This window comes from Atractosteus spatula, assembly GCF_055471065.1.
Source record: "Atractosteus spatula isolate fAtrSpa1 chromosome 16 unlocalized genomic scaffold, fAtrSpa1.hap1 SUPER_16_unloc_1, whole genome shotgun sequence".
Lineage (NCBI taxonomy): Eukaryota > Metazoa > Chordata > Actinopteri > Semionotiformes > Lepisosteidae > Atractosteus > Atractosteus spatula.
This window is the reverse complement of record NW_028296631.1, coordinates 2,986,852-3,131,030: the sequence shown is the minus strand read 5'-3', so window position 1 is coordinate 3,131,030 and position 144,179 is coordinate 2,986,852. Positions and strand designations below refer to the sequence as shown.

Genomic DNA, 144,179 nt, shown 5'->3' with positions numbered 1-144,179 from the left:
TCAGCACCAGCTGGATTCGAGCACACAACCTGCCCGTTGGTAGGCACGCACCTAGACCAGTCGGCTACAGTCAGCTCGCATGAGCAGGCAGGCGAAACAGCCCTACACAGCCCTGCCGCAGTACACGGATATAATCATACCGTTATTAAATTCTTGAGATACGCGATTCCATATTATATTCCCTTTTAATCAAATTCTAAAAGTATGCTTGTTGACTCCGGTATCACGTTAGTTAAAGACTTCGAAGCTTACAATGTTTAGGGAGAAATGGAATACCGGTGTGTATTTTTCCTTGTGATATTTTAAGCTCTAGTTGAATGATAGGTGTCGCATTTTAAATCATTTTCGTAGTTAGAAATTATGAAACGCCCTGTTAAAAGCAAGGAAGTTTTTATGCCCGTTGAAGTAAAACAAAATGCCTGACAAAGTATGGCTTGGACAGATTCCAAGTGCTTGTACAAATGTGCTAAAGAAATTATACTTTGAGTATACAGCTTGTCCAAAGTCATCCATTATTAATACTATTAGTAATATCTTCGGTAAAGGCTTTGATGCATAAATATTTCTGATAAAGGTAGGTTGTGTACTTTTGTCCAACTGAGCAATCTTGCTTTCATAAAATATACCAACATTTTAATGACTGAAGATTAACATGCTGTAATACACTGTTCAAAATTAAAGGCTCAAATGCTGTACATGACAGGTTAAGCTCCCCCTGGCGGTTTTACAAGGTGACGCCGGATAGTTTCCGGCAGAGCGTCAAATGACGCGCGATTAACCACGTCACACTGCGTGACACTGCGTGATGCCGCGACACGCCCACCGGGGTATGCCGCAAAATAACGCACGCATTTTGAATGGCTGCATCTGTATGTGCGCGCTGACCGTCTCTCCTGCCGATGGGAAGTTCTGCGCCTTCTGGAGCATCCGCCGACTACGCCAAATTTGTTGTAACAGAAGAAATAAGGTTCTTGATCCTGAGATGAAGTAAAACAGATGAGTTTATTGCATGCAAGGAACAATAAAGCCGAAGTCTTGTTTCCCGCAAGAAATAACAAAACCGAAGCATTGTTCAACGTACTGTTACAAACTTTTGGGTTATATAGTGTTTTCTTCTCCGTTTCTGACGTCACTCGGTCTGATGGTAAAGAGGGGGGTTCATGGTATTTGGCCAGTTTACGATGTTCTGGGCAAATGGTCAGTTTAACATTACACCCAGGGGGGTTCCTAGCTTGCATCTGCAATCCTTATCAGTTAACCCCCTTTCCTGCCATAAACCCCAGCTTGTGACTTAGAAGTCTAAACCCCCTACAGAAAGGATTAAATTCAAAACCCCGTCTTCACATCTTTCTTCAGCTGCAAGATAGCAATGCTAACCACTTCGCCACCATTATAAATGGATGGATATTGAAGTGGAAATCTAATAAGTAAATTGATTCTTAAAAATGTAGAGAGCTTTGAAAAAAATATATTGGTGCTTTTAGATAATATATTTCAAGGATGTAACTGCTGTGCTACAGTGCGTGCAGAATTTTAGAAAACAGTTCGTCAACAAAGTACACTGTTTAGGTTAGTTTAGAAGACAATGTACCAAAACAATATATGCTGTCTGGGTCATTAGAATTAGCTGAAAGTAACCGATAAGCTTTGAATAACAAATCTAGTTTTTCTTCTCTCGCTCTATGATGTAATCTGTTTTCTCTTAGAGAAAGGGGAAGTTTTAGAAGGGACCAAGTGCTGAACTTTTTTACAGTGCAACGTCTTATAAAAACCCTGTACTGCTTGTAACAAATTGAGTCTCTGGTTGCACTTTGCGAAGTGGCAGCAGGGCTCCCAATATTGCAATATTGAAATAAAGACCTTACTCAGGTGAGAACTCTCTTTTGTGGCTTCCTTGATAGTTATATTTCCATGACAATATCTTAGTTATCTTTCTAGTTCACAGGTTTGCATGCATGATTTAATTTTGAAAGCCACTGAGACATCAGGTACTACTGTTGTATTTATGAAAAAGAAACAAAACAAAAAACATACTAACAACTGTGCCATCCTACTCCTTAGTTAATACATTTTATTATTCATAAACAGTTAACATTGTTAGCAAAATATTTTGAATTATATTTAACCCTATTTTTTCTTTAGTTTTGTATTTAACTTATTATATGATAGTCAGACTTAATGTATATTTGAACAATGAAAATATATTTTTACAAGATGCGGGGGAAAGTGCAACATCTTATTACAGTGCTAAATTTAATATTATTGATTGCTAATAGTTTATGCTAACACCTAACTTTCTTAATTAGATGTATTTAAAACAGTGAACTAAGTGTAACATACTATTCAGAAATACAATCGAAAATAGTTTTGTGGTGTTTGTATGGATGAAACGTTTCTAAAATGTATAACGTAACAAAATTAAAGACGATTAAAATCTGTAATCTTTCCACTTGTAATGTCATTAGACAGAACAACACGTTTCTGGTTTGTTTTAATTAGTATTAGTTAGTAGTTAGTAGTTTTAATTTAATTAGTATTGCAATTCGCACTGATTCACTTGCGAAGATATGGACTTAAGAATATTCGTGCCTGGTCAAAAAATGGCATTAAGCACTTAAAATTAATATGGTTAATAATAGTAAACTGTAACATGCTGTAACAAGATCGGTTAAACTGCGAAGAAAATGCTTTCAGAGAAAATGTTTCAGGTGTGAAGAACATAGATCTCCAATGCAATTTCAACCAAACCTGTTCCCACACACCCTGCCCCCACTACCATTAGAATATACACAAAGCACTGAAATCTTTCGAGCTAATGATCAGGTGACCCGAGAGAGAGCGAGAGAAACACCAAGGGGTGCGGAACCAGGGAACTATTTACATGGAAAACGGGCGATCTCCCCAGACTGTCCGCCCGTTTCACTGTTACCTGGATACCTCTTTATTTAGAACTCACTAACACTGATTTTTAGTTTAGAAGGATTCAAGTAGGGTTTTAGATGAAAGGCAGCGACCTTAATCAAGCCCAAATCATAATTGAACCCATTCAGAGCCTACATTACATTTTAGCGTTTCATTCTGAGCAGAAGACCCTCACACCTGAAGAAGGCTTGCGTTTTCTCTCTTCTCTTTTAAGCATGTGTACAATGTGTAATACAATTAGAATGTGTAATTACAATGCGAATCGTATGAGGGTGGGGGGGAGGTGTCTTTCGCTGGAAATCTCGCCTGCTTCTACTTTACGAGCACAACCCCCTCTCTGCCGGAGTGCTGGCTGTGACGAATTAAACCGGTTTCACAGGTTTCAATCACAGACCATGTGACATGGGAGTCAGGAAACTAACACACAGCGCCACCGGATTTGATAACACTATAAAAACGCTATAAAATAATGTGACTAGGCACAGAACAAGTTTACAGCACAGTACAATAATAAATGCTGACCATGACTTTAGAAGCATAAATTGCCTTATACTCAATTTAAACACAAGCTGTCTTTAGCCCTCTAAGCTGGTTCATACAGAAATGTAGAGATCCAGGCTCAGAACACACAGCTTCATTAGCGAATACATATGCAGGACAACTAGAGAAGACGTTTTACAGAGGATGGATTTTTAGAAACATCCCATCAGTGACATCACTGAAGTCAACTCCTAGGTACTGTAACTGTCGTGTGGATAGTTTCACAAGAATCAGACAAAGGTTTAAGCATCGCTTGTTCTAGATAAAACTGCAAAAAAAACAACAACAACCCATAATGTACTTCTTTGCGGCTCTGTTTGCCCAAATCATATATTCACAACGTGAAATCTAGAAAATAATATTACGTAACCAAAATCCGCAATATGGAAACAGAACCTGTGTAATTGTTGATAGATGATGTACTCGTAACATTTTTTCAAGACGAACTACAACATTTAAAAAATGACTTGTATGTACTTGATATCTCTAATCAATCCACGGGTCCCAGCACAAAACGAAACTAAAACGCATACCGTTTCGCGCTTCTTATTAGTTGCTCAAAAGTAATTTGACCGTATGAAATGCATAATATAAACCTAGAAACATATACGTGAGCAGTACTTAAGCACTGTAGTATCGGTGTTAAGACATACCTCTCAAATACTGTAAATCAAGTTAAAAATATCTCAAGACCGATTCTGGTCATAATGAAACCATGTTTCGTGTATGTTTTCTTTAAAGTACCGAGACCAGCCATATACTCTATGTTTATGTTCCAAAATTAATATCGTTTATGGCTTCACACGCGTTGCAGTATGCTCCTATTCTTTTTATGCTCAGCTACTAAGATTTCCCTTCAGTGGTAAAATCAGATATGAATATTCAATACTTAAACGGGCACAGTTAAGACATTAAATATACATATACATACTGTATACAGTACAGTTTTCATACGGTAATATGTTTATGTTCCTAAATCAATCTCTTTTATGAGCATGTGAAAGGCATGGTGAATCGATTCTCAAAAATTACTGTACTTTGCATGATTGGAAACAAATGCGTGATTGCGAAATGCTGTGGTGTTACTTTTACAAAGACGGTCAATGAAAAAAAGAATGTTGACCAGGGCAATACTTTGAGTTTACACTTACAGCTTGTCCAAGGTCATTCATTATTAATACTATTAGTAATATCTTCGTTAAAGACTTTGATGGCCACAGCTCAAACATGAGAGGTTGAGCTTTATTAGCTCCACCTTGCGGAAATTCCGGATACTATTATTTTGCTTGTCGTATTATAGGAGAATTTACGGTAACTCGCGGTATTTACCGGTAGCTTGAGGTAGACTGCGTACAGCGTACCGCAAAATAATGCGGTATCGCCCGCGCATTTTGAATGGCTGCATCTGTAGGCTGCCAAAAGTCTCCGAAACCAAATTTTGATAGCAGAAAATTCTCACTCGTCCAGAAGTTCCCTTGGGACCCAACATCCAGCACAGAGTGGTAAAAAACGTCTTTTTTGTAGACCCTTGCAGCGTGCATTGGTGGTTCAGTGGTAGAATTCTCGCCTGCCACGCGGGAGGCCCGGGTTCGATTCCTGGCCAATGCAGTGGCTTTTGCAGCGAGCGGCTCCATCACTTGCATCCCCTTTCAACTCGCAACTGAAAACCCACTGAAGCTTAGAAGCTGTGAGCCAGGTCAGTACCCGGATGAGGGTGACCTACAGGGAAAAGCAAAGCTTACAGCTGGAAGCGGTGTTAATGGAGCCAGCGGTGGGACGCTCACCCTGAGGTCTGTGCGGGTCCCAATGCCCCAGTATAGTGACGGAGACGCTGTGTGGTAAAAAGGCGCTGTCTTTTGGATGAGATGTAAAACCGAGGTCATAGCTCTCTGTGGTCATTAAAAGTGACCACCAAAACCTTTGACAAAAGCTCTTGGTAATTGATGGTCTTCAATAATGCTTCTCCTTTAGGTACATTTGAAATCAGCTGAAAAATGCTGTGAAATGGGGGGGCACTTCAGGACAGTGTAGGATTTGAATTTGAATTTTTGAAGAACCATTAAACAGCACGAGAAAGCCCGTACACTGAATTGCAGGGCTTTCTATTCAAAGAAGGACAAAAGAAACTTCCCTGAATTCCATTTTTTGCAGCACAGAGAGGACAGTGGGAATAAGGCCTGTTAGCTCAGTTGGTTTGAGCGTGGTGCTAGTAACGCCAAAGTCGCTGGTTCGATCCCTGTTCGGGCCAGGCAGTCTCCTCCTCTCTTGCCAAAACCTGTTGCTTTCTTGCTGTGGTGAGATTGGTGGTAATGCAAAGACGCCACATACTACCGACAGACGAGAGTGTTGCGGGAGAAGAGAGAAGTGATGGAAGATTGAAGAGTGTCCTAGGTGGAGCCAAGATGAAGTGTCACAATTGCCTAGGGGAGGATTTCAAATGTTTAAGATGGTAAAAATAACCGGAAGTGATCCCCCAGTCCGGCGCAGTCTGACGTACTTCTGTCATATAAAGTAAAACTAGATGTCGAACTGGAGCCTCACCATTTGCATAAGTGAGGCTCCAGTTATACATCTAGTTTCACTTTAAATGACAAAACTGAAGAGACTTAAAAGAGCTGGAGAGGATTTCTTACAACTTTTGAGCCGGCACAGTTTTCGAAAACGTTTTCTTCACGCTGCACTATACAACACAGACAGCCAAGAGTCTCCAAAACAAAACGAATTGACAGATAGGAGAAAAGTCCCACTCGTCCTAAAGTTCCCAAAATCCAGCACTGAGCGGAAACAAAGTGTTCAAGTAGCGTGGGAATGCTACCCCTAATGCTAGCTGGAGTTTGAGCGTCTGGTTCAGAGTTTGCTCAAGAGTTTACCTTTCACAGATGCGCAAAGATGAATGTTGAGGGTGCACGCTTCAAGGCGCCTTACAGTGCAGGGAGTGATTAGAGACGATTCGTGACGTGTGCTCGTTCCCATATACCGTACGCCCCGGGTTGCAGTGCTAGGATGACGTCCAATACCGCTTCGGCACGTAACGGCATTATATTCAAGTGCAGGACATGAGGGTTTTATTTTGTTCGTTTTGTTCTGCTCTGCTCTGCTTTGTTTTGCTTGCCATGGCGTTTGTAAGAGCGTCAATAAAAAGGCGATTTCTGCGTCTAACACGAATGTAAGAGCTATTTCAAGAGCGGCTTCTAAAATGCTTGTAGACATTTGTCTGTTGTTGATTGTTTTTTTGTGTCTAACAAAGTGCCATTTTCCTGTCCGGACGGGGAGACTTTATCATTCCCACATGAAGCAACCCTTAAGTCCTCTGAGGTGTGTCTGTCTGCAAGGCTTGTATTTTGGAAAGGTTTTTTTTTTAATGGAGAACGACTTTGAAAAAGGTTTCCGCCGGCGCCTCGCGATCCATGTGAGATTGTAGCAAGAACGCAGCAATGGCGGCGCTCGCTGTAGTCGTGTCCGAGTGGTTAAGGCAATGGACTAGAAATCCATTGGGGTCTCCCTGCGCAAGTTCGAATCCTGCCGACTACGGTGTCCTCCTCACGTCGTTGTGTGCCGGCGCAAGCAAGGAAAAGTGCCTTTTTGCTTTTCCTGGTGGTTTTAAAACGCGAGATCGCTTGTACCCGCTGCCTTGGAAAGAAATGTCTACATGTTTACTTGCACATTGTCTATTGTTTGTTTGTACATTGTCTTGATGCACTGTTTGCACTTTGTCTTGTTTTTTACACTTGTTTTACAATCGAGAGACCTTCTGTAAGTAAGAATTCCATTGTACCAGTACCGGTTACATATGGCAATAAAGTTCAAGTTCAAATGCTTCAGCGTCCGCAAACGGCATTTTGCAGCTGGAAGCAGATGGCGACGCTTTTTGCGGTCGCGTGTCTTGTGCCCCATTTCCGGCCTTTAACATCGAATCAATAAAGCTGTTAGAACCGACACCATAGGTGCTTTTCTTACAACTTTTGATCTGACTCAGTTTCGGAATGCAATTCCTGAACACTGCGAGAGACAACCTACAGATGCAGCCATTCAAAATGAGCGGTAAAAACCCGTGGTACAGTAACCAACCCGCAGGGCACCGTAGGGCACCGCGGTAAGTGATTGGCTGGCCAAAATGACCGACAGGGGCACTCGTGGTGCATTGGTTGGTAGTGAAAAGATTTAATCATCTAATGTCTTTACTGTGCACATTTCAATCCGCTTAGTTTTGAATATTTATATGGAATTTTACCACTAAAGGGAAATTTTAGTAGCTGAGCATAAAAAGAAGAGGAGCATAACGCATCTGAAGGTCATAAACGATATTAATTTAGGAACATAAACATTACTGTATGTACATAAACTGTACTGTGTATGGCTGGTCTTGATAGTGTAGTGGTTTGATGGGTTTACTGAGACAATTATCAATTGTAGCAGTAATCACGAGGTTGTTCGTTGGGGCTTTTAGAAAATCAATCGTCAGAACAACTAACAACGCACACACACGGGTTCAATACACGAGATACATTTATTAATATAAACTGTGCACCAAACATATACTAGTCTGCCTGGATACGAGCGGCAGACCTTACTGTGAGGGTTATCAATATACAAGGTATATAATCTCGAAGAGATGCAAACACAAAGAGATACACAACAGAGAATATATGTCAATATATATCGTTCGGTTACCAAATCGCTAATCAGTGTTATTACCCACTGTTACTCTAAACTCGGAAGTAAATACATTACTCATGAATTAAATTGATAACAACTTGTGTTGAGGTACAATTAAATTCTCGAGACGCAATGTAGAACATGGGGTTTACTTATCCACTGTGTTTGGATTTGGAATTTCCCGGCACGAACACCAAACCAGCTGACAGGCTCTGTTGCAGCGGTTGTCCAATGGGCGTTGTGTCGGCGTCCTCTGGCTACCGGCCAACCAGTCGAGGTGCAGCTCGGAGTAGGAAGGCCGGAGGAATCTGACTGCGGCGCGCAGGGCAGTCGTTGCTCCGAGGGGATCTACCAGCATTCACGTTGGTAGAATTCTGAATACGTACGGGATCCTCGGCCTCGCGCTTAGAACAAAGTCCAAGTCCTTTTGCAGACAACAGCAGTTGTCACGTGATTGTCTCTGAGGATGCGCGAAAATGGCCAAGGAGAGCCCAGAACTGAGCTTGCGCTCCCTTTTTGATCAAGACCCAGATGTGTGCTGATTGGTTGAGAGTTTGGCGGGCATTGGAGACCCACGTGGTATTACCACGCCCTGCCAGTCCCTGATTGGTTGGTCAAGGTGAGACATAAGTCACTTACTCTTGACACTTAGAAATGCAGTCCAGATGTCCATTCGGCACTCCCTAGACAGATAGGCGCCAGTGGATGACCATTGATCATTATAGCCAGGCTTAGCTAATTGCATCCCCGTCTGGGAGCTTGCTTCTTATCAAAAGAAAAACATCTTAAATCAGCTTGCATGAATTCTTTCTCTGTGGCTGCACCACAGAGATGGAGGGTGAGATGGGGCCTCCTTTAGGAGCATACCAACGCTTAATTCTGTCTTATTAACAAGCATTGCCGCTACATATCCCCCCTTTTTGAAGGTCACGAGGTCCTGAGGCGTTGTTGCCTTCAAAACAAAAACAGAGTTAAGTGATGTTTGTTGTACCACGGTGGATTCTACCACCCAATATTCACATTACCTCTCGAGAATTTGTACAGGAAATAGTGTTGGAAAGAACGTTGCGTATACCTGCTCTCAGTTATAAGGTACCTAGGAATGAGGCATTGGGCATCATCATTAGCTCTAGACCTTAAACTTCCGGCAGTTCACTATCAGTATCGGATAGCTCTGCAGCAGGCAGACGTTTGGGAGTGGTTACCTGATTTCGGTGATAAACCATTGCTCCCTTTGTCTCATTCAAACTACCCCGCAAGGCTTTGATACAAGAGAACAGCATCCAACACATTACCCCAGCCATGATCCAGCTACCCAGCAGCAGTGTCAAGATGACCACGTTTATTGTTCCTAGCGCCCCAGAGGATCCACAACGACTGTGCTTGGGACCTACCAGTGTAGTTTTTAAGTTTGTGTCGTTAAGAACAAATTCGACTACCTGTACACCCTCAAGACTTACTGTCTCTTGGATTCTCTCATCCAAGTCAATGCCGTGTCCTCTGAAAGCGTCCACAATCTCGAGTTCCGTTTCGTATAGTTCTGACTCCAGGTGATACAGTGCTAAATCGTTGAGATGCACTATCGCTCCTTCAGGAACTTGTAGAAAAACTGTTTGGTTGGGTAGCTGCACTTCGGTAGCTGTATCATGCCTGTCATATGTTATTGTAACCGTTAACTGTGGTGTGCTGACCAGCCATTGCTTTCCCACCTGCTCAACCTGGGGTTCGTTAACCTCACTTTTGCTCGTCACTGTGGCTTTACACTTTTCAGTGGCAGCCCCCTTTCTGATACCACACAACCTCTGAGTTGTGTCCCTAAGGAATGGCTTACTTGGGCATACCCAGTGGATATCCTTGGTTGATATACACAGTTCCAGGTTTGGAACAAGATACAAATTTGGATCATCCTCCTGGTAAGCTACGAGCGGTGGGGTGGTCAACTTCACATGCATGTCCCCCCTCCAGAAGCCAACGTTCGATATAGACTTGAGTCTATAGATATCCTTGCCACTCACGATGGGAAGGTTCAACAGGAAACCTATTTCCTTGGCTTCAGGGTTGACATGTATAGGAATGGCACTGCCTAGACTGTATGCAAAATGTACCTGTAATGGCTGCACCATCTCAGAAGTGGTTGTCCTAAGTACTTCTTCTACTAAGGACAGTGGAACCAAGTAAGTTGGAATCTGTCCCATGGCTAAGCTAGTTATCGTGGCACTAAGCTCCCTAAGCAAATCCTGCATCAGCATCCTGACCTGTTGCACGTAAGCATAATCCCACTGTAACACGTCGACAATCCTGCCCACGGTGTGGAGGGTGTTATTTAACACTGCTGCATGAAGGTTTACTGCTAATATTGTGCCCTGTAAGGTTTTCCCTAGGCTTTCCAGCCGCTGCTGCTGTTGATACAGCCTGTCCTGAATTTCTGGCATTTCCTTAAGTAACCCAGACACCTGCCTTCTCAGGGTGGTCAGGGTGACAGTGTAAGCAGCAAACAGACCAGCTGAAAATAGCGAGCCCACGGTGGAGGCCGCAGCAATCAGACCCCCCAAGAACCTTTTGGGGCGGCTGAGGCCTGTCATCTCCTCCTGGCTGACTGTTGCCTTCCTCAGCTGGCGGAGCATGTGTATAGTGTCTAGCTGGGCATGCCATACAGCATCCTTAGCCCACTGCCTGCCATGATGGGACACCCTACTGTTCATGTTGATGTGCTTCCGAAACACATCACTTGGGTCCAGCCGCACATACACTCGCTGAGTATATGTTCTGCAATTTGTTAACAACAATCCGGGAGCGTCCTGCAGGACTATGCCGGTAGGAGGACCGGGTTCCACAACTTCAAGGGGCTGTGTCGAAGCGATCCACAGCACTGTCAGGACCAGCCGTGGCAGTTTTAGGATTCCCATTCTGGAACACAGATGAGGCACATGGTACAGTTCCACTATAATTTTGAATATATTTTCCTAGGAGGACCTACACTACAGTACCTAACTACCTGCAGCTACAAAGGGGCACCCCCCTCTTGATCGGGTTTAGACTTTTAACCCTATTCTGTGTCCTCCGGCGCCATTTGAGGTGGGCGATACAACCGGAGGTGGTTGCGATGCACCCACTTATAGACCAGAGATTGCCTTCCTTTTTCAATCCGAATTCGATAAGCTACCGGTGATACCTTATCGACAATCTCGTGGGGTCCTGTCCAACTGGGTAAGAATTTCCGGGCCACCCCTGTGGGTTTGGCAAATTGGAAGTACAGGACCTTGTCTCCTACTTGGAGTTCCTGGTTAACTGCCTTTCGGTCATAGTATGCTTTCCTACCCTCTGCACTCCTTCCCAGATTGTTCTGGGCAAAAGCAAAGGTTGCCTGCAGATGTGCTTGCTGACACATACTGATGGGCCATAGCAGCCCCCGTCGTGCTCAGGTCCTCCACCCCATAAAGACAGTGTAGGGGAAGAGTCATCTTCCGACCTGTCATCATCTCAAAAGGTGGGACCCCCGTAGAGCAATGGGGCGTGGCTCGGATGGCCATCAGAACCAGGGGCAGCTTAATGTCCCAGTCCCTACTGCTGGTGGAGACAAACTTTTTGAGCATACTAACCACCGTTCGGTTTGCCCTTTCTGCCTGGCCCGAGGATTGAGGGTGGTAGGAGATATGCAACTGGGCCTTGACCCCAAGCATATTCCACAGGGTTGCCATTACTGTAGCTGTGAAATGGGTTCCCCGATCCGAGTCCACGGTCAGGGGGAGTCCCCATCGACTGAACACATGGTTCACCAACAGCACTGCAGTTGTCTCTGCCGTGTCGTTGGGTGCTGGGAGGCACTCAATCCATTTTGTGAATGCACACGTAACCGTGAGGAAATATTTGTTCCCTCTGGATGACCTCACCAGCGGCCCCACCCAATCCATTTGTAGATTGGACCAGGGGAATGTCATGCCCTTTTTCTGGAGTGGTGCACGGTGCAAGGGCCGTGATGGTTGGAACTGGCTACACGTCAGACACCCCTTTACATACGCGGCGATGTCTTGGCCCATGTGAGGCCAGAATGCCACCTGCTGGATAGTGTCGTACGTGGCCTTGATTCCCCGGTGACCCCCACAGGGCTCGTCATGAGCGTGTTGGATCATGACCCCCCGATGGCAGCGGGGAACTACCCACTTTGGGACACCTTGTGCAACTGGTACACAAACCAACAACCCCTTTATAATTTTTAGGTTGTCTTTCACCTCTGCCAGCTCCTTCAGCTCTGGAGACTGGCTCAGCACCTGCTCCGAAAGAGGTTGACGCACTGGGTCAGCGATATGCTGATACATTAGCCCAATTGCTGGGTCCTGTTTCTGCATTTCTGCAAGATCGGTGTTAAAACCCTGTGACCCAAGCACTACAGATTGAGGGTCAGCTCCGACATCCTGTCTAGCCCTGCTTCGGGTGACCGCCTTGACCTCAGCCACGGTTTCTGGGGGTAGCCATTCCTGCTGGAACTGCCAGGGTTCACCCTCTAAGGCGCCAGATTTAGCCAGCCGGTCGGCCTCATCATTCCCGTCTTTGTCGGGTCTCTTCACCTGGGAGTGTCCCTTCACCTTCCTCCAGTAAACCATCATTCCAGCCTCGGTCGTGAGCTTGTCACTGGCCAGGAACAACTCTTTGTTCTTTACTTCCTTGCCCCGGGCATTTTTCATGCCGTTACCCTTCCAATACGGAAGATGGGACACGAAGCTATGTCGGGCGTAGTTCGAGTCACTACAGATGACAAATTGTTTAAGGCCATTTGTCAGGGCCTGCTGGAGGGTGATCAGCACCCCAGCTACTTCCGCATACTGACTAGTCTTTGGTCCTAGCTTATAGCGGGTCGGCCCACAGGGAGTATTGTCTTGCCAGACTACTCCTACCCCTGCTAGCACCTGCTGTTTGTGGCGAAAAGAGCAACCGTCAACATAGGCCATGGGTAAGCCCTGGCCCACGTTTTCATCGTAGTACCGGTGATTGTTCGGTAGCTCAGCAGCGGGAATTGTTTCTGGAGCTTCCATGTCAGTGTCACAGCCGTGACACACTTGGCCCAAAGCCAGGCCCTGTCCCAGGTACATTTTCTTGCTCTGTGCATAACGTACCTCTATCTCATAGCCTTGTAGGGCCATCATCCATGCCACAATCCTGCTATTTGACACCCTGCCCGCTTTGAGTCTCTGGCTATGCAGGAATGTCACAGGTTGGTGGCAGGTTTCGATGATGATCTTTTGTCCCCCTACATAACTACGGAAGTGTTCTACCGACCAGACCGTAGACAACAGGGCCTTCTCGCAGTCCAAGAACTTTTGCTCCACTGGGTTCAGGGCTCGACTGGCATACGCCACCACCCTTCGCTCTTGGTCATATTCCTGACTCAGAGCAGCCCCAAGGCAGTGCTCTGAGAACCCTGCTTCAAGGTAGAAGACCTTATTTTTGTCAGGGTAGGCCAAGCACGGCGCACTACCGAGTCTGCGCTTCAGCTCCATCACAGCCTGTTCTGAGGAAGGTCCCCACTCAAAGGGCACGTCTTTCTGCAGCAGCTTGTGGAGGGGCCTTGCTATTTCAGCGTAATCCTCAATGAACTGCCGGGAATAATTACATACTCCCAGAAAGCTGCGCAGTTCAGACAGGTTAGTGGGCGACTTCATATTCTGGATAGCTTGGACTCTGCTGGACTGTGGCTGTATGCCTTGGGCTCCAACCAATAGTCCCACGTACTCCACTTGGGTCCTACACCACTGTCCCTTAGCCAGAGACAGTTTGGCCCCTGCACGGGAGAGCTGGGTCAACACATGCCTGATCTCGGCCATGTGTTCTTCCCAGGTCTGACTCCGCATCAGAATATCGTCCACATAGACCAGGTTGCCCCTGGCGGCTGCATCACTCATGGCTTTGTGCAGAAATATGTTGAACTCCGCTGGGGAGTTGGAATACCCAAAGGGGCATCGATTCCAGGTGAACTGCCTGTTTCCAAAGGAAAAGGCCAGTTTGTACTGGTCTGTCGGTTCTACCTTAAGGGTCCAGAACCCATTGGCCACATCCACTGTGGTGAAATATTTTGCTGTTGTCACCTTGGCTAACTCCCGATCTAGGTAGATCATTGGCCATCGTGACAAAGGAACCTGTTTATTCAACTGCCGGTAGTTAATGGTCAGACGCCACTTACCATTGGGTTTCAGCACCGGCCACAGTGGGGAGTTATAAGTGGAGTTACACTCCCTTATGATCTGACGCTCTAGTAGAGCATCCAACGTCTGCTTTATGTACTCGTATGCCGTGAGGGGAATGCGATACTGCCTGACATAGGTTGGGCGGGCGCCAGGGGCCGTAGGAATGCGCACTGTGTGCAAATCCGTCACCCCGCAGTCATAGGCGTCCCGTGCAAACACTTCCTGGAAATCCTGGAAGATCTGATGCAGCTGCTGACGCTGGCTTTCCGTTTCCAGGGCATCTGCCTTACCAACCTGATCCTGTACCTGCTCTAGGAACCCCGCTTTTGACGGCATGGCGGTATCCCGGGTCGCACTCTCGGCTGAGTGGTCCGTCGGAACCCCTGCGTGTACTGTATACACAACCATCTCATCCTTATCGCTAAGGTCCACTCTGCACACCTCCTGGTTGCAGAATCCCTCTATTGGCATAATTGCAATCATCCGCCGGGGGTAGGTGTAGTACACCTGCTCGGTCCCCCCCTCCCTGGCCAAGGGACCAGGGAGCTGCCCCAGTACTGGGATGGCCAGTTCGAAATCATAGAACCCATTGTCAATTACCAGTCCCATGTCAGTGCGAGCAGGGATTTTGACATCTTGTTTTGCTATGTTTTGCACCAACAGGCAGGTGGCTCGGCCATTCCTTTCCAGTCTGGGGGTACCACAGACTGCTAGGTTCAGTCTGATAAACTGAGCTGATGGTTGGAAGAAAACCATCTCAGCATCCATCCTCTGTCCCTTCTTTAGGACAAGGCGTACCGGAAACCCTGCTGTTGACGCAGGAACGATCAGGTCCGATTCGTTTACTACCTGGCAGGCCTGAGGAATCGTCTGACCTGACCGAATGTTCTCGGGGTCGCCGCTTAGAGAGTGGGCATCTGGGTTCACCCGTGTCCACAGCACACTGTTTACTGTGTCCAACTGGGCGCCCAGTCGAACCAACAGGTCTGCACCAATACAGACCGAATGGGTCAGCTGAGGTGCTACCTGGAAGTAGTGAGCAAACTTCCTTTTTCCGATGGAGATGGAAGCTGCACAGCTTCCTTTGCTCCAAATGGACCTATGAGGTGGGGGTGCCCACCACAGACCCTGTGATTGCGTCACCAGGGTCACCTGACGGCTTCGCGACAGGTCCTCGAACAGACCTTCACTGATTATGGACTTCTCAGAGCTGAGGCTGAGAATTACATCATCAACCTGCACTTCTGCCACCTGGACCCCTCCCACCACCATGGGGTGGTAGTCCTTGTCCCCCTGAGGTACCAGGGCGCACAGAAAGGACTCCCATTCATTACCGGACAGGGAGATCCACTCTTCTTCAGGGATGAAAAAGGGGTGTGCTTTACCTGGCGGGTCAAGCAGCTGCTCGGAGCACTGCTCCTGTAGTTGGGAGACCGTGGGAGTGCTGGCCTGGGCAGGACTTCCCTGTAGTTTTGGAAAGCAAGAAGAGACATTTATTTCTCGTCCAGAGGAACCAGGAGAATCCTCCAACTCAGCTATGGTGTTCAGTGGGCACTGTGTGATCACAGCATAACCACTGAACCCCCCTTTTTGCTGTACGACAGGCTTAGGGTGCTTGACCTGAGCCCACAATTTTCCACGCTGGCAGTCCACCAGAGGCTCCAGCCTGTCAAGCAGGTCTTGGCCAATGAGTAGTGGCTCTGTTTTAAACCTAGAGATGTAAACAGGATGCACCACGTTCATTGGCCCGAACCTAAGTGCCACCCACACTCGGTGTGTGATCCTGGCATGATCCTGGGTATAGCTGGAAATATCTATCTTACACGGTTCTACCTTAAGTCTGATGCCTTTTCCTTTCGCTACTCGTTTGAGCTCGCTGAGTAGATCGGCTGACATCAAACTAATTTCAGCCCCAGTGTCAACCAGTGCTTCTCTATCTAAGACGTTTTCAAGAGAAACCTTGATATAAATACGCCTTGCTTTGCCTTTCTGGCTGAGATTCCCTAAGAATTGTTGGAAGCCTGCCTTTTCTTTGACTTCAGGGGCGGGGTCAGCGCCCAACTCAGAGTCACAGCCTTCTTCCAGGCAGGAACCCTCCCACCCAATCAGATAGACTGAGGGAGGGGTTTGGGATGGATCCCCGCCTCCTCCAGTGAGAAGGGGCGTGGTCCCACTAAGCTCATTCACGCTTCCGGCATTCAGTGCGGAAGGTTTACCCTGTCCTGATCTCTCAAGCAGGGCTTGTTCAAGCCTGGCCAGGCGGGTTGCAGTCGACTCCCTTCGTCCAGCCTTCTGATAGGCTCTGCCTGTGCCCTTGCCTTCCCCGTAGCGCTCACGGCGGCTCTGACGCTTAGTGCGGTCCTGCCTGCCTATTTTGCGCCGGGGCTTAGCGGGCTCAGGAACCTCAGCTCCCTCGAGCTGAGGCGAGTCGTCAACCCTGCTGGCTTTAGTGGCGAACACGGCCGTTTTAGCAGGTTTTCGCTCTGAGGAAGCAGAGACTTCAGCTCCCCAGGCTTTTTGAGCCAACCTTCTAATGTCAGCCATTTTCATCGCTTTTGCATCAGTGTGCATCACAATCATTTTCCTGATTGAGGGATGCAGATTAGCAATGAATAAACCTTTGAAATTCACGTTCTCTTCGCAACCCTCTTCATTCCGCCCTGCAAAATAAGTGCGCCTAAGCCTCTCATAATAGTCGCGAGGGGCTTCAGCTTTTTCGTGCTTAATATGGTGCGCAGCGGCCACGGCAGCTATGGGATCGATAAAAGCCGAAAATTCTCCGATCATTGCCTGACACAGCTCCTCAAAGCTATTACAGACCTCCGGTCCTTGTCTAGACATCCACTCGTGGACCGCTCGGCTAGTAGTTTTCCTTACTAACATAGCCTTTTCCTGTTCGGACGCTCCGGGCATAAACTGCAAAGTATGTCTCAGCTCATCGATGTAGGTTTCCACATTATTCCCTGACACTGACGGGTCAAACCTTTCTACATCTTTGGCTAACTGCCTCAGGGAGTGGAGGTTAATTTTTACGGTTTCTCCGCGGGCAGGGGGACGGCCGTGATCAGGAGCAGGGGGTCTATGCCTGAATTGCATCGCCCTTGCGTCTCGCGCAGGACTCGGCGATCTCCCCCATGCCGATCCGACCACAGACCCTGGCCGGGAGAAACCTCCTCCCGGCGCGCTGGGTGAGCGCTCCGGGCTGCTAGGTGGGCTGGCATGCAAGTGGGATCTAGCCTGTTTTGCTTCCAGTACGGCAGCATCTAACTCCTTTTGCCTTTCCTGGCTGAGCTCATTTAAACGCTCAATTTCTTTTTCTTTTTCTTTCAAGCTCGCTTCCAGGTCTCTCCTAGCTACCTCAGCCGCAGTTTCTCTAGCAGACAGGTCATCTAATTTACCTAAAACTTCCCTGAGTCTGTCTTCACTTTCCTCATTTTTCACTCTCTTTTCTCTGATTATATCCAACAACTCAACTCGCTCCGCCTTATATCTTTCTAGCTTTCCCTGAAGCTTTTGAAACTTTGTCAGCTCGGACAAAGACAGTTCCAGCTGTTTAGCTAGATTTAAGGCGAAACTCGATAGGACCTGAACTGCGTTCACGGACCCTCCTGTGTTAAGCTGGTTCGCTACCTTAGCTACTAAATCTACTTGCAGCTTCTCAATATCATCAAAGTTCAACTTTTCGATACCGCTCCAGTAACCAGGATTGTCGTCGCTAGAAATAGTACTTATAAGCGACTCCACTTCAGACATTTTAGCAGCCATTGTCATTACGTCAGAGAAACTTTAAGAGTATTACTTTTTTTTCTTTTACCAAAATACAGTATGGAATCTAAACACCCGAGCAGATGGATTTCCAATCAGTACACGTTACACTAAACGCTAGAAAACAGGGGGATTTCTTTACGCAGTTATCAGCACACCCGGTATTCGCGTATAGAAGCCGCGGTGCTGTGCTGAACTTGAACTCACAGCAATATCAGTTATTCTGTGCGATTGATTCTCATTTCATTCTAAACTCGCCCACCCAGGGACGCCATTAAATGTAGTGGTTTGATGGGTTTACTGAGACAATTATCAATTGTAGCAGTAATCACGAGGTTGTTCGTTGGGCTTTTAGAAAATCAATCGTCAGAACAACTAACAACGCACACACACGGGTTCAATACACGAGATACATTTATTAATATAAACTGTGCACCAAACATATACTAGTCTGCCTGGATACGAGCGGCAGACCTTACTGTGAGGGTTATCAATATACAAGGTATATAATCTCGAAGAGATGCAAACACAAAGAGATACACAACAGAGAATATATGTCAATATATATCGTTCGGTTACCAAATCGCTAATCAGTGTTATTACCCACTGTTACTCTAAACTCGGAAGTAAATACATTACTCATGAATTAAATTGATAACAACTTGTGTTGAGGTACAATTAAATTCTCGAGACGCAATGTAGAACATGGGGTTTACTTATCCACTGTGTTTGGATTTGGAATTTCCCGGCACGAACACCAAACCAGCTGACAGGCTCTGTTGCAGCGGTTGTCCAATGGGCGTTGTGTCGGCGTCCTCTGGCTACCGGCCAACCAGTCGAGGTGCAGCTCGGAGTAGGACGGGCGGAGGAATCTGACTGCGGCGCGCAGGGCAGTCGTTGCTCCGAGGGGATCTACCAGCAGTCCGGCTGGCTAGTAGAAAGTCTCTATGCACAGAGTGTGACCGCGAGTCCTCACAAGTCACTCTTTTGCCTGGGAAGAAGCTGGTTCGTTCCCGGTCCAGCGCTGCTTCTGAATAAGCTATTCAGGTTGTCGACGAGGGTCCAACTGTAGGCTGCCGTTGATCAAGCGGAGCATTCACGTTGGTAGAATTCTGAATACGTACGGGATCCTCGGCCTCGCGCTTAGAACAAAGTCCAAGTCCTTTTGCAGACAACAGCAGTTGTCACGTGATTGTCTCTGAGGATGCGTGAAAATGGCCAAGGAGAGCCCAGAACTGAGCTTGCGCTCCCTTTTTGATCAAGACCCAGATGTGTGCTGATTGGTTGAGAGTTTGGCGGGCATTGGAGACCCACGTGGTATTACCACGCCCTGCCAGTCCCTGATTGGTTGGTCAAGGTGAGATATAAGTCACTTACTCTTGACACTTAGAAATGCAGTCCAGATGTCCATTCGGCACTCCCTAGACAGATAGGCGCCAGTGGATGACCATTGATCATGATAGCCAGGCTTAGCTAATTGCATCCCCGTCTGGGAGCTTGCTTCTTATCAAAAGAAAAACATCTTAAATCAGCTTGCATGAATTCTTTCTCTGTGGCTGCACCACAGAGATGGAGGGTGAGATGGGGCCTCCTTTAGGAGCATACCAACGCTTAATTCTGTCTTATTAACAAGCATTGCCACTACAATAGTTTAAAGAAAAAATACACACCAGTCTTCCATTTCTCCCTAAACATTTTAAGCATGAAATTTTTATGAAACGGTACCCAAATATGTGATTGCTGTATAGAATGAATTTTAATTTTTAAAAATTATTTAACACGAAAATTAAGCTGTTTACATCTTCCGCCTGAGAACAGTCACCCGTTGCTACCCAACGCAGAAACACAGCCACTAACTAGCAAAGAGAGGACATTAGCTAGCCAATATGATAAAGAAATAAATAATTATTTTGTTTATTTCTTTTGCACATTTATTTGAACATTTCCATCGATTGTACAAGCACTTGGAAACTGTCCAATCCCTAGTTCATCAAGCATTTACCGGTCTGGTGCCGGTCTGTGTCTTCTAGGATATAATGCCAGCGAACTCTTGTTTTTATGTCCACTATAACTACGCTGGGCAAACGTTCCGAGGTCAAATTCTTCCAGCACGGGGGTACCTTTAATGCGGAGACGACGGCACCGAATTTTTTTGGCGCGCCTTCTCTTTAAAGTCCTGGCCAAATATGAAGACAGTACGTACAGTTATAATTCAAACGGAATTAAAAACTACACATCCCAGTTACCATGGTGGTGCTTGTGATCATTGCGTTTAACCAACGAAACAGGGCGAAAAATCAGTCACATGACTTTGGGGCAGAGTTTCGAAAGCTTAACCTATCAGCAACAAAGCGAAATTTACACGATAGACTACCTCAAACTGTCAGTTACACGACTGTGTATGTCGCTTAAGCCACTCCTATTTGGCATTTTAGTTATGGAGGCGAGAAGACGCCCCCCCCCCCCTCTCTGGGTGTCTGATTTGCCGCCATCTTTAACTGTTCGGTGTCCGAATCGGAGTAGCTACGCGTACGAAATAAAGTTAATCCCAACTACAAAACATATATTTTTGTGGTAAGAGGGCGCAAAACATCAGTATTTACTGCTATTAATTACTGTACGATTTATAGTTGAAATCTGAGCCTAGATATAAAGTTAGATATAAAGTTAAAATCTCGACAAAGCAATGTAGGAAATACAGAGAAAATAAATCCTTTCTGACATCTAAAATCAGTTTCGATCAAGGTCTCTAAAACGAACAAGAAAAAGAGGATTTTCGGAGGGCAATTACGCTGTGTTTATATAGAATAACTGATTTATGAGCAATCTAATTTCTTGTTCGTTTAAAACAGTGAAATGTAGGCTGCAAAAGATCGCACCAGAAACAGCACTCTCTCTGCCTGTCATAGACATTCAGGAAAGGCTGAATGAAGTCATGTCAAGTACAATAATTCGGTGATCAATAATAACAGTTGTAGGACAGTATATAAGGAGGATAAGGATTTTGAAGTTGACTCGAAATCTGATAGGTAACCAGTGCAAGGACTTGAAAACAGGTGTAATGCATCCCTGATAGGATTCTTGCTGTCATATTCTGAACATATTGAAGATTGCTCAGTGTGGATTTAATTTCCCCAGTGAACAGGATGTGCATTTATTAATTCTAGAAAAAAAGCCTTTCTTGATTTCTCTAGTTCCCTTTAAAATAAACTATTATTCCACAATGCAGAGTATTACATGGCCAGTATTTACACATGATATTTGTGATTTAAAGAAATTAACACAAGCAGCTTTTGGAGATTTAAGTGTTGGCTGAGTTATTGCAGGATAAAAGACTAGAGATGTTGGCAAGAAGAAGATAATTTGGGGAAAGCTGAGGAATACACTTATAACAAGAACACTTCCTAATGGGGTTAGGCATACTTTTGATGAAGATGATGAAGTTAACAGACTATATGTTTACATAGATACTGAAATAAGGATTGTATTTTAGATTATGTGTAGTTGCTGGCATTGAACTGTGTGTTGGATGCACATGAATTGAAGGAATGGGCAAACATAGCTGATGCGGATCCACAGACCCAGCATATTAAGATGTTTATACTTAGAGGCAATTTGTTTAAATAACTAGGTATGGATACTGATGTGCAAGAGAGGTGGAAAGGCTGTTTCCTTAAGCCAGCACTATAAAATATTTTATTCTCAGTGAGATGCTGCCATTTCATCGTGGGTTTCTAACACTGTGTATAGTTCCATCCACACAGTGCCTTTACTTCCATCCATTTCTAATCTCTTTATCCAGTACAGAGGATTTGGAGCCTATCCCAGTAAGCAACGGACACAAGGCAGAATACACTCTGGACATAGCGCCAGTCCGTCACAGGACAGACAGACACAAACACACACACACCAGGGCCAGTTTTCCCATAAACCAATTAACTTACCAGTATGTTTTGGAGTGCGAGAGGGAGTCATATCACACATATGGAGAAAAACCATGTAACCCAGAGAGAACATGTAAACCCCACACACACAGGATGGCAGGAATTGAACCTAGGACCCCAGTGCTGCAAGATAGCAATGCTAACCATTTCGCCACCATTATAAATGGATGGATATCTTAGTTATCTTTCTAGTTCACAGGTTTGCATGCATGATTTAATTTTGAAAGCCACTGAGACATCAGGTACTACTGTTGTATTTATGAAAAAGAAACAAAACAAAAAACATACTAACAACTGTGCCATCCTACTCCTTAGTTAATACATTTTATTATTCATAAACAGTTAACATTGTTAGCAAAATATTTTGAATTATATTTAACCCTATTTTTTCTTTAGTTTTGTATTTAACTTATTATATGATAGTCAGACTTAATGTATATTTGAACAATGAAAATATATTTTTACAAGATGCGGGGGAAAGTGCAACAGCTTATTACAGTGCTAAATTTAATATTATTGATTGCTAATAGTTTATGCTAACACCTAACTTTCTTAATTAGATGTATTTAAAACAGTGAACTAAGTGTAACATACTATTCAGAAATACAATCGAAAATAGTTTTGTGGTGTTTGTATGGATGAAACGTTTCTAAAATGTATAACGTAACAAAATTAAAGACGATTAAAATCTGTAATCTTTCCACTTGTAATGTCATTAAACAGAACAACACGTTTCTGGTTTGTTTTAATTAGTATTAGTTAGTAGTTAGTAGTTTTAATTTAATTAGTATTGCAATTCGCACTGATTCACTTGCGAAGATATGGACTTAAGAATATTCGTGCCTGGTCAAAAAATGGCATTAAGCACTTAAAATTAATATGGTTAATAATAGTAAACTGTAACATGCTGTAACAAGATCGGTTAAACTGCGAAGAAAATGCTTTCAGAGAAAATGTTTCAGGTGTGAAGAATATAGATCTCCAATGCAATTTCAACCAAACCTGTTCCCACACACCCTGCCCCCACTACCATTAGAATATACACAAAGCACTGAAATCTTTCGAGCTAATGATCAGGTGACCCGAGAGAGAGCGAGAGAAACACCAAGGGGTGCGGAACCAGGGAACTATTTACATGGAAAACGGGCGATCTCCCCAGACTGTCCGCCCGTTTCACTGTTACCTGGATACCTCTTTATTTAGAACTCACTAACGCTGATTTTTAGTTTCGAAGGATTCAAGTACGGTTTTAGATGAAAGGCAGCGACCTTAATCAAGCCCAAATCATAATTGAACCCATTCAGAGCCTACATTACATTTTAGCGTTTCATTCTGAGCAGAAGACCCTCACACCTGAAGAAGGCTTGCGTTTTCTCTCTTCTCTTTTAAGCATGTGTACAATGTGTAATACAATTACAATGTGTAATTACAATGCGAATCGTATGAGGGTGGGGGGGAGGTGTCTTTCGCTGGAAATCTCGCCTGCTTCTACTTTACGAGCACAACCCCCTCTCTGCCGGAGTGCTGGCTGTGACGAATTAAACCGGTTTCACAGGCTTCAATCACAGACCATGTGACATGGGAGTCAGGAAACTAACACACAGCGCCACCGGATTTGATAACACTATAAAAACGCTATAAAATAATGTGACTAGGCACAGAACAAGTTTACAGCACAGTACAATAATAAATGCTGACCATGACTTTAGAAGCATAAATTGCCTTACACTCAATTTAAACACAAGCTGTCTTTAGCCCTCTAAGCTGGTTCATACAGAAATGTAGAGATCCAGGCTCAGAACACACAGCTTCATTAGCGAATACATATGCAGGACAACTAGAGAAGACGTTTTACAGAGGATGGATTTTTAGAAACATCCCATCAGTGACATCACTGAAGTCAACTCCTAGGTACTGTAACTGTCGTGTGGATAGTTTCACAAGAATCAGACAAAGGTTTAAGCATCGCTTGTTCTAGATAAAACTGCAAAAAAAACAACAACAACCCATAATGTACTTCTTTGCGGCTCTGTTTGCCCAAATCATATATTCACAACGTGAAATCTAGAAAATAATATTACGTAACCAAAATCCGCAATATGGAAACAGAACCTGTGTAATTGTTGATAGATGATGTACTCGTAACATTTTTTCAAGACGAACTACAACATTTAAAAAATGACTTGTATGTACTTGATATCTCTAATCAATCCACGGGTCCCAGCACAAAACGAAACTAAAACGCATACCGTTTCGCGCTTCTTATTAGTTGCTCAAAAGTAATTTGACCGTATGAAATGCATAATATAAACCTAGAAACATATACGTGAGCAGTACTTAAGCACTGTAGTATCGGTGTTAAGACATACCTCTCAAATACTGTAAATCAAGTTAAAAATATCTCAAGACCGATTCTGGTCATAATGAAACCATGTTTCGTGTATGTTTTCTTTAAAGTACCGAGACCAGCCATATACTCTATGTTTATGTTCCAAAATTAATATCGTTTATGGCTTCACACGCGTTGCAGTATGCTCCTATTCTTTTTATGCTCAGCTACTAAGATTTCCCTTCAGTGGTAAAATTAGATATGAATATTCAATACTTAAACGGGCACAGTTAAGACATTAAATATACATATACATACTGTATACATTACAGTTTTCATATGGTAATATGTTTATGTTCCTAAATCAATCTCTTTTATGAGCATGTGAAAGGCATGGTGAAGCGATTCTCAAAAATTACTGTACTTTGCATGATTGGAAACAAATGCGTGATTGCGAAATGCTGTGGTGTTACTTTTACAAAGATGGTCAATGAAAAAAAAAATGTTGACCAGGGCAATACTTTGAGTTTACACTTACAGCTTGTCCAAGGTCATTCATTATTAATACTATTAGTAATATCTTCGTTAAAGACTTTGATGGCCACAGCTCAAACATGAGAGGTTGAGCTTTATTAGCTCCACCTTGCGGAAATTCCGGATACTATTATTTTGCTTGTCGTATTATAGGAGAATTTACGGTAACTCGCGGTATTTACCGGTAGCTTGCGGTAGACTGCGTACAGCGTACCGCAAAATAATGCGGTATCGCCTGCGGATTTTGAATGGCTGCATCTGTAGGCTGCCAAAAGTCTCCGAAACCAAATTTTGATAGCAGAAAATTCTCACTCGTCCAGAAGTTCCCTTGGGACCCAACATCCAGCACAGAGTGGTAAAAAAACGTCTTTTTTGGAGACCCTTGCAGTGTGCATTGGTGGTTCAGTTGTAGAATTCTCACCTGCCACATGGGAGGCCCGGGTTCGATTCCCGGCCAATGCAGTGGCTTTTGCAGTTAGCGGCTCCATCACTTGCATCCCCTTTCAACTCGCAACTGAAAACCCACTGAAGCTTAGAAGCTGTGAGCCAGGTCAGTAACCGCATGAGGGTGACCTACAGGGAAAAGCAAAGCTTACAGCTGGAAGCGGTGTTAATGGAGCCAGCGGTGGGACGCTCACCCTGAGGTCTGTGCGGGTCCCAATGCCCCAGTATAGTGACGGAGACGCTGTGTGGTAAAAAGGCGCCGTCTTTTGGATGAGATGTAAATCCGAGGTCATAGCTCTCTGTGCTCATTAAAAGTGACCACCAAAACCTTTGACAAAAGCTCTTGGTAATTGATGGTCTTCAATAATGCTTCTCCTTTAGGTACATTTGAAATCAGCTGAAAAATGCTATGAAATGGGGGGGCACTTCAGGCCAGTGTAGGATTTGGGTTACAAGAACCATTAAACAGCACGAGAAAGCCCGTACACTGAATCGCAGGGCTTTCTATTCAAAGAAGGACAAAAGAAACTTCCCTGAATTCCATTTTTTGCAGCACAGAGAGGACAGCAGGCACGAGGCCTGTTAGCTCAGTTGGTTAGAGCGTGGTGCTAATAACGCCAAGGTCGCGGGTTCGATCCCCGTTCGGGCCAGGCAGTCTCCTCCTCTCTTGCCAAAACCCGTTGCTTTCTTGCTGTGGTGAGATTGGTGGTAATGCAAAGACGCCACATACTGCCGACAGACGAGAGTGTTGCGGGAGAAGAGAGAAGTGATGGAAGATTGAAGAGTGTCCTAGGTGGAGCCAAGATGAAGTGTCACAATTGCCTAGGGGAGGATTTCAAATGTTTAAGATGGTAAAAATAACCGGAAATGATCCCCCAGTCCGGCGCAGTCTGACGTACTTCTGTCATATAAAGTGAAACTAGATGTCGAACTGGAGCCTCACCATTTGCATAAGTGAGGCTCCAGTTATACATCTAGTTTCACTTTAAATGACAAAACTGAAGAGACTTAAAAGAGCTGGAGAGGATTTCTTACAACTTTTGAGCCGGCACAGTTTTCGAAAACGTTTTCTTCACGCTGCACTATACAACACAGACAGCCAAGAGTCTCCAAAACAAAACGAATTGACAGATAGGAGAAAAGTCCCACTCGTCCTAAAGTTCCCAAAATCCAGCACTGAGCGTAAACAAAGTGTTCAAGTAGCGTGGGAATGCAACCCCTAATCCTAGCTGGAGTTTGAGCGTCTGGTTCAGAGTTTTCTCAAGAGTTTACCTTTCACAGATGCGCAAAGATGAATGTTGAGGGTGCACGCTTCAAGGCGCCTTACAGTGCAGGGAGTGATTAGAGACGATTCGTGACGTGTGCTCGTTCCCATATACCGTACGCCCCGGGTTGCAGTGCTAGGATGACGTCCAATACCGCTTCGGCACGTAACGGCATTATATTCAAGTGCAGGACGTGAGGGTTTTATTTTGTTCGTTTTGTTCTGCTCTACTTTGCTTTGTTTTGCTTTCCATGGCGTTCGTAAGAGCGTCAATAAAAAGGCGATTCCAGCGTCTAACACGAATATAAGAGCTATTTCAAGTGCGGCTTCTAAAATGCTTGTAGACATTTGTCTGTTGTTGATTGTTTCTTTGTGTCTAACAAAGTGCCATTTTCCTGTCCGGACAGGGAGACTTTATCATTCCCACATGAAGCCACCCTTAAGTCCTCTGAGGCGTGTCTGTCTGCAAGGCTTGTATTTTGGAAAGGTTTTTTTTTTAATGGAGAACGACTTTGAAAAAGGTTTCCACCGGTGCCTCGCGATCCATGTGAGATTGTAGCAAGAACGCAGCAACAGCAGCGCTTGCTGTAGTCGTGGCCGAGTGGTTAAGGCGATGGACTAGAAATCCATTGGGGTCTCCCTGCGCAGGTTCGAATCCTGCCGACTACGGTGTTCTCCTCACGTCGTTGTGTGCCGGCGCAAGCAAGGAAAAGTGCCTTTCTGCTTTTCCTGGTGGTTTTAAAACGCGAGATCGCTTGTACCCGCTGCCTTGGAAAGAAATGTCTACATGTTTACTTGCACATTGTCTATTGTTTGTTTGTACATTGTCTTGATGCACTGTTTGCACTTTGTCTTGTTTTTTACACTTGTTTTACAATCGAGAGACCTTCTGTAAGTAAGAATTCCATTGTACCAGTACCGGTTACATATGGCAATAAAGTTCAAGTTCAAATGCTTCAGCGTCCGCAAACGGCATTTTGCAGCTGGAAGCAGATGGCGACGCTTTTTGCGGTCGCGTGTCTTGTGCCCCATTTCCGGCCTTTAACATCGAATCAATAAAGCTGTTAGAACCGACACCATAGGTGCTTTTCTTACAACTTTTGATCTGACTCAGTTTCGGAATGCAATTCCTGAACACTGCGAGAGACAACCTACAGATGCAGCCATTCAAAATGAGCGGTAAAAACCCGTGGTACAGTAACCAACCCGCAGGGCACCGTAGGGCACCGCGGTAAGTGATTGGCTGGCCAAAATGACCGACAGGGGCACTCGTGGTGCATTGGTTGGTAGTGAAAAGATTTAATCATCTAATGTCTTTACTGTGCACATTTCAATCTGCTTAGTTTTGAATATTTATATGGAATTTTACCACTAAAGGGAAATTTTAGTAGCTGAGCATAAAAAGAAGAGGAGCATAACGCATCTGAAGGTCATAAACGATATTAATTTAGGAACATAAACATTACTGTATGTACATAAACTGTACTGTGTATGGCTGGTCTTGATAGTTTAAAGAAAAAATACACACCAGTCTTCCATTTCTCCCTAAACATTTTAAGCATGAAAGTTTTATGAAACGGTACCCAAATATGTGATTGCTGTATAGAATGAATTTTAATTTTTAAAAATTATTTAAGACGAAAATTAAGCTGTTTACATCTTCCGCCTGAGAACAGTCACCCGTTGCTACCCAACGCAGAAACACAGCCACTAACTAGCAAAGAGAGGACATTAGCTAGCCAATATGATAAAGAAATAAATGATTATTTTGTTTATTTCTTTTGCACATTTATTTGAACATTTCCATCGATTGTACAAGCACTTGGAAACTGTCCAATCCCTAGTTCATCAAGCATTTACCGGTCTGGTGCCGGTCTGTGTCTTCTAGGATATAATGCCAGCGAACTCTTGTTTTTATGTCCACTATAACTACGCTGGGCAAACGTTCCGAGGTCAAATTCTTCCAGCACGGGGGTACCTTTAAAGCGGAGACGACGGCACCGAATTTTTTTGGCGCGCCTTCTCTTTAAAGCCCTGGCCAAATATGAAGACAGTACGTACAGTTATAATTCAAACGGAATTAAAAACTACACATCCCAGTTACCATGGTGGTGCTTGTGATCATTGCGTTTAACCAACGAAACAGGGCGAAAAATCAGTCACATGACTTTGGGGCAGAGTTTCGAAAGCTTAACCTATCAGCAACAAAGCGAAATTTACACGATAGGCTACCTCAAACTGTCAGTTACACGACTGTGTATGTCGCTTAAGCCACTCCTATTTGGCATTTTAGTTATGGAGGCGAGAAGACGCCCCCCCTCTGGGTGTCTGATTTGCCGCCATCTTTAACTGTTCGGTGTCCGAATCGGAGTAGCTACGCGTACGAAATAAAGTTAATCCCAACTACAAAACATATATTTTTGTGGTAAGAGGGCGCAAAACATCAGTATTTACTGCTATTAATTACTGTACGATTTATAGTTGAAATCTGAGCCTAGATATAAAGTTAGATATAAAGTTAAAATCTCGACAAAGCAATGTAGGAAATACAGAGAAAATAAATCCTTTCTGACATCTAAAATCAGTTTCGATCAAGGTCTCTAAAACGAACAAGAAAAAGAGGATTTTCGGAGGGCAATTACGCTGTGTTTATATAGAATAACTGATTTATGAGCAATCTAATTTCTTGTTCGTTTAAAACAGTGAAATGTCAGCTGCAAAAGATCGCACCAGAAACAGCACTCTCTCTGCCTGTCATAGACGTTCAGGAAAGGCTGAATGAAGTCATGTCAAGTACAATAATTCGGTGATCAATAATAACAGTTGTAGGACAGTATATAAGGAGGATAAGGATTTTGAAGTTGACTCGAAATCTGATAGGTAACCAGTGCAAGGACTTGAAAACAGGTGTAATGCATCCCTGATAGGATTCTTGCTGTCATATTCTGAACATATTGAAGATTGCTCAGTGTGGATTTAATTTCCCCAGTGAACAGGATGTGCATTTATTAATTCTAGAAAAAAAGCCTTTCTTGATTTCTCTAGTTCCCTTTAAAATAAACTATTATTCCACAATGCAGAGTATTACATGGCCAGTATTTACACATGATATTTGTGATTTAAAGAAATTAACACAAGCAGCTTTTGGAGATTTAAGTGTTGGCTGAGTTATTGCAGGATAAAAGACTAGAGATGTTGGCAAGAAGAAGATAATTTGGGGAAAGCTGAGGAATACACTTATAACAAGAACACTTCCTAATGGGGTTAGGCATACTTTTGATGAAGATGATGAAGTTAACAGACTATATGTTTACATAGATACTGAAATAAGGATTGTATTTTAGATTATGTGTAGTTGCTGGCATTGAACTGTGTGTTGGATGCACATGAATTGAAGGAATGGGCAAACATAGCTGATGCGGATCCACAGAGCCAGCATATTAAGATGTTTATACTTAGAGGCAATTTGTTTAAATAACTAGGTATGGATACTGATGTGCAAGAGAGGTGGAAAGGCTGTTTCCTTAAGCCAGCACTATAAAATATTTTATTCTCAGTGAGATGCTGCCATTTCATCGTGGGTTTCTAACACTGTGTATAGTTCCATCCACACAGTGCCTTTACTTCCATCCATTTCTAATCTCTTTATCCAGTACAGAGGATTTGGAGCCTATCCCAGTAAGCAACGGACACAAGGCAGAATACACCCTGGACATAGCGCCAGTCCATCACAGGACAGACAGACACAAACACACACACGCCAGGGCCAGTTTTCCCATAAACCAATTAACTTACCAGTATGTTTTGGAGTGCGAGAGGGAGTCATATCACACATATGGAGAAAAACCATCTAACCCAGAGAGAACATGTAAACCCCTCACACACAGGATGGCAGGAATTGAACCTAGGACCCCAGTGCTGCAAGATAGCAATGCTAACCACTTCGCCACCATTATAAATGGATGGATATCTTAGTTATCTTTCTAGTTCACAGGTTTGCATGCATAATTTAATTTTGAAAGCCACTGAGACATCAGGTACTACTGTTGTATTTATGAAAAAGAAACAAAACAAAAAAACATACTAACAACTGAGCCATCCTACTCCTTAGTTAATACATTTTATTATTCATAAACAGTTAACATTGTTAGCAAAATATTTTGAATTATATTTAACCCTATTTTTTCTTTAGTTTTGTATTTAACTTATTATATGATAGTCAGACTTAATGTATATTTGAACAATGAAAATATATTTTTACAAGATGCGGGGGAAAGTGCAACAGCTTATTACAGTGCTAAATTTAATATTATTGATTGCTAATAGTTTATGCTAACACTTAACTTTCTTAATTAGATCTATTTAAAACAGTGAACTAAGTGTAACATACAGATGCAGCCATTCAAAGTGCGCGGTACAGACACCGCGGTACAGATACCGCAGGTATGATGACACGGGATACCGCGGTGCGTGATTGGTTGACCGACAGGGGCACTCATGGTCCATTGGTCTGTCGTAGAAAGACTTACTGTAAACGTCTTTACTGTGCTCGTTGTAGATATTGAATTTTACCACTGAAGGGAAATCTTAGTAGCTGAGCATAAAAAGAATAGGAGCATACTGTAACGCGTGTGAAGGCCATAAACGATATTAATTTTGGAACATAAACATACAGTATATAGCTGGTCTTGGTACTTTAAAGAAAAAAATACACACCAGTATTCCATTTCTCCCTAAACATTGTAAGCTTCGAAGTCTTTAACTAACGTGATACCGGAGTCAACAAGCATACTTTTAGAATTTGATTAAAAGGGAATATAATATGGAATCGCGTATCTCAAGAATTTAATAATGGTATGATTATATCCGTGTACTGCGGCAGGGCTGTGTAGGGCTGTTTCGCCTGCCTGATCATGCGAGCTGTCTTGTAGCCTACTGGTCTAGGTGCGTGCCTACCAACTGGCAGGTTGTGTGTTCGAATCCAGCTGGTGCTGGACTTTTATTTTAACAAACATTTCTTCGAAAAAATAGGTAAGCGATATTATGGACAATCAGTTGACAAATCCATTTCCTTTTTCTGATCACTCGCTTTCTGGCTACACATCTCACCTGTCCTGTTCTTTGTTTTCCTGGTTTGCTGATTATGCCTGCTGCGGTCCATTCCTACCCTCACACCTAAAGAAAACTATTTTAAATTTCTTGGCGCAGTTCATTAACCCTTGTATGTGCTGTCCGCGCCCAAAATGCAATTTTAAGAAAGTCAAAAACCGTGCTCAAATGCAATTTTCAAAGTGCAATGAAATACAATATTGTTGTCGCTGCTGTTCTGGTTGTTTTTATCCCGTAAAGCGTTTTGAGAAGCCACCTTTAAAGGCGATATATGTTGTAGAACCGCTGATTCTTATGGAATGTGTTCCGCAGGAGATTCAAATTTTTATTTATTTTTTAATCGCGTATCTAAGGAAGTCTCAGTATAACTTTGTTCATGAACAAACAGTGGCATGTTACATTGTCATTGTTTTTTTTAACAAGGCTCGCCAGCTAATGTGAATCGAAACCTGTCTTGCTAGCTTTTAAAGTCGTGCATGTGTAAACGACAATTGAAAAAGAGAAAAAAAGACCTGACTGACAAGCCGATACATACTCTTAGAGTTTGATTAATAGGGAATATAATACGAAAAAACCATAAGGGACTTAAAAGCTAAAGGAGATGCTTCATATTGCTTGACTAATTTTAAAAACTAAGTTATAAATGCAGACGCTCCCTCGGTGACGCGCCGGGTGTAAATATCAAAGTATACATTCCGAACAAGAATTGTACCCATCTGTCATGCAAATAAAACACCTTGAATTGAATTGAATTGAGGGAGATAGGGGGACAAATATACTGTAGACAGGCCTCAAGGCAAATAAGATACTTATGGGTACGCAGGCATTCAAGACAGCAACATACAAAACGTTTGCACGTACTGAGTTAAGTTATTACTTGGTTTTCAAAGTGCAATGAAATACAATATTGTTGTTGCTGCTGTTCTGGTTGTTTTTATCCCGTAAAGCGTTTTGAGAAGCCACCTTTAAAGGCGATATATGTTGTAGAACCGCTGATTCTTATGGAATGTGTTCCGCAGGAGATTCAAATTTTTATTTATTTTTTAATCGCGTATCTAAGGAAATCTCAGTATAACTTTGTTCATGAACAAACAGTGGCATGTTACATTGTCATTGTTTTTTTTAACAAGGCTCGCCAGCTAATGTGAATCGAAACCTGTCATGCTAGCTTTTAAAGTCGTGCATGTGTAAACGACAATTGAAATAGAGAAAAAAAGACCTGACTGACAAGATTTAATTAATGCAGATCAGTAAATCAAGGGACAAAACAACTATTGCGCCCGGGTCCTCAATGCGCTTTGACGTGCTAATGCGTTGGTTTAACAGTCCGGGTGTGGCAAGCCCCCAATGTCTCCCGACTTCGGCAAAAGGCACCCGCCTTTCATTGGAAGACAATGAACACACTCTAGCCGTACAGGTGAATATAGCATAAAAGACACCAAGGGATTGGGTGAGCTCCCATCGCAAAAAAAAAACTGCGAACCTGCACTACAGCGACCATAGTACAGTATGGAGACCAAGACCTTTTACGGGAAGAGACGAGGTGCTTCTGCCGCCCCAGCTTCCAAAGAGCGAAGGGTAAGCAAATACAGCAGACTTCATCTGAAATACGCGATTACAGCGCATATTACAAGGTATTATTGCCGTTTTGAATTTTAAATTCAATTATAATTATTTCTTCGTAGCCTGTTCTTCAAGAAAACACCGCACGGGCGAAACGATCTAATACAAGGACAGTAAAAAAGAAAGTGGTAAGACGGAAAAAAAGAAAAGTTTATTTTGACTTCTGTTCCGCGACTGATGAATACTACTGTGTGACTTTATTTCTTACATGACTTATGTTATTTTGCCACAGGCCGTGGGTCTCTGCTCTCGGCCACTGGCCAGGGTGCCAACCTGTAGAAGCAGCACCTGTATGGAGACATTTCGGCAGCAGCGGGAGCAGTACGATGCATTACTGGGGAGGACTGGGAGGCTAGAGACACTCCTGAAAATGCAGAGGAAGGAGACAGTATGTTCCAGCAGTCAAACAGTTGAGCAGCCGTCTCCTGAAAAGTGCCTCTCCCCGCCGCGCAGGTTGCAATGCCTGGCGGAAGCTCTGCCCCCCGCAGAGCACACACCGCCTCAGGACACTCCATCCCGGCCTCTCAGTTCACCACCGCGCAGGACTCTGTTGATGCTGTCCCTGCCGGCTATCTCCCCCCAGGAAGCACAGCGGAATTCACAGATGCCAGTGGGACGAATAATTCTCCCAGATGTCCAACTGCTACCCATCACCCAGGAGATGGAGGGGGGGTTGTACTTGCAGTGCATCGGCATAGACGGGAAAGCAAGAGCCGACCGCTACGCCGCCCTCGTGTTTCGAAATCTTGTGACTTTTGAAATTTACTGGGGGTGGACCACGTCTGTAAATTTCGATGGGTCCAGAGGCAAAAGTGCCTTGCCTTGCAATCTCCGGGAAACCATTAGTACGATGGTGAATCGGAGATTCTCAACCCTTGCTGCGTACGACTGGAAAAGAATTCGTGATCGGATCAACGAAATGCTTCGTAGGAGGAGGCGGTCTTTTCCTCTTGTCTAACAGTCTGTCCACAAACAAAACATTCCTGTTAGACAAGAGGAATTGAAAAAAAAACAATGTTGTCAATGAAAACCGGTGTGTGTGTCTCTCCCTGCTGGATGTCCCTCTCACAAACTGCTGAATGAATAAAATAATTTTATTGAAAACGAGTTTGCGATTGTCTGGTCTTTAAATTCTGGAGATACGCGATTCCATATTATATTCCCTTTTAATCAAATTCTAAAAGTATGCTTGTTGACTCCGATATCGCGTTAGTTAAAGACTTCGATGCTTAAAATGTTTAGGGAGAAATGGAATACTGGTGTGTATGTTTTCTTTAAAGTACCGAGACCAGCCATATACTGTATGTTTAAGTTCCAAAATTAATATCGTTTATGGGCTTCACACGCGTTGCAGTGTGCTCAGGCACTAAGTAAAAGGAGATGCTTCGTATTGCTTGACTAATTTTAAAAACTAAGTTATAAATGCAGGCGCTGCTCTGGTGCGTCGGCTCCTACACAGTGCCTGTCTGCTGTAAGCGTTACAATATACATACCCAACACTGCTTGTACCCATCTGTCATGCAAATAAAACACCTTGAATTGAATTGAATTGAGGGGAGAAGGGGGGGATACTAAAGCCAATACTGGCTCAATGGGCTTTGACGTGCTAATGCGTTGGTTTAACAGTCCGGGTGTAGCAGGCTTCCAATGTCAACTCGACTCGATTGGAAGACAATGAACGTATTTTAGCCCTAAATGAATTAATAGCAAACATGGTTTACATAAAATACATTTTTCCAAGAAAGTTTATAATAATACGATCTGAGCCTACTTTAAAAATAAAGGAAAAGCATTTTCAGAGAGCAATCACACTGTGTTTATGTAGAAAAAGCGATTAGGTTTATGAGCAATCTAATTACCTAATCGCTTAAAACGCTATATAAAATAAAGTTTATTTAGAGATGAATGATCAGTGTGGTAGTTTAAATAATGTGAGTCAGGAAACTAACACAGCGCCACCGGATTTAATAACACAATAAAAACGCTATAAAATAATGTGACACAGTACAGCACAGTACAATAATACTGACCATGACTTTAGAAGCATAAATTACCTTACACTCAATTTAAACACAAGCTGACTTTCTGTATGAACCTCTAAGCTGGTTCATACAGAAAATGTAGAAATGCATTAGCCTGATTATGATTAAAAACACATAATTAAACACGCGTTTGCGATTTAAATCAGAACACGATTAAAATCAATATAAATGTTTATATTGTAACGCATACTGTCCAGCCTCCATTTCTCTATAAAAATTTACTGTTGCACACACACACACACAATAGAAGCAGGAACCGCTGTCAGAAGGGAAGATATGTTCAAAATATCGCAAATATCGATCATGTTGCGATATTTTGAAATATAAAAGTCAACTGATTGTCCATAATATCGCTTACCTATTTTTTCGAAGAAATGTTTGTTAAAATAAAAGTCCAGCACCAGCTGGATTTGAACACACAACCTGCCAGTTGGTAGTCACGCACCTAGACCAGTAGGCTACAAGAGAGCTCGCATGATCAGGCAGGCGAAACAGCCCTACACAGCCCTGCCGCAGTACACGGATGTAATCATACCGTTATTAAATTCTTGAGATACGGATAGTTAACCACGTGACACCACGTTAACTGCGTCATACCGCGTGATACTGTGACACGCCCACCGGGGTATGCCGCGAAATACCTCACGCATTTTGAATGGCTGCATCTGTACTATTCAGAAATACAATCGAAAATAGTTTTGTGGTGTTTGTATGGATGAAACGTTTCTAAAATGTATAACGTAACAAAATTAAAGACGATTAAAATCTGTAATCTTTCCACTTGTAATGTCATTAGACAGAACAACACGTTTCTGGTTTGTTTTAATTAGTATTAGTTAGTAGTTAGTAGTTTTAATTTAATTAGTATTACAATTCGCACTGATTCCCTTGCGAAGATATGGACTTAAGAATATTCGTGCCTGGTCAAAAAATGGCATTAAGCACTTAAAATTAATATGGTTAATAATAGTAAACTGTAACATGCTGTAACAAGATCGGTTAAACTGCGAAGAAAATGCTTTCAGAGAAAATGTTTCAGGTGTGAAGAACATAGATCTCCAATGCAATTTCAACCAAACCTGTTCCCACACACCCTGCCCCCACTACCATTAGAATATACACAAAGCACTGAAATCTTTCGAGCTAATGATCAGGTGACCCGAGAGAGAGCGAGAGAAACACCAAGGGGTGCGGAACCAGGGAACTATTTACATGGAAAACGGGCGATCTCCCCAGACTGTCGCCCGTTTCACTGTTACCTGGATACCTCTTTATTTAGAACTCACTAACGCTGATTTTTAGTTTCGAAGGATTCAAGTAGGGTTTTAGATGAAAGGCAGCGACCTTAATCAAGCCCAAATCATAATTGAACCCATTCAGAGCCTACATTACATTTTAGCGTTTCATTCTGAGCAGAAGACCCTCACACCTGAAGAAGGCTTGCGTTTTCTCTCTTCTCTTTTAAGCATGTGTACAATGTGTAATACAATTACAATGTGTAATTACAATGCGAATCGTATGAGGGTGGGGGGGAGGTGTCTTTCGCTGGAAATCTCGCCTGCTTCTACTTTACGAACACAACCCCCTCTCTGCCGGAGTGCTGGCTGTGACGAATTAAACCGGTTTCACAGGTTTCAATCACAGACCATGTGACATGGGAGTCAGGAAACTAACACACAGCGCCACCGGATTTGATAACACTATAAAAACGCTATAAAATAATGTGACTAGGCACAGAACAAGTTTACAGCACAGTACAATAATAAATGCTGACCATGACTTTAGAAGCATAAATTGCCTTACACTCAATTTAAACACAAGCTGTCTTTAGCCCTCTAAGCTGGTTCATACAGAAATGTAGAGATCCAGGCTCAGAACACACAGCTTCATTAGCGAATACATATGCAGGACAACTAGAGAAGACGTTTTACAGAGGATGGATTTTTAGAAACATCCCATCAGTGACATCACTGAAGTCAACTCCTAGGTACTGTAACTGTCGTGTGGATAGTTTCACAAGAATCAGACAAAGGTTTAAGCATCGCTTGTTCTAGATAAAACTGCAAAAAAAACAACAACAACCCATAATGTACTTCTTTGCGGCTCTGTTTGCCCAAATCATATATTCACAACGTGAAATCTAGAAAATAATATTACGTAACCAAAATCCGCAATATGGAAACAGAACCTGTGTAATTGTTGATAGATGATGTACTCGTAACATTTTTTCAAGACGAACTACAACATTTAAAAAATGACTTGTATGTACTTGATATCTCTAATCAATCCACGGGTCCCAGCACAAAACGAAACTAAAACGCATACCGTTTCGCGCTTCTTATTAGTTGCTCAAAAGTAATTTGACCGTATGAAATGCATAATATAAACCTAGAAACATATACGTGAGCAGTACTTAAGCACTGTAGTATCGGTGTTAAGACATACCTCTCAGTCTCCTCCTCTCTTGCCAAAACCCGTTGCTTTCTTGCTGTGGTGAGATTGGTGGTAATGCAAAGACGCCACATACTGCCGACAGACGAGAGTGTTGCGGGAGAAGAGAGAAGTGATGGAAGATTGAAGAGTGTCCTAGGTGGAGCCAAGATGAAGTGTCACAATTGCATAGGGGAGGATTTCAAATATTTAAGATGGTAAAAATAACCGGAAGTGATCCCCCAGTCCGGCGCAGTCTGACGTACTTCTGTCATATAAAGTAAAACTAGATGTCGAACTGGAGCCTCACCATTTGCATAAGTGAGGCTCCAGTTATACATCTAGTTTCACTTTAAATGACAAAACTGAAGAGACTTAAAAGAGCTGGAGAGGATTTCTTACAACTTTTGAGCCGGCACAGTTTTCGAAAACGTTTTCTTCACGCTGCACTATACAACACAGACAGCCAAGAGTCTCCAAAACAAAACGAATTGACAGATAGGAGAAAAGTCCCACTCGTCCTAAAGTTCCCAAAATCCAGCACTGAGCGTAAACAAAGTGTTCAAGTAGCGTGGGAATGCTACCCCTAATGCTAGCTGGAGTTTGAGTGTCTGGTTCAGAGTTTGCTCAAGAGTTTACCTTTCACAGATGCGCAAAGATGAATGTTGAGGGTGCACGCTTCAAGGCGCCTTACAGTGCAGGGAGTTATTAGAGACAATTCGTGACGTGTGCTCGTTCCCATATACCGTACGCCCCGGGTTGCAGTGCTAGGATGACGTCCAATACCGCTTCGGCACGTAACGGCATTATATTCAAGTGCAGGACGTGAGGGTTTTATTTTGTTCGTTTTGTTCTGCTCTGCTTTGCTTTGTTTTGCTTTCCATGGCGTTCGTAAGAGCGTCAATAAAAAGGCGATTCCTGCGTCTAACACGAATGTAAGAGCTATTTCAAGTGCGGCTTCTAAAATGCTTGTAGACATTTGTCTGTTGTTGATTGTTTTTTTGTGTCTAACAAAGTGCCATTTTCCTGTCCGGACGGGGAGACTTTATCATTCCCACATGAAGCAACCCTTAATTCCTCGGAGGCGTGTCTGTCTGCAAGGTTTGTATTTTGGAAAGGTTTTTTTTTTTAACGGAGAACGACTTTGAAAAAGATTTACGCCGGCGTCTCGCGATCCATGTGAGATTGTAGCAAGAATGCAGCAATAACAGTGTTTGCTGTAGTCGTGGCTGAGTGGTTAAGGCGATGGACTACTAATACGTTGTGCTCTGCATGCATGGGTTCAAATCACACACTTGTCGCTCTCCATGTCTGACACGTGTGGTACTAGAGCAGTATGTTTTCCAGCGGTGGCTGAACATGGTATAGTAGGCTAACGTTAGTATCAAGCAGTGACAATAACAGTGGTTAAGTGCCGCTACTGCCAAGTGACTCTGGGTTGAGACTGTGTTTCCATTTACTTGCAACGCAAATGGAGAAAGAGATTTTTGACAGTCTCTCGAGAGACTGCGCTAGGTGTTTAGAGATAGACTTTGTCAGTTCCCCCTGGAATGATGGCCTCTCAAATAGTTTGTGATTCCTCTAGACGTTTATACAGTAGAAGCATGGTTCGTGGCTTAAATTCAAGCTGACCAAGACTTAGGAAACGAGTTAGAGGTCTGATGCAGAACTGCGAATTCAGTGAACGGGAACACTACAGTACATTGCACTGCATGTGTGAGGAAAGCTGCCCACTTCAGTCCCTTGTCGACCGAACAGAGGACTGTAAAGGATACCACCAAGAAACTTTAGGATGCTGGTTGGAATTCAGCTCCAAAGAAGCCCCTTTGGATGTTATGTCATCAAAAAGTAAGAACAACGAATCTCCCTTTGATCAAAAGCGCAACAAAACTGTTTTCTGTGGAGCAGGTTTCAGACCCGTAGACCTGTTTTATTTTTAGGGCAGGGCGCATTCCCAAACGCGAATCTCCTGTTTTAGAAATGCTTTGGGCGGCGTGAAGTGAAAATAAGAAATGAACTCCAGATGCACATGGAAGCAATCAAGTGTTTCATCCGAGCTGTTTCAAAACTGCTCAAGAGCTTTCCTTTCACAGAGGCGCAACGATTAATGATGGCGGTGCACCCTTCAATGCGCCTTACAACTCTAGGGAGTGATTGAGACGATTCGTAGCGTGTGCTCATTTCCCTATATTCCCCGTGCTGCAGTGGTAGGATGACGTACGTTACTGCTTCGACACGTAACGGCATTATATTCAACTGCAGGAGCTGAGGGCTTTCGTAAGCGCGTAAACCAAAGGCAATTCCTGCGTCTAACACTAATTTAAATGCTTTTCAAAGTGCAGTGTGGTGCAGCTTGTAAAATCCTTGTCCACATTTGTGGTTTGTTGATGTTTTTTCTGTCTGCCAAAGTTGCATTTTGACATCAGGACGGGGAGACTTTATCCTTTGAACGTGAAGCCACCCTTAAACCCTCGGAGGCGTGTCTGTCTGCCGGCACGTATTTTGTCAAAGGTATTTTTTTTTAACGGGGAGCGACTCTGAAAAGGTTTCCCCAGCCACCTCGCACTCGTGTTAGATTATAGGAGGAATGCGGCAGTTGCAAGCTCGCCGTAGTCGTGGCCGAGTGGTTAAGGCGATGGACTCGAAATCTGGTGGGGACTCCCCGCGCAGGTTCAAATCCTGCCGTCTACGGCGGCTGCCGCACGTTGTAGTGTGGCTGCGTGGCAGAGGCGAAGTGCCGCTTCTCCTTTTCTGGTACTATAAAAACGCTAAATCGCTTGGACCCGCTGCCACGGAAATCAATTCTTCAGATAACCACACATTTTGCGTTCGCACGTCTGGTGCTCTACTTATGCCTTTGAAAATCGGATCAATAAAGCTCAAAGAACCGACAAGATAGGTGCTCGTAAAGCACGCAGTAAAGAATTCTTATCAGCGAGGGTTTCAGTGGGTTAACTGAGGAGAAGGCGTGATCGCTAATTGTTGAGTTTTTATTTGGTGTTAGAAACACTCTTACTGTGCATGAAGTGCAACAAATGTAGCCACAGAAATTGCATCGTGCTTTCATTTATGCTATTGCAGACACCAACGTTGCCTAGATAGAAAACCGAAAAAGCCGTGGGTTTGCTTGCCAGTCTGAAGGATCTCTCTTCGAATCTCTATCATTTGTCAATGGAAGTAAAAGGCGCTGCAATCTGATACGTTCACATTCAAACCCTCAGCTGTTGTTCGACTTTATTTCTTGACTAATTACAACTGAGTGTCGCATGAGCAGTTACGTAAACTTGTCTGCTATATTTGAACACAAATGCCGTTCTTCAATTAAAACTAACAGTACATTGTCAGGGACATTCAGTTATATACAAACAAGAGACAGACAAGAGAATATTTCTACCTTTCATGTGGACTACGTGTTGACTTACTGATCGGAATAATTGAAATGTTCGGGTTCATAGCCGATGCAGTGCGTGCTAATTAGAACAGCAACGCTGGGCTCTCAGCACCGTACTGAGCCCAGGTGCAGTTCATTTACATGAAGGAAATCTCGAACTGGGTACGATTACACCCACATACAGTAAGTAGCACAGGCTACTTAGGGAGTAGCCTGATGCGTTTAAAAGTGACCCGAGCCAGGCAGGAGTCGAACCTACAATCTCCTGATCCGTAGTCAGACGCGTTATCCATTGCGCCACTAGCCCTGGTGTCACACTGCACGACTGCAACCCAGTGAGCTCAGCACTGCAACTAGTAAAACATTACCCCCGGTCCATTCTTTTCCAAAAGTGAGAAACACCTGTTTTCTAAATTGTGTCTGTTTAAAACCATATCTCTTTAAACCAAACCAAGAGTTTGTCCTTTGCACTGATATTCTGATTCATTTCGATTTCAAAGAAAAAAAAAACACTTTCTTCCAAAGCATCATAAAATTGTCCCTTCTTCCAGACTCTACTTCTCTCTTGTAGTAGTACAGCAGACCTTTCCAGGTGAGCAGATCACAGAGTCCGAAATGAGCTTCCTCCATCCAGCAAAGTACCTGAACATGACTCTGTCATCATAAAAGCACCCCTGTAGTAAAGCAATTAAATCCGAAATCAAGAGGGCAATTGCCTACTGAAGTTCAAGAAGTCATCAATTTTAACCTAGCAACACATTAAAGGCTGCATCTATACAAGTACGATTCTAGAAATGCTCACCAGATTACGTTTTAAGAAGGAACTGCGGCTCAGGTTCCGCCGAGATCTAAACTCGGATGGCAGGATTCAGAGTCCAGAGTTTGGACGGGTGGCGCACAGAGGGTCCATATACTGTAGATCCCTCAGTGATCTTCCGCGTGTTCAAACCGCCAGCGTGTGACTCCTCTGTCCCCGTGACCTCATTGCTCTGCTCTCGCCTCTGTGCAGCCGAGCCCGACTCACGGTAAAGTGGAAAAAAAATGCCCTCAACGTGTGATTTACTCTGGAGTGAGGACAGATGTCACCTTCTTATCATTGAACAGGATGTATGTGATGTGGCGACTAGGTTCAATTTTTTATCCTCTTTAAAAGATTAAGGACTGGGTGAGCCTGATTTACCACCCTTTCAGCTAAGAACCCGACGTGCGGACCGTTTAAGCTACGTAGACTCGGTCGTTTAACTCTTCTCCATTAGCAGGGTTAAGGTTAAAGAAAAAACATTGCTGACTTCTTTTTTGTTTTCCAGCCGCGAGCGCTGATTAGCAAGGTTTGCATTTCATGTTTTGCAAGTTGCATTCTAAGAAAAACAAGTCGTTCAAGACAGGAAATGAATACTTGCATTTAATTAAGTCTAGCCGTAGGCGGTTGTCCATAATGACCAGTCCTGTTCGAGAAGACAGAACAAAAAAAGGAACCGCTGGGATTCGGACCCGGGATCTCCTGTTTACCAGGCAGGCGCTTTAACCAACTAAGCCACAGCGCGCCAGGAGCTCTGTCCTTTTGCAGCCACTTGGACACACAACTCAGACACATCTGCATTCGCTGTGCGCTCCGCCTGCTCGCTGAGCAAGTTGCCACCTTTACATACAATAGCAACATTGACACCAAGAGAAAGGATGACAAATGGCTTTTAACTGGAACTTTTCATGTCCAAGGAGCTCAATGTGCTTTCCGTGTACAACAGGGCCACTGAACTCCACACCGGCCACTGAAGCACAGCAGTGGCTTGCTGGCTTGACATCTCCCAAGGAAGATGCTGAAATTGGATGTGGAACAGGAAAATGACCCTCGAGTACGAGGGAAAAAAAAGAAAAAGAAAATCTGGAGCGCGCCAACTCATGTCCGGACAGCCTGGTTTGAACAAAGTGTTCAAGTAGCATGGGAATGCGACCCCTAATCCTAGCTGGAGTTTGAGCGTCTGGTTCAGAGTTTGCTCAAGAGTTTACCTTTCACAGATGCGCAAAGATGAATGTTGAGGGTGCACGCTTCAAGGCGCCTTACAGTGCAGGGAGTGATTAGAGACGATTTGTGACGTGTGCTCGTTCCCATATACCGTACGCCCCGGGTTGCAGTGCTAGGATGACGTCCAATACCGCTTCGGCACGTAACGGCATTATATTCAAGTGCAGGACGTGAGGGTTTTATTTTGTTCGTTTTGTTCTGCTCTGCTTTGCTTTATTTTGCTTTCCATGGTGTTCGTAAGAACGTCAATAAAAAGGCGATTCCTGCGTCTAACACGAATATAAGAGCTATTTCAAGTGCGGCTTCTAAAATGCTTGTAGACATTTGTCTGTTGTTGATTGTTTTTTTGTGTCTAACAAAGTGCCATTTTCCTGTCCGGACGGGGAGACTTTATCATTCCCACATGAAGCAACCCTTAAGTCCTCTGAGGCGTGTCTGTCTGCAAGGTTTGTATTTTGGAAAGGTTTTTTTTTTTTAACGGAGAACGACTTTGAAAAAGATTTCCGCCGGCGTCTCGCGATCCGTGTGTGATTGTAGCAAGAACATGGTGCGGCTTCTTAAATGCTTGTGGACATTTGTCTGTTGTTGATTGTTTCTTTGTGTCTAACAAAGTGCCATTTTCCTGTCCGGACGGGGAGACTTTATCATTCCCACATGAAGCCACCCTTAAGTCCTCTGAGGCGTGTCTGTCTGCATGGCTTGTATTTTGGAAAGGTTTTTTTTTTAATGGAGACTGACTTTGAAAAATGTTTCCGCCGGCGCCTCGCGATCCATGTGAGATTGTAGCAAGAACGCAGCAACAGCGGTGCTCGCTGTAGTTGTGGCCGAGTGGTTAAGGCGATGGACTAGAAATCCATTGGGGTCTCCCCGCGCAGGTTCAAATCCTGCCGACTACGGTGTCCTCCTCACATCGTTGTGTGCTGGCGCAAGCAAGGAAAAGTGCCTTTCTTCTTTTCCTGGTGGTTTTAAAACGCGAGATCGCTTGTACCCGCTGCCTTGGAAAGAAATGTCTACATGTTTACTTGCACATTGTCTATTGTTTGTTTGTACATTGTCTTGATGCACTGTTTGCACTTTGTCTTGTTTTTTACACTTGTTTTACAATCGAGAGACCTTCTGTAAGTAAGAATTCCATTGTACCAGTACCGGTTACATATGGCAATAAAGTTCAAGTTCAAATGCTTCAGCGTCCGCAAACGGCATTTTGCAGCTGGAAGCAGATGGCGACGCTTTTTGCGGTCGCGTGTCTTGTGCCCCATTTCCGGCCTTTAACATCGAATCAATAAAGCTGTTAGAACCGACACCATAGGTGCTTTTCTTACAACTTTTGATCTGACTCAGTTTCGGAATGCAATTCCTGAACACTGCGAGAGACAACCTACAGATGCAGCCATTCAAAATGAGCGGTAAAAACCCGTAGTACAGTAACCAACCCGCAGGGCACCGTAGGGCACCGCGGTAAGTGATTGGCTGGTCAAAATGACCGACAGGGGCACTCGTGGTGCCTTTACTGTGCACCTTTACTAATGTCTTTACTGTGAACATTTCAATCCGCTTAGTTTTGAATATTTATATGGAATTTTACCACTAAAGGGAAATTTTAGTAGCTGAGCATAAAAAGAAGAGGAGCATAACGCATCTGAAGGTCATAAACGATATTAATTTAGGAACATAAACATTACTGTATGTACATAAACTGTACTGTGTATGGCTGGTCTTGATAGTTTAAAGAAAAAATACACACCAGTCTTCCATTTCTCCCTAAACATTTTAAGCATGAAAGTTTTATGAAACAGTACCCAAATATGTGATTGCTGTATAGAATGAATTTTAATTTTTAAAAATTATTTAACATGAAAATTAAGCTGTTTACATCTTCCGCCTGAGAACAGTCACCCGTTGCTACCCAACGCAGAAACACAGCCACTTACTAGCAAAGAGAGGACATTAGCTAGCCAATATGATAAAGAAATAAATGATTATTTTATTTCTTTTGCACATTTATTTGAACATTTCCATCGATTGTACAAGCACTTGGAAACTGTCCAATCCCTAGTTCATCAAGCATTTACCGGTCTGGTGCCGGTCTGTGTCTTCTAGGATATAATGCCAGCGAACTCTTGTTTTTATGTCCACTATAACTACGCTGGGCAAACGTTCCGAGGTCAAATTCTTCCAGCACGGGGGTACCTTTAAAGCGGAGACGACGGCACCGAAATTTTTTGGCGCGCCTTCTCTTTAAAGCCCTGGCCAAATATGAAGACAGTACGTACAGTTATAATTCAAACGGAATTAAAAACTACACATCCCAGTTACCATGGTGGTGCTTGTGATCATTGCGTTTAACCAACGAAACAGGGCGAAAAATCAGTCACATGACTTTGGGGCAGAGTTTCGAAAGCTTAACCTATCAGCAACAAAGCGAAATTTACACGATAGGCTACCTCAATCTGTCAGTTACACGACTGTGTATGTCGCTTAAGCCACTCCTATTTGGCATTTTAGTTATGGAGGCGAGAAGACGCCCCCCCCCTCCCCCCTCTGGGTGTCTGATTTGCCGCCATCTTTAACTGTTCGGTGTCTGAATCGGAGTAGCTACGCGTACGAAATAAAGTTAATCCTAGCTACAAAACATATATTTTTGTGGTAAGAGGGCGCAAAACATCAGTATTTACTGCTATTAATTACTGTACGATTTATAGTTGAAATCTGAGCCTAGATATAAAGTTAGATATAAAGTTAAAATCTCGACAAAGCAATGTAGGAAATACAGAGAAAATAAATCCTTTCTGACATCTAAAATCAGTTTCGATCGAGGTCTCTAAAACGAACAAGAAAAAGAGGATTTTCGGAGGGCAATTACGCTGTGTTTATATAGAATAACTGATTTATGAGCAATCTAATTTCTTGTTCGTTTAAAACAGTGAAATGTCAGCTGCAAAAGATCGCACCAGAAACAGCACTCTCTCTGCCTGTCATAGACGTTCAGGAAAGGCTGAATGAAGTCATGTCAAGTACAATAATTCGGTGATCAATAATAACAGTTGTAGGACAGTATATAAGGAGGATAAGGATTTTGAAGTTGACTCGAAATCTGATAGGTAACCAGTGCAAGGACTTGAAAACAGGTGTAATGCATCCCTGATAGGATTCTTGCCGTCATATTCTGAACATATTGAAGATTGCTCAGTGTGGATTTAATTTCCCCAGTGAACAGGATGTGCATTTATTAATTCTAGAAAAAAAGCCTTTCTTGATTTCTCTAGTTCCCTTTAAAATAAACTATTATTCCACAATGCAGAGTATTACATGGCCAGTATTTACACATGATATTTGTGATTTAAAGAAATTAACACAAGCAGCTTTTGGAGATTTAAGTGTTGGCTGAGTTATTGCAGGATAAAAGACTAGAGATGTTGGCAAGAAGAAGATAATTTGGGGAAAGCTGAGGAATACACTTATAACAAGAACACTTCCTAATGGGGTTAGGCATACTTTTGATGAAGATGATGAAGTTAACAGACTATATGTTTACATATTTCTAATCATATTTCTAATCTCTTTATCCAGTACAGAGGATTTGGAGCCTATCCCAGTAAGCAAAGGACACAAGGCAGAATACACCCTGGACATAGCGCCAGTCCATCACAGGACAGACAGACACAAACACACACACGCCAGGGCCAGTTTTCCCATAAACCAATTAACTTACCAGTATGTTTTGGAGTGCGAGAGGGAGTCATATCACACATATGGAGAAAAACCATCTAACCCAGAGAGAACATGTAAACCCCTCACACACAGGATGGCAGGAATTGAACCTAGGACCCCAGTGCTGTGTTGTAACAGAAGAAATAAGGTTCTTGATCCTGAGATGAAGTAAAACAGATGAGTTTATTGCATGCAAGGAACAATAAAGCCGAAGTCTTGTTTCCCGCAAGAAACAACAAAACCGAAGTATTGTTCAACGTACTGTTACAAACTTTTGGGTTATATAGTGTTTTCTTCTCCGTTTCTGACGTCACTCGGTCTGATGGTAATGAGGGGGGTTCATGGTATTTGGCCAGTTTACGATGTTCTGGGCAAATGGTCAGTTTAACATTACACCCAGGGGGGTTCCTAGCTTGCATCTGCAATCCTTATCAGTTAACCCCCTTTCCTGCCATAAACCCCAGCTTGTGACTTAGAAGTCTAAACCCCCTACAGAAAGGATTAAATTCAAACCCCCGTCTTCACATCTTTCTTCATTCCCCCCTTATAAAATATGGCATACGTCAGTGTAGCCTATTTTTATACATACAATGTCAGGGCAGATCTTTCCTTTCTTGGCGAACAGGTATGTATTGCCATGTCATTGTACGTTCCACGGTTATAGCAAGATGTGATACATGTTTTTGTGAATGTGATGATTACAATTTATACATATAAACAATACTACTCCTACAGATACACACTATAAAAAGGTTCCACCCCAGGCCCCAAACACAGACTTTACCCAAGACCCAATTCCCCAATTTTCAGTATAATAGTCCTGATATTTCTGTCCCTCATTGTAAATGTGTTGGGCCAGATCTGAGACGTGCTCAGAATTATCAGGAATATATGTGCAGCATTCAGTGTCAATTACTGCACAAGTTCCTCCTTGGGCCGCCAGTACATAATCTAAAGCTAGTCGGTTCTGCATGGCCACTGTTCTGAGGGCTACCATCTCATCATTAACAGCCTTCAGACTAGATGAGGTAGAATTTGCTAATTCTTCTAAAGTCGAGGCCATTTGAATTAACTCTCGACTCAGAAAGTTCATGCCGGCTTGTGGAAATATTATACCTAAATAATATTCCCAATCAGCCAATTTTCTTTGTGGTCTGTGGTTAGGTCCGAAGGGGCTGTGGATTTGAACACGGATATGAGGAACCACATATCCTAAATAACACGAGCCAGACCACTGGGCTGGCAACCATGGGTAGGCTCGTTTTCCACAAATGAAAGATGTTCCGTTTGGCGCTCCCCATGCCTCTGAAAATAAGAAGCTTATACTGAATTGTGGGGTGTGCCGATCCCATCCTGGAATTTGGAAGGTAGAGGTGGATATATTTGCAGCGATGGTAAGGTTGCAACGACTCCATCCAACCAAGTGCAGACCAATTAGTGTGCTGAAAACATATGTTTCCCTCACGTTCCTTATTGAGAGTCAGGTATGGTGGTGTATGGCTTCTGTTATATTTAGGAGCGTAAGAGCCTGTGAAACTCGTGGGCTCTAAGCCTCGCTCCTGTAGATATTGTAATGTTGTGCAGGTTAAAGTCGTGTTATGGCAACCCCCCATAGTTTGTCATATTAAAATCTCCTAAATTATCCCTCCAAATGATCATGCCTATGACTTCCTCGAGACGCCAAGGAATGGCTCCCATAGGAAGTCCTCCCTGTACATATTTGGGTAATGTGGCACACACCCAGCAGGCACTTTGGTTGGTTTTCTTAGCTGTCAGATAGGAGAGGCCTAAAAAGGAATCAATTCCATGTTCTCCTTTGTGGGAGAGATGATCATTAATTCCTGCGGAACATAGTCCTACAGCAACAATTATTCTTATAAACAGAAATGATTTCTTTCTGAGTCTGTAAATGGGGATGAGGCTCGTCGGCAGTGTGGCGCGTGGATCCAGCGATCTTTTCCTTCCACTCGAACCGCAGACTCGGTTGTCAACAGGATCTGGTAGGGTCCGTCCCACCTGGGCTGGAGAACCTGTGAAGGAAATTTCCTGATCCACACCCACTCTCCTGGGATGAGGTTGTGCCCTCCTTCAGGTGGTGGTCCCCACGCCTCCAGGACCTGCTCGCGGGCTCCTTGGGTGGCCTCTGTCAGCAACTTGCAATAATACAAAGGAATGGTTGATCCATCTGAGGAAACCCCAGTCTCAGCACCTGTAAGAGAACTTGTTTCAAATTATTAAAGGCGGCTTTTGCTGCGGGAACCAAGGCAATCTTGTCCTTGTACTGCACTCCCCCCTTAAGCAGATCTGTTAAGAGTTGTGCTCACCCTGTAAAAAACATTGCACCCAGGCCCTGTTAAAATTTCACAATGCTAGACACAAAAGGGCCTTATCATAACTGCTTCTATTAGACACTCTAAAGCTGAAGCAACTCAGACTTTCCTCATCAGGGGAAGCACTCAGAATACCATCAACATACTGAGTGATCACAGCCAGTTGAAGCTACGTGATACCCTGTTCTGCATAGTCATTCTTTGTAATGCATAATATTCCAACCCAATAGATCTGGAATAAAACCACCCATTAAAATCTGGTACTCGGCAAGTAAAACTTGCTGTCCCAATACTCCTGTGGCCTCCTGCCATCTTCCCCTATACATTGCTCTATAGTACACTGTTGAACAGAGGAGTGAAACAAGCAGGACAGTAGTGCTCCAGTATCCCCTAACAGAGAAACCAACACTCCATTAACAGTACATTTTTATCCACTGGACTGGGACAGACTTAGGGAGGCTACAAGGGATTTACAGGATCTAATCGTTAGGTAAACAGATTTTCTCACAAGACGTTATTCTCCCCAGTCTCGATTCTAAACCTACAGCGTTTCAGCATGTCTGGTTTCGAGACATTCGAATAAAACCAAATTGTTTCCACTATTGCAACTAATTGTATAAATTACAATTTATAATAATTTATAATAATACAAAAACTGTTTAACTACTTTTACGTCCACCTGTACTGTACTTATACGTTTCAGACGCTCTTATATTTTCCAATCTCCTTAAGTTGATTTTCGTCAAGTCTCTTTAGTTACGTCTCTAGCCAGTCCCGCTGGCTAAACACACTCACACCGTCATTTAGTATACCAAAACTCACAGTTACACACATACATGCCGGCACACAAATTCATAAAACACACATACACATCGAGAATATATTTTTCTCTTCGTAATACAATGTGCTGTATTCTTGTTTTACTTCTACATGAATCCTTTTAATTCCTGAAGCGCACTCCAGGTTCGCTGCATTTCTAATTTCGGGTGCGGTACTTTAGCCCACCGGTCAATATCTTACGGTTTTGGATTTGATCGTATGGGGGAAATCAGGGAAGGTAAGTGCGATTGCAGACCCCCTCGACGGGGTGCGAGACAGTGTTAGAGTGGCGCTGTCATCAACGGCGCCAGCCCCTGCTACATCAAGTCCTTTCCCACTTCAAGTGAGAGTACAGATCTGCGGGCGCCCTCCCTCTAACAGGGGAGACCCTGATCCGTCTTTATCACACTCATACCAAGTGTTATCCCAATCAGACCCCCCTTCTCCATATGGCCACTGAGGGAATTGATCCCAATTATTTTCGTTTCCTGCCTGTTTGTTCCCCTGTGGGAGAGCAGGATATAACTTAGTCGCTGGCTGCAGCACATTAACCAGTGCAGCGTGACCAGAAGTTAATTCCTTCTTTAGTTTCTCATTCTCCTGTACTGCCTCTTTTAGCTTTTTTTTTTATACTCTTTCGTAGCGAGTAAAGTATATTTTCTTCCGGGTTTTTATTTTCCCCGTAAACACACTTTTAAGTCACATCCCAATGTCTTTCTTTTTCGTCATGTATCTGCCACTACTGGTGCCGGCCGTGCACCAGGGTGGGAGCTACATGCTTGTGCTTTTGCCAATCAATACTCATATGCTTTCTTTACAGGCGTCTTCGCCCCAAATTCCCTCTGACAAACTCAGCTTTTTCCATATTTTTCTCCTTCTTTTCCGTCAACTTACACTTTTCCGATATTTAAACGGACCCTTCCACCACTTTCTCAAACCATCAGTTAGCGCACATGTTCGGTCTCTTTAAGATTTACTTTTGTCGTGTGTGAGGTAACAGCTCATTCAGTAGGGGGATGCTTTCACTTGAAAAACCTGTGCATTCCTGCACTCATTCAGCCAAAGGCGTCTGTTACCTCCAGATCTAAATACCTCTCAGAGACTTTAGAGAGGATTTACACCGCACTGTTCACAGGTAAGAAACGAGACCTCGAAAACCCCCTTTCTTGATCAGTAATTCACCATCCCCAGAACGCCAGCATCGCTGCTTTTGCCCCGGGGTGGACTTACGCACTGAGCTCAATCAGGGCGATTCTCGGGTCTCAACGTCCTTTAAATCCTGCTACTTAATGCTTTGCTCTTTTATTATGAGGTGTGTTTATGTTAGTGTCGTGCGTGTGTATATGTATTTCACAAACAAGGAAAACACCAAAAACATACATGCATATATCTCTTCTACTCCTGTTTCCTTTAAAACAAAAAAACCCACGCCACGCCAGAAACCACGCCACTCCAATCTGTGCACGATCAAGGCGTAGCTAATCTCAGGACCCCGGGCGTAATTAAAGCCCACACCAATCCTGGATTATACGTGCATTTAATGCACCACTCAGCTCCAGAACCCCGGGCGCAATTAAGGCCCACACCGATCCCGAGCCACAGAACTCCGGGTGCCATTAAGACCCACACCAGTCCTGAACTACGTGCATTTAATGCACCACTTGCTCTAGAACCCCGGGCGCAATTAAGGCCCACGCCGATTCTGAGCCTCAGAACTCCGGGTGCAATTAAGACCCAAACCAGTTCTGACCTTCAGAACTCCGGGTGCAATTAAGACCCACACCAGTCCTGAACTTCACGGTAAGGGTCCAAAACCCGTTCAAAACTCCACGCGCAATTAAGGCATACACCAGCTTCGAACGCCTGTACACAATACCGCGGAACCCCTGCCAGACCAAATTCTGGGCTTACAGCAACCAACCCATTACATACACCGGTGCCTTCCCCGGGCCAGAGGAATTCAGAAACTCACGTTTACTCCGTCATCTCGGGCGATTCTCGCAGGGAGCAGAGATTTCCCAATCGGTCAGAGAGAGTCGGGACTTTTAAATAAAAGAGGAGTCCTTACCTCTTAGTTATGTGCGCGCTGACCGTCTCTCCTGCCGATGGGAAGTTCTGCGCCTTCTGGAGCATCCGCCGACTACGCCAAATTTGTTGTAACAGAAGAAATAAGGTTCTTGATCCTGAGATGAAGTAAAACAGATGAGTTTATTGCATGCAAGGAACAATAAAGCCGAAGTCTTGTTTCCCGCAAGAAACAACAAAACCGAAGCATTGTTCAACGTACTGTTACAAACTTTTGGGTTATATAGTGTTTTCTTCTCCGTTCTGACGTCACTCGGTCTGATGGTAAAGAGGGGGGTTCATGGTATTTGGTCAGTTTACGATGTTCTGGGCAAATGGTCAGTTTAACATTACACCCAGGGGGGTTCCTAGCTTGCATCTGCAATCCTTATCAGTTAACCCCCTTTCCTGCCATAAACCCCAGCTTGTGACTTAGAAGTCTAAACCCCCTACAGAAAGGATTAAATTCAAACCCCCGTCTTCACATCTTTCTTCAGCTGCAAGATAGCAATGCTAACCACTTCGCCACCATTATAAATGGATGGATATTGAAGTGGAAATCTAATAAGTAAATTGATTCTTAAAAATGTAGAGAGCTTTGAAAAAAATATATTGGTGCTTTTAGATAATATATTTCAAGGATGTAACTGCTGTGCTACAGTGCGTGCAGAATTTTAGAAAACAGTTCGTCAACAAAGTATACTGTTTAGGTTAGTTTAGAAGACAATGTACCAAAACAATATATGCTGTCTGGGTCATTAGAATTAGCTGAAAGTAACCGATAAGCTTTGAATAACAAATCTAGTTTTTCTTCTCTCGCTCTATGATGTAATCTGTTTTCTCTTAGAGAAAGGGGAAGTTTTAGAAGGGACCAAGTGCTGAACTTTTTTACAGCGCAACGTCTTATAAAAACCCTGTACTGCTTGTAACAAATTGAGTCTCTGGTTGCACTTTGCGAAGTGGCAGCAGGGCTCCCAATATTGCAATATTGAAATAAAGACCTTACTCAGGTGAGAACTCTCTTTTGTGGCTTCCTTGATAGTTATATTTCCATGACAATATCTTAGTTATCTTTCTAGTTCACAGGTTTGCATGCATGATTTAATTTTGAAAGCCACTGAGACATCAGGTACTACTGTTGTATTTATGAAAAAGAAACAAAACAAAAAACATACTAACAACTGTGCCATCCTACTCCTTAGTTAATACATTTTATTATTCATAAACAGTTAACATTGTTAGCAAAATATTTTGAATTATATTTAACCCTATTTTTTCTTTAGTTTTGTATTTAACTTATTATATGATAGTCAGACTTAATGTATATTTGAACAATGAAAATATATCTTTACAAGATGCGGGGGAAAGTGCAACATCTTATTACAGTGCTAAATTTAATATTATTGATTGCTAATAGTTTATGCTAACACCTAACTTTCTTAATTAGATGTATTTAAAACAGTGAACTAAGTGTAACATACTATTCAGAAATACAATCGAAAATAGTTTTGTGGTGTTTGTATGGATGAAACGTTTCTAAAATGTATAACGTAACAAAATTAAAGACGATTAAAATCTGTAATCTTTCCACTTGTAATGTCATTAGACAGAACAACACGTTTCTGGTTTGTTTTAATTAGTATTAGTTAGTAGTTAGTAGTTTTAATTTAATTAGTATTGCAATTCGCACTGATTCCCTTGCGAAGATATGGACTTAAGAATATTCGTGCCTGGTCAAAAAATGGCATTAAGCACTTAAAATTAATATGGTTAATAATAGTAAACTGTAACATGCTGTAACAAGATCGGTTAAACTGCGAAGAAAATACTTTCAGAGAAAATGTTTCGGGTGTGAAGAACATAGATCTCCAATGCAATTTCAACCAAACCTGTTCCCACACACCCTGCCCCCACTACCATTAGAATATACACAAAGCACTGAAATCTTTCGAGCTAATGATCAGGTGACCCGAGAGAGAGCGAGAGAAACACCAAGGGGTGCGGAACCAGGGAACTATTTACATGGAAAACAGGCGATCTCCCCAGACTGTCCGCCCGTTTCACTGTTACCTGGATACCTCTTTATTTAGAACTCACTAACACTGATTTTTAGTTTAGAAGGATTCAAGTAGGGTTTTAGATGAAAGGCAGCGACCTTAATCAAGCCCAAATCATAATTGAACCCATTCAGAGCCTACATTACATTTTAGCGTTTCATTCTGAGCAGAAGACCCTCACACCTGAAGAAGGCTTGCGTTTTCTCTCTTCTCTTTTAAGCATGTGTACAATGTGTAATACAATTAGAATGTGTAATTACAATGCGAATCGTATGAGGGTGGGGGGGAGGTGTCTTTCGCTGGAAATCTCGCCTGCTTCTACTTTACGAGCACAACCCCCTCTCTGCCGGAGTGCTGGCTGTGACGAATTAAACCGGTTTCACAGGTTTCAATCACAGACCATGTGACATGGGAGTCAGGAAACTAACACACAGCGCCACCGGATTTGATAACACTATATAAACGCTATAAAATAATGTGACTAGGCACAGAACAAGTTTACAGCACAGTACAATAATAAATGCTGACCATGACTTTAGAAGCATAAATTGCCTTACACTCAATTTAAACACAAGCTGTCTTTAGCCCTCTAAGCTGGTTCATACAGAAATGTAGAGATCCAGGCTCAGAACACACAGCTTCATTAGCGAATACATATGCAGGACAACTAGAGAAGACGTTTTACAGAGGATGGATTTTTAGAAACATCCCATCAGTGACATCACTGAAGTCAACTCCTAGGTACTGTAACTGTCGTGTGGATAGTTTCACAAGAATCAGACAAAGGTTTAAGCATCGCTTGTTCTAGATAAAACTGCAAAAAAAACAACAACAACCCATAATGTACTTCTTTGCGGCTCTGTTTGCCCAAATCATATATTCACAACGTGAAATCTAGAAAATAATATTACGTAACCAAAATCCGCAATATGGAAACAGAACCTGTGTAATTGTTGATAGATGATGTACTCGTAACATTTTTTCAAGACGAACTACAACATTTAAAAAATGACTTGTATGTACTTGATATCTCTAATCAATCCACGGGTCCCTGCACAAAACGAAACTAAAACGCATACCGTTTCGCGCTTCTTATTAGTTGCTCAAAAGTAATTTGACCGTATGAAATGCATAATATAAACCTAGAAACATATACGTGAGCAGTACTTAAGCACTGTAGTATCGGTGTTAAGACATACCTCTCAAATACTGTAAATCAAGTTAAAAATATCTCAAGACCGATTCTGGTCATAATGAAACCATGTTTCGTGTATGTTTTCTTTAAAGTACCGAGACCAGCCATATACTGTATGTTTATGTTCCAAAATTAATATCGTTTATGGCCTTCACACGCGTTGCAGTATGCTCCTATTCTTTTTATGCTCAGCTACTAAGATTTCCCTTCAGTGGTAAAATCAGATATGAATATTCAATACTTAAACGGGCACAGTTAAGACATTAAATATACATATACATACTGTATACAGTACAGTTTTCATACGGTAATATGTTTATGTTCCTAAATCAATCTCTTTTATGAGCATGTGAAAGGCATGGTGAATCGATTCTCAAAAATTACTGTACTTTGCATGATTGGAAACAAATGCGTGATTGCGAAATGCTGTGGTGTTACTTTTACAAAGACGGTCAATGAAAAAAAGAATGTTGACGAGGGCAATACTTTGAGTTTACACTTACAGCTTGTCCAAGGTCATTCATTATTAATACTATTAGTAATATCTTCGTTAAAGACTTTGATGGCCACAGCTCAAACATGAGAGGTTGAGCTTTATTAGCTCCACCTTGCGGAAATTCCAGATACTATTATTTTGCTTGTCGTATTATAGGAGAATTTACGGTAACTCGCGGTATTTACCGGTAGCTTGCGGTAGACTGCGTACAGCGTACCGCAAAATAATGCGGTATCGCCCGCGCATTTTGAATGGCTGCATCTGTAGGCTGCCAAAAGTCTCCGAAACCAAATTTTGATAGCAGAAAATTCTCACTCGTCCAGAAGTTCCCTTGGGACCCAACATCCAGCACAGAGTGGTAAAAAAGCGTCTTTTTTGTAGACCCTTGCAGCGTGCATTGGTGGTTCAGTGGTAGAATTCTCGCCTGCCACGCGGGAGGCCCGGGTTCGATTCCTGGCCAATGTAGTGGCTTTTGCAGCGAGCGGCTCCATCACTTGCATCCCCTTTCAACTCGCAACTGAAAACCCACTGAAGCTTAGAAGCTGTGAGCCAGGTCAGTACCCGGATGAGGATGACCTACAGGGAAAAGCAAAGCTTACAGCTGGAAGCGGTGTTAATGGAGCCAGCGGTGGGACGCTCACCCTGAGGTCTGTGCGGGTCCCAATGCCCCAGTATAGTGACGGAGACGCTGTGTGGTAAAAAGGCGCTGTCTTTTGGATGAGATGTAAAACCGAGGTCATAGCTCTCTGTGGTCATTAAAAGTGACCACCAAAACCTTTGACAAAAGCTCTTGGTAATTGATGGTCTTCAATAATGCTTCTCCTTTAGGTACATTTGAAATCAGCTGAAAAATGCTGTGAAATGGGGGGGGCACTTCAGGCCAGTGTAGGATTTGAATTTGAATTTTTGAAGAACCATTAAACAGCACGAGAAAGCCCGTACACTGAATTGCAGGGCTTTCTATTCAAAGAAGGACAAAAGAAACTTCCCTGAATTCCATTTTTTGCAGCACAGAGAGGACAGCAGGCACGAGGCCTGTTAGCTCATTTGGTTAGAGCGTGGTGCTAATAACGCCAAGGTCGCGGGTTCGATCCCCGTTCGGGCCAGGCAGTCTCCTCCTCTCTTGTCAAAACCCGTTGCTTTCTTGCTGTGGTGAGATTGGTGGTAATGCAAAGACGCCACATACTGCCGACAGACGAGAGTGTTGCGGGAGAAGAGAGAAGTGATGGAAGATTGAAGAGTGTCCTAGGTGGAGCCAAGATGAAGTGTCACAATTGCCTAGGGGAGGATTTCAAATGTTTAAGATGGTAAAAATAACCGGAAATGATCCCCCAGTCCGGCGCAGTCTGACGTACTTCTGTCATATAAAGTGAAACTAGATGTCGAACTGGAGCCTCACCATTTGCATAAGTGAGGCTCCAGTTATACATCTAGTTTCACTTTAAATGACAAAACTGAAGAGACTTAAAAGAGCTGGAGAGGATTTCTTACAACTTTTGAGCCGGCACAGTTTTCGAAAACGTTTTCTTCACGCTGCACTATACAACACAGACAGCCAAGAGTCTCCAAAACAAAACGAATTGACAGATAGGAGAAAAGTCCCACTCGTCCTAAAGTTCCCAAAATCCAGCACTGAGCGTAAACAAAGTGTTCAAGTAGCGTGGGAATGCAACCCCTAATCCTAGCTGGAGTTTGAGCGTCTGGTTCAGAGTTTGCTCAAGAGTTTACCTTTCACAGATGCGCAAAGATGAATGTTGAGGGTGCACGCTTCAAGGCGCCTTACAGTGCAGGGAGTGATTAGAGACGATTCGTGACGTGTGCTCGTTCCCATATACCGTACGCCCCGGGTTGCAGTGCTAGGATGACGTCCAATACCGCTTCGGCACGTAACGGCATTATATTCAAGTGCAGGACGTGAGGGTTTTATTTTGTTCGTTTTGTTCTGCTCTGCTTTGCTTTGTTTTGCTTTCCATGGCGTTCGTAAGAGCGTCAATAAAAAGGCGATTCCAGCGTCTAACACGAATATAAGAGCTATTTCAAGTGCGTCTTCTAAAATGCTTTTAGACATTTGTCTGTTGTTGATTGTTTTTTTGTGTCTAACAAAGTGCCATTTTCCTGTCCGGACGGGGAGACTTTATCATTCCCACATGAAGCAACCCTTAAGTCCTCTGAGGCGTGTCTGTCTGCAAGGTTTGTATTTTGGAAAGGTTTTTTTTTTTTAACGGAGAACGACTTTGAAAAAGATTTCCGCCGGCGTCTCGCGATCCGTGTGAGATTGTAGCAAGAACATGGTGCGGCTTCTTAAATGCTTGTGGACATTTGTCTGTTGTTGATTGTTTCTTTGTGTGTAACAAAGTGCCATTTTCCTGTCCGGACAGGGAGACTTTATCATTCCCACATGAAGCCACCCTTAAGTCCTCTGAGGCGTGTCTGTCTGCAAGGCTTGTATTTTGGAAAGGTTTTTTTTTTAATGGAGAACGACTTTGAAAAAGGTTTCCACCGGTGCCTCGCGATCCATGTGAGATTGTAGCAAGAACACAGCAACAGCAGCGCTTGCTGTAGTCGTGGCCGAGTGGTTAAGGCGATGGACTAGAAATCCATTGGGGTCTCCCCGCGCAGGTTCGAATCCTGCCGACTACGGTGTTCTCCTCACGTCGTTGTGTGCCGGTGCAAGCAAGGAAAAGTGCCTTTCTGCTTTTCCTGGTGGTTTTAAAACGCGAGATCGCTTGTACCCGCTGCCTTGGAAAGAAATGTCTACATGTTTACTTGCACATTGTCTATTGTTTGTTTGTACATTGTCTTGATGCACTGTTTGCACTTTGTCTTGTTTTTTACACTTGTTTTACAATCGAGAGACCTTCTGTAAGTAAGAATTCCATTGTACCAGTACCGGTTACATATGGCAATAAAGTTCAAGTTCAAATGCTTCAGCGTCCGCAAACGGCATTTTGCAGCTGGAAGCAGATGGCGACGCTTTTTGCGGTCGCGTGTCTTGTGCCCCATTTCCGGCCTTTAACATCGAATCAATAAAGCTGTTAGAACCGACACCATAGGTGCTTTTCTTACAACTTTTGATCTGACTCAGTTTCGGAATGCAATTCCTGAACACTGCGAGAGACAACCTACAGATGCAGCCATTCAAAATGAGCGGTAAAAACCCGTGGTACAGTAACCAACCCGCAGGGCACCGTAGGGCACCGCGGTAAGTGATTGGCTGGCCAAAATGACCGACAGGGGCACTCGTGGTGCATTGGTTGGTAGTGAAAAGATTTCATCATCTAATGTCTTTACTGTGCACATTTCAATCTGCTTAGTTTTGAATATTTATATGGAATTTTACCACTAAAGGGAAATTTTAGTAGCTGAGCATAAAAAGAAGAGGAGCATAACGCATCTGAAGGTCATAAACGATATTAATTTAGGAACATAAACATTACTGTATGTACATAAACTGTACTGTGTATGGCTGGTCTTGATAGTTTAAAGAAAAAATACACACCAGTCTTCCATTTCTCCCTAAACATTTTAAGCATGAAAGTTTTATGAAACGGTACCCAAATATGTGATTGCTGTATAGAATGAATTTTAATTTTTAAAAATTATTTAAGACGAAAATTAAGCTGTTTACATCTTCCGCCTGAGAACAGTCACCCGTTGCTACCCAACGCAGAAACACAGCCACTAACTAGCAAAGAGAGGACATTAGCTAGCCAATATGATAAAGAAATAAATGATTATTTTGTTTATTTCTTTTGCACATTTATTTGAACATTTCCATCGATTGTACAAGCACTTGGAAACTGTCCAATCCCTAGTTCATCAAGCATTTACCGGTCTGGTGCCGGTCTGTGTCTTCTAGGATATAATGCCAGCGAACTCTTGTTTTTATGTCCACTATAACTACGCTGGGCAAACGTTCCGAGGTCAAATTCTTCCAGCACGGGGGTACCTTTAAAGCGGAGACGACGGCACCGAATTTTTTTGGCGCGCCTTCTCTTTAAAGCCCTGGCCAAATATGAAGACAGTACGTACAGTTATAATTCAAACGGAATTAAAAACTACACATCCCAGTTACCATGGTGGTGCTTGTGATCATTGCGTTTAACCAACGAAACAGGGCGAAAAATCAGTCACATGACTTTGGGGCAGAGTTTCGAAAGCTTAACCTATCAGCAACAAAGCGAAATTTACACGATAGGCTACCTCAAACTGTCAGTTACACGACTGTGTATGTCGCTTAAGCCACTCCTATTTGGCATTTTAGTTATGGAGGCGAGAAGACGCCCCCCCTCTGGGTGTCTGATTTGCCGCCATCTTTAACTGTTCGGTGTCCGAATCGGAGTAGCTACGCGTACGAAATAAAGTTAATCCCAACTACAAAACATATATTTTTGTGGTAAGAGGGCGCAAAACATCAGTATTTACTGCTATTAATTACTGTACGATTTATAGTTGAAATCTGAGCCTAGATATAAAGTTAGATATAAAGTTAAAATCTCGACAAAGCAATGTAGGAAATACAGAGAAAATAAATCCTTTCTGACATCTAAAATCAGTTTCGATCAAGGTCTCTAAAACGAACAAGAAAAAGAGGATTTTCGGAGGGCAATTACGCTGTGTTTATATAGAATAACTGATTTATGAGCAATCTAATTTCTTGTTCGTTTAAAACAGTGAAATGTCAGCTGCAAAAGATCGCACCAGAAACAGCACTCTCTCTGCCTGTCATAGACGTTCAGGAAAGGCTGAATGAAGTCATGTCAAGTACAATAATTCGGTGATCAATAATAACAGTTGTAGGACAGTATATAAGGAGGATAAGGATTTTGAAGTTGACTCGAAATCTGATAGGTAACCAGTGCAAGGACTTGAAAACAGGTGTAATGCATCCCTGATAGGATTCTTGCTGTCATATTCTGAACATATTGAAGATTGCTCAGTGTGGATTTAATTTCCCCAGTGAACAGGATGTGCATTTATTAATTCTAGAAAAAAAGCCTTTCTTGATTTCTCTAGTTCCCTTTAAAATAAACTATTATTCCACAATGCAGAGTATTACATGGCCAGTATTTACACATGATATTTGTGATTTAAAGAAATTAACACAAGCAGCTTTTGGAGATTTAAGTGTTGGCTGAGTTATTGCAGGATAAAAGACTAGAGATGTTGGCAAGAAGAAGATAATTTGGGGAAAGCTGAGGAATACACTTATAACAAGAACACTTCCTAATGGGGTTAGGCATACTTTTGATGAAGATGATGAAGTTAACAGACTATATGTTTACATAGATACTGAAATAAGGATTGTATTTTAGATTATGTGTAGTTGCTGGCATTGAACTGTGTGTTGGATGCACATGAATTGAAGGAATGGGCAAACATAGCTGATGCGGATCCACAGAGCCAGCATATTAAGATGTTTATACTTAGAGGCAATTTGTTTAAATAACTAGGTATGGATACTGATGTGCAAGAGAGGTGGAAAGGCTGTTTCCTTAAGCCAGCACTATAAAATATTTTATTCTCAGTGAGATGCTGCCATTTCATCGTGGGTTTCTAACACTGTGTATAGTTCCATCCACACAGTGCCTTTACTTCCATCCATTTCTAATCTCTTTATCCAGTACAGAGGATTTGGAGCCTATCCCAGTAAGCAACGGACACAAGGCAGAATACACCCTGGACATAGCGCCAGTCCATCACAGGACAGACAGACACAAACACACACACGCCAGGGCCAGTTTTCCCATAAACCAATTAACTTACCAGTATGTTTTGGAGTGCGAGAGGGAGTCATATCACACATATGGAGAAAAACCATCTAACCCAGAGAGAACATGTAAACCCCTCACACACAGGATGGCAGGAATTGAACCTAGGACCCCAGTGCTGCAAGATAGCAATGCTAACCACTTCGCCACCATTATAAATGGATGGATATCTTAGTTATCTTTCTAGTTCACAGGTTTGCATGCATAATTTAATTTTGAAAGCCACTGAGACATCAGGTACTACTGTTGTATTTATGAAAAAGAAACAAAACAAAAAAACATACTAACAACTGAGCCATCCTACTCCTTAGTTAATACATTTTATTATTCATAAACAGTTAACATTGTTAGCAAAATATTTTGAATTATATTTAACCCTATTTTTTCTTTAGTTTTGTATTTAACTTATTATATGATAGTCAGACTTAATGTATATTTGAACAATGAAAATATATTTTTACAAGATGCGGGGGAAAGTGCAACAGCTTATTACAGTGCTAAATTTAATATTATTGATTGCTAATAGTTTATGCTAACACTTAACTTTCTTAATTAGATCTATTTAAAACAGTGAACTAAGTGTAACATACAGATGCAGCCATTCAAAGTGCGCGGTACAGACACCGCGGTACAGATACCGCAGGTATGATGACACGGGATACCGCGGTGCGTGATTGGTTGACCGACAGGGGCACTCATGGTCCATTGGTCTGTCGTAGAAAGACTTACTGTAAACGTCTTTACTGTGCTCGTTGTAGATATTGAATTTTACCACTGAAGGGAAATCTTAGTAGCTGAGCATAAAAAGAATAGGAGCATACTGTAACGCGTGTGAAGGCCATAAACGATATTAATTTTGGAACATAAACATACAGTATATAGCTGGTCTTGGTACTTTAAAGAAAAAAATACACACCAGTATTCCATTTCTCCCTAAACATTGTAAGCTTCGAAGTCTTTAACTAACGTGATACCGGAGTCAACAAGCATACTTTTAGAATTTGATTAAAAGGGAATATAATATGGAATCGCGTATCTCAAGAATTTAATAACGGTATGATTATATCCGTGTACTGCGGCAGGGCTGTGTAGGGCTGTTTCGCCTGCCTGATCATGCGAGCTGTCTTGTAGCCTACTGGTCTAGGTGCGTGCCTACCAACTGGCAGGTTGTGTGTTCGAATCCAGCTGGTGCTGGACTTTTATTTTAACAAACATTTCTTCGAAAAAATAGGTAAGCGATATTATGGACAATCAGTTGACAAATCCATTTCCTTTTTCTGATCACTCGCTTTCTGGCTACACATCTCACCTGTCCTGTTCTTTGTTTTCCTGGTTTGCTGATTATGCCTGCTGCGGTCCATTCCTACCCTCACACCTAAAGAAAACTATTTTAAATTTCTTGGCGCAGTTCATTAACCCTTGTATGTGCTGTCCGCGCCCAAAATGCAATTTTAAGAAAGTCAAAAACCGTGCTCAAATGCAATTTTCAAAGTGCAATGAAATACAATATTGTTGTCGCTGCTGTTCTGGTTGTTTTTATCCCGTAAAGCGTTTTGAGAAGCCACCTTTAAAGGCGATATATGTTGTAGAACCGCTGATTCTTATGGAATGTGTTCCGCAGGAGATTCAAATTTTTATTTATTTTTTAATCGCGTATCTAAGGAAGTCTCAGTATAACTTTGTTCATGAACAAACAGTGGCATGTTACATTGTCATTGTTTTTTTTAACAAGGCTCGCCAGCTAATGTGAATCGAAACCTGTCTTGCTAGCTTTTAAAGTCGTGCATGTGTAAACGACAATTGAAAAAGAGAAAAAAAGACCTGACTGACAAGCCGATACATACTCTTAGAGTTTGATTAATAGGGAATATAATACGAAAAAACCATAAGGGACTTAAAAGCTAAAGGAGATGCTTCATATTGCTTGACTAATTTTAAAAACTAAGTTATAAATGCAGTCGCTCCCTCGGTGACGCGCCGGGTGTAAATATCAAAGTATACATTCCCAACAAGAATTGTACCCATCTGTCATGCAAATAAAACACCTTGAATTGAATTGAATTGAGGGAGATAGGGGGACAAATATACTGTAGACAGGCCTCAAGGCAAATAAGATACTTATGGGTACGCAGGCATTCAAGACAGCAACATACAAAACGTTTGCACGTACTGAGTTAAGTTATTACTTGGTTTTCAAAGTGCAATGAAATACAATATTGTTGTTGCTGCTGTTCTGGTTGTTTTTATCCCGTAAAGCGTTTTGAGAAGCCACCTTTAAAGGCGATATATGTTGTAGAACCGCTGATTCTTATGGAATGTGTTCCGCAGGAGATTCAAATTTTTATTTATTTTTTAATCGCGTATCTAAGGAAATCTCAGTATAACTTTGTTCATGAACAAACAGTGGCATGTTACATTGTCATTGTTTTTTTTAACAAGGCTCGCCAGCTAATGTGAATCGAAACCTGTCATGCTAGCTTTTAAAGTCGTGCATGTGTAAACGACAATTGAAATAGAGAAAAAAAGACCTGACTGACAAGATTTAATTAATGCAGATCAGTAAATCAAGGGACAAAACAACTATTGCGCCCGGGTCCTCAATGCGCTTTGACGTGCTAATGCGTTGGTTTAACAGTCCGGGTGTGGCAAGCCCCCAATGTCTCCCGACTTCGGCAAAAGGCACCCGCCTTTCATTGGAAGACAATGAACACACTCTAGCCGTACAGGTGAATATAGCATAAAAGACACCAAGGGATTGGGTGAGCTCCCATCGCAAAAAAAAAAACTGCGAACCTGCACTACAGCGACCATAGTACAGTATGGAGACCAAGACCTTTTACGGGAAGAGACGAGGTGCTTCTGCCGCCCCAGCTTCCAAAGAGCGAAGGGTAAGCAAATACAGCAGACTTCATCTGAAATACGCGATTACAGCGCATATTACAAGGTATTATTGCCGTTTTGAATTTTAAATTCAATTATAATTATTTCTTCGTAGCCTGTTCTTCAAGAAAACACCGCACGGGCGAAACGATCTACCACAAGGACAGTAAAAAAGAAAGCGGTAAGACGGAAAAAAAGAAAAGTTTATTTTGACTTCTGTTCCGCGACTGATGAATACTACTGTGTGACTTTATTTCTTACATGACTTATGTTATTTTGCCACAGGCCGTGGGTCTCTGCTCTCGGCCACTGGCCAGGGTGCCAACCTGTAGAAGCAGCACCTGTATGGAGACATTTCGGCAGCAGCGGGAGCAGTACGATGCATTACTGGGGAGGACTGGGAGGCTAGAGACACTCCTGAAAATGCAGAGGAAGGAGACAGTATGTTCCAGCAGTCAAACAGTTGAGCAGCCGTCTCCTGAAAAGTGGCTCTCCCCGCCGCGCAGGTTGCAATGCCTGGCGGAAGCTCTGCCCCCCGCAGAGCACACACCGCCTCAGGACACTCCATCCCGGCCTCTCAGTTCACCACCGCGCAGGACTCTGTTGATGCTGTCCCCGCCGGCTATCTCCCCCCAGGAAGCACAGCGGAATTCACAGATGCCAGTGGGACGAATAATTCTCCCAGATGTCCAACTGCTACCCATCACCCAGGAGATGGAGGGGGGGTTGTACTTGCAGTGCATCGGCATAGACGGGAAAGCAAGAGCCGACCGCTACGCCGCCCTCGTGTTTCGAAATCTTGTGACTTTTGAAATTTACTGGGAGTGGACCACGTCTGTAAATTTCGATGGGTCCAGAGGCAAAAGTGCCTTGCCTTGCAATCTCCGGGAAACCATTAGTACGATGGTGAATCGGAGATTCTCAACCCTTGCTGCGTACGACTGGAAAAGAATTCGTGATCGGATCAACGAAATGCTTCGTAGGAGGAGGCGGTCTTTTCCTCTTGTCTAACAGTCTGTCCACAAACAAAACATTCCTGTTAGACAAGAGGAATTGAAAAAAAAACAATGTTGTCAATGAAAACCGGTGTGTGTGTCTCTCCCTGCTGGATGTCCCTCTCACAAACTGCTGAATGAATAAAATAATTTTATTGAAAACGAGTTTGCGATTGTCTGGTCTTTAAATTCTGGAGATACGCGATTCCATATTATATTCCCTTTTAATCAAATTCTAAAAGTATGCTTGTTGACTCCGGTATCGCGTTAGTTAAAGACTTCGATGCTTAAAATGTTTAGGGAGAAATGGAATACTGGTGTGTATGTTTTCTTTAAAGTACCGAGACCAGCCATATACTGTATGTTTAAGTTCCAAAATTAATATCGTTTATGGGCTTCACACGCGTTGCAGTATGCTCAGGCACTAAGTAAAAGGAGATGCTTCGTATTGCTTGACTAATTTTAAAAACTAAGTTATAAATGCAGGCGCTGCTCTGGTGCGTCGGCTCCTACACAGTGCCTGTCTGCTGTAAGCGTTACAATATACATACCCAACACTGCTTGTACCCATCTGTCATGCAAATAAAACACCTTGAATTGAATTGAATTGAGGGGAGAAGGGGGGGATACTAAAGCCAATACTGGCTCAATGGGCTTTGACGTGCTAATGCGTTGGTTTAACAGTCCGGGTGTGGCAGGCTTCCAATGTCAACTCGACTCGATTGGAAGACAATGAACGTATTTTAGCCCTAAATGAATTAATAGCAAACATGGTTTACATAAAATACATTTTTCCAAGAAAGTTTATAATAATACGATCTGAGCCTACTTTAAAAATAAAGGAAAAGCATTTTCAGAGAGCAATCACACTGTGTTTATGTAGAAAAAGCGATTAGGTTTATGAGCAATCTAATTACCTAATCGCTTAAAACGCTATATAAAATAAAGTTTATTTAGAGATGAATGATCAGTGTGGTAGTTTAAATAATGTGAGTCAGGAAACTAACACAGCGCCACCGGATTTAATAACGCAATAAAAACGCTATAAAATAATGTGACACAGTACAGCACAGTACAATAATACTGACCATGACTTTAGAAGCATAAATTACCTTACACTCAATTTAAACACAAGCTGTCTTTCTGTATGAACCTCTAAGCTGGTTCATACAGAAAATGTAGAAATGCATTAGCCTGATTATGATTAAAAACACATAATTAAACACGCGTTTGCGATTTAAATCAGAACACGATTAAAATCAATATAAATGTTTATATTGTAACGCATACTGTCCAGCCTCCATTTCTCTATAAAAATTTACTGTTGCACACACACACACACAATAGAAGCAGGAACCGCTGTCAGAAGGGAAGATATGTTCAAAATATCGCAAATATCGATCATGTTGCGATATTTTGAAATATAAAAGTCAACTGATTGTCCATAATATCGCTTACCTATTTTTTCGAAGAAATGTTTGTTAAAATAAAAGTCCAGCACCAGCTGGATTTGAACACACAACCTGCCAGTTGGTAGTCACGCACCTAGACCAGTAGGCTACAAGAGAGCTCGCATGATCAGGCAGGCGAAACAGCCCTACACAGCCCTGCCGCAGTACACGGATGTAATCATACCGTTATTAAATTCTTGAGATACGCGATTCCATATTATATTCCCTTTTAATCAAATTCTAAAAGTATGCTTGTTGACTCCGGTATCACGTTAGTTAAAGACTTCGAAGCTTACAATGTTTAGGGAGAAATGGAATACCGGTGTGTATTTTTCCTTGTGATATTTTAAGCTCTAGTTGAATGATAGGTGTCGCATTTTAAATCATTTTCGTAGCTAGAAATTATGAAACGCCCTGTTAAAAGCAAGGAAGTTTTTATGCCCGTTGAAGTAAAACAAAATGCCTGACAAAGTATGGCTTGGACAGATTCCAAGTGCTTGTACAAATGTGCTAAAGAAATTATACTTTGAGTATACAGCTTGTCCAAAGTCATCCATTATTAATACTATTAGTAATATCTTCAGTAAAGGCTTTGATATTTCTGATAAAGGTAGGTTGTGTACTTTTGTCCAACTGAGCAATCTTGCTTTCATAAAATATACCAACATTTTAATGACTGATGATTAACATGCTGTAATACACAGTTCAAAATTAAAGGCTCAAATGCTGTACATGAGAGGTTAAGCTCCCCCTGGCGGTTTTACAAGGCGACGCCGGATAGTTAACCACGTGACACCACGTTAACTGCGTCATACCGCGTGATACTGTGACACGCCCACCGGGGTATGCCGCGAAATACCTCACGCATTTTGAATGGCTGCATCTGTACTATTCAGAAATACAATCGAAAATAGTTTTGTGGTGTTTGTATGGATGAAACGTTTCTAAAATGTATAACGTAACAAAATTAAAGACGATTAAAATCTGTAATCTTTCCACTTGTAATGTCATTAGACAGAACAACACGTTTCTGGTTTGTTTTAATTAGTATTAGTTAGTAGTTAGTAGTTTTAATTTAATTAGTATTACAATTCGCACTGATTCCCTTGCGAAGATATGGACTTAAGAATATTCGTGCCTGGTCAAAAAATGGCATTAAGCACTTAAAATTAATATGGTTAATAATAGTAAACTGTAACATGCTGTAACAAGATCGGTTAAACTGCGAAGAAAATGCTTTCAGAGAAAATGTTTCAGGTGTGAAGAACATAGATCTCCAATGCAATTTCAACCAAACCTGTTCCCACACACCCTGCCCCCACTACCATTAGAATATACACAAAGCACTGAAATCTTTCGAGCTAATGATCAGGTGACCCGAGAGAGAGCGAGAGAAACACCAAGGGGTGCGGAACCAGGGAACTATTTACATGGAAAACGGGCGATCTCCCCAGACTGTCGCCCGTTTCACTGTTACCTGGATACCTCTTTATTTAGAACTCACTAACGCTGATTTTTAGTTTCGAAGGATTCAAGTAGGGTTTTAGATGAAAGGCAGCGACCTTAATCAAGCCCAAATCATAATTGAACCCATTCAGAGCCTACATTACATTTTAGCGTTTCATTCTGAGCAGAAGACCCTCACACCTGAAGAAGGCTTGCGTTTTCTCTCTTCTCTTTTAAGCATGTGTACAATGTGTAATACAATTACAATGGGTAATTACAATGCGAATCGTATGAGGGTGGGGGGGAGGTGTCTTTCGCTGGAAATCTCGCCTGCTTCTACTTTACGAACACAACCCCCTCTCTGCCGGAGTGCTGGCTGTGACGAATTAAACCGGTTTCACAGGTTTCAATCACAGACCATGTGACATGGGAGTCAGGAAACTAACACACAGCGCCACCGGATTTGATAACACTATAAAAACGCTATAAAATAATGTGACTAGGCACAGAACAAGTTTACAGCACAGTACAATAATAAATGCTGACCATGACTTTAGAAGAATAAATTGCCTTACACTCAATTTAAACACAAGCTGTCTTTAGCCCTCTAAGCTGGTTCATACAGAAATGTAGAGATCCAGGCTCAGAACACACAGCTTCATTAGCGAATACATATGCAGGACAACTAGAGAAGACGTTTTACAGAGGATGGATTTTTAGAAACATCCCATCAGTGACATCACTGAAGTCAACTCCTAGGTACTGTAACTGTCGTGTGGATAGTTTCACAAGAATCAGACAAAGGTTTAAGCATCGCTTGTTCTAGATAAAACTGCAAAAAAAACAACAACAGCCCATAATGTACTTCTTTGCGGCTCTGTTTGCCCAAATCATATATTCACAACGTGAAATCTAGAAAATAATATTACGTAACCAAAATCCGCAATATGGAAACAGAACCTGTGTAATTGTTGATAGATGATGTACTCGTAACATTTTTTCAAGACGAACTACAACATTTAAAAAATGACTTGTATGTACTTGATATCTCTAATCAATCCACGGGTCCCAGCACAAAACGAAACTAAAACGCATACCGTTTCGCGCTTCTTATTAGTTGCTCAAAAGTAATTTGACCGTATGAAATGCATAATATATACCTAGAAACATATACGTGAGCAGTACTTAAGCACTGTAGTAACGGTGTTAAGACATACCTCTCAGTCTCCTCCTCTCTTGCCAAAACCCGTTGCTTTCTTGCTGTGGTGAGATTGGTGGTAATGCAAAGACGCCACATACTGCCGACAGACGAGAGTGTTGCGGGAGAAGAGAGAAGTGATGGAAGATTGAAGAGTGTCCTAGGTGGAGCCAAGATGAAGTGTCACAATTGCATAGGGGAGGATTTCAAATATTTAAGATGGTAAAAATAACCGGAAGTGATCCCCCAGTCCGGCGCAGTCTGACGTACTTCTGTCATATAAAGTGAAACTAGATGTCGAACTGGAGCCTCACCATTTGCATAAGTGAGGCTCCAGTTATACATCTAGTTTCACTTTAAATGACAAAACTGAAGAGACTTAAAAGAGCTGGAGAGGATTTCTTACAACTTTTGAGCCGGCACAGTTTTCGAAAACGTTTTCTTCACGCTGCACTATACAACACAGACAGCCAAGAGTCTCCAAAACAAAACGAATTGACAGATAGGAGAAAAGTCCCACTCGTCCTAAAGTTCCCAAAATCCAGCACTGAGCGTAAGCAAAGTGTTCAAGTAGCGTGGGAATGCTACCCCTAATGCTAGCTGGAGTTTGAGTGTCTGGTTCAGAGTTTGCTCAAGAGTTTACCTTTCACAGATGCGCAAAGATGAATGTTGAGGGTGCACGCTTCAAGGCGCCTTACAGTGCAGGGAGTTATTAGAGACAATTCGTGACGTGTGCTCGTTCCCATATACCGTACGCCCCGGGTTGCAGTGCTAGGATGACATCCAATACCGCTTCGGCACGTAACGGCATTATATTCAAGTGCAGGACGTGAGGGTTTTATTTTGTTCGTTTTGTTCTGCTCTGCTTTGCTTTGTTTTGCTTTCCATGGCGTTCGTAAGAGCGTCAATAAAAAGGCGATTCCTGCATCTAACACGAATGTAAGAGCTATTTCAAGTGCGGCTTCTAAAATGCTTGTAGACATTTGTCTGTTGTTGATTGTTTTTTTGTGTCTAACAAAGTGCCATTTTCCTGTCCGGACGGGGAGACTTTATCATTCCCACATGAAGCAACCCTTAATTCCTCGGAGGCGTGTCTGTCTGCAAGGTTTGTATTTTGGAAAGGTTTTTTTTTTTAACGGAGAACGACTTTGAAAAAGATTTCCGCCGGCGTCTCGCGATCCGTGTGAGATTGTAGCAAGAACATGGTGCGGCTTCTTAAATGCTTGTGGACATTTGTCTGTTGTTGATTGTTTCTTTGTGTCTAACAAAGTGCCATTTTCCTGTCCGGACGGGGAGACTTTATCATTCCCACATGAAGCCACCCTTAAGTCCTCTGAGGCGTGTCTGTCTGCAAGGCTTGTATTTTGGAAAGGTTTTTTTTTTAATGGAGAACGACTTTGAAAAAGGTTTCCGCCAGCGCCTCGCGATCCATGTGAGATTGTAGCAAGAACGCAGCAACAGCGGTGCTCACTGTAGTCGTGGCCGAGTGGTTAAGACGATGGACTAGAAATCCATTGGGGTCTCCCCGCGCAGGTTCGAATCCTACCGACTACGGTGTTCTCCTCATGTCGTCGTGTGCTGGCGCAAGCAAGGAAAAGTGCCTTTCTGCTTTTCCTGGTGGTTTTAAAACGCGAGATCGCTTGTACCCGCTGCCTTGGAAAGAAATGTCTACATGTTTACTTGCACATTGTCTATTGTTTGTTTGTACATTGTCTTGATGCACTGTTTGCACTTTGTCTTGTTTTTTACACTTGTTTTACAATCGAGAGACCTTCTGTAAGTAAGAATTCCATTGTACCAGTACCGGTTACATATGGCAATAAAGTTCAAGTTCAAATGCTTCAGCGTCCGCAAACGGCATTTTGCAGCTGGAAGCAGATGGCGACGCTTTTTGCGGTCGCGTGTCTTGTGCCCCATTTCCGGCCTTTAACATCGAATCAATAAAGCTGTTCGAACCGACACCATAGGTGCTTTTCTTACAACTTTTGATCTGACTCAGTTTCGGAATGCAATTCCTGAACACTGCGAGAGACAACCTACAGATGCAGCCATTCAAAATGAGCGGTAAAAACCCGTGGTACAGTAACCAACCCGCAGGGCACCGTAGGGCACCGCGGTAAGTGATTGGCTGGCCAAAATGACCGACAGGGGCACTCGTGGTGCATTGGTTGGTAGTGAAAAGATTTAATCATCTAATGTCTTTACTGTGCACATTTCAATCTGCTTAGTTTTGAATATTTATATGGAATTTTACCACTAAAGGGAAATTTTAGTAGCTGAGCATAAAAAGAAGAGGAGCATAACGCATCTGAAGGTCATAAACGATATTAATTTAGGAACATAAACATTACTGTATGTACATAAACTGTACTGTGTATGGCTGGTCTTGATAGTTTAAAGAAAAAATACACACCAGTCTTCCATTTCTCCCTAAACATTTTAAGCATGAAAGTTTTATGAAACGGTACCCAAATATGTGATTGCTGTATAGAATGAATTTTAATTTTTAAAAATTATTTAAGACGAAAATTAAGCTGTTTACATCTTCCGCCTGAGAACAGTCACCCGTTGCTACCCAACGCAGAAACACAGCCACTAACTAGCAAAGAGAGGACATTAGCTAGCCAATATGATAAAGAAATAAATGATTATTTTGTTTATTTCTTTTGCACATTTATTTGAACATTTCCATCGATTGTACAAGCACTTGGAAACTGTCCAATCCCTAGTTCATCAAGCATTTACCGGTCTGGTGCCGGTCTGTGTCTTCTAGGATATAATGCCAGCGAACTCTTGTTTTTATGTCCACTATAACTACGCTGGGCAAACGTTCCGAGGTCAAATTCTTCCAGCACGGGGGTACCTTTAAAGCGGAGACGACGGCACCGAATTTTTTTGGCGCGCCTTCTCTTTAAAGCCCTGGCCAAATATGAAGACAGTACGTACAGTTATAATTCAAACGGAATTAAAAACTACACATCCCAGTTACCATGGTGGTGCTTGTGATCATTGCGTTTAACCAACGAAACAGGGCGAAAAATCAGTCACATGACTTTGGGGCAGAGTTTCGAAAGCTTAACCTATCAGCAACAAAGCGAAATTTACACGATAGGCTACCTCAAACTGTCAGTTACACGACTGTGTATGTCGCTTAAGCCACTCCTATTTGGCATTTTAGTTATGGAGGCGAGAAGACGCCCCCCCTCTGGGTGTCTGATTTGCCGCCATCTTTAACTGTTCGGTGTCCGAATCGGAGTAGCTACGTGTACGAAATAAAGTTAATCCCAACTACAAAACATATATTTTTGTGGTAAGAGGGCGCAAAACATCAGTATTTACTGCTATTAATTACTGTACGATTTATAGTTGAAATCTGAGCCTAGATATAAAGTTAGATATAAAGTTAAAATCTCGACAAAGCAATGTAGGAAATACAGAGAAAATAAATCCTTTCTGACATCTAAAATCAGTTTCGATCAAGGTCTCTAAAACGAACAAGAAAAAGAGGATTTTCGGAGGGCAATTACGCTGTGTTTATATAGAATAACTGATTTATGAGCAATCTAATTTCTTGTTCGTTTAAAACAGTGAAATGTCAGCTGCAAAAGATCGCACCAGAAACAGCACTCTCTCTGCCTGTCATAGACGTTCAGGAAAGGCTGAATGAAGTCATGTCAAGTACAATAATTCGGTGATCAATAATAACAGTTGTAGGACAGTATATAAGGAGGATAAGGATTTTGAAGTTGACTCGAAATCTGATAGGTAACCAGTGCAAGGACTTGAAAACAGGTGTAATGCATCCCTGATAGGATTCTTGCTGTCATATTCTGAACATATTGAAGATTGCTCAGTGTGGATTTAATTTCCCCAGTGAACAGGATGTGCATTTATTAATTCTAGAAAAAAAGCCTTTCTTGATTTCTCTAGTTCCCTTTAAAATAAACTATTATTCCACAATGCAGAGTATTACATGGCCAGTATTTACACATGATATTTGTGATTTAAAGAAATTAACACAAGCAGCTTTTGGAGATTTAAGTGTTGGCTGAGTTATTGCAGGATAAAAGACTAGAGATGTTGGCAAGAAGAAGATAATTTGGGGAAAGCTGAGGAATACACTTATAACAAGAACACTTCCTAATGGGGTTAGGCATACTTTTGATGAAGATGATGAAGTTAACAGACTATATGTTTACATAGATACTGAAATAAGGATTGTATTTTAGATTATGTGTAGTTGCTGGCATTGAACTGTGTGTTGGATGCACATGAATTGAAGGAATGGGCAAACATAGCTGATGCGGATCCACAGAGCCAGCATATTAAGATGTTTATACTTAGAGGCAATTTGTTTAAATAACTAGGTATGGATACTGATGTGCAAGAGAGGTGGAAAGGCTGTTTCCTTAAGCCAGCACTATAAAATATTTTATTCTCAGTGAGATGCTGCCATTTCATCGTGGGTTTCTAACACTGTGTATAGTTCCATCCACACAGTGCCTTTACTTCCATCCATTTCTAATCTCTTTATCCAGTACAGAGGATTTGGAGCCTATCCCAGTAAGCAACGGACACAAGGCAGAATACACCCTGGACATAGCGCCAGTCCATCACAGGACAGACAGACACAAACACACACACGCCAGGGCCAGTTTTCCCATAAACCAATTAACTTACCAGTATGTTTTGGAGTGCGAGAGGGAGTCATATCACACATATGGAGAAAAACCATGTAACCCAGAGAGAACATGTAAACCCCTCACACACAGGATGGCAGGAATTGAACCTAGGACCCCAGTGCTGCAAGATAGCAATGCTAACCACTTCGCCACCATTATAAATGGATGGATATCTTAGTTATCTTTCTAGTTCACAGGTTTGCATGCATAATTTAATTTTGAAAGCCACTGAGACATCAGGTACTACTGTTGTATTTATGAAAAAGAAACAAAACAAAAAAACATACTAACAACTGAGCCATCCTACTCCTTAGTTAATACATTTTATTATTCATAAACAGTTAACATTGTTAGCAAAATATTTTGAATTATATTTAACCCTATTTTTTCTTTAGTTTTGTATTTAACTTATTATATGATAGTCAGACTTAATGTATATTTGAACAATGAAAATATATTTTTACAAGATGCGGGGGAAAGTGCAACAGCTTATTACAGTGCTAAATTTAATATTATTGATTGCTAATAGTTTATGCTAACACTTAACTTTCTTAATTAGATCTATTTAATACAGTGAACTAAGTGTAACATACAGATGCAGCCATTCAAAGTGCGCGGTACAGACACCGCGGTACAGATACCGCAGGTATGATGACACGGGATACCGCGGTGCGTGATTGGTTGACCGACAGGGGCACTCATGGTCCATTGGTCTGTCGTAGAAAGACTTACTGTAAACGTCTTTACTGTGCTCGTTGTAGATATTGAATTTTACCACTGAAGGGAAATCTTAGTAGCTGAGCATAAAAAGAATAGGAGCATACTGTAACGCGTGTGAAGGCCATAAACGATATTAATTTTGGAACATAAACATACAGTATATAGCTGGTCTTGGTACTTTAAAGAAAAAAATACACACCAGTATTCCATTTCTCCCTAAACATTGTAAGCTTCGAAGTCTTTAACTAACGTGATACCGGAGTCAACAAGCATACTTTTAGAATTTGATTAAAAGGGAATATAATATGGAATCGCGTATCTCAAGAATTTAATAACGGTATGATTATATCCGTGTACTGCGGCAGGGCTGTGTAGGGCTGTTTCGCCTGCCTGATCATGCGAGCTGTCTTGTAGCCTACTGGTCTAGGTGCGTGCCTACCAACTGGCAGGTTGTGTGTTCGAATCCAGCTGGTGCTGGACTTTTATTTTAACAAACATTTCTTCGAAAAAATAGGTAAGCGATATTATGGACAATCAGTTGACAAATCCATTTCCTTTTTCTGATCACTCGCTTTCTGGCTACACATCTCACCTGTCCTGTTCTTTGTTTTCCTGGTTTGCTGATTATGCCTGCTGCGGTCCATTCCTACCCTCACACCTAAAGAAAACTATTTTAAATTTCTTGGCGCAGTTCATTAACCCTTGTATGTGCTGTCCGCGCCCAAAATGCAATTTTAAGAAAGTCAAAAACCGTGCTCAAATGCAATTTTCAAAGTGCAATGAAATACAATATTGTTGTCGCTGCTGTTCTGGTTGTTTTTATCCCGTAAAGCGTTTTGAGAAGCCACCTTTAAAGGCGATATATGTTGTAGAACCGCTGATTCTTATGGAATGTGTTCCGCAGGAGATTCAAATTTTTATTTATTTTTTAATCGCGTATCTAAGGAAGTCTCAGTATAACTTTGTTCATGAACAAACAGTGGCATGTTACATTGTCATTGTTTTTTTTAACAAGGCTCGCCAGCTAATGTGAATCGAAACCTGTCTTGCTAGCTTTTAAAGTCGTGCATGTGTAAACGACAATTGAAAAAGAGAAAAAAAGACCTGACTGACAAGCCGATACATACTCTTAGAGTTTGATTAATAGGGAATATAATACGAAAAAACCATAAGGGACTTAAAAGCTAAAGGAGATGCTTCATATTGCTTGACTAATTTTAAAAACTAAGTTATAAATGCAGTCGCTCCCTCGGTGACGCGCCGGGTGTAAATATCAAAGTATACATTCCCAACAAGAATTGTACCCATCTGTCATGCAAATAAAACACCTTGAATTGAATTGAATTGAGGGAGATAGGGGGACAAATATACTGTAGACAGGCCTCAAGGCAAATAAGATACTTATGGGTACGCAGGCATTCAAGACAGCAACATACAAAACGTTTGCACGTACTGAGTTAAGTTATTACTTGGTTTTCAAAGTGCAATGAAATACAATATTGTTGTTGCTGCTGTTCTGGTTGTTTTTATCCCGTAAAGCGTTTTGAGAAGCCACCTTTAAAGGCGATATATGTTGTAGAACCGCTGATTCTTATGGAATGTGTTCCGCAGGAGATTCAAATTTTTATTTATTTTTTAATCGCGTTTCTAAGGAAATCTCAGTATAACTTTGTTCATGAACAAACAGTGGCATGTTACATTGTCATTGTTTTTTTTAACAAGGCTCGCCAGCTAATGTGAATCGAAACCTGTCATGCTAGCTTTTAAAGTCGTGCATGTGTAAACGACAATTGAAATAGAGAAAAAAAGACCTGACTGACAAGATTTAATTAATGCAGATCAGTAAATCAAGGGACAAAACAACTATTGCGCCCGGGTCCTCAATGCGCTTTGACGTGCTAATGCGTTGGTTTAACAGTCCGGGTGTGGCAAGCCCCCAATGTCTCCCGACTTCGGCAAAAGGCACCCGCCTTTCATTGGAAGACAATGAACACACTCTAGCCGTACAGGTGAATATAGCATAAAAGACACCAAGGGATTGGGTGAGCTCCCATCGCAAAAAAAAAAACTGCGAACCTGCACTACAGCGACCATAGTACAGTATGGAGACCAAGACCTTTTACGGGAAGAGACGAGGTGCTTCTGCCGCCCCAGCTTCCAAAGAGCGAAGGGTAAGCAAATACAGCAGACTTCATCTGAAATACGCGATTACAGCGCATATTACAAGGTATTATTGCCGTTTTGAATTTTAAATTCAATTATAATTATTTCTTCGTAGCCTGTTCTTCAAGAAAACACCGCACGGGCGAAACGATCTACCACAAGGACAGTAAAAAAGAAAGCGGTAAGACGGAAAAAAAGAAAAGTTTATTTTGACTTCTGTTCCGCGACTGATGAATACTACTGTGTGACTTTATTTCTTACATGACTTATGTTATTTTGCCACAGGCCGTGGGTCTCTGCTCTCGGCCACTGGCCAGGGTGCCAACCTGTAGAAGCAGCACCTGTATGGAGACATTTCGGCAGCAGCGGGAGCAGTACGATGCATTACTGGGGAGGACTGGGAGGCTAGAGACACTCCTGAAAATGCAGAGGAAGGAGACAGTATGTTCCAGCAGTCAAACAGTTGAGCAGCCGTCTCCTGAAAAGTGGCTCTCCCCGCCGCGCAGGTTGCAATGCCTGGCGGAAGCTCTGCCCCCCGCAGAGCACACACCGCCTCAGGACACTCCATCCCAGCCTCTCAGTTCACCACCGCGCAGGACTCTGTTGATGCTGTCCCTGCCGGCTATCTCCCCCCAGGAAGCACAGCGGAATTCACAGATGCCAGTGGGACGAATAATTCTCCCAGATGTCCAACTGCTACCCATCACCCAGGAGATGGAGGGGGGGTTGTACTTGCAGTGCATCGGCATAGACGGGAAAGCAAGAGCCGACCGCTACGCCGCCCTCGTGTTTCGAAATCTTGTGACTTTTGAAATTTACTGGGGGTGGACCACGTCTGTAAATTTCGATGGGTCCAGAGGCAAAAGTGCCTTGCCTTGCAATCTCCGGGAAACCATTAGTACGATGGTGAATCGGAGATTCTCAACCCTTGCTGCGTACGACTGGAAAAGAATTCGTGATCGGATCAACGAAATGCTTCGTAGGAGGAGGCGGTCTTTTCCTCTTGTCTAACAGTCTGTCCACAAACAAAACATTCCTGTTAGACAAGAGGAATTGAAAAAAAAACAATGTTGTCAATGAAAACCGGTGTGTGTGTCTCTCCCTGCTGGATGTCCCTCTCACAAACTGCTGAATGAATAAAATAATTTTATTGAAAACGAGTTTGCGATTGTCTGGTCTTTAAATTCTGGAGATACGCGATTCCATATTATATTCCCTTTTAATCAAATTCTAAAAGTATGCTTGTTGACTCCGGTATCGCGTTAGTTAAAGACTTCGATGCTTAAAATGTTTAGGGAGAAATGGAATACTGGTGTGTATGTTTTCTTTAAAGTACCGAGACCAGCCATATACTGTATATTTAAGTTCCAAAATTAATATCGTTTATGGGCTTCACACGCGTTGCAGTATGCTCAGGCACTAAGTAAAAGGAGATGCTTCGTATTGCTTGACTAATTTTAAAAACTAAGTTATAAATGCAGGCGCTGCTCTGGTGCGTCAGCTCCTACACAGTGCCTGTCTGCTGTAAGCGTTACAATATACATACCCAACACTGCTTGTACCCATCTGTCATGCAAATAAAACACCTTGAATTGAATTGAATTGAGGGGAGAAGGGGGGGATACTAAAGCCAATACTGGCTCAATGGGCTTTGACGTGCTAATGCGTTGGTTTAACAGTCCGGGTGTGGCAGGCTTCCAATGTCAACTCGACTCGATTGGAAGACAATGAACATATTTTAGCCCTAAATGAATTAATAGCAAACATGGTTTACATAAAATACATTTTTCCAAGAAAGTTTATAATAATACGATCTGAGCCTACTTTAAAAATAAAGGAAAAGCATTTTCAGAGAGCAATCACACTGTGTTTATGTAGAAAAAGCGATTAGGTTTATGAGCAATCTAATTACCTAATCGCTTAAAACGCTATATAAAATAAAGTTTATTTAGAGATGAATGATCAGTGTGGTAGTTTAAATAATGTGAGTCAGGAAACTAACACAGCGCCACCGGATTTAATAACGCAATAAAAACGCTATAAAATAATGTGACACAGTACAGCACAGTACAATAATACTGACCATGACTTTAAAAGCATAAATTACCTTACACTCAATTTAAACACAAGCTGTCTTTCTGTATGAACCTCTAAGCTGGTTCATACAGAAAATGTAGAAATGCATTAGCCTGATTATGATTAAAAACACATAATTAAACACGCGTTTGCGATTTAAATCAGAACACGATTAAAATCAATATTAATGTTTATATTGTAACGCATACTGTCCAGCCTCCATTTCTCTATAAAAATTTACTGTTGCACACACACACACACAATAGAAGCAAGAACCGCTGTCAGAAGGGAAGATATGTTCAAAATATCGCAAATATCGATCATGTTGCGATATTTTGAAATATAAAAGTCAACTGATTGTCCATAATATCGCTTACCTATTTTTTCGAAGAAATGTTTGTTAAAATAAAAGTCCAGCACCAGCTGGATTTGAACACACAACCTGCCAGTTGGTAGTCACGCACCTAGACCAGTAGGCTACAAGACAGCTTGCATGATCAGGCAGGCGAAACAGCCCTACACAGCCCTGCCGCAGTACACGGATGTAATCATACCGTTATTAAATTCTTGAGATACGCGATTCCATATTATATTCCCTTTTAATCAAATTCTAAAAGTATGCTTGTTGACTCCGGTATCACGTTAGTTAAAGACTTCGAAGCTTACAATGTTTAGGGAGAAATGGAATACCGGTGTGTATTTTTCCTTGTGATATTTTAAGCTCTAGTTGAATGATAGGTGTCGCATTTTAAATCATTTTCGTAGCTAGAAATTATGAAACGCCCTGTTAAAAGCAAGGAAGTTTTTATGCCCGTTGAAGTAAAACAAAATGCCTAACAAAGTATGGCTTGGACAGATTCCAAGTGCTTGTACAAATGTGCTAAAGAAATTATACTTTGAGTATACAGCTTGTCCAAAGTCATCCATTATTAATACTATTAGTAATATCTTCAGTAAAGGCTTTGATATTTCTGATAAAGGTAGGTTGTGTACTTTTGTCCAACTGAGCAATCTTGCTTTCATAAAATATACCAACATTTTAATGACTGATGATTAACATGCTGTAATACACAGTTCAAAATTAAAGGCTCAAATGCTGTACATGAGAGGTTAAGCTCCCCCTGGCGGTTTTACAAGGCGACGCCGGATAGTTAACCACGTGACACCACGTTAACTGCGTCATACCGCGTGATACTGTGACACGCCCACTGGGGTATGCCGCGAAATACCTCACGCATTTTGAATGGCTGCATCTGTACTATTCAGAAATACAATCGAAAATAGTTTTGTGGTGTTTGTATGGATGAAACGTTTCTAAAATGTATAACGTAACAAAATTAAAGACGATTAAAATCTGTAATCTTTCCACTTGTAATGTCATTAGACAGAACAACACGTTTCTGGTTTGTTTTAATTAGTATTAGTTAGTAGTTAGTAGTTTTAATTTAATTAGTATTACAATTCGCACTGATTCCCTTGCGAAGATATGGACTTAAGAATATTCGTGCCTGGTCAAAAAATGGCATTAAGCACTTAAAATTAATATGGTTAATAATAGTAAACTGTAACATGCTGTAACAAGATCGGTTAAACTGCGAAGAAAATGCTTTCAGAGAAAATGTTTCAGGTGTGAAGAACATAGATCTCCAATGCAATTTCAACCAAACCTGTTCCCACACACCCTGCCCCCACTACCATTAGAATATACACAAAGCACTGAAATCTTTCGAGCTAATGATCAGGTGACCCGAGAGAGAGCGAGAGAAACACCAAGGGGTGCGGAACCAGGGAACTATTTACATGGAAAACGGGCGATCTCCCCAGACTGTCGCCCGTTTCACTGTTACCTGGATACCTCTTTATTTAGAACTCACTAACGCTGATTTTTAGTTTCGAAGGATTCAAGTAGGGTTTTAGATGAAAGGCAGCGACCTTAATCAAGCCCAAATCATAATTGAACCCATTCAGAGCCTACATTACATTTTAGCGTTTCATTCTGAGCAGAAGACCCTCACACCTGAAGAAGGCTTGCGTTTTCTCTCTTCTCTTTTAAGCATGTGTACAATGTGTAATACAATTACAATGTGTAATTACAATGCGAATCGTATGAGGGTGGGGGGGAGGTGTCTTTCGCTGGAAATCTCGCCTGCTTCTACTTTACGAGTACAACCCCCTCTCTGCCGGAGTGCTGGCTGTGACGAATTAAACCGGTTTCACAGGTTTCAATCACAGACCATGTGACATGGGAGTCAGGAAACTAACACACAGCGCCACCGGATTTGATAACACTATAAAAACGCTATAAAATAATGTGACTAGGCACAGAACAAGTTTACAGCACAGTACAATAATAAATGCTGACCATGACTTTAGAAGCATAAATTGCCTTACACTCAATTTAAACACAAGCTGTCTTTAGCCCTCTAAGCTGGTTCATACAGAAATGTAGAGATCCAGGCTCAGAACACACAGCTTCATTAGCGAATACATATGCAGGACAACTAGAGAAGACGTTTTACAGAGGATGGATTTTTAGAAACATCCCATCAGTGACATCACTGAAGTCAACTCCTAGGTACTGTAACTGTCGTGTGGATAGTTTCACAAGAATCAGACAAAGGTTTAAGCATCGCTTGTTCTAGATAAAACTGCAAAAAAAACAACAACAACCCATAATGTACTTCTTTGCGGCTCTGTTTGCCCAAATCATATATTCACAACGTGAAATCTAGAAAATAATATTACGTAACCAAAATCCGCAATATGGAAACAGAACCTGTGTAATTGTTGATAGATGATGTACTCGTAACATTTTTTCAAGACGAACTACAACATTTAAAAAATGACTTGTATGTACTTGATATCTCTAATCAATCCACGGGTCCCAGCACAAAACGAAACTAAAACGCTTACCGTTTCGCGCTTCTTATTAGTTGCTCAAAAGTAATTTGACCGTATGAAATGCATAATATAAACCTAGAAACATATACGTGAGCAGTACTTAAGCACTGTAGTATCGGTGTTAAGACATACCTCTCAAATACTGTAAATCAAGTTAAAAATATCTCAAGACCGATTCTGGTCATAATGAAACCATGTTTCGTGTATGTTTTCTTTAAAGTACCGAGAACAGCCATATACTCTATGTTTATGTTCCAAAATTAATATCGTTTATGGCCTTCACACGCGTTGCAGTATGCTCCTATTCTTTTTATGCTCAGCTACTAAGATTTCCCTTCAGTGGTAAAATTAGATATGAATATTCAATACTTAAACGGGCACAGTTAAGACATTAAATATACATATACATACTGTATACAGTACAGTTTTCATACGGTAATATGTTTATGTTCCTAAATCAATCTCTTTTATGAGCATGTGAAAGGCATGGTGAATCGATTCTCAAAAATTACTGTACTTTGCATGATTGGAAACAAATGCGTGATTGCGAAATGCTGTGGTGTTACTTTTACAAAGACGGTCAATGAAAAAAAGAATGTTGACCAGGGCAATACTTTGAGTTTACACTTACAGCTTGTCCAAGGTCATTCATTATTAATACTATTAGTAATATCTTCGTTAAAGACTTTGATGGCCACAGCTCAAACATGAGAGGTTGAGCTTTATTAGCTCCACCTTGCGGAAATTCCGGATACTATTATTTTGCTTGTCGTATTATAGGAGAATTTACAGTAACTCGCGGTATTTACCGGTAGCTTGCGGTAGACTGCGTACAGCGTACCGCAAAATAATGCGGTATCGCCCGCGCATTTTGAATGGCTGCATCTGTAGGAGGGAGCTCCGGAAATATGTGAGGGACAAACCAGAATGTACCCTGATAGAAGTGCGTGAGGAAGCATATATGTGGAGTATGGAGGAGAGCTCGGTGAATGTAAAGGCCTCTAAAACTACAAGCAAGGGGCTTGATAAGTTTGCAGAGGGGGCACAATGTACTTTGGTTAACGCTGAGGAAACAAAGTCAGTCATGCTGGAGGATGTCCTGAAAATGGTAGCAGAGCAAGGGAAAGCCATTAGAGAGCTATCCCAAGCGGTAAAAGATCTTGACATTAAAATTTCGCACCTGGAAGCAGATAATGACTCTACGCGTTCGCATCTCTTGTGCCCTACTCCCAGCCTTTGAAAACCCAATTCATAAAGCTGAAAGAACCGACTCCATAGGTCTTCCTAGTGCACGAGGAGGAGCAGAGGAGGAGTGAGGATGGCACAGATAAACACTCATTTTTACGCGCTCCTCTGGAAGGAATGCAAATAAAAGCCGAAACCCGAAAACAGTAGTGGCCGTAAGAGGAAATACATCCACGCGGCACACCAGTGCTCCATGTTAGTATAGTGGTGAGTATCCCCGCCTGTCACGCGGGAGACGACGTAGCATTTGTCCAATCAGATTCCAATGTGTGGGATCTTACGGAATTTCCCTTCTCCGTCATTTTCTGAGCCCTATTCCAAAGGGGCATCCTGTCCACTCCTCGATGCTTGTCGAAAACCTGCCAGTCTGTTTGATTAGTGTTGATTTGTTTCGAAAAAGCTCAAAGAAAGGAAGACCAATTGAGCCCTTTGTCAGGAGTGGGATTTGAACCCACGCCTCTAGGGGAGACTGCGACCTAAATGCAGTGCCTTAGACCACTCGGCCATGCTGACGTGTGCTGCCAGCCCCAACCGGTCCCCTGAGCCACCGCGATACCACTGCATTCCTTGATCATCGCACTGTCATTAAAGTTACATGGAGTGACATCAGTACTGAAATCTTTGAAAAATCTGTCGGCTTTCATGACCCGTTTTCTTTGTGGAGTGAATGTTGCAAGCTTGCGAGAAAAAGTTTGTGAACCCTTTGGAATGATCTGGATTTCTACATGAATGGCTCTTAAAATATGATCTGGTCTTCATCTGAGGCATAATGATAAATAAAGACAGTCTTATTTAACAAACAACACACACAACATTTTACATTGTCAATTCAATTCAATGTATTTCTATATAGCGCCTTTCACAACAAGGTTGTCTAAAGGCACTTAACAATGCAAGTTGTTAAGAGCCTTGTGTCTAATATGACGCCTAGGTTACGTGCTGACTCTTTGAGGCAAATGTTTAAATCCTCTGAGTTAAGTGCTGAAGTTATAGTAGTCCTATCAGTATTGTTGCCTCCAATCAACAGCTCCTCAGTTTTATCGGAGTTGAGTAACAAAAAGTTTTCACACATCCAAGTCTTTCCTTCATTAATGCATTTAACTAAAGTGATAATAGAAGAGTTGTCGTTTGGTGTAAACGAAATGTATATTTGAGTGTCATCAGCATATGAATGAAAGTTCAAATTATGTTTTTGTGTTATCCTACCTAGCAGCAGCATGTAGAGAGAGAGAGCAATATTGGTCCCGTCACTGATCACCAAATTGAACTGGTGACGTTGATGAAGCAGTACAATTATTACATATTTGAACAGAACGAAAACGATGAGTTAAATGTGAAGTAAACCACTTAAGGACGGTTCCAGATAAGCCAACCTCAAACTCAAGCCTGTGTGACAAAACAGAGAGGTCAACCGTGTCAAAGGCAGCACTAAGATCTAGAAGCACAAGCACTGTTGCATTCCCCGCATCAGTAGCTAAGAGAATTTCATTTACGACTCTTGTTAATGCAGTTTCAGTTCTGTGGCCTGGGCGGAAACCAGACTGAAATTTCTCAAGTATATTATTTGAATCCAGAGACGATTGAAGTTGGGCCACAACTATTCTCTCAAGACTTTTAGATTGAAATGGGACCTTTGAGACAGGCCTGTAGTTGTTAAGAACTTGGGGATCCAAATTTGACTTCTTAAGGAGCGGTCTAACAACCGCTACCTTAAATTGATGAGGTACAACGCCTGACGCAAGGGATGCATTCATCATACTAAATATAGGTCCTGCCAGTCCTTCGAGGGAATCTTTGACTAGCTGAGTGGGGATGGGATCTAGCGAACAGGTGGTTGACTTTGTCTTACGTCTGTGTTCATGAGTCCACCATAAGAAGAAATCTGAACAGGAGTGGTGATCATGGGAGGTCACCACGGAGGAAACCACTGCTCTCCCCCCCAAAAAAAACCACCACTGCCCCTCTCAAGTTTGCTAAAGACCACATGGATGTTCCACAGCAACTCCTGGAACAATGTTCTGTGGACAGATGTGACAAAAGTTGAACATGTTGGTAAATGTGCACAGCGTTATGTTTGGAGATAACAAAACACTGCATACAAACTCCAAAACCTCATCCCAACTGGGAAGCATGGCGGAGGCTGTACGGCTTGCAATCATCGAGGGACCGATGAATTCCAAGTGGTATCAGGAAATTCTACAGCAGAATGTCAGGGTGTCTGCCTGTGATCTAAAACCCAAAAGACGCCGGTTCATGCAACATGACAAAAACAAAGGAGTACATCAACAACAGAGTGGCTGAAACAGAAGAAATTCCGTATTTTGGGATGGCCAAGTAAGAGTCCTGACCCCAGTCCCATAGAAGTGCTGTGGCGTGATCTGAAGCAGGCCGTTCAGCGCAAGACATCCCAAAAATATCCATGAACTGAAACAGTTATGCATAGAGGAATCAGCCAAAATACCTCCTAAAAGCTGCTCAGGTCTGATCGGCCGCTACAGAAAGTTGGGGTTGAGGTTTTTGTCGATAAAGGAGGTTCCACTAGTTCCTTAATATAAGGGTTCACGTACTTTTTCCATCAATGACCTTGATTGTTTAAACCATTTGTTCAATAAAGAAACAGCAATGTCAAATGTTGGGCGTGTGTTGTTTGTTAAATCAGACTATCTTTATTCATTATTATTACTCAGATAAAGATTAGATCACATGTTAGGAGCCATTCATGCAGAAATCCACATCATTCCGAAGAGCTGTTTACAAAAGTTTTTTTCACAACTGTATGTGAGAGAAGAGCAGGGACGCTCACTGAGTAAGGTGGGGTTGCAGCTTTGCAAATCACAAGGACATTCGTACACTCAAAGGAGAACAGGAGCACCCCAGATGGGACTCGAACCCACAATCCTTGGCTTAGGAGGCCAGTGCCTTATCCATTAGGCCACTGGGGCACACCGGGTGGGGTCGATCACGCTGATGAAAAGCCAGTTTATTTTTCCTTTGCTTTTTCAAAGGGATCCCCGAAATTAGGGAAGTTAGGCAGCAGAAGGTTTACTGTGACCTGAGAAGGTCCGGCATCCAATCACGGTGGTACACACACACACGCTCTCACTGATCTGAGCTACACGGTAACCAAGATGATCTCAGGTGCGCCGAGCTGGTACGGAACACATTGAACTGATCGACGGTGAATTGTCTTTTAGACAGGCTTTTCACCTCTGAGCTCCCTGACTGACAGTGATCAGCTAGGTGGTGAAACAGTCAGCTGCTTCTAAGCCTTTAACAGCTGCATCTGAGCGCGTCCACAGAGAGATGATTTGAAAGCCGAACATCGCCCATTGGGAACACCTTACCATCACTAGTTTAAGAGACTCTTAAGGTCTTGCAGAGGTGCCTGTCTAATAGCATGCGCTTTGCAAGCTATAGGTGTTTAGGCTGTGGCGACATGCCTGTTAACAAAATGTTTTTCTAAAGGGGCCTCGCACTCTTTTCCAAGCAGAGGTCCCCATCCCCACTGAGCGACACAATGTAGTCATGTCCTAGGACGTCACCTGTTAGTCTCCATTTGTCTGCCACCAACACTGAAGGTTACGGGGTCACAACCGCACCCCGGAGAGCAGAGGAGCCGTTGGCGTTCTCGTGGCGCAGACTGCTCTGAAGGTGGGGCGCTTCGTTTCTATATACGCCCCGTGTTGCAATGGTAGGATGCAGTCAAATACTGCTTGGACGCGTATCGGCATTCTATGCAACTGCAGGACTTGAGGGTTTTTTGTGCTTTGTTCTGTTTTCGTTGACATCGCATTTGGAAGAGCGTAAAAAAAAGGCAATTCCAGCATCTGACACGAATAAAAGGGCTATTGAAACTGCAAGGCTGCGCAGCTTCTAAAATCCTTGCACACAATTCTCCGTTATTATTACTTCCTTCTTTCTGTCTAACAAAGTTCCCTTTTCCTGACCGGACGGGGAGACTTTATCATTCCAACTGGAAGCCACCGTTAAGTCCTCCGAAGTGCGTTTGTCCGCTAGCATGCATTTTGTGAAAGTTTTTTTTTTGTTGTTAAACGGAAAGCGACTTTGAAAAAGGTTTCTGCCGCCGCCCGGCACTCTATGTTAGACTATATCAAGAAGGCAGTGGCGGCAGCAGTGGCGTACGCTGCAGCCGTGGCCGAGTGGTTACGGCGATGGACTAGAAAGCCGTCGAGATCACCCCGCGAAGCTTCGAGTCCTGGCGCCTACGGTGTCGTCGTGTGCCTGCGCAACAAAGGAAAAGCACCCGTTTTGCTTTTCCCGCGACTTTTAAAATGCTAAATCACTTGGACCTGCTGCCTTGGACATATACTATTCTGTGTCCACAAACGACATTTCGCACCTGGAAGCAGATAATGACTCTATGCGTTCGCATGTCTTGTGCCCTACTCCCAGCCTTTGAAAACCCAATTCATAAAGCTTAAAAAACCGACTCCATATGTCTTCCTAGTGTAGTGTGCTCTCTGAAGGCACCAGTTCTGTAGGGTTTGGGCATTTACGGGGACAATTATTAATTGTAGCAGTAAATCACAAAATGATTCTTTTAATGGCTTTAGAATCCAACCTTGCGATATAACTCAAACAACGCACACACACAGGTACTAATACACGAGGATACATTTATTAATACATAGAATATGCATATAAACCTAACAGATCTTATCGAGAGGGTTATCAGAATACAAAAGGTATATATTCAGTCAGTTACGAAGAGTTACATATATCAAGAGGACATACGTTCAGTATATCATTCATTTAGACCGTTTCATAAAGTGAACTTGGTTACAACTTCTACATTAGATACTGAAAACAAGTACATAACTCTTAGGAATTAAATTGATATCAACTGGTTGGGATAACAATTGAATTCTCGAGCTGTAATGCATTGAAGTTGAATACTCATCCAATCTGTGGGGATTCAGATCTCCTGCAGGCACAAAGAAACAGTTGCAGGCTGTTGCTGTCCAATCCGCGCTCTCTGGCTCCGTGCCAGGCTGTGCTGTGCGGCTTGCGACGGTGCGCTGCTGATGCTCTCTGAAGACCGGCTAGTTAGTGTTGGCTTTAACTAGCGAAGTTGTGCTCAGGAGAAAAGTTACTGTGGGTCCCAGCAGGTCAGGAAGAGGACCGGTTCGTTCCTGATGAAGCGCCAGTTCTGAATACCGATTCAGCTGTCCACAGTTCCGATCTGTTCACGAGGCTTGCTGCTGATGCTAACCTCGGGTGGATCCTCTGGTTACTCTCTGGCAACCTCCGCTCTAGACTCTTAGAACAGAGGAAAGTTCTGGCACTCGGACACACTGGCCGTTCCGTGGTTGTCCGGGCTGAGTCTCAGGATGGTCAGGAGGTGCGCTGCGAGAATGTCCTGCCCTTGGGAGCCTTCTGCTCCTGGGCTGTCCTGCCCTGGAATTCTCCTTTGAATTCCCTTTAGAATTGTCCGAAAAAGTTCACAGAATTCTCCTGGAGCTCTGTGTTGCCTGTTTTTACCTGGAGGAACTTCAGCTCATTCATTGGCTGAAAGTTCCATGGGCATCAGAGTCCCACGTGGGTTACTCTGCCCTACCAGTCCCTGATTGGTTGATCAAGGTGAGATATGAGTCACTTACTCCTGACACTTAGGAATGCAGTCCAGATGTCCATCTGGCACTCCCTAGACAGATAGGCGCTAATGGATGACCATTGATCATGATAGCCAGGCTTAGCTAAGTGCATCCCCCTTTGGGAGCTGTCCCTTATCAAAAGAAAACATCTTTAAATCAGCCTGCATGAAAAGCTTCTCTGTGGTGCAGCCACTAAAGAGAGAGATGGGGCCTCATTTGGGAAAGCACCGCAACACTTAATTCTGTCTTATTAACAAGCATTGCCGCTACACATCCCCCCTTTTTGAAGGTCACGAGGTCCTGAGGCGTTGTTGCCTTCAAAACAAAACAGAGTTAAGTGATGTCCCTTGTCATTAGAACATTAAACTTAAATGTCCACATTACTCCTCGAGAATTCATACCGGAACCAGCATTGGGAACAAACATGATGAATAACATCTGGAGTATGTATAAACACGGTAGGAGACATCACCTCAGTCTAGGCATTACACATCAGGAAGTTCACTGTCAGTATCTGATACCTCTGTAGGCAGATATTTGGGGAGAAGTCAATTCCTTTCTTTTGACATGCTACCTTTGACTCATTCATGCTACCCAGAGTACATCTTGATGTGAGAGTACAGCATTCAGAGTACACTGTCAGTCATGATCCAGCTACCCAGCAGCAGTGTTACAATAACAACAGTTCCTGTTCCCAGCCCCCCTGATGAACCACAACACCTGTGTTGGGCACCTGCCAGGGTGGTTTGGAGGTTTGTTCCATTAAAGCAAACTCAACTACCTGTACCTCTTCAGGGCTTACTGTTTCTTGGATTTCTATCCAATTCAATAGTGTGGCACCTGAAGGCATCCATGACCTCAAGTTTGGTCTTATATTGTCTGGTTCCAGACCGTACAGTGTTAAGTCACCATGCTGTACTATGGCCTCCTCTGGAACTTACAAGAAACTGTTTTGATTAGGTAGCTGCATTGTGGTAGCTGTATCATGCCTGTCACAAGCCATAGTGACAGTTAAATGTGGTGTGCTGACCAGCCATTTACTTCCCACCTGCTCTTCATGGGGTTCATTGACCTCCCTCTACTCGATAGTAGCTTTACACCCTTCATTGGTGAATCATTTAGACACAGCCAATGGATAGCTTTGGTAGCCATACCCATCTCAAGATTTGGAACCAAATTCAATCTTGGATCGCCTTCTGGGTGAGCTACGAGCAATGGGGTGGTTAATGTCACATACTCCTCTACTGAGAAGAGTGGAATCAAGTGGGTTGGGATTTGTGCCATGGCTAAACTGGCTACAGTGGCACTGAACTCCCTTAACAGGTCTTGCGTCAACATTCTGGCCTGTTGCACACAAGCATAAACCCACTGTATAACACCGGCAATCATGTCCACTGGTTGGGGGATAAGGTTTAACCCTGTTGCATAGGAAGTTGCCTGTAGGGTTTTCCCTAAGCTTTCCAACTTTTGCTGCTGTTGATACAGTCTGTCACTACCCTCTGGCATCTCTGACACCTGCCTTCTTGGGGCAGTCAGGGTGAGAGTGCCTGCAGCAAACAAACCTACCAGAAATAGCAAATGCACAACAGTGGCGGCAGCAACCAGTCCTCCCAAAAGTCTTTTGGGGTGGCTGATCCCAGTCATCTCCTTCTGAGTGACTGTTGCCTTTCTAAGCTGGCGCAGCATGTACATGGTGTCTTTCTCAGTATGCCATGTGGCATCTTGGGCACCAACATCCTGGAAATCTGGGGAGATCTGACACAGCGGCTGATGCTGCTCCTCCATTTCCAGGGCATCTGCTTTTTCGATTTGTTCATGCCTGTGCTCTAGGAACCCTGCAGGGGGCGGTGCAGCGGTGGACCATGCCTGACCCTTGGCTGAGTGGTCATCTGGAGCACCTGAGTGATCTGGGATTGTTACCCCATTCTCACTGTTCAGGTCCACCCTGCACACTTCCTGATTGAGGAATCCCTCTATCGGCATGTTTACAATCGTTTGCTGGGCGTGGGTGTAGGACACCTGCTCGCTCCCCCCTTTCCTTGCTAGGGGTTCAGGGAGCTGCCCCAGCACTGGGATAGCTAGTTCACTGTCTTCGAACTCGCTATCACCCACCAGGCCCATGTCAGTGCGGGCAGGGATTCTGACACCCCCCTTTTCCATGTTCTGCACTAACAGGCGGGTGGCTTGACCATCCAGCTCCAGTCTGGGTGAACCACTGTTGGTCAGACTCAGACTGACAGACTGAGCTGGTGGCTGTAAGAAAACCAGCTCGGCTTTCATTCCCTGTCCCTTCCTGGGGACTGGGTGTGTTGGAAACCCTGCTGTCGAGGCAGGAACAATCAGGTCAGTCTCACTCACTACCTGGTAGTTGTGAGAAATAATGTTACCTGACTGCAGGTTCCCTAGGTCACAGCAGAGGGAATCGGCATCTGGGATCAGGTGTGTCCACAGCGCAGTAGTCCCAGTGTCCAGCTGGGCTCTCTGTCTAACCTGTGAATGTTGCACCAGGGGCACCTGGCGGTGGCCCTGTGACCGCTGCTCAAGCAGATCCTTACTAATAGAGGACCTCTCAGGGCTAAGGGTGAGGGCTACATCACCAACCAACCTGCTCTCCTGCCATCTGGATCCCTTCCACCACTGCAGGGTGGTGGTCCTGACCCCTCTTGGGTGCCAGGGTGCACAGGGAAAGCACCTTTTCATCGCCAGGTGGAGAGATCTGCTCCTCTTTAGGGATGTAAAAGGGGTATTCTTTACCTGGTGGATCAGGCGGCCGCTTGGAGCACCGCTCCTGTGGCAGGGAGGCTGTTGGGACCTCAGCCGGGACACGACTTCCCTGTATATCCGGGGAACAAGAAAATATTTTTATTTCTTGTCCAGAGGGAACAGAAGGAATCTCCACATAGGCTTCTGTGTTCGGTGGGCACTGTGTGAGCACAGTCTGCCTCTTGACCCCCCTTTCCTTCTGTACAGAAGGCTTAGGAGCCTTGACCTGTTTCCACACTTTGCCTTTCTGGTGATCCACCAAAGGTTCCACTCTGAGTCGCATGCCCTTTTCTTTTTCTACCCGTTTGAGTTTGCCGTGTGACATCAAACACCTTTCAACCTCAGTGTCAATCAGTGTCTCACTGTGTAAGACATCTCCCATGGCAGCCTTGAGGTAAAAGCTTCCTGCTTTTCCTCTGTGTTTCACTGCCTGCTCTGTGACTTCAGGGGTGGAGTCAGCACTCGCTTGGGAGTGGCTGAATTCATCCAGGCAGGAACCCTTCCGCTCAATCAGATAGACTGAGGGAGTGGGAGGGGGCGGGTCTCCGCCTCCTCCAGTGGAGAGTATCAGCTCATTCACGCTTCCGGCAGCCTTGGGGAGCGGTTGTCCCTGTCCTAATAAAACTTGTTCAAGCCTGGCCAGGCGGGCAGCTACTGACTCTTTTTGTTCAGCTTTATCTAGTCTTTCCCTCCCCCAGTGTTCTCATGGCTCTTAGGACGCTGGGTGCGGTCCTGTGTGCCTGCTTTGGAACGGGGCTTAGCCAGCTCAGGAGCCTGTGCTCCTTCGAGCAGGAGGGAGTTAACCCTGCTGGCTCTGACGGCGAACACAGTCGCTTTAACAGCTTTTTGCTCAGAGCGACTTTGGACATCATACTCCCAGGCTTTCTGCACGAATCTCTTAATATCACTCATTTTCATGGTCTGTGCATCTGTATGCATTAAGATCATCTTTCTGACTGACGGGTGGAGATTCGCAATGAATAAACCCTTGAAATGTGTGTTCTCTTCGCAACCCTCATCATTTCGCCCTGCAAAATAAGTTCGTCTAAGTCTCTCGTAATATTCGCGAGGGGACTCTGCTCTCTCGTGCTTAATGTTAAGGGCGGCGGCTATCGCGGCAGTCGGGTCAATAAACGCACTGTATTCTTGGATAAGTGCTTGACAAAGCTGCTCAAAATCATTACAGACTTTCTTCATCTGTCTAGCCATCCACTCATGTACAGCTCTGCTGGTAGTTTTCCTGACCAGAAACACTTTCTCCTGTTCTGTGGCATTTGGCAGGTACTGCAGGGTATACCTGAGGTCCTGAATATAACTCTCGATATTATTCTCTGACACCGCGGGGTCAAATCTCTCCATGTCCTTCGCTAGCTCTCTCAGAGAATGGAGGTTTATTCTTCTAGCTTCTCCGCTGACGGAGATATGGTGGAGATCGTGGTCAGACCTGTCGCTGCTAGAGAGAGTGCTTAATAGCGACTCGAATTCAGATCTTATAGCCCCATCGTTAAACTTAAAGAGTATTACTTTTAAGTACGAAATCACAGTTCTACCACAGAAAACCACAAGATCAAGTATGCAATCAACCCTGTAGATCGCAAAAGATCACAAAACAATCAAGCACTGCTTAAAGAGCAAGGGGAACTTTTTTCCTTTCGGCTTTCAGCACACTGTATTGTCGTGTATGAAACCCGCGGCGTTTTATATTGAATTATTCCGCTTGGTTGACTCATTTCAGTCTTGCCATAGCCGGTCCAGGGACGCCAATAAAATGTAGTGTGCTCTCTGAAGGCACCAGTTCTGTAGGGTTTGGGCATTTACGGGGACAATTATTAATTGTAGCCGTAAATCACAAAATGATTCTTTTAATGGCTTTAGAATCCAACCATGCGATATAACTCAAACAACGCACACACAAAGGTACTAATACACGAGGATACATTTATCAATACATAGAATATGCATATAAACCTATCAGATCTTATCGAGAGGGTTATCAGAGTACAAAAGGTATATATTCAGTCAGTTACGAAGAGTTACATATATCAAGAGGACATACGTTCAGTATATCATTCATTTAGACCGTTTCATAAAGTGAACTTGGTTACAACTTCTACATTAAATACTGAAAACAAGTACATAACTCTTAGGAATTAAATTGATATTAACTGGTTGGGATAACAATTGAATTCTCGAGCTGTAATGCATTGAAGTTGAATACTCATCCAATCTCTGGGGATTCAGATCTCCTGCAGGCACAAAGAAACAGTTGCAGGCTGTTGCTGTCCAATCCGCGCTCTCTGGCTCCGTGCCTGGCTGTGCTGTGCGGCTTGCGACGGTGCGCTGCTGATGCTCTCTGAAGACCGGCTAGTTAGAGTTGGCTTTAACTAGCGAAGTTGTACTCAGGAGAAATGTTACTGTGGGTCCCAGCAGGTCAGGAAGAGGACCGGTTCGTTCCTGATGAAGCGCCAGTTCTGAATACTGATTCAGCTGTCCACAGTTCCGACCTGTTCACGAGGCTTGCTGCTGATGCTAACCTCGGGTGGATCCTCTGGTTACTCTCTGGCAACCTCCGCTCTAGACTCTTAGAACAGAGGAAAGTTCTGGCACTCGGACACACTGGCCGTTCCGTGGTTGTCCGGGCTGAGTCTCAGGATGGTCAGGAGGCGCGCTGCGAGAATGTCCTGCCTTTGGGAGCCTTCTGCTCCTGGGCTGTCCTGCCCTGGAATTCTCCTTTGAATTCCCTTTAGAATTGTCCGAAAAAGTTCACAGAATTCTCCTGGAGCTCTGTGTTGCCTGTTTTTACCTGGAGGAACTTCAGCTCATTCATTGGCTGAAAGTTCCATGGGCATCAGAGTCCCACGTGGGTTACTCTGCCCTACCAGTCCCTGATTGGTTGATCAAGGTGAGATATGAGTCACTTACTCCTGACACTTAGGAATGCAGTCCAGATGTCCATCTGGCACTCCCTAGACAGATAGGCGCCAATGGATGACCATTGATCATGAAAGTGTTAGGAATCCCTGGTGGGAAGATACAAGGATCCTGTGCAGACGCAGGCACGGGTAATAGATGAGGCAGGCAAACAATCCAAAAACGAGAGGCAAGGTCGTGGTTAAAAGGCGAAAGGCAAATCGTAATCCAAGGAGATCTCCGGTAGCAAACAGTCCGAGGCGAGAGGCGAGGTGCAAAGTCGAAAAGGCAGAAGGGGAGTCCAATAACCAGAAAAAACGAGGTACGGGAAAAAACGCCAGGTAGATCTCTCAAGGAGTAGACTCAATACCGAGCAGCGGGAAGCAGGTGAAGATAGTATAAGTAGCACTGCGCACCGCAAGGTGGAATGTGAGCAGGTGGTTTAACTCGTGCGGCGGCGTTTGTTAATAATAACCCGCTGCTGGCACTGATTAGTTCGCTTACGAGTAGGTCTTGACAGCCTGGTGGTCGTGACAGATAGCCAGGCTTACCTAAGTGCATCCCCCTTTGGGAGCTGTCCCTTATCAAAAGAAAACACCTTTAAATCAGCCTGCATGAAAAGCTTCTCTGTGGCTGCACCACAGAGATGAAGAGAGAGATGGGGCCTCATTTGGGAAAGCACCGCAACACATAATTCTGTCTTATTAACAAGCATTGCCGCTACAATAGTGCACGAGGAGGAGCAGAGGAGGAGTGAGGATGGCGCAGATGAACACTCATTTTTACGCGCTCCTCTGGAAGGAATGCAAATAAAAGCCGAAACCCGAAAACAGTAGTGGCCATAAGAGGAAATACATCCGCGCGGCATGCCAGTGCTCCATGTTAGTATAGTGGTGAGTATCCCCGCCTGTCACACGGGAGACGACGTAGCTTTTGTCCAATCAGATTCCAATGTGTGGGATCTTACGGAATTTCCCTTCTCCGTCATTTTCTGAGCCCTATTCCAAAGGGGCATCCTGTCCACTCCTCGATGCTTTTCGAAAACCCGCCAGTGTGTTTGATTAGTGTTGATTTGTTTCGAAAAAGCTCAAAGAAGACCAATCAAGCTCTTTGTCAGGAGTGGGATTTGAACCCACACCTCCAGGGAAGACTGCGACCTAAATGCAGCGCCTTAGACCGCTCGGCCATCCTGACATGTACCAGCAGCCCCAACCCGTCCCATGAGCAACCGCGATCCCACTGCGTTCCTTGATCATCGCACTGTCATTAAAGTTACATGGAGTGACATCAGTACTGAAACCTTTGAAAAATCTGTCGGCTTTCATGACCCGTTTTCTTTGTGGAGTGAATGTTGCACACTTGCGATAAAAAGTTTGTGAACCCTTTGGAATGATCTGGATTTCTACATGAATGGCTCTTAAAATGTGATCTGGTCTTCATCTGAGGCATAATAATAAATAAAGACAGTCTTATTTAACAAACAACACACACGACAGTTTACATTGTCAATTCAATTCAATTCAATGTATTTCTAAATAGCGCCTTTCACAACAAGGTTGTCCCAAGGCACTCAACAATGGAAGTTGTTAAGAGCCTTGTGTCTAATATGACGCCTAGGTTACGTGCTGACTCTTTGAGGCAAATGTTTAAATCCTCTGAGTTAAGTGCAGAAGTTATAGTAGTCCTATCAGTATTGTTGCCTCCAATAAACAGCTCCCTAGTTTTATCGGAGTTGAGTAACAAAAAGTTTTCACACATCCAAGTCTTTCCTTCATTAATGCATTTAACTAAAGTGATAATAGAAAAGTTGTCGTTTGGTGTAAACGAAATGTATATTTGAGTGTCATCAGCATATGAATGAAAGTTCAAATTATGTTTTCGTGTTATCCTACCTAGCAGCAGCATGTAGAGAGAGAGAGCAATATTGGTCCCGGCACTGATCACCAAATTGAACTGGTGACGTTGATGAAGCAGTACAATTATTAGATATTTGAACAGAACGAAAACGATGAGTTAAATATGAAGTAAACCACTTAAGGACGGTTCCAGATAAGCCAACCTCAAACTCAAGCCTGTGTGACAAAACAGAGAGGTCAACCGTGTCAAAGGCAGCACTAAGATCTAGAAGCACAAGCACTGTTGCATTCCCCGCATCAGTAGCTAAGAGAATTTCATTTACGACTCTTGTTAATGCAGTTTCAGTGCTGTGGCCTGGGCGGAAACCAGACTGAAATTTCTCAAGTATATTATTTGAATCCAGAGACGATTGAAGTTGGGCCACAACTATTCTCTCAAGACTTTTAGATTGAAATGGGACCTTTGAGACAGGCCTGTAGTTGTTAAGAACTTGGGGATCCAAATTTGACTTCTTAAGGAGCGGTCTAACAACCGCTACCTTAAATTGATGAGGTACAACGCCTGACGCAAGGGATGCATTCATCATACTAAATATAGGTCCTGCCAGTCCTTCGAGGGAATCTTTGACTAGCTGAGTGGGGATGGGATCTAGCGAACAGGTGGTTGACTTTGTCTTACGTCTGTGTTCATGAGTCCACCATAAGAAGAAATCTGAACAGGAGTGGTGATCATGGGAGGTCACCACGGAGGAAACCACTGCTCTCCCCCCCCAAAAAAACCACCACTGCCCCTCTCAAGTTTGCTAAAGACCACATGGATGTTCCACAGCAACTCCTGGAACAATGTTCTGTGGACAGATGTGACAAAAGTTGAACTTGTTGGTAAATGTGCACAGCGTTATGTTTGGAGATAACAAAACACTGCATACCAACTCCAAAACCTCATCCCAACTGGGAAGCATGGCGGAGGCTGTACGGCTTGCAATCATCGAGGGACCGATGAATTCCAAGTGGTATCAGGAAATTCTACAGCAGAATGTCAGGGTGTCTGCCTGTGATCTAAAACCCGAAAGACGCCGGGTCATGCAACATGACAAAAACAAAGGAGTACATCAACAACAGAGTGGCTGAAACAGAAGAAATTCCATATTTTGGGATGGCCAAGTAAGAGTCCTGACCCCAATCCCATTGAAGTGCTGTGGCGTGATCTGAAGCAGGCCGTTCAGCGCAAGACATCCCAAAAATATCCATGAACTGAAACAGTTTTGCATAGAAGAATAGGCCAAAATACCTCCTAACCGCTGCTCAGGTCTGATCGGCCGCTACAGAAAGTGGGGGTTGAGGTTTTTGTCAATAGAGGAGGTTCCACTAGCTCCTTAATATAAGGGTTCACGTACTTTTTCCATCAATGACCTTGATTGGTTAAATCATTTGTTCAATAAAGAAACAGCAATGTCAAATGTTGGGCGTGTGTTGTTTGTTAAATCAGACTATCTCTATTAATTATTATGACTTAGATAAAGATTAGATCACATGTTAGGAGCCATTCATGCAGAAATCCACATCATTCCCGAGGGTTGTTTACAAAGGTTTTTCTCAAAACTGTATGTGAGAAAAAAGTTGAGATACTCACTGAGGAAGGTGGGGTTGCAGCTTCGCAAATGGCATGGACATTTGTACGCTCATAATGGGACAGGAGCACCCTAGAGTGAACTCAAAACCACAATCCCTGGTGTAGAAGGCCAGTGCCTTACCCATTAGGCCACTGAAGCACACTGGCTAGGGTCGATCACGCTGATGAAAAGACAGTTTATTTTTTTTCTTTGCTATTTTACAGTGATCTGCGAAATTAGGGAAGCTAGGCAGCAGAAGGATCGGCATCCAATCACGGTGGTACACACACACGCGCTCTCACTCATCTGAGCTACAGGGTAACCAAGATGATCTCAGATGCGCCGAGCTGCTACGGAGCATATTGAACTGATCGATGGTGAATTGTCTCTCAGACAGGCTTTTCACCTCTGAGCTCCCTGACTGACAGTGATCAGCTAGGTAGTGAAACAGTCAGCTGCTTCTAAGCCTTAAACAGCTGCATCTGAGCGCTTCCACAGAGAGATGATTTGAAAGCCGAACATCGTCCATTGGGGACACCTTACCATCACTAGTTTAAGAGACTCTTAAGGTCTTGCAGAGGTGCCTGTCTAATAGCATGCGCTTTGCAAGCTATAGGTGTTTAGGCTGAGGCGGAATGCCTGTTAACAAAATGTTTTTCTAAAGGGGCCTCACACTCTTTTCCAAGCGGAGGACCCCATCCCCACTGAGCGTCACGATGTAGTCATGTCCTAGGACATCACCTGTTAGTCTCCATTTGTCTGCCACCAACACTTCAGGTTGTGGGGTCACAACCGCACCCCGGAACAGAGGAGCCATTGGCGTTCTCGCTGTACAGACTGCTCTGAAGGTGGTGCGCTTGAATCTTGCTGTTTGAGACCGTCTGAAACTGACCCAAGCCTTTCCCTTGAATTAAATGTAAAGAAGAAATTAACCCCAGATGCACATGGAATCAATCACGTGTTTCCTTTGAGCCGTTTCAAAGACTACTCAAGAGTTTACCTTGCACAGATGCGCAAAGATTAATGATGGGGGTGCACGCTTCAAGGTGCCTTACAACTGTAGGGACTGATTAGAGACAATTCATTGCGTGTGTTCGTTTCCATATATGCCCCGTGTTGCAATGGTAGGATGAAGTCAAATACTGCTTGGACATGTAACGGCATTCTATTCAACTGTAGGACTTGAGGGTTTTTTGTGCTTTGTTCTGTTTTCGTTGACATCGCATTCATAAGATCGTAATAAAAAGGCAATTCCAGCATCTAACACTAATAAAAGGCTATTCAAACTTCAGTACTGCGCAGCTTCTAAATTCCTTGCACACAATTCTCCGTTATTATTACGTCCTTCATTTTGTCAAACAAAGTTCCCTTTTCCTGACCGGACGGGGAGACTTTATCATTCCAACTTGAAGCCACCATTAAGTCCTGCGAGGCACGTTTGTCAAAGTGTTTTTTGTTGTTGTTAAACAGAAAGCGACTTTGAAAAAGGTTTCCGCCACCACCCAGCACTCTATGTTAGACTGTATCAAGAATGCAGTGGCGGCAGCTGTGGTATACTCTGCAGGCGTGGCTGAGTGGTTAGGGTGACAGGCTAGAAGGTTGTTTGGGTCTCCCCACAAAGCTTCAGGTTTTGCCGACTATGGTGTCGTAGTGTGCCTGCGCAACAAAGGAAAAGTACCTGTTTTGCTTTTCCTGCTACTTTTAAAAAACTAAATCACTTGGACCTGCTACCTTAGGCATATATTATTCTGTGTCCACCAATGACATTTCGCACCTGGGAGCAGATAATGACTCTGTATGCGTTTGCATGTCTTGTGCCCTACTCCTAGCTTTTGAAAACCCAATTAATAAAGCTGAAAGAACCGACTCCATAGGTCTTCCTAGTGCACGAGGACGAGCAGTGGCGATAGCAGAGGAGGAGTGAGAATGGCGCAGATGGAAACTCATTTTTACGCGCTCCTCTGGAAGGAATGCAAATAAAAGCCGAAACCCGAAAACAGTAGTGGCCGTAAGAGGAAATACCTCGGAGCGGCACCCCAGTGCTCCTCGTTAGTATAGTGGTGAGTATTCCTGCCTGTCACGTGAGAGAACGGTGTTTGATTCCATGACGGCGAGACGACGTACCTTTTGTCCAATCAGATTCCAAAGTGTGGGATCTTACGTAATTTCCCTTCTCCGTCATTTTCTGAGCCCTATTCCAAAGGGGCATCCTGTCCACTCCTCAATGCTTTTCGAAAACATTCCTGTGTGTTTGATTAGTGTTGATTTGTTTCAAAAAAGCTCAGAAAAAGGAAGACCAACTAGCTCGTTATCAGAAGTGGGATTTGAACCCACATCTGCAGGGGAGACTGCTACCTAAACACAGCACCTTGGACCGCTCAGCCATCCTGACGTGTGCCACAAGCCCCAACCGGTCTGATAAACCACCGCGATCGCACTCTGTTCCTCGATCATCGCACTGTTATTAAAGTTAAATGGAGTGACATCAGTACTGAAATCTTTGAAAAATCTGTCGGCTTTCATGACCCATTTACTTTGTGGAGTGAATGTTGCACACTTGCGAGAAAACATTTGTGAACCCTTTGGAATGATCTGGATTTCGACATGAATGGCTCCTAAAATGTGATCTGATCTTCATCTGAGGCATAATAATCAATAAAGACAGTCTTATTTAACAAACAACACACACGACATTTTACACTATCAATTCAATTCAATTCAATGTATTTCTATATAGTGCCTTTCACAACAAGGATGTCCCAAGGCAGTGGCTATAAAAAGGCGGGTAGTGTGGCTTAGTTGGTTAAAACGCCTGTTTAGTAAATAGGAGCTCCTGGGTCTGAATCCCAGCAGTGGCTGTTTTTTTCTGTTTTCTCGAGCAGAACTGGTCATTATGGACAATCGCCTACGGCTAGCCTTAATTAAATGCAAGTATTCATTTCCTGTCTTAAGCGACTTGTTTTTCTTAAAATGGATGCAACTTGCAAAAGATGAAATACAAATCTTGCTAATCAGCACTCGTGGCTGGCAAACAAAGTCAGCAATGTTTTTTCATTAACCTTAACCTTGCATATGGAGAAGAGTTAAACGATTGAGTCCATGCAGCTTAATCGGTCCGCACATCGGGTTCTTAACTGAAAGGGTGGTAATTTTTTTTTCTTTGAAATCAAAATGAATCAGAATATCAGTGCAAAGGACAAACTCTTGGTTTGGTTTAAAGATATATGGTTTTAAAACAGACAAAATGTAGAAAACAGGTGTTTCTCACTTTTGGAAAAAAATGGACCGGGGGTAATATTGTGCTAGTAGCAGTGCTGAGCTCACTGTGTTACAGTCCAGCAGTGTAACACCAGAGCCAGTGGCGCAATGGATAATGTGTTTGACTATGGATTAGGAGGTTGTAGGTTTGACTCCTGCCTGGCTCCTGTTGCTTTTAAACCCATCAGGCTACACACTACGTAGCCTGTTCTACTTACTGTATTGTAATCGTATCCAGTAAGATATTTCCTTCATGTAAATAAACTGCACCTGACAGCTTTAGAAAAACACCTGAGCTCAGTACGGTGCTGAGAGCTCAGCGTTGCTGTCATTCTAATTAGCACGCACTGCATCAGCTATGAACCCAAACTTTTCAATTATTCCGATCAGTAAATCAACACGTACAGATGCAGCCATTCAAAACAAGCAGGCAATACCGCATTATTTTGTTGTGCTCTTGACGCAGTCTACCACGAGTTACCGTAAAATCTCGTATAGTACCTCATAATACCACGTGGTTCCGCAAGTAAAATAATAGTATCAGGAATTTCCGCAAGGTGGAGATAATAAAGCTCAACCTCTCATGTTTGAGCTGTCGCCATTAAAGTTTTTAACGAAGATATTACTAATAGTATTAATAATGAATGACCTTGGACAACCTATTAAACCTATTACTTGATTCTTATGGATCCCCGGTTCCGCCGGGGATTAAAAAAAAAAACCCATGGAATCGCATATCTAAGGAAATAGCAGTATAACCTTATTCATGCACAAACAGTGGCATGTTACATTATTAATTTGGGTGTTTCCTCTTGCCAGAAAGCTCTAAATTGCATTTTGAGTGCGGTTTTTGACTTTTTAAAATTACAACCCATAAATAAAGCTGATACTGTTTAGACTTTTAATTATTTAAAACTGTATTACAGCAGCACAATGCACAATGCAACGTAAATCGCTATCTTTGTCTTCTGCGTAATAATGTTCACCTCTCTGTCCAGCAAATTAACAACAGTAATAATAATGAACTTTATTGTATATGGCGCCTTTAAGGCGGCTCCTCAAAGCGCTTTACAGGATAAAAACAATAACAACAATACTGTAAGGCTGGGCAAATGATTTTTATTTTTTTTTAAAAAGAAATACAAAATGAGATATAATGATGTGTTCCGGCTTAGACATTAACGAAGAGCATAACAAAGGTCATAAAGGTCATAAACGATATTAATTTTGGAACATCAACATATTATGTAAACTGTATGTTGCTGTTATTGGTATTTTAAAGAAAAAATACTGTAAAATCTTGGGTTCGGCACAATGTTTCAGGCATTCATGTGAAGGACAACAGAGCTTTCACTGGCCGATTATCAAACTTTATTGATAAAACAAAAACCAAAATTATCCGACCAAGCCAGAAGAAGACAAAAAGAATAACGGAAACAGCGCAAGCCTACATTCTCACCTCAGCCGTCCACACCACACTTTTCCCTGGGTCAGAGATTAAATAAAACTTCACTCGTACCAAACAAATTATCACACACTGAACACTGAACATGTTAATCCAAATATGTCTCACAATACTTTTATGGTACAGATGCAGCCATTCAAAATGGGTGAGGTATTTCACAGCATACCCCGGTGGGCGTGTCGCTGTGTCACGCGGTTAATCGCGCATCATTTGACGCTCTGCCGGAAACTATCCGGCGTCACCTTGTAAAACCGCCAGGGGGAGCTTAACCTCTCATGTACAGCATTTGAGCCTTTAATTTTGAACTGTGTATTACAGCATGTTAATCATCAGTCATTAAAATGTTGGTATATTTTATGAAAGCAAGATTGCTCAGTTGGACAAAAGTACACAACCTACCTTTATCAGAAATATTTATGCATCAAAGCCTTTACCAAAGATATTACTAATAGTATTAATAATGGATGACTTTGGACAAGCTGTATACTCAAAGTATAATTTCTTTAGCACATTTGTACAAGCACTTGGAATCTGTCCAAGCCATACTTTGTCAGGCATTTTGTTTTACTTCAACGGGCATAAAAACTTCCTTGCTTTTAACAGGGCGTTTCATAATTTCTAACTACGAAAATGATTTAAAATGCGACACTTATCATTCAACTAGAGCTCAAAATATCACAAGGATCCTCAAGAGCACAGCAAAGAGTGTATTAAAAGACACTTGTATTTATCAACGCTTTCTTTTCTGTATACCAGATTTTATGGAACCACTTCAGAAGGGTGTCAGCCAGTCAGATTCCAGGAATCGGTACTTTAAAGGAAAAATACACACCGGTATTCCATTTCTCCCTAATGATTTTAAGCATCGAAGTATTTAACTAGCATGTGAAATAGCGTGTGAAAAAGTGGTAGTTTTAAGCTTTTCTGCTAATATAATATGGAATCACGTATCTAAAGAATTTAATAACGAGATGATTATATTCGTGTACTGCGACAGGGCTGTGTAGGGCTGTTTCGCCTCCCTGTTCATGCGAGTTGTCCTGTAGCCTACTGGTCTGCGTGCCTGCCTAACAACTTGCAGGTTGTTTGTTCAAATCCAGCTGGTGCTAGACTTTTCTTTTAACAAACATTTCTTCGAAAAAATAGAATAGCGATATTATGGACAATCAATTGACTTTTATATTTCAAAATATCGCAACATGATCGATTCTAAGTCATTTTTGATAACAATGAATAGTCACCTTCTTCCCTTCTGACAACGGTCCCTGCTTCTGCTTCCTGCTTCTATTGTGTGTGTGTGTGCAACAGAGTAAATTTTTATAGGAGAAATGGAGACTGGACAGTATGCGTTACAATGTAAACATTTATATTGATTTAAATCGTGTTCTGATTTAAATCGCAAACGCGTGTTTAATTATATGTGTTTTTTAATCATAATCAGGCTAATGCAACATAAATTGATACAGTATCTTTGTCTTCTAAGTATCTTAATAAACTTTCAGCATAGCTTTCTACCCGTTAAGATTTATATTTCTTGGGATTTTGGGATCAAACGTGGAAGGATTAGATTGTAATCGTTTTTATTTGTCAAATACGTGATTGTATTTCTGAATGTTATGTGACACCTACAGTAGTTCACTGCTTTAAATACATCGAATTAAGAAAGTTATGTGTAGCACCTTAGATCTTTTTTCTGAACCAGGGAAAATCTGATTATGTTTCTCTATAACAATAATAAAAAACTTTATTTTACATATCGCCTTTAAAAGTGGCATCTCAAAGCAATACAGTAGATCGAAAAACAGTTAAAAGGGACCAAAGTAAATTCCAGACAATCGCAAACGTGTTTTCAATAAAATTCTTTTATTCATTCAGCAGAGACTGAGAGGGACATCCAGCAGAGAGAGACACACACACCAACAATAGTTGTTTTGTCCCTTGATTTACTGATCTGCATTAATTTAATCTTGTCAATCAGATCTTTTTTTCTCTATTTGAATTGTCGTTTACACCTCACACAACTTTAAAAGCTAGCAAGACAGGTTTCGATTCACATTAGCTGGCGAGCCTTGTTAACAAAAAAACTAATAATAATGTAACATGCCACTGTTTGTTCATGAACAAAGTTATACTGAGATTTCCTTAGATAAGCGATTAAAAAATAAATAAATAAAAATTTGAATCCCTGGCGGAACACATTCCATAAGAATCAGCGCTTTTACAGTATATATCGCCTTTAAAGGTGGCTTCTCAAAACGCTTTACAGGATAAAGACAACAAGAACAGCAACAACAACAATATTGTATTTCATTGCAGTTTGAAAACCAAGTAATAACTTAACTATACGTGCAAACGTTTCATATGTTGCTGTTGTGAATGCCTGTGGTGTGTATCTTATTTGCCTTGAGTCCTGGCTGTCTCTCTCCCCCTTCCCCCATCTCTCCCTCAATTCAATTCAATTCAAGGTGTTTTATTTGCATGACAAATGGGTACAATTAGTGTTGGGAATGTATATTTTGATAGTTACACCCGGCGCAGCACCGAGGGAGTGTCTGCATTTATAACTTAGTTTTTAAAATTAGTCAAGCAATATGAAGCATCTCCTTTTACTTTTAAGTCCCTTAAATACATTGAGCACAGCTTTCTCACCACTTAAGATTGCTTTTTGATACCATCCTTACACAAAGCCGAAACTTTCCGATGACTCACAGTACAAGTGGAAAGATTACAGTCTTTAATTTTGTGACGTTATACGTTTTAGGAACGTTTCATCTAAACAAACACCACAAAACTATCCTGGTTTGCTGATTATGCCTGCTGCGGTCCACTCCTACCCTCGCACCTAAAGAATAGTATATTAAATTTCTTGGTGCAGTTCATTAACCCTTGTATGTGCTGTCCGCGCCCAAAACGCAATTTAAAAAAAGTCAAAAACCGCGCTCAAAATGCAATTTAGAGCTTAATAAGATACACTCCACAGGCATTCACAACAGCAACATATGAAACGTTTATTTTTTAATCGCGTATCTAAGGAAATCTCAGTATAACTTTGTTCATGAACAAACAGTGGCATGTTACATTATTATTAGTTTTTTTGTTAACAGGGCTCGCCAGCTAATGTGAATCGAAACCTGTCTTGCTAGCTTTTAAAGTCGTGCAGGTGTAAACGACAATTCAAATAGAGAAAAAAGACCTGACTGACAAGCCGAAACATACTCTTAGAGTCTGATTAATAGGGAATATAATACAAAAATATAGTACTAAAAAAGGTACTACCACTTTTAAAGGTGATATGTAAAATAAAGTTTTTTATTATTGTTATAGAGAAACATGATCAGATTTTCCCTGGTTCAGAAAAAAGATCTAAAGTGCTACACATAACTTTCTTAATTCGATGTATTTAAAGCAGTGAACTACTGTAGGTGTCACATAACATTCAGAAATACAATCACGTATTTGACAAATAAAAACTATTACAATCTAATCCTTCCACGTTTGATCCCAAAATCCCAAGAAATATAAATCTTAACGGGTAGAAAGCTATGCTGAAAGTTTATTAAGATACTTAGAAGACAAAGATACTGTATCAATTTATGTTGCATTAGCCTGATTATGATTAAAAAACACATATAATTAAACACGCGTTTGCGATTTAAATCAGAACACGATTTAAATCAATATAAATGTTTACATTGTAACGCATACTGTCCAGCCTCCATTTCTCCTATAAAAATTTACTCTGTTGCACACACACACACAATAGAAGCAGGAAGCAGAAGCAGGGACCGTTGTCAGAAGGGAAGAAGGTGACTATTCATTGTTATCAAAAATGACTTAGAATCGATCATGTTGCGATATTTTGAAATATAAAAGTCAATTGATTGTCCATAATATCGCTATTCTATTTTTTCGAAGAAATGTTTGTTAAAAGAAAAGTCTAGCACCAGCTGGATTTGAACACACAACCTGCGAGTTGTTAGTCAGGCACATACACCAGTAGGCTACAGGACAACTCGCATGAACAGGGAGGCGAAACAGCCCTACACAGCCCTGTTGCAGTACACAAATATAATCATACCGTTATTAAATTCTTTAGATACGCGATTCCATATTCTATTCCCTATTAATCAAATTCTAAAAGTATGCTTGTTGACTCCAGTATCACGTTAGTTAAAGACTTCGAAGCTTAAAATGTTTAGGGAGAAATGGAATACTGGTGTGTATTTTTTTCTTTAAAGTACTAAGACCAGCTATATACTGTATGTTTATGTTCCAAAATTAATATCGTTTATGGCCTTCACACGCGTTACAGTATGCTCCTATTCTTTTTATGCTCAGCTACTAAGATTTCCCTTCAGTGGTAAAATTCAGTATCTACAACGGGCACAGCAAAGACGTTTACTGTAAGTCTTTCTACGACAGATCAACGGACCACGAGTGCCCCTGTTGGTCAACCAATCACGTACTGCGGTGCCACGCGTCATCTTGCGTAACGCTGCGCGACGCCACCTGCGGTACGTGTCTGTAACGCACACTTTGAATGGCTGCATCTGTACATTACTTTGCTAAAATGTATTTAAAAATAAAAACGATTACAAACGCCAGCAGAGAGAGAGACACACACACAGTTCTTCATTGTCAAAAAGTAATTGTTTTTTACTTTGTCAGCACCCAGACAAACGCAAACGCGTTATTAATTAAATGCTTTTATTCATTCTTAATCGAACTCACAAGTTGTCATCTGCTGTTGAAGCTCTGTGAGACTAGACTCACACATGGCTAGACTTGACTATTTAACCATGAGATTATGTTTATGTTTATTAATCTTCCTTGTTATGCACTGAGAATGATAAGCACCCCAAACACGAGAGCGGCGTAGCGGTCGGCTCTGGCTTTCCCATCTATACTGATGCACTGCAAGTACAACCCCCCTCTCTGCGGGAGTGCTGACTGTGACGAATTAAACCGGTTTCACAGGTATTCACAGCGAAAGACACGTCCCCCCCTCCAAAGCCCAGTAAGTACAGTTACTTTTTGACAGAGGGCAAAAAACTCTTTCTCTCTCTCGCTTGCCCTCCCCCCTGTGTATTGTCTGTTTAGGGCAAGCAAGAGAGAGAGAGAGAGAGGGGGTGGGCGAGATAATGTAAATCGAAACCTGTTTTTCTAGCTTTTAAAGTCGTGCAATGTGTAAGCAGGAACACATCATTATATCTTACATATGAAAAATACATAATATAGCTCCCAAACAAACGCAAACGTGTTTTTAATAAAATGCTTTTTTTCACTCATAATCTGATAATTTCAGGAAGACTAAGGAAGGACTAAGGAAATTGTCATCTGTTGTTGAAGCTCTGTGAGCTCGGTGACTTTGAGACCACTTGTTATCCCAAGTTGTTTGAATCGCCACAATTCAAATAGAGAAAAAAGAGCTGACTGAAAAGATTTAAGATGTGGCTGTCAATGTTGGGTTAAAAAAAACACGTTGCCCGACGTTAGTTGCATTGCTTGAAAAATAATTTTATTTCGAGAGCCTGGATAAGTAATTCAAGTGTTTTTTTAACTTCCTGAAAAACAAGTAATAATTAAACAATATGTGCAAAAGTTTAATGATATGTCGCTGTTGTGAATGTCTGTGGAGTGTATCTTATTTGCCTGTCCTGGCTGTGCTCTCTCGCTCGCCCTCCCCTCTCTCTCTCAATTCAATTCAATTCAAGGTGCTTTATTAGCATGGCAGATGGGTACAATCAGTGTTGGGTGTTTACTTTGTAATCTGTGGTTCTTTTAACTGTTTTTACATCTACTGTATTGCTTTGAGATGCCACTTTTAAAGGTGATATGTAAAATAAAGTTTTTTATTATTGTTATAGAGAAACATGATCAGATTTTCCCTGGTTCAGAAAAAAAGATCTAAAGTATACTAGTTTGTCACTCTTCTCATTCTCTCTTTGCTAAATGGCTTTTCATACTAATCTGATCAATCTAACTGCCTGTTTTCTGTGCTTTCTCTATCCTTTAAAATAAACTATTATTCCACAATGCAGGGTATTACATGGCCAGTATCACAGGCCAGTTCACAGGTTTGCATGCATAATTTAATTTTGAAAGCCACTGAGACATCAGGTACTACTGTTGTATTTATGAAAAAGAAACAAAACAAAAAGTATACTAATAACTGTGCCATCCTACTCCTTAGTTAATACAATTGATTATTTATAAACAGCTAACATTGTTAGCAAAATATTTTGAATTATATTTTACCCTGTTTTTTCTTTGGTTTTGTATTTAACTTATTATATGATAGTCAGATTTAATGTATATTTGAACAATGAAAATATATTTTTACAAGATGCGGGGGAAAGTGCAACAACTTATTACAGTGCTAAATTCAATATTATTGATTACTAATAGTTTATGCTAACACCTAACTTTCTTAATTAGATGTATTTAAAACAGTGAACTACTGTAAGTGTAACATAACATTCAGAAATACAATCGAAAATAGTTTTGTGTTGTTTGTATAGATGAAACGTTTCTAAAATGTATAATGTAACAAAATTAATGACGATAAAAATCTGCGGAATTCACAGACGCCAGTGGAACGAACAATTCTCCCAGATATCCAACTGTTGCCCATCACTCAAGAGAAGGAGGGGGGGTTGTACTTGCAGTGAATCGGTATAGATGGGAAAGTCAGAGCCGACCGCTACGTTGCCCTCGTGTTTGGGGTGCTTATCATTCTCAGTGCATAACAAGGAAGATTAATAAACTGTAAGAGGACCAGAGGGAGGGTCATCCAGGACAGGTATTTTAGGAACGATCTGCTCACTGTACTTGACTAAGACCTGACCAAGATGGCCGCTAAGAGAAACCAGCTGACCCGCAGATGGAAAGGGCTCAGGCTGAAAGACAACGAGACGCAGGTGGGTCTCATCAGGAAACAAAATATATATGCCCCGGAAACAGTGAACCGGCACGGAAGCCAGTAGGTGAATGCGTGTTGGAGAAGATAGGGGAGTTTGGTTGGAGTGAATAAAGATTTAAGGACAACGGATTTTCGGAATAAATAAAGGATAACGGTATACGGCTTGTGATTTGGACTCGACGCGGATTTGTTGGATTTTACGAACTTTTGGAACACGGACTGAACAAGGACAGAGAAAACGTATTGCGGACTGGTTTGGAAGACGGACGAACGAAAGAAAAGGAAGAAACCTCATGAAAATAAAAGAAGAGTTTGTGGTGTGAGTACTTTCGTACTTATTACATTTATCTATTCCCCTGGAGACGCCACAATTGGTGGAGGATGCGGGCAACCGCTGATCGTGACTAAGACTTGTGGAAATAAAAAGTTGACATTTTTTTTTCCTCTTCTTCTCTCGGTTTGGGTAAGAACTCTCGCTAACAACAATGGAACAATTAATACAACAATTGTCCTAAGCCACCCTAACTCAGTTCCACGCTTTAAAGACACAACAAGAAGCCATACAGGCACAGCAGGAGGCTAATAAGATTCAAACGGAGACGAATCAACGAATTATAGAAGAGCAGAATTTGGTGAGAGAGGAATTGCAAAGATTAGGAGAAGAAATTAGACGGTCCTCGGTAACAGGGGGAGAACCCCGTAAGATGGAAGAAATTGGGCTTCAAAAGATGTCGGAGCTCGATGATGTAGAAGCATATTTAACCACCTTTGAGAGAACAGCTGCCAGGAATGCATGGCCCAGAGAGCAATGGGCAGGGAGAGTAGCGCCTTATTTAATTGGGGAAGTCCAGAAGGCTTATTACGATTTAAAAGAAGAGGATGCGGAGAACTATGAAACTCTAAAAAAGGAGATTTTGGCAAGATTAGGGGTAACCATGGCGATAAGAGCATGTTCCATAACTGAAAGTATCAAATGGACAAGCCAGCCAGATCTCAGATGTTTGACCTGGTTCATCTGGCGAAGAAATGGCTTCAGCCAGAAAAACTAAACTCGGGGCAAGTGGTAGAAAGAGTAGTATTGGACCACTTTGTGAGGAGTCTGCCTGTTCACTTGAAAAGAAAAGTGAGTGATGGGGATTCCCAGACCTTAGACCAGGCTGTTGATTTAGTGGAGCAACAGCATGCCACAGAAGCCTTGATTAAGGAAGAGGAGAGGAGGAAACCTGAGAGTTCAGGGAATGGAACGAGGTCACTGAAGTACCGGGACCATCGAGATCCTCCTCAATTTACAACATCTTTTCAGGAAAGATCTGTTTAAAGGCCCCGACCATGGAAAGAGTCCCGTAGGTGTTTTAAGTGCCATAAAGAGGGACATTTGGCCAGTAAGTGTCCCAACTGGGGTGAACCTATGCAAGTGGACACCAGAGAGGAAGCCAAATGCAACTACCTCACGGCGAGCGTTCCGTCCTGTGAGGCGCCCCACATCGCTAAAATTAAGATAGGGGAAAAGCCTGTCGAGGCCCTGTTAGACTCTGGAAGTATGGTGACCCTGGTGACCTCTTCAGCCCTACCTGAAGGAACCAAGGTCGGGCAAGTGGTAGGGATACCTATTACGTGCATTCATGGGGAAACTAAGGTGTATCCATCTGTGAAAGTTCCATTACTACAGAAATGGGAATGTATAGTTCGACTGTAGGGGTGGTTGAACAATTGCCTTACCCTGTGGTGTTGGGTCGTGACTGTCCCCACTTTCTTCAAATTTTGAATACTGTCCAGTTGGCTAGGCATGAACCACTCCCCTGTCCAGGAGATTCAGATGATAACACAGATTCCCCTGGAGAGGCGAACCAGCCAGGAGAAGGCTCGGAACTTGGAGATGAGTTCTTAAATATGGATTTACCAGACTGGGACCCACCCGAACATCGAGGTAGGTTCGGAACGGCCCAGCTGGAAGATGGGAATTTAAGACATGCATGGGGACATGTGAGAAAAATTGAGGGGGAGTTATGTAATAATAATAGTCCCCTGAATTACCCCTACTTTATGGTAAAAAAACAATCTCCTCTATCAGGTCCAGAAGAGAGGACAAGAAGAAGTGGAGCAACTTCTCATTCCCCGAGCCTACCAGTCGAAACTCCTCAGCTTGGCCCATAGCCACCTCCTGGGAGGACACCTGGGCGTGAAGAAAATGGGTGAAAGGCTACTTTCTCTATTTTTCTGGCCCGGAATATACAAGGCCATCGAAAGATATTGTCGGGAATGCCCAACCTGTCAGAAAACTGCCCCACAACCTTATTATAAAAACCCTCTGATTCCCCTCCCAATAATAGATACTCCTTTTGAGCGGATTGGTATGGACTTAGTGGGACCCCTGATTAAAACTACAAAGGGACATCAGTATATACTGGTGATACCCCGAAGCCATTCCTCTGAGGGCAGCTACGGCCAAAAACATAGCTAGAGAGCTAGTGCACGTTTTCTCTAGAGTGGGAATCCCTAAGGAGATCTTAACAGATCAAGGGACTCCTTTTATGTCAAAGGTCATGCAAGACCTAAGTAAGCTTTTGGGTATTCATCAAATCAGAACCTCTGTTTATCACCCACAAACAGACGGATAAGTGGAGCGCTTCAATAAAACCCTGAAAAGCATGCTGAGGAAAGCCATGCAAAAGGATGGCAAAAATTGGGATCAATTGCTCCCTTATCTAATGTTTGTTATCCGAGAAGTACCGCAAGCCTCGACTGGGTTCTCTCCTTTTGAGTTATTATACGCTCGGAGACCACGGGGATTATTAGACCTGGTCAAAGAGTCCTGGGAGCATCAGCCTTCACCATTACAGACTGTCATTGAACATGTGGAACAAATGAGGGAAAGAATAAACATTGTTGTTCCCATTGTGAGGGAAAATCTGGAGAAGGCCCAGGCGCAGCAACAGCAAATTTATGATAGGGGAGCTATAGTGCGAGAATTTCAGCCAGGGGACAAAGTATTGCTATTGGTCCCGACCCCGGAATGTAAATTCCTGGCATCCTGGCAGGGGCCTTATGAGGTGGTGGAAAAAATGGGTCCAGTCACTTATAAAGTTAAGCAACCTGACAAATGACGACAGCATCAAATCTACCATGTGAATTTACTAAAGAGATGGCATGGTACAGAAGTTTTGCTCACCCACTTCTCCCCTGATCCTTTGGAAGAAGAGACGGGTGCCGTCGCCGTGGGGGACCTGGCTCCGGCGCAGAAGCAAGAATTACAAGAGTTCCTGTCGCAAAACAAGGATGTTTTTCCCAAAGTCCTGGTTGAACCCACCTCATTCAACATAAGATTATCACGGAACCAGGAAAAAGGGTAAGGTTGGCCCCCTATCGAGTACCTGAAGCAAAAAGGAAACTAATTAAGGAAGAAGTAGAAAAAATGTTAAGAATGGGGATAATAGAAGAATCCCATAGCGAGTGGGCTAGTCCCATAGTACTGATACCCAAGCCAGACGGAACTATTAGGTTCTGTAATAACTTCAAAAGATTAAATGAGATCTCGTTGTTTGACGCATACCCTATGCCTCGTATAGATGAGCTAATCGAGTGATTAGGTAACGCCCGATATATCAGTACGCTAGACCTTACGAAGGGATATTGGCAAGTACCCCTAGCCGAAGAAGCTAAAGCCAAAACCGCGTTTGCCACCCCGGAGGGGCTATACCAGTATCGGGTCCTTCCGTTTGGTTTACACTGCGCTCCTGCTACGTTTCAGCGATTAATGGACCGCATACTCAGACCTCATCGAGATTTTGCGGCTGCCTACCTAGATGACGTCGTAATTCATAGCACGACTTGGGAACAACACCTACTACACTTGGGAGCAGTAACCGGAGCTTTGCGGAAAGCAGGATTAACTGCTAATCCAAAAAAATGTTGTCTAGGGACCTAGGAAGCCAATTATCTCGGTTATACGATTGGGAGGGGAATGATCATGCCACAAGAACAGAAGGTACAGTTAATTAGAAACTGGCCTAGACCTTCTACAAAAAAAGCAAATAAGAACATTTTTGGGATTAGCAAGCTACTATCGTCGATTCATTTCAGGATTTGCCCCATTGCACGACTTAACAAAGACGAGTTGCCCTGAAAAAAATAAAATGGACAGAAAGGGAAGAGAGGGCCTTTCAAGAACTAAAAAAGACTTTGTCATCACAGCCGGTCTTACAGGTACCTAATTTTAACAAAACATTCATGGTACAAACTGATGCATCGGACACTGGGATTGGAGCCATACTGTCGCAGGAAATTGAAGGATCAGAGCACCTCATTTTGTATATTAGCCGTAAATTAAGCCCTGCGGAGAAACATTATTCCACAATCGAAAAGGAGTGTCTTGCGATCAAATGGGCCCTGGATTATTTAAAATATTATTTATTGGGAAGACGATTCATCTTGTATACTGACCATGCGCCACTAACCTGGTTGTTAAGGAACATGGACAAAAATGATCGGATTACGCGATGGGGCCTTAGTCTCCAGAGGTTTCAGTTCCAAACGGTTTATAGACCAGGAAGAAAACAAGGTAATGTCGATGCCCTCTCCCGAATGCATTGTTTCTTTTCCAGACAGCCCGAGGACGGGGCTGATCTCAGGGGGAGGGTATGTAAGAGGACCAGAGGGAGGGTCATCCAGGACAGGTATTTTAGGAACGATCTGCTCACTGTACTTGACTTAGAGCTCACCAAGATGGCCGCTAAGAGAAACCAGCTGACCCGCAGATGGAAAGGGCTCAGGCCGAAAGACAACGAGACGCAGGTGGGTCTCATCAGGAAACAAAATATATATGCCCCGGAAACAGTGAACCGGCGTGGAAGCCAGTAGGTGAATGTGTGTTGGAGAAGATAGGGGAGTTTGGTTGGAGTGAATAAAGATTTAAGGACAACGGATTTTCAGAATAAATAAAGGATAACGGTATACGGCTTGTGATTTGGACTCGACGCGGATTTGTTGGATTTTACGAACTTTTGGAACACGGACTGAACAAGGACAAAGAAAACGGATTGCGGACTGGTTTGGAAGACGGACGAACGAAAGAAAAGGAAGAAACCTCGCGAAAATAAAAGAAGAGTTTGTGGTGTGAGTACTTTCGTACTTATTACATTTATCTATTCCCCCGGAGACGCCACAAAACATAAACATAGTCTCATGGTTAAATAGTCAAGTCTAGCCATGTGTGAGTCTAGTCTCACAGAGCTTCAACAACAGATGACAACTTGTGAGTTAGATTAAGAATGAATAAAAGCATTTCATTAATAACGCATTTGCGTTTGCGTTTGTCTGGGTGCTGACAAAGTAAAAAACAATTACTTTTTGACAATGAAGAACTGTGTGTGTGTGTGTGTGTGTGTGTGTGTGTCTCTGCTGGTGTTTGTAATCGTTTTTATTTTTAAATACATTTTAGCAAAGTAATGTACCATAAAAGTATTGTGAGACATATTTGGGTTAACATGTTCAGTGTTCAGTGTGTGGTAATTTGTTTGGTGCGAGTGAAGTTTTATTTAATCTCTGACCCAGGGAAAAGTTTTATTTTTTCAAAGAAACGTTTGTTAAAAAAAGAAAGTCATGGCGGCAGCTGGATTTGAACACGCAACATATGATGGAGTCAGGAACCTAACCCACAGCACCACTGGCAAAGCCGCATGAGGAGTGTTGAAAAAGCCCTACAGAAACAGTATCAACAGACATTGTACAGCGTGTACTATTCTTGTGTTGTGGTACATGAATATAATTATATCGTTATTAATTTCTTTAGATACGCGATTCCATATTACAGATGCAGCCATTCAAAATGCACGGTACAAACCCGCGGTACAGTAAACTACCCACAAGCCACCGCAGGGCACCGCGGTAAGTGATTGGCTGGCCAAAATAACTGACAGGGGCACTCGTGGTGCATTGGTTGGTAGTGAAAAGATTTAATCATTTTACTGTGCACATTTTAATCCTCTTTGTATTGAATATTGATATGGAATTTTACCACTAAAGGGAAATTTTAGTAGCTGAGCATAAAAAGAAGAGGAGCATAACGCATCTGAAGGTCATAAACGATATTAATTTAGGAACATAAACATTACTATATGTACGTAAACTGTACTGTGTATGGCTGGTCTTGGTAGTTTAAAGAAAAAATACACACCAGTCTTCCATTTCTCTATAAACATTTTAAGCATGAAAGTGTTATGAAACGGTACCCAAAAATGCTATTGATGTATAGAATGAATTTTAATTTAAAATTATTTATAAATTATTTAACACGAAAATTAAGCTGTTTACATCTTCCGCCTGAGAACAGTCACCCGTTGCTACTCAACGCAGAAACACAGCCACTAACTAGCAAAGAGAGGACATTAGCTAGCCAATATGATAAAGAAATAAATGATTATTTTGTTTATTTCTTTTGCACTTTTATTTGAACATTTCCATCGATTGTACAAGCACTTGAAAACTGTCCAATCCCTAGTTCATCAGGCATTTTCTTTTACGCTGCGGGCATTCTCCCAGTCTGGTGCCGGTCTGTGTCTTCTAGGATATAATGCCAGCGATTTTTTGTTAAATTTGGGTTTCCAATAACACCGCAGCAAACTCTTGTTTTTATGTCCACTATAACAGACAATCTCCTTTGCTTTTAACCGAGCGTTTAATAATTTCCTAAAATGAAAATGATTTACTTTATTTCCCTTACGGGATCAATAAAATTATCTATCATCTATCTACTTAAACTTTGGGACAGAATTCTGGGTTCTCCCTATACCAGAGATTATGGTAGGGCTTCAGAATGGTGATTGGCTGACACCATCTGACACCCCTCTGATTGGAGAAAAAAGACGTGCTGGTTTGCTATACATACTGTACCAGGAAGAGGATTTCTTTCTATTCGAATCGTGTATTTTAAAAGTTTAATTAAGAAGTAAAAACCTTACAGCGTACACAGATTTCTAAACTGATCAGGAGGAAGAAAAATCACCCGTGTTTCGTCCATAAAAAGTGGTTATTAACTATCGAAACCTGTTTTATTTATTTTATTTTTATTTAGATTAAGAGTTCCCGTCACCCCCATTCTCATTTAAATCACAAACCCGTGTTTAATTAAATGTCTTTTAACGTAAATCGTTATCTTTGTCTTATGCATAATAATGTTCACCACTCTGTCCAGCAAATTAATAATAAACTTTATTTTATATAGCGTTTTAAACGAATAGGTATTTAGATCGCTCATAAACCTAATCATTATTCTACATAAACACAGCGTAATTGCTTTCTGAAAATGCTTTTTCTTTTTATTTAGGCTCAGATTTCAACTATAGATCGTATTATTAATAACCATAATAACGACCAACCAACAAAAACAACCATATAAACATAATACCAACCAAAAACATAGATAACAACCACAATCCAAAATCAAATATATCAAACCATTAAACTCTCTCAAATTCCTCCAATTATCATAACCCCGCCCCTTATGCAAAACCAAACCCTCCTCCCATCCCAGTTCATCCTCTTTATCATAAACAAAATCCACCTTAATTTTCAACATAAAGCATTACACAAAATCAATACCTCAACACTCCATACTCAACAACAATAATTCACAAACAGCCAGGACATGTAACTCCACATTCCCAAATAGACCTCATTTCCCCGCCCCTTATGCAAAACCAACATCCCTCCCCTGTTATCTCTCTCCGCTGGCGTTTGTAATCGTTTTTATTTTTAAATAAATTTTAGCAAAGTCATGTATTTTAAAAATCTTAAGATTTCTATATTTATGTCTTTATTTAGTGGTTTCATTAGTGACAAAGGCTAAACTTTCTTGGAAAAATGTCTTTTATGTAAACCATGTTTGCTATTAATTCATTTAGGGCTAGAATATGTTCATTGTCTTTCAATGAAAGAAATGTTCCTTTCGCCGTAGTTGGGAGACATTAGAAGCTTGCCACGCCCGGACTGTTACACCAACGTATGAGCATGTTAAAGCGATTTCATTGAGGAGCCTAGCTTTCTTAACTAGTAAGTACTGTACTTACTGGGTTTTTGAGGGGGGGAGGTGTCTTTCGCTGGAAATCTCGCCCTCTTCTACTTTGAAAATACCTGTGAAACCGGTTTAATTCGTCACAGCCAGCACTCCCGCAGAGAGGGGGGTTGTACTTGCAGTGTATCGGTATACAGTAGATGGGAAAGCCAGAGTCAACCGCTACGCCGCCCACGTGTTATGCTCTTCTTTAATGTCTAAGCCGGAACACATCATTATATCTCATTTTGTATTTCTTAAAAAAAAAATCGTTTGCCCAGCCTAACAGTATTGTTGTTATTGTTTTTAACCTGTAAAGCGCTTTGAGGAGCCACCTTTAAAGGCGCCATATACAATAAAGTTCATTATTATTACTATTGTTAATTTGCTGGACAGAGAGGTGAACATTATTACACAGAAGACAAAGATAGCGATTTACGTTGCATTGTGCATTGTGCTGCTGTAATACAGTTTTAAATAATTAAAAGTCTAAACAGTATCAGCTTTATTTATGGGTTTTAAATAAAGGCGATTTAAACGCAATTTAAATCAATATAAATGTTTATATTGTAACGCATAGGTGACTATTCATTGTTATTAAAATGACTTAAATTCGATCATGTTGTGATATTTAGAAATATACATTTGTTTGGTGCGAGTGAAGTTTTATTTAATTTCTGAGCCATACTGATTCTTATGGAAGCCAGTTTCATTTAATTAGTATTAAAATTCGCACTGATTCCTTTGCGAAGATACGGACATAGGAATATTCGTGCGTGGTAAAAAAATGGCATAAAAACGACAAAGTGAAGGCTGTGAAAACATTCACAATGTACTTTATACACAAAGCCAGTGTTCTCACAACTCTAGGAGGTTTCGTGAAAATGCTACAGGCGTGCCAAAATTGTTTTTTTAAATTCAAGGTGACTTTACCGCGGTTTTCATTTTCAGATTGTGAATCAAAAAAGGCATTTAATTAAACTAGCGATTGCGATTGTAATCAATTACTGTATTGATTGAAACACACATTCTGTACAGATACAGTACAGTCACATTCTCCTGTAGTCCAGTGGTGTAAAACGAATAAGCAGGTGATTGAGATAACAATGCACCGCCCACTGAGTGGAATGTTCTCATTTGTTCTCAAGTGTAAAAAGAGGTGATAATTCTTAATAATTCCGTGTCGCATTAACTAACCTCTTCAGTTTATTCCGCCAGACAGTACATGAATATAATTATATCATTATTAATTTGTTTAGATACGCAATTCCATATTATATTCCCTGTTAATCAAATTCTAAAAGTATGCATTTGTTAGATAACAAGCGAATTCACAGAAAAGGTTAAAAGACTATCACTTTTCACAAAGTATATAATCCTAATATGGCCAGAAGGAGCACGTAAAAACGTTTCCCAAATAACAACATGTAAGACTTTGATGCTTAAAATGTTTAGGGAGAAATGGAATACTGCTGTGTATTTTTTCTTTAAACTACCAAGACCAGCAATATACAGTGCAGTTTACATACAGTAATATGTTTATGTTCCTAAATTAATATCGTTTATGAGCATGTGAAAGGCATGGTGAATCGGAGATTCTCAAGAATTACTTTGTATCATTGGAAACGAATGCGTGATCGGATCAACTAAATGCTGTGGTGTTACTTTTTGTCAATGAAAAAATAAACTCTTTTCGTTTACAAAGATGGTTACAAAGAATGTGGACCAGGGTAATATTTTGAGCTTACAGCTTGTCCAAGGTCATTCATTATTAATACTATTAGTAATATCTTCGGTAAAGACTTTGATGCATAAAATATTCCTGCATAATTAAAATATGTATAATAAAGGTCGTAGGTTGTGTACTTTTGTCCAAAAGAACAATCTTGCTTTTATAAAATATACCGCCTTTTTCATGTTTAATGATTAACATGCTGTAATACACTGTTTAAATTTAAAAATCTAAAGAGTATACAACTTAAATTCTTAATTGAATAAAGATTGTCCCTCAGCAGTGATTCGAAACTGACATTTTCTGGTGACAGCTCAAATGCTGTACAGGAGAGGTTAACCTTTATTAGCTCCACCTGGCGGTTTTACAAGGTGATTCCAGATACTATTAACATAATCTAATTTGCATACGGTATGATGCGGTTTACTGTGACACGCCCACCGTGTTATACCACAGCATACCCCGCTTGTTTTGAATGGCTGCATCTGTATATTCCCTTTTAATTAAATTCTAAAAGTTTGCTTGTTGCCTCCGGTATCACGTTAGTTAAAGTCTTCGATGTTTAAAATGTTTAGGGAGAAATGGTTTACTAGTACCGAGACCAGCCATATACTGTATGTTTATGCTCCAAAATTAATATCGTTCATGGCCTTCACACGCGTTACAGTATGCTCCTATTCTTTTTATGCTCAGCTACTAAGATTTCCCTTCAGTGGTAAAATTCCATATAAATATTCAATACTAAAACGGGCACAGTAAAGACATTTAAATCTTCCTACGACCGACCAACGCACCACGAGTGCCTCTGTCGGTCAACCAGTCACGTACCGCGGTATATTGCGTCATTGCGCGTCACGATCCGCGAGGCCGTAGCCAATTACCTCCGGTACGTGTCAGTGCCGCGCACTTTGAATGGCTGCATCTGTAGTCCACATGAAAGGTAGAAATATTCTCTTGTCTGTCTCTTGTTTGTATGTAACTGAATGTCCATGACAATGTACTGTTAGTTTTAATTTAAGAATGGCATTTGTGTTAAAATATGCCAGATAAGTTTATGTAACTGCTCATGCGACACTCAGTTGTAATTAGTCAAAAAATAAACTCGAAGAACAGCTGCGGGTTTGAATCTGAACATGTATCAGATTGCAGCGCCTTTTACTTCCATTGACAAATGATAGAGATTCGAAGAGAGATCCTTCAGACCAGCAAGCAAACCCATGGCTATTTCGGTTTTCTATCTAGGCAACGTTGGTGTCTGCAATAGCATAAATGAAAGCGTTATGCAATTTCTGCGGCTACATTTGTTGCACTTCATGCTCAGTGAGAGTGTTTCTCACACCAAATAAAAAGTCAACAATTAGCGATCAGGCCTTCTCCTCAGTTAATACACTGAAACCCTTTGATGTTAACAGTTCTTTACAGGCGTGCTTTACAAGAACCTATCGTGTCGGTTCTTTCAGCTTTATTAGGTTTTCAAAGGCATAAGTAGAACATCGGTCGTGCGAACACAAAACGTGTTCTTATCTGAAGAATTCATTTCCATGGCAGAGGGTCCAAGCGATTTAGCGTTTTAAAAGTACCAGAAAAAGGGGAAGCGGCACTTTGCCTTTGCCGCGCAGGCATACGGTGACGTACGGCAGACGCCGTAGTCGGCAGGATTCAAAACTGCGCGGGGAGTCCCCAACAGATTTTTAGTCTATCGCCTTAGCCACTCGGCTACGACTACAGCAAGCTCCGCTACCGCTGCATTCCTCCTACAAACTAACATGGAGTGCGATGTGGCTGCGGAAACCTTTTCAAAGTCGCTCTCCGTTCAAAAAAAAATCTTTGAAAAAATACATGCCGGCAGACAGATACGCCTCAGAGGGTTTAAGGGCAGCTTCACGTTCGAATGATCAAGTCTCCCCGTCCAGATGTCAAAATGCAACTTTGGCAGACAGAAAAAACATCAACAAATGAGAAATGTGGACAAGGATTTTACAAGCTGCACCACACTGCACTTTGAAAAGCATTTACATTAGTGTTAGACGCGGGAATTGCCTTTGATTTACGCGCTTACGAAAGCCCTCAGCTCCTGCAGTTGAGTATAATGCCGTTACGTGTCGAAGCAGTATTTTACGTCATCCTACCACTGCAACACGGGGCATATATGGAAATGAGCACACGCTACGAATCGTCTCAATCACTACCTAGAGATGTAAGGCGCATTGAAGGGTGCACCCCCATCATTAATCGTTGCGCGTTTATGAAAGGAAAGCTCTTGAGCAGTCTTTGAAACAGTTCGGATGAAACACTTGATTGCTTCCATGTGCATCTGGAATTGATTTCTTATTTTCATTTCACGCCGCCCAAAGCATTTCTAAAACAGGAGATTCGCATTTGGGAATGCGTCCTGCTGTACAAATAAAACTGGTCTACGGGTCTGAAACCTGCTCCACAGAAAACACTTTTGTTGCGCTTTTGATTGTACTGTATAACGTCTAGAGGAATCACAAACTATTTGAGAGGCCATCATTCCAGGGGGAACTGACAAAGTCTATCTCTAAACACCTAGCGCAGTCTCTCGAGAGACTGTCAAAAATTGCTTTCTCCGTTTGCGTTGCAAGTAAGTGAAAGAGCGGTCTTAACCCAGAGCCACTTGGGAGCAGTGGCACGTAAATACTGTTCAATTCAATTCAATTCAAGGTGCTTTATTATCATGACCGATGGGTACAATCAGTGTTGCCAAAGCAAATCAAATAATAAAATTAACAGAACAAAACATAAAATAAAATCTACAGACATATTACAGACATTTACAACAGAGACATGTCATAAAATATTTACATATACTGTAAACATATTGAGCATTATTGGGAGACAGGCTCACTGTTCCTCAGGCTGTGACAGGAGATCACATACTGGGCTGCCAGTTCAACTGAGTTCCCTCCTCCCTCTCCCAGTAGGATTGGGACCCGTTGTGATCTGGCAGGTGTGGGAACTCTGGGACTAGATTTCTGAATTTAGGGAAGGATGTTTCTCTAATCCCAGAGTATCTGTCACAGTGCAGTAGGAAGTGCACCTCTGCCTCTATTTCTCCCCGCTGGCAGTGGGAGCACAGCCTGTCCTCTTTGGGCAGCCAGGTCTGCCTGTCGCCCAGTTTCTATTGCCAGGCTGTGGTCACTGAGCCTTTACTTCCTCAGGGTCTGTTTCTTTTTTTTGTGTCTGGTTCTGCTGCAGCCCCTGTTCTGTGGGCGACAGCAGGACCAGGTCATCTGCATAGAGCAGGAACATGATTTCTGTGTCGTGTAGTGTGAGACCAGGAGCTGCAGACTTTTCCAACATTCCTGTTAATTCGTTGATATAGATATTGAACAGTGTTGGGCTCAGGCTGCAGCCCTGTCTCACCCCACGGCATTGGGTGAAGAATTTGGTCCTTTTGTTTCCAATTTTCACTGCACATTTGCTCTCTGAATACATTGATTTAATTATTCAGGTGGGTAGCTGCGTCAGCATGCGTAGGCTGCAAAGGAACAAGTAAAAGGTTTATTCCATGCTGAAAAAAAGAAGAAAGAGAACACAACGTTTCGGCCGTGGAGCCTTCTTCAGGTGTGAGAGAGACAGGGCAGTAGGCAAAGGTAAAGTAGCGGGAGAACAAAGGTTGGGAGGGAGGAGGAGTGAGAGGCGGGAGCAGGGGACAGAAAGAGAGGCCAATCAAGAGGTGTGAAGTCAGAATGGGTGCAGAGAGGTGTGAAATGAAACTTCCAATGAATGGAGAAAATTTAAAAGAACAGTAGTCTGTCGTTAAGGGAAGGGAGAAGGTATGATCCTAGCTGCAGAATAATTTTAGTTTCGGTGGTCTTTCTGATGTATGAGTTCGGAAAACCGTCTTTGAGAACACAGATGGAGAGATTAGAGTGGTCATGGCCGTCAGAGGTGAAATGAGAAACAATGGGCTTGGAGAGATCTTTAATCTTTACAGCCCTGACGTGTTCTCTGAAACGGTCTCCGAGTCTCCTTCCTGTTTCTCCAATGTAGATGGCTGGGCATTTACTGCAAGAGATACAGTAAATAAGGTTGCTGGAGGTACAAGATGCATTCTGGGTGATCCGGAATTGTCCTGAGGGGCCTTGAATGAGTGTGGTGGTGGCTGTGTATTTGCAGGTGATACAGCGAGCTCTGTTGCAAGGGAAAGTGCCTGGTGTGGATGGTTGTTGAGGGCGGTCAAGGGAGCTGTGAACAAGGAGGTTACGCAGATTAGGTGGTCGGCGATATGAGATGATAGGGCGATCAGAAAAGAGGGCCCCAATGGAGGGATCATCCTGTAGGATGGAAAAGTTGTGGTTAATGGTCATGAAAAATGAGTACATTTCGAGGGCTTGGTTCTCGAAGTCGATGTCGTCGCTGCATAATCGTCGTAACCTAAGGAACTGTGAAAAAGGAAGAGAGTTTTTAGTGTGGTTGGTGTGAAATGAGCTGTACAGGAGGTAGCTGTGTGAATCCGTGGGTTTGTAATAAACTGAAGTGGACAGTCGGGGGTAGTTGATAGACAAGTGGATGTATAGAAACGGAAGAGTAGTGGAAGATATGTTAATCGTATATTTGAGGGACGGGTGGAAGTTGGTGAAATGGTGCAGGAAGAACTCAAGCTGATCGTTGGAGCATGTGGCGGCACCAACGCAGTCATCAATATATCATTTGTAGAGGTCAGGGACATAGCCAGTGTAGGAAGCGAAGAAGTGTTCTTCTACCCAGCCGACAAAAATGTTGGCATAGCTGGGTCCCATTCTGGTGCCCATGGCAACTCCACTGACCTGTTGGTAAAAGAGATTATTGAAAGAGAATGCGTTCAGTGTGAGGACCAATTCTGCAAGGCGTACCAGGGTGTGGGTGGGTGGATCAAGCACTGTGCGTTTGTCCAGCATGTGCTTGAGTGCTGTAAGGCCGTCATTATGGGGAATGACGGTGTACAGAGATGTGTTGTCCATGGTAAAAATGTAGCATTCGGTACCCTGAAATTGGAAATCATTAAAAAGTTGGAGCGCGTGGTTGGTGTCTTTGATGTATGAGGGAAGATCTTCAACCAGCGGTCTCATGAGGCTGTCGAGAAAGGCTGAGATGTAAGTAGTTGGACAGTTACATGCTGATACGATGGGGCGTCCAGGGTTGTCCGGTTTGTGGATTTTGGGGAGGAGGTAAAATTGAGATACCTGTGGATGTTCCATGATGAGCCGGTTTGCCTCCTGGGGGAGCTCATTACTGCTGATAAGAAGAGAAATGGTGGATACCACTTCCTTTTGGTAGTCAGTGGTAGGGTCCTGTTGGAGAGGGAGGTAGGCAGAAGTGTCAGTTAGTTGTCTAGAGGCTTCAAAGATATATAGATCCTTACGCCACACCACAACAGCACCTCCTTTGTCCGCTGGTTTGATGACGATATCATCCCTGTTGCGGAGAGACTGGAGCGCCTGATTTTCTCCTTGGGTGAGGTTAGACCTATGTTTACTGGGTATAGAGAGTGCCTTGGGAGCTTGATTAGTGCATTGGTTGATGAAATAATCAACTGGTGGAAAACGGCCAGAGGAGGGAGTCCAACAGCTCTGTTTGGGATTAATGTTGTTAATGACATCAATAACCGGGTTGTTATCAGCTGCCTGTGAAGAGGAATTGTCGGCAAAATGTGCTCTGAGACGGATCCTGCGGTAAAAGCGGTTAAGGTCGACATTGGTCTGGGGGATGTCCAGCTTCCTGGGAACTGGTACAAAACTGAGCCCTTTGCTGTGGAGGGATCGCTCATCCTGTGAAAGGGAAAGGTCAGAAGGTATGGTGACAACAAGGTTAGGGTTGGTGAGGGTGTTCGGGGTGTTGATGGTTTTCTTCTGTAGAAGATGACTGAGTTTTTTGTTTTTTGATTTAATTATGTCGTACACATTGCCTCCTATGCCACTTTGGAGTAGTTTATAAAACAATCTTTTATGCCAAATTGAGTCAAATGCTTTTTTGAAATCGACAAAGCAGGCAAAAATTTTTCCTTTGTGTTTTTGGTGGACGTGTTTGTCTATCAGTGTGTGTAGGGTGTAAATGTGATCAGATGTGCGGTGATCTGGTAAGAAGCCAATCTGACTCTTGCTCAGGACATTGTGTTCAGTAAGGAAGGCCACTATTCGTGTATTTAGGATACTGCAGAATACCTTCCCCAGGTTACTGTTCACACAGATGCCCCGATAGTTGTTGGGATAGAGTATCTCCACTCTTATAGATGGGCGTGATCAGTCATTGGTTCCAGGCCTCGGGGAAACATCCGGCTGTCATGATAAGATTGAGGAGTTTGAGCAGGGCTTGTTGCAACTTTGGGCTGCTGTGTCTCAGCATCTCATTTATGACTCCATCTTGGCCACAGGCTTTGCGTGGTCTGAGGGCCTGGAGTTTGTCCAGTAGCTCCTGCTCAGTGATAGGTGAGTCTAAGGGGTTTTGGTTGTCTTTGATAGCCAATTCAAAAATTTTGAGTTTTTCATAAATGGTGTTTTGGTCTGATTGATTTGTATTTGGGAGCCTTTGATAGTGATTTTCAAAGTATGTTTGCCAGATTGTTCCATTTTGGATGGCCAATTCTTCTGGTTTTGATTTGTTTAAATTGTTCCACTTCTCCCAGAAACAGTTCTGATTTAGTGACTCCTCAATTTCTGCAAGTTGTTTGTTTATGTACGTGTTTCTTTTCTTTTTCAGCGTGTGTTTGTAAAGTTTTACCGTATCACAGTAGCTGAGGTGTAGTTTTGTGTTTTGTGGTTGTCTGTGTTTTTGATTTGATAGTTTTCGTAGTGCATTTCTGATGTTTTTGCACTCCCTATCAAACCACTTTTCTTTTGCTTTTTTTTTTTGGTAGTTTTTTGATTTAGTTGTTTTTAGTTTAGATTTTGATGCCAGTTTGTGAAATAGGTGATTTAGTTTTTGTGTGGCCAAGTTTATGCCTAATTTGTTGGTTTGATACGGAGTGTTTAGGAATGTGAATTTCTTCATCGCCCAGTACAGTTTGGTATCTGTCTAGGCTGTTTGTGTCCCATCTGTACGCCTGGTTGAGGTCGTACAGCTGGCTGGGCTGTGTCAGTGTGTCTCTGTGCTGGTGTGCTCTCTTCATGTAGAGTGTGATCTGGCTATGGTTGGAGAGAGGAGTTTGTGGCCTGATAGTGAAGGCACTGATACAGGAGGGGTCCAGGTCGGTGATGGCGTAGTCCACCACACTGCTGCCCAGAGCTGAGCTGAAGGTGAACCTGCCTAGAGAGTCCCCTCTAGTGCTGCCTTTGACGATGTACAGGCACAGCCCTTGACAGCTGGAGCAGCTCGCGCCCGGTGCTGTTGACCGTGGAGTCATGGCTGCACCTGTGTGAGGTGACTGGTGTGTGGTACAGAGGGGATTGTCCGAATACATGAGTGTTTCCCTGTGTGTTAGTAAAGTCTGCCAGTGTGCCTGTTCGTGCATTGAGGTCACCACAGAGCAGCACGTTTCCCTGGCCCTGGAAATGACCGATCTCCGTGTGGAGACTGGGGAGAATTCCCTCACTGTAGTAAGGGGATTCTGAGGGTAGGATGTAGACAGCACACAGAAAAACCTCATTTTCTGTACATATGGTATTTCTTTTGATTTTAAGCCAAACTTGTGACTCTTCTCTCTTAACTAATTGTATGGAGTGACTGATCTCTGCTCTGTACCACACAATGATCCCCCCAGAGTCTCTGCCCCGGGTGATTTTTTTTTGACAAAGGGCACCATGATCTCCTTGTAGCCGGGGGGACAGTGGGTAGCCAAGTCTCCCCGACACCATGTCTCCTGTAGGATCATGATGTCTGTCTCCTTTACATTCTTGATAAAGTCAGGATCAGTGTTCTTCAGCCCAAATGCTGACGAGCCCAGACCCTAAATGTTCCATATACTTATCGTTAGAGATCTCATTGTTATCGTTTGAATTATCTTTGCAGTTTGTTTTTGCTTTCTGGAACTGTAACAAATTTGTGTCGGACATTTACATCATCAACAAAAACAGTATTGTCTGTCGCTGTGGGTGGTGGTAGTTTAGCTCATAAGCCGGGTGCAGATGAGGTTCAGGAGCTGCCAGATTTCTCCCAGCTCCAAACCGCTCGGGACTGCTGGTCTGGCCAGGGCTGCAGCGTAGCTGTGCAGGAGGGGCTCGGTCCAGCTCTGCTGTTGTGCTGGGTGGGGGTTTGTGGATTGGCCTGGTTCAGCTGCTGGTCTGGCTGAGGGGCGTGGGGTGAAGCGCTGGTTCTGGTCCCGTTCGGTCGTTGGTCTGGGTTGGAGGGCTGTAGGATGGGGCTGGTTCTGTTCTTTGTGGGTTGAGCTGGTCTGGGGTGGGGGTGTGGGTGTTGGGGTGTTCCTCTGGTAGTCCTGCTGTTTCTCTCTGGGGTGCTGTTTGGGTGTCTGCCCAGTGTGGTGTCTTTCAGAGTTTTTGTGAAGAGTCCGATGGTCTGTTTTTTGAGGTGTTTATGGTTGTAATGTTTCATAGCCGTTCAGGGACGCCAAATATGTAAATGTAGTGGCTCTCTGAAGGCACCAGTTCTGTAGGGTTTGGGCATTTACTGAGACAATTATTAATTGTAGCAGTAAATCACAAAGTTAATTCTTTTGATGGCTTTAGAATCCAACCATGCGACATAACTCAAACAACGCACACACACAGGTACTAATACACGAGGATACATTTATTAATACATAAAATATGCATATAAACCTAACAGATCTTATCGAGAGGGTTATCAGAATACAAAAGGTATATATTCAATCAGTTACGAAGTGTTACACAAATCAAGAGGACATATGTTCAGTATATCATTCATTAAGACCGTTTCATAAATGAATTTGGTTATAACTTCTACATTAGATACTCAAAACAAGTACATAACTCTTAGGAATTAAATTGATATCAACTGGTTGGGATAACAATTGAATTCTCGAGCTGTAATGCATTGAAGTTGAATACTCATCCAATTTCTGGGGATTCAGATCTCCTGCAGGCACAAACAATCAGCTGCAGGCTTGTTGCTGTCCAATCCGCGCTCTCTGGCTCCGTGCCAGGCTGTGCTGTGCGGCTTGCGACGGTGCGCTGCTGATGCTCACTGACCGGCTAGTTAGTGTTGGCTTTAACTAGCAAAGTTTGTGCACAGGAGAAAAGATGACTGTGGATCCCAGCAAGTCAGGAAGGGGACCGGTTCGTTCCTGGTGAAGCACTAGTTCTGAATAGTGATTCAGCTGTCCACAGTTCCGACCTGTTCATGAGGCCTGCTGCTGGTTACTCTCTGGCACCCTCCACTCTAGACTCTTAGAACAAAGGAAAGTTCTGGCACTCGGACACACTGGCCGTTCCATGGTTGTCCGGGCTGAGTCTCAGGATGGTCAGGAGGCGCGCTGCGAGAATGTCCTGCCCTTGGGAGCCTTCTGCTCCTGGGCCGTCCTGCCCTGGAATTCTCCTTTGAATTCCCTTTAGAAAAGTCCACAGAAGTCTCCTCCTGAATCTTACTGAATCTCCCGAATCTGAATCTCGTTTTTACCTGGAGGAACTTCAGCTCGTTCATTGGCTGAAAGTTCCATGGGCATCAGAGTCCCACGTGGGTTACTTGGCCCTACCAGTCCCTGATTGGTTGATCAAGGTGAGATATGAGTCACTTACTCCTGACACTTAGGAATGCAGTCCAGATGTCCAACTGGCACTCCCTAGACAGATAGGCGCCAATGGATGACCATTGATCATGATAGCCAGGCTTAGCTAAGTGCATCCCCCTTTGGGAGCTGTCCTAGGACCTTAAATCACCCTGCACTAATGGTCTCTCTGTGGCTGCACCACAGAGATGAACAGAGAAATGGGGCCTCATTTGGGAAGCTCAGAAACACTTAATTCTGCCTTATTAATAAGCCTCGCCGCTACATATCCCCCCTTTTTGAAGGCCACGAGGTCCCGAGGCATTGTTGCCTTCAAAACAAAACAGAGTTAAGTGATGTCCCTTGCCATTAGAACATTAATCTTAAATGTCTACATTACTCCTCGAGAATTCATACCGGAACCAACATTGGATACAAACAGGATGAATAACATCTGGAGTATGTATAAACACGGTAGGAGACATTATCTAAGTCTAGGAATTACACATCAGGAAGCTCACTGTCAATATCTGATACCTCTGTAGTAGATATTTGGGGAGAAGTCACTTCCTTTCTTTTGACATGCTACCTTTGACTCATTCATGCTACCCAGAGTACATCTTGATGTGAGAGTACATCATTCAGAGTACACTGTCAGTCATGATCCAGCTACCAGGTAGCAGTGTTACAATAACACCAGTTCCTGTTCCCAGCCCCCCGATAAACCACAACACCTGTGTTGGGTATCTGCTAGGGTGGTTTGGAGGTTTGTTCCATTAAAGCAAACTCAACTACCTGTACCTCTTCAGGGCTTACTGTTTCTTGGATTTCTATCCAATTCAATAGTGTTGCACCTGAAGGCATCCACGACCTCAAGTTTGGTCTTATGTTGTCTGGTTCTAGACAGTACAGTGTTAAGTTCAAGCTGTACTATGGCCTCCTCAGGAACTTACAGGAAAACTATTTGGTTAGGTAGCTGCATTGTGGTAGCTGTATCATGCCTGTCACAAGTCATGGTGACAGTTAAATGTGGTGTGCTGACCAGCCATTTACTTCCCACCTGCTCTTCATGGGGTTCATTAACCTCCCTTTGCTCGTTAGTAGCTTTACACCCTTCATTGGTGAATCGTTTAGACACAGCCAATGGATAGCTTTGGTAGCCATACCCATCTCAAGATTTGGAACCAAATTCAATCTTGGATTGCCTTCTGGGTGAGCTATGAGCGATGGGGTTAATGTCACATACTCCTCTACTGAGAAGAGTGGAATCGAGTGGGTTGGGATTTGTGTCATGGCTAGACTGGCTACAGTGGCACTAAACTCCCTTAACAGGTCTTGTGTCAACATTCTGGCCTGTTGCACACAAGCATAAACCCACTGTATAACACTGGCAATCATGTCCACTGGTTGGGGAATAAGGTTTAACCCTGTTGCATAGGAAGTTGCCTGTAGGATTTTCCCTAAGCTTTCCAACTTTTGCTGCTGTTGATAAAGTCTGTCACTACCCTCTGGAATCTCTGACACCTGCCTTCTTGGGGCAGTCAGGGTGAGAGTGCCAGTAGCACACAAACCTACCAGAAAAAGCAAACGTGCAACAGTGGCGGCAGCAATCAGTCCTCCCAAAAGTCTTTTCGGGTGGCTGATCCCAGTCATCTCCTTCTGAGTGACTGTTGCCTTTCTAAGCTGGTGCAGCATGTACATGGTGTCTTTCTCAGTATGCCATGTGGCATCTTGGGCACCAACATCCTGGAAATCTGGGGAGATCTGACGCAGCTGCTGATGCTGCTCCTCCTTTTCCAGGGCATCTGCTTTTCGATTTGTTCATGCCTGTGCTCTAGGAACCCTGCAGGGGGCGGTGCAGCGGTGGAGCATGCCTGACCCTCGGCTGAGTGGTCATCTGGAGCACCTGAGTGATCTGGGATTGTTACCCCATTCTCACTGTTCAGGTCCACCCTGCCCCCTTCCTGATTGAGGAATCCCTCTATCGGCATGTTCACAATCGTTAGCTGGGCGTGGGTGTAGGACACCTGCTCGCTCCCCCCTTCCCTCGCTAGGGGTTCAGGGAGCTGCCCCAGCACTGACATAGCTAGTTCACTGTCTTCGAACTCACTATCACCCACCAGGCCCATGTCAGTACAGGCGGGGATTCTGACACCCCTCTTTGCGATGTCCTGCACTGGCAGGCGGGTGGCTTGACCATCCAGCTCCAGTCTGGGTGAACCACTGTTGGTCAGACTCAGACTGACAGACTGAGCTGGTGGCTGTAAGAAAACCGGCTCGGCTTTCATTCCCTGTCCCTTCTGGGGGACTGGGTGTGTTGGAAACCCTGCTGTCGAGGCAGGAACAATCAGGTCAGTCTCACTCACTACCTGGTAGTTGTGAGAAATAATGTTACCTGACTGCAGGTTCCCTGGGTCACAGCAGAGGGAATCGGCACCTGGGATCAGGTGTGTCCACAGCGCAGTAGTCTCAGCGTCCAGCTGGACCTCCTGTCTAACCTGTGAATGTTGCACCAGGGGCACCTGGCGGTGGCCCCGTGACAGCTGCTCAAGCAGATCCTCACTGATAGAGGACCTCTCAGGGCTAAGGGCGAGGGCTACATCACCAACCTGCTCTCCTGCCATCTGGATCCCTTCCACCACTGCAGGGTGGTGGTCCTGACCCCTCTTGGGTGCCAGGGTGCACAGGGAAAGCTCCTTTTCATCGCCAGTTGGGGAGATCTACTCCTCTTTAGGGATGTAAAAGGGGTGTGCTTTACCTGGTGGATCAGGCGGCTGCTTGGAGCCCCGCTCCTGTGGCAGGGAGGCTGTTGGGACCTCAGCCGGGACACGACTTCCCTGTATATCCGGGGAACAAGAAAATATTTTTATTTCTTGTCCAGAGGGAACAGAAGGAATCTCCACATAGGCTTCTGTGTTCGGTGGGCACTGTGTGAGCACAGTCTGCCTCTTGGCCCCCCTTTCCTTCTGTACAGAAGGCTTAGGAGCCTTGACCTGTTTCCACACTTTGCCTTTCTGGTGATCCACCAAAGGTTCCACTCTGAGTCGCATACCCTTTTCTTTTTCAACCCGTTTGAGCTTGCCGTGTGACATCAAACACCTTTCAACCTCAGTGTCAATCAGTGTCTCACTGGGTAAGACATCTCCCATGGCAGCCTTGAGGTAAAAGCTTCCTGCTTTTCCTCTGTGTTTTACTGCCTGCTCTGTGACTTCAGGGGTGGAGTCAGCACTCGCTTGGGAGTGGCTGACCTCATCCAGGCAGGAACCCTTCCGCTCAATCAGATAGACTGAGGGAGTGGGAGGGGGCGGGTCTCCGCCTCCTCCAGTGGAGAGTATCAGCTCATTCACGCTTCCGGCAGCCTTGGGGAGCGGTTGTCCCTGTCCTAATAAAGCTTGTTCAAGCCTGGCCAGGCGGGCGGCTACTGAATCCTTTTGTTCAGCTTTATCTAGCCCTTTCCCTCCCCCGGTGTTCTCATGGCACTTAGGACGCTGGGTGCGGTACTGTGTGCATGCTTTGGAACGGGGCTTAGCCAGCTCAGGAGCCTGTGCTCCTTCGAGCAGGAGGGAGTTAACCCTGCTGGCTCTAACAGCGAACACAGTCGCTTTAGCCGCTTTTTGCTCAGAGCGACTTTGGACATCATACTCCCAGGCTTTCTGCACGAATCTCTTAATATCAGTCACTTTCATGGTCTGTGCATCTGTATGCATTAAGATCATCTTTCTGACTGATGGGTGGAGATTCGCAATGAATAAACCCTTGAAATGTGTGTTCTCTTCGCAACCCTCATCATTTCGCCCTGCAAAATAAGTTCGTCTAAGTCTCTCGTAATATTCGCGAGGGGACTCTGCTCTCTCGTGCTTAATGTTAAGAGCGGCGGCTATCGCGGCAGTCGGGTCAATAAACGCACTGTATTCTTCGATAAGTGCATGACAAAGCTGTTCAAAGTCATTACAGACTTCTTTCATCTGCCTAGCCATCCACTCATGTACAGCTCTGCTGGTAGTTTTCCTGACCAGAAACACTTTCTCCTGTTCTGTGGCGTTTGGCAGGAACTGCAGGTTATACCTGAGGTCTTGAATATAACTCTCGATATTATTCTCTGACACTGCAGGGTCAAATCTCTCTATGTCCTTCGCTAGCTCTCTCAGAGAATGGAGATTTATTCTTCTAGCTTCTCCGCTGACGGAGATATGGAAGAGATCGTGGTCAGACTTGTCGCTGCTAGAGAGAGTGCTTAATAGCGACTCGAATTCAGACCTTTTAGCAACCATCGTTAAACTTAAAGAGTATTACTTTTAAGCACGAAATCACAGTTTTACCACAGAAAACCACAAGATCAAGTATGCAATCAACCCTGTAGATCGCAAAAGATCACAAAACACTCAAGCACTGCTTAAAGAGCAAGGGGAACTTTTTCTTTCGGCTTTCAGCACACTGTATTATCGTGTATGAAACCCGCGGCGTTTTATATTGAATTATTCCGCTTGGTTGATTCATTTCAGTCTTGCCACGCCCACCCAGGGACGCCAAATATGTAATGTTTCATAGCCGTTCAGGGACGCCAAATATGTAAATGTAGTGGCTCTCTGAAGGCACCAGTTCTATAGGGTTTGGGCATTTACTGAGACAATTATTAATTGTAGCAGTAAATCACAAAGTTAATTCTTTTGATGGCTTTAGAATCCAACCATGCGACATAACTCAAACAACGCACACACACAGGTACTAATACACGAGGATACATTTATTAATACATAAAATATGCATATAAACCTAACAGATCTTATCGAGAGGGTTATCAGAATACAAAAGGTATATATTCAATCAGTTACGAAGTGTTACACATATCAAGAGGACATACGTTCAGTATATCATTCATTAAGACCGTTTCATAAATGAATTTGGTTATAACTTCTACATTAGATACTCAAAACAAGTACATAACTCTTAGGAATTAAATTGATATCAACTGGTTGGGATAACAATTGAATTCTCGAGCTGTAATGCATTGAAGTTGAATACTCATCCAATTTCTGGGGATTCAGATCTCCTGCAGGCACAAACAATCAGCTGCAGGCTTGTTGCTGTCCAATCCGCGCTCTCTGGCTCCGTGCCAGGCTGTGCTGTGCGGCTTGCGACGGTGCGCTGCTGATGCTCACTGACCGGCTAGTTAGTGTTGGCTTTAACTAGCAAAGTTTGTGCACAGGAGAAAAGATGACTGTGGATCCCAGCAAGTCAGGAAGGGGACCGGTTCGTTCCTGGTGAAGCGCTAGTTCTGAATAGTGATTCAGCTGTCCACAGTTCCGACCTGTTCATGAGGCCTGCTGCTGGTTACTCTCTGGCAACCTCCACTCTAGACTCTTAGAACAAAGGAAAGTTCTGGCACTCGGACACACTGGCCGTTCCATGGTTGTCCGGGCTGAGTCTCAGGATGGTTAGGAGGCGCGCTGCGAGAATGTCCTGCCCTTGGGAGCCTTCTGCTCCTGGGCTGTCCTGCCCTGGAATTCTCCTTTGAATTCCCTTTAGAAAAGTCCACAGAAGTCTCCTCCTGAATCTTACTGAATCTCCCGAATCTGAATCTCGTTTTTACCTGGAGGAACTTCAGCTCGTTCATTGGCTGAAAGTTCCATGGGCATCAGAGTCCCACGTGGGTTACTCGGCCCTACCAGTCCCTGATTGGTTGATCAAGGTGAGATATGAGTCACTTACTCCTGACACTTAGGAATGCAGTCCCGATGTCCAACTGGCACTCCCTAGACAGATAGGCGCCAATGGATGACCATTGATCATGATAGCCAGGCTTAGCTAAGTGCATCCCCCTTTGGGAGCTGTCCTAGGACCTTAAATCACCCTGCACTAATGGTCTCTCTGTGGCTGCACCACAGAGATGAACAGAGAAATGGGGCCTCATTTGGGAAGCTCAGAAACACTTAATTCTGCCTTATTAATAAGCCTCGCCGCTACATGGTCATGTAGATGCTGTGATCCAAGGGTGGGGTGATGGGCCAGGTAGACGTTTGGGAGCAGGGCACAGCACTGTGAGATCTCAGCTTTGATTCTCTGGATGGTGTGGTGCTGCTCATCCTGTCTTGACAGCAGGGTGGAGATGACAATTGGGAGCGAGGGAACTCCTGTATGGCCCTCTCTGCCACTCTCCTAATGGACTGGGCCACCTGCTCCCTCCAGGTCCTCAGATCGTTGGTGCCGGTGTGGATGATGATGTGCCGTGGGGCTCCCAGGACAGACCTGGACAGCAGCTGCAGGGCCTTCTCCGTCGTCGGACACCAGAGCTTTGCTGTTTGTAGTTCCGGGAAGAGCTTGTGCTCATCGATGTACTTCCCGTTGGAGTCAATGAGAAGGGCTACTTCCGTGCATCTGCCTCTGGTGTCTGGTGTGCTGCCAGGCGGGGGGCTGCATGGGGGGTGTAGTGTGTGAGGTGGAGGTGTTAGGTGGGGCCGTCTCTGGGGCTGGGTGTGTGTGTGGGTCACCCTGAGTGTTTGGCAAGGTGGATGTGCTTTTGGGCAGTGATGTTGTGAGTGGATCTGGGATGCCGGGGGGTGCAGTGGGTGTGGTGTTTGCTACGGTGGGGGTACTGGGTAAGTGGGAGTTGGTGGTGGGGGTTGTAGGGATGTCAGGTTGTGTGGGGGTCGGTGTGTCTTTGCGGGTTGGGGGTGGGTGTTGTGTGTTGGGTGTTCTGGGCCTCAGGGCTGTTCTGTTGCAGTCGGGGCTGCAGTGGGAAGTAGTGAGTTTCCTCAGCTGTTCTTTGAGGGTCTTGCTTGTCCTCTCCGCGAGCTGCACCTCCTCTCTCAGCTCTGCTACTTCCGACTGCAGCTTACTGTTGTCCTGCAGCAACTCTTCCATCTGTGCCCTGAGCTGTTTGTTGGAGGTTTTGCATTCGTTCCTGTGTTTGTTAACCTCGTCTCTTAGCTGTTGTGCTGTCTGCCCCTCTGTGAGTCTCCCCAGCATCAGTTCCTTGGACTCAGTGAAGTCCAGCTCCAAAGCAGAGAGTTTCTCTCTCAGGAGGCGCGCTGTGCTGTGGTCATAGGGGGGTTGGTGTGGGCCGTGTGTGTCTGGGTGGTGTGATTCAGTGTTGCCTAGGGCTACACTCTTGCTGATCTGTTCTGTAGCTGTGGCTGTGTTCGTGGGCTCAGAGTCAGGTGGAGCTGAACTCTCCGGTGTGGTAGGCATCAGGCTACTGGATCTCTCTCCTGTTTCTGGGGGAGGTTTCTCCAGGTCAGCCTGTGATTTCAGGTCTGTGAACTTTTCCTCAAATAGCTCCAGAGCAGCCTCACTGCCCTTTATCATCACTGTACCATTGTGGTAAGTGTTGACGGTCAGGACAGTGTCTTCTAGCTCACTGTCACCCCCTATGGAGATTTGCCTGCCTTTGCTGATGCCCCTTCTCGTGGTGTTTGTATATGTCTTGCACACAGCTGTGTGCCAGGCATTTGGGTGCTCAGTAAAGAAGAGCAGGTTTTAATGTGTTTTTCTCCTGCCTGGCAGTAGTCAGCGATAAGGGTCTCTGGATTTTCCTTCATCCATGTGTCTTTGTACTGTTTCCTGGTCTTAACGGTTTTTGCGTCCTCAGGGTATTGGAGTACTGTGCTGAGAGGGCAGGGCTGGTCCAGTGGGGCTGTCTTCTGCTCTGTACTCATCTTGCTTCTTTTAAATACAATCGGCCCAGGTGAGAAGAGCAAAAAGACAGCCTGGCTAGGGCGTTTTGAATACAATCAGCCCCACTGTTGCTTGGGAACAGGTTCTTCAACTTTGGCCTTTTGAGTTTAATGGGCCCAAGTGGTATTTGGTTTAGTTTAAACTTTAAGGTAACTTTTTCTAAAGACTTTTTTTTTACTTTTATTTAGTAAATCAGTTCAATTTTAGAGGCCTCTTCAAATAAGGAGAAGAAAGATCAGGGCTTACCAGTTGTTTTTCGTGCTTATGGCTGAGTTCTTGGCTTCTCTTGATGCTGCTTGTATTTTCCCTTTCCTTCTTGTTTCCTTTGGTGTACTTTTTATTTCTTTCTTGTCTTCTTATTCTATTTCCTTGTTTTAATTGTTCCTTTTTTTCTGTTTGTTCCTCTTCATTTCTTGAAGATTTTTCTCTTTGAAGTTTTTCCTCAGGTCCTTTATCTTCAGGTGTAGCTGTGTCTTATAGTTGGTCTTCAGATTTTCAGATGTTTGCTTTGTTGTTTTTTTTTCAATGATAAATTATTTCTTTACTTCTTTGGTTTTCTTTCGTTTTTGTTAGATGTTGCCTTATTCCTAGACTATTTGTTCAGTTACAGAAAACAATAAAATCTCAAAGAAATTAGGAGCTCATCTTCTGAGCTGCCTCTCTCTCTCTCAGTAAATACTGTTACTGTCACTGCTCGATACCGATGTTAGCCTACTATACCATCTTCAGCCACAGCTAGAAAATGTACTGCTCTAGTACCAGAGCAAAAGAAAGCAAGGCCAACTTTGAATGGGCACATGTGTCAGATGCTGAATGTGACAAGGATGGGATTCAAACCCATGCATGCAAAGCCCAATGGATTAGTAGTCCATTGCCTTAACCACTTGGCCACCTCATCAAGAAAACTAGGCTGTCCGTACATGTGTTGGCGTGCTCCAGATGATCTTTTTTTTTTCCCTTGTACTCGAAGGGTCATTTTCCTGTTCCACATGCGATTTCAACATTTTCTTTGGGAGATGTCAAGCCACCAAGCCACTGCTGTGCTTCAGTGGCCGGTGTGGAGTTCAGTGGCCCTGTTGTCCACGGAAAGCACATTGAGCTCCTTTGACATGAAAAGTTCCAGATAAAAGCCATTTGTCATCCTTTCTCTTGGTGTCGATGTTGCTTTTGTATGTAAAGGTGGCAACTTGCTCAGCGAGCAGGCGGAGCGCGCACCGAATGCAGATGTCTCAGAGCGGTGTGTCCAAGTGGTTGTAAAAGGACACCACTCCAGGGGTGCTGTGGCTTAGTTGGTTAAAGCGCCTGCTTCGTAAACAGGAGATCCTGGGTCTGAATCCCAGTGGTGCCTTTTTTTTCTGTCTTCTCGTACAGAACTGGTCATTATGGATAACCTCCTACGGCTAGACTTAATTAAATGCAAGTATTAATTTCCTGTCTTGAACGACTTTTTTTTAAATGGATGCAACTTGCAAAAGATGAAATACAAACCTTGCTAATCTGCGCTTGTGGCTGGCAAAAAAAAGTCAGCAATGTTTTCTCATTAACCTTAACCCTGCGAATGGAGAATAGTTAAATGACCAAGTCTATGCAGCTTAATTGGTCCGCACATCGGGCTCTTAGGGTGGTGAATCACGCTCACCCCAGTCCTTAATCTTTTAAACAGGATAAAAAATTGAACCTAGCCGCCACATCTCATACATTCTGTTCAGTGATATAAAGGTAACATCTATCCTCGCTCCAGAGAAAATCACACGTTGAGGGCATTTTTTTTTTCACTTTACCATGAGTCGGGCTCGGCTGCACAGAGGCGAGAGCAGAGCAATGAGGTCACGGGGACAGGGTAGTCACACGTTGGCAGTTTAAACACGCGGAAGATCACTGAGGGATCTATATGGACCCTCCGTGCGCCATCAGTCCGCACTCTGGACTCTGAATCCTGCCATCCGAGTTTAGATCTTGGCTGAACCTGAGCTGCAGTTCCTTCTTAAAACGTAATCTGGTGAGCGTTTTATAGAATTGTTCTTGTATGGATTCAGAACTAGCAATACATCAGGAACGAACCGGTCTTCTTCCTGTCTAAAGAGTGTGACCTGCTTGGACCCGCAGTCGCTTTTCTCATGTGCACAAACTCTCACTAGTAAGCCAGAACTAACTAGCCGGTCTTCAGAGAGCCTACTACTAGAGCGTCGCAGCAGGAGTCTCTCCCACTTCCCTCATGCCAAACCAGCACTGCCTGACACTAGGCCAGAGAATGCTGATTGGACACAGCAACAAGCCTGCCACTGTTTCTTTGTGTCCGCGGGAGATCTGAATCCACACAGATTGGATGAGTATTCAACATTCTGAGTTACAGCTCGAGAATTCAATTGTTACCTCAACCCCAGTTGATATCAGTTTAATTCCTATGAGTGATGTACTTGCTTTTGAGTATCTAGTGTAGAAGCTGAAATCAAAGCTCATTAACGAAATGGTATAAATGAATGGTATACTGAATGTATGTCCCTCTTGGTTTGTAACTCTTCGTGATCGAATATATACCTTTTGTATTCTGCTAACCCTCACTATAAGATCTGTTATGTTTATATACACATTTTATGCCTTAATAAATGTATTGTCGTGTAATAGTATCCGTGTGTGTGTGTGTGTTATCCCGCAAGGTTGGTTTTCTAATAGCCATCAAAGAATCATTTTGTGGCTTACTGCTACAATTAATAATTGTCCCTGTAATGCACAAAACCCCTACATTTATTGGTGCCTCATGAGAGGATGCCTACAAACTCAAACTCAGTGACTGACTACAGAAAGTGATAAATAGCACTAAAGAATCTGCTAACGTGCACTAGAACAGTCCAGAATGCTGGTTCTGCTGGCGATCCTCTCCTGGGTCCCTGCTCCGGACGTCCCTTCCCCCACCTCTCTGGGCAGACCAGACACCCGCAGTGCAGCTCTTCACCACTACCATATTTTTTTATTTATTTTACCTTATACGGCATCCAAAGTTTCATCTAAATGCTCAGAATACCCCATTTCTGGTACCAAAATTTGTAGCCCGGCAAAGAACACACCGTACTACAATGAATTTAAATGGGGATTTTTTAATTCTGGATCTGCATGAAATCATAAAAATGAGGGGTTGTATTATTTTCTGTTACAGAACTTAGATTGGATGCAGTATAACCTTTAACTCAAAAGCTTCACATAGATATACCTGGAGATATACACACACCAGGATGCACAAAGAGCTACTATAGCTCTTTGTTATTATAGATACTATAATAACAAAGACAAAGCAAAAAATATGGTAGTGGCAATTTCCTCTTTGATCTCGCCTAATCCAAGATGCACAGAACATCAGTCTTATTTGAACATGCTCTTTGCATTCACATCATGCGTAGCCACAGGCCACGCTCAACTGTACGTTGTCCACTCCCACAATTACTGGCGTGCTGATGTCACTCATACGTGCATGTCTTAAAGAGACAGCTACCAATTTCAGTGTCAGATTTCAAATATCCCCTCCATAACCTCCTGGTTACACAGTCATCGCTCAGAATCCCCAGTAAGATTCTCCCCAATTCAGTTTTGCAGTGCTTTAGCTCTTTCAAAAGGTTGTGCTTTGTTAGTCGCATTCCTAGGTTCATTACAGCATTTGAAAATATTCACCAATGTGTTGGCTGGGAATCAAACCTGGATCAACTGCTTGGAAGGCAGCTTTGCTCACCACTATACCACCAACGTACACACCCAGAAGCCATGCAGCACACCATCAGAGAATGCTCACGATATCGGAAGCTGTCTCTGGGACGTGCTGATTCCACATATTGTGAATAAATCATGATATGGTTAGTAACTGTAGCTAGACGTTCAAATGAGTTTCATGGCCAGATGGACTGTTTCCTCCAGCGGTATAGTATTGCAGTGAGACAGCACGATGCCTGCAAGACTATGTCACGCTAAACGCCACAGATTGTGATTGTCCATTCGTGTCAGTCGTCCTGCAGCTACAGGAAGAGAGACACAAACATGCTGCAATGCTTTCAGGACATTAGGATTTGTTTGTGCAACATCCGAGAAAAGTACTTGTGGATTCAAAGTGAACTGTACGTGCCTGCCCCCTTTCATCTGTAGTGCATGAATTCCTCCCGGCATGCACCGGGGTAAAGTTCGATAACGATTTTGGCATGCCAGTAGCGTTTTCACGAAACCTCCTAGGGTTACGAGAACACTTGCTTTGTGTATAAAGTACATTGTGACTGTTTTCACAGCCTTCACTTTGTCGTTTTTATCACATTTTTTTGACAACTCACTAATATTCTCTTGTCCATATCAACACAATGGAAACACAGAACGCCTTCAAACCAGATGCATTTTAAAGAAGACCCCCTTATTTCAGTATATTACCTGTAGTGCTATATTCAAAAAATCATTAAAAAATAAAGAAAAGTTTCACAACCCAAAACAAAGCTGGGAAAGGTCAGAGGACCGGCCTAGTATGTGAAACACTTAGCTGCAGCATTGTGGGTGTTGTGCTTAAAAAGAAATTGAGTCATGAAGAAGACCCCACTATCCCAGTGTATTGCATGTCTCATGGTGCCAATATAAAACGAAAAGGTTTCACAAGCCAAAGCAAGGCTTGGAAAGGTCAGAGGACCTGCTTAGTGTGTAAAACACTTACTTGCAGCATTGTGGGTGCTGTGGTTTGAATGCTATTGTCTTCTGAACAGCATTCCCCTATCCCAGTGCATAGTGCCACATTAAATAAAAGCACGAGAAAAAGAGATTCAGAACGCAAAGCTGTGTCAGTCTTCTGTGTAAAAAATCGGTTGGTACATCATGGGAGCTGTTTTTAATATGCTGCTGAGTAAAGAATATTGTTAATTTTCCTGCTGTCAGCAGTATTGTGTATATAGTTGACCCTTACCTGAATGAAAAGAGGATACAAAGAAAGGGTTTCAGAAATCAAACAAAGCTTTGGTCCCATGTTTACAGTCTGGGGAATTGGAGACTGCACTGTTCTGCTTCCTATGATGATATACAGGTTTGTCACACAAAACCGTATTGAGCAGTCTTTCTCACATTGTGAACGTGTGTATAGAGTGGTCCACCAGGTTCCAGTTAGTGCGTAATTATGCATCATTGAAAAAACGGAGGTTTAAAAAAAGATAATTAGCTCACTGAGAGTGTGAAAATTTTCACAAGTCATGGTCTTTAAAATGCATTTGGTTTGAAGGCGTTCTGTGTTTCCATTGCGAAGATATGGAGAAAAGAATATTCGTGCGTGGTCAAAAAAATGGCTTAAAAATGACATACAGATGCAGGCACAGACACGTACCGCGGGTAATTGGCTACGTCCTTGCAAATCGTGACGCGCGATGACGTGCAATACTGTGGTACATGATTGGTAGACTGACAGGGGCACTCGTGGTGCATTGGTTGGTCGTAGAAAGATTTAAATGTCTTTACTGTGCCCGTTTTAGTATTGAATATTTATATGGAATTTTACCACTGAAGGGAAATCTAAGTAGCTGAGCATAAAAAGAATAGGAGCATACTGTAATGCATGTGAAGGCCATAAACGATATTAATTTTGGAACATAAACATACAGTATTACAGTATATGGCTGGTCTCGGTACTTTAAAGAAAAAATACACACCAGTATTCCATTTCTCCCGAAACATTTTAAGCATCAAAGTCTTTAACTAACATGTGAAATAGCGTGTATAAAAAGTGGTAGTTTTAAGCTTTTCTGCTAATATAATATGGAATCGCATATCTAAAGAAATTAATAACGATATAATTATATTCATATACTGCAACACAGTAGTACACGCTGTACAATGTCTGTTGATTCTGTATGTGGGGCTGTTTCGCCTCTCCTCATGTGACCTTGTGGGTGGTACTGTGGTCTACGTTCCTGACCTCTGAACCGGAGGTTGTATGTTCAAATCCAGCTGGTGCCACAACTTTTCTTTTAACAAACATTTCTTTAAAAAAAATAAAATAGCAATACTATGGACAATTAATTGACTTTTTAGATTTCTACATATCACAACATGTTCGAATGTAAGTCATTTTTAATAACAATGAATAGTCACCTTGTTTCCTTCTGACAGCTGTCCCTGCTTCTGCTTCCTGCTTCTATCGTGCGTGTGTGTGTGGGGGGATCCCTTTAGATCTCCCTTCAGATTTAAAAGGTTATTAATCATATCTTCGGTGTTGCATCTTCCCAGTGTAGCTGATCTTTTGCTGCCTGGGTAAACTATCACAAAGCTTAAGAGAACTTAACATTTCTATTATGAACAAATTGTAAATACGACATTTACATTGGCATTATTAATTTGTCACTTGAGTGTATGGGGGATTGTCAGCTGTCACTGAGAGCAGAACCCCCCTCTTAGGCTGCTCAAACGATCTTTTAAATTTTTATAGAGAAATGGAGGCTGTACAGTATGCGTTACAATATAAACATTTTTATAGATTTAAATCGCTTTTGATTTAAATTGCAAACGCATGTTTAATTATATGTATTTTTAATTCACAATCGGACAAATGCAACGTAAATTGTTATCTTTGTCTTCTAAGTATCTTAATAAACTTTCAGCATAGCTTTCTCCCCGTTTAGATTTATTTTTCTTGGGATTTTTGGATCAAATGTGGAAAGATTAGATTGTAATCGTTTTTATTTTTTAAATACATTTTAGAAAAGTGTAATCTATACTAAAAAGCTGTATTTATTGAATACCACTCAATACTTATATTAATGGAGTTTAGTTGATACTGTTTAAACTTTTATTTTAAATTGTATTACAGCATTGTACACATGCTTAAAAGAGAAGAGAGAAAACACAAGCCTTCTTCAGGTGTGAGGGTTTCTACTCAGAATGAAATGCTAAAATGTAATGTAGGCTCTGAATGGGTTCAATTATGATTTGGGCTTGATTAAGGTCGCTGCCTTTCATCTAATTAGACACAAGAAGAGAAGAGGCTCTGGTGAAATTTCTCTTTTTTTAATTTCTCTTTCTTTCTTGGAAAAACATCTTACCCGCTGCAATCCGGGCACAGAAGGATTAAAAGAAGCCAGACAGGCAGGGGGGAGGGTGAGTTCTAAACAAAGAGGTATCCAGGTAACAGTGAAACGGGCAGACAGTCTGGGGAGTGCTTTGTGTATATTCTAATGGTAGTGGGGGCAGGGTGTGTGGGAACAGGCTTCCCAGTTTAGCCAATCTTGTTACAGCATGTTACAGTTTATTATTATTAACCATATTAATTTTAAGTGCTTAATGCCATTTTTTGACCACACACGAAT

The 144,179-nt window shown here is 42.9% G+C and overlaps 13 non-coding genes across 13 annotated transcripts; 7 read left to right on the top strand and 6 right to left on the bottom strand.

Moving 5' to 3' along the window:
* Positions 1-4,999: 4,999 nt before the first annotated feature.
* Positions 5,000-5,070, top strand: trnag-gcc (transfer RNA glycine (anticodon GCC)). The gene has a single exon. It is a non-coding gene; the product is annotated as a tRNA-Gly (tRNA).
* Positions 5,071-25,889: 20,819 nt separating this feature from the next.
* trnai-aau (transfer RNA isoleucine (anticodon AAU)) lies at positions 25,890-25,963 on the top strand. The gene has a single exon. It is a non-coding gene; the product is annotated as a tRNA-Ile (tRNA).
* A 1,201-nt stretch (positions 25,964-27,164) lies between these two features.
* On the top strand, positions 27,165-27,246 carry trnas-aga (transfer RNA serine (anticodon AGA)). The gene has a single exon. It is a non-coding gene; the product is annotated as a tRNA-Ser (tRNA).
* Positions 27,247-40,390: 13,144 nt separating this feature from the next.
* trnas-cga (transfer RNA serine (anticodon CGA)) lies at positions 40,391-40,472 on the top strand. Its single transcript has one exon. It is a non-coding gene; the product is annotated as a tRNA-Ser (tRNA).
* Positions 40,473-41,406: 934 nt separating this feature from the next.
* Positions 41,407-41,479, bottom strand: trnar-acg (transfer RNA arginine (anticodon ACG)). Its single transcript has one exon. It is a non-coding gene; the product is annotated as a tRNA-Arg (tRNA).
* Positions 41,480-44,009: 2,530 nt separating this feature from the next.
* Positions 44,010-44,091, top strand: trnas-aga (transfer RNA serine (anticodon AGA)). Its single transcript has one exon. It is a non-coding gene; the product is annotated as a tRNA-Ser (tRNA).
* Positions 44,092-56,899: 12,808 nt separating this feature from the next.
* On the top strand, positions 56,900-56,973 carry trnai-aau (transfer RNA isoleucine (anticodon AAU)). Its single transcript has one exon. It is a non-coding gene; the product is annotated as a tRNA-Ile (tRNA).
* A 1,452-nt stretch (positions 56,974-58,425) lies between these two features.
* trnas-aga (transfer RNA serine (anticodon AGA)) lies at positions 58,426-58,507 on the top strand. Its single transcript has one exon. It is a non-coding gene; the product is annotated as a tRNA-Ser (tRNA).
* Positions 58,508-83,825: 25,318 nt separating this feature from the next.
* On the bottom strand, positions 83,826-83,908 carry trnal-uag (transfer RNA leucine (anticodon UAG)). The gene has a single exon. It is a non-coding gene; the product is annotated as a tRNA-Leu (tRNA).
* Positions 83,909-86,264: 2,356 nt separating this feature from the next.
* trnar-ccu (transfer RNA arginine (anticodon CCU)) lies at positions 86,265-86,337 on the bottom strand. The gene has a single exon. It is a non-coding gene; the product is annotated as a tRNA-Arg (tRNA).
* A 9,457-nt stretch (positions 86,338-95,794) lies between these two features.
* Positions 95,795-95,877, bottom strand: trnal-uag (transfer RNA leucine (anticodon UAG)). The gene has a single exon. It is a non-coding gene; the product is annotated as a tRNA-Leu (tRNA).
* A 25,343-nt stretch (positions 95,878-121,220) lies between these two features.
* trnaf-aaa (transfer RNA phenylalanine (anticodon AAA)) lies at positions 121,221-121,302 on the bottom strand. The gene has a single exon. It is a non-coding gene; the product is annotated as a tRNA-Phe (tRNA).
* A 16,386-nt stretch (positions 121,303-137,688) lies between these two features.
* trnas-acu (transfer RNA serine (anticodon ACU)) lies at positions 137,689-137,770 on the bottom strand. Its single transcript has one exon. It is a non-coding gene; the product is annotated as a tRNA-Ser (tRNA).
* Positions 137,771-144,179: the final 6,409 nt, after the last annotated feature.